The 144179-nt window shown below is 35.1% G+C and overlaps 1 protein-coding gene across 5 annotated transcripts; it reads right to left on the bottom strand.

Annotated features, from left to right (window-relative positions):
- Positions 1 to 5447: 5447 nt before the first annotated feature.
- VWDE (von Willebrand factor D and EGF domains) lies at positions 5448 to 87060 on the bottom strand. 5 transcript variants are annotated; one of them, XM_055392156.2, is made up of 31 exons: positions 84603 to 87060; positions 74546 to 74730; positions 70081 to 70312; positions 59570 to 59635; positions 56523 to 56770; positions 55517 to 55606; positions 53816 to 53960; positions 51035 to 51252; positions 50716 to 50789; positions 49002 to 49272; positions 46674 to 46882; positions 45563 to 46527; positions 43360 to 43496; positions 37373 to 37528; positions 37154 to 37258; positions 35584 to 35698; positions 33272 to 33522; positions 32115 to 32334; positions 30341 to 30478; positions 27569 to 27709; positions 21764 to 21985; positions 20398 to 20493; positions 20219 to 20314; positions 19108 to 19203; positions 18080 to 18175; positions 16344 to 16439; positions 13202 to 13297; positions 13013 to 13108; positions 12153 to 12248; positions 9477 to 9580; positions 5448 to 7200 (listed from the first exon to the last, which is right to left on the bottom strand). In XM_055392156.2, the coding sequence occupies exons 1-31, from the start codon at positions 84658 to 84660 to the stop codon at positions 7186 to 7188; spliced, it is 5133 nt and encodes a 1710-aa protein (XP_055248131.1). In that variant the 5' UTR covers positions 84661 to 87060; the 3' UTR covers positions 5448 to 7185. The 5 variants fall into 5 exon arrangements, with proteins under 5 accessions (XP_055248131.1, XP_055248129.1, XP_055248134.1 ...); XM_055392154.2 differs by having other exon boundaries at positions 84594 to 87060; XM_055392159.2 differs by lacking the exon at positions 21764 to 21985.
- Between the last annotated feature and the right edge of the window lie 57119 nt (positions 87061 to 144179).

The raw sequence follows: 144179 nt of genomic DNA on the forward strand, positions 1-144179 counted from the left end.
CAGACACCTCTCCACATACAAATGTATATCCACAGCTAGAACAAAACAAACTGATAATTCTCAAATTCTTCTTGAAGTGTGTTTTTTTCAAAATATTTTTGTCCAACAAATAAATTAAATACCTCATTTTAACAGGCATATTTTTAACAACCCATAATGTGGATTGAAAAGCGGAAAGAAATATCTTTAATAAATTATCAAGTGATCTTGAGCCATTAAACATTCTTGGCTTTTTCTAAAAATAGATGATAGCATGTAGTTAATAGGACTTGGTGTCAGATATGCATTCAGATACAATCACAGCAAAGTGTAAGCAGCAGGGTATTTAGGAAACAATTGGAGTTCTCTAGGCTTTGGTGTTGTCATCTGTAAAACAGAGAGAAATCTTTTCTCTCAAAAACTTGATTATCTGAAAGATTGTTAATTAAAATCCCTAGCATCACGCTCAATACATTTTGGTTTTCTTTCTTCTAATTATCCCCACTTAATTTATTTAATTGATAATCACATACTTGATCTACTTCCACTCAGGAAAGCACTTCTGATTTTTATGGTGTGCTATTGAATAATTATGAAAATAAAGTGGATGCTGAGTGAAGAGGTTATCATACCTAGCAGTCTTTTGACAGAAATATTTGTCCATAGTAGTTTTAGTTTACCTGCCTTCAATAAATAAAGCAAAAATTGAAAATCTTTGACAACCAAGCTCTGAGAACTTTCTGAATTTAGAACTGTTGCCTTCCCAACTCAGAACATGAATGATATGGTTTGGCTGTGTCCCTATCCAAACCTCATCTTGAATTGTAGCTCCCATAATTCCCTTGTGTTGTGGGAGGGACCCAGTGGGAGATAGTTGAATCATGGGGATGATTTCCCCCATACTGTTCTCGTGGTAGTGAATAAGTCTCAAGAGATCTGGTAGTTTTATAAGGGGAAACCCCTTTCACTTGGGTCTCATTCTCTTGTCTCCCGCCATGTGAGACACCTTTGGTCATGACTGTGAGATCTCCTCAGCCACGTGGAACTGTGCGTCCATTAAACCTCTTTCTTTTGTAAATTGCCCAGTCTCAGGTACGTCTTTATCAGCAGTGTGAAAATGAACTAATATAATGAACTTCACCATAACTTAGCAAACAGCCAATTCCATCTGCCATGACTCTGCTGGCCCTGATCTGGGCTGATTGCCTAGGGATGGTCACTGGTTCACGCCCATCCAGTGGTACCAATTTCTCTGAGATTTTTCTCAGTCAAGACTTTTGAACTAAATGTCATGTTTTCTAGTCAATGGGTGGCAGTAATTGGAACAGAAAGATCATCACATTGATCTGCTGGCTACATTGAATCCTGAGGAAAATCAATAAAGAACAGCAATGGGCAAAGAGAATTAAAGATTTACAGAGAAGCCAAGAAGAGACAATCCATGCAGGTCCAGAAAGAGAAAAGAATGAGTCTCTTGATTGTTTCCTGGCTCCCATTAAACCCAGCCTCACTTCTTGTCTTGAATGCTGTATCTTTTTAATTAACCACCATGTTTATTGAGTTGAATCAAAGGAAGAAAAAAAAAAAAAAACCTTAACTCGATGGCTCCCACCTGGAAAAGGGGAGGCAGTTGCCATTAAAGTGGGGCTGCTAGAAAAAAGATAGAAAATTAGGAAAACTGAGGGTAGTTTCCCACTCTTCATTGCCAGGGATAGGTAGCAATGCAACATATCTGTCTGCTGCAAACTTGTCCTGGCCATTACAAGCCATGACTGTTTAAAAGAAATAGAGTGTCAAGGATGCTGCCCATATTTTCAACATCATCAAAGAGTTTAAGTGTTACATGATGAGGTCCCTGTGAGGCAAACTGAAAACTGGAGGAAATAAACTTGACAAGAATTGTCAACAGGTCAGTTTGTGCAGCCTGTTTTCTGAAATTAAGGGCTGAGTTCTGTGAAAAATAGAAGTCATCTGAGAATAAATCTTATTTCTTATTCAACATTACATATTAGTGATTTTAGCACACTTGCTTTACTGCTGTTTATAAATATCTCATCTACTTCGTCAGAGAAGGAAAATGTATTAAGACTTAAAGCAATTTTTTTAAGAGATGGGGTCTACATTGCCCGGGCTAGAATGCAGTAGCAATTCATCAGTATTCACAGGTAGAATACTCACTCAATACAGACTTTCAACTCCTGGGCTCAAGTGATCCTCTTGCCTCAGCCTCCCAAGTAGCTGAGATTACAGGTACAGACAACTGCAACCACCTGACTTATGCAATCTTTAGGAATTTTGCCAGACTTTTTTTTCTACAAACAAGAATTGAGTTGATATTTCCAGTATCTTTGGCAAATGGTGATTGACGAAACATCAGCTGCAGTGCTATCCAATATCTACTATATAAACATTGATTAACAAGCTCCACTTAGATTCCCTACTTTGCTTTCTGTGAACAAATAGCCATTCTTCTCTTTTAAAAAGAACAGAATCTTATAATGTTTATTTTTTATTTCTTATTTACAGTTAATAACATTTTAGATACGCAGTACAGTATATCTTCTTTTAGGTTTTCTGTATTGTATTTCTCCCCCTATTTGACATGTTGTTTAATATTTAGGCCACTGCAGCTCATTTTAGAAGTAACTGGCATGCATATTATAAGTCATAAACAAACAAATTATTAAGTGGCATAAAGGCAAAATTTTATATTAATTTGATTAATATAAATATGCTTGGTTTAAACTGTAGCACATAAGTCCATCAAAAATTACATAATTGTGATGGATTTTTTATAAAATTGAAAAAATACATACAATATGTCTATATTGTCATTATGGGTTCCAAATATCCCCAAATAGTTTTAACCTGAAATTTTAAATACTATCGTGTATTTCATTTCAATGTTAGCATGAATAAACACAAAACAGTCAAATATATTAACTAAGCAAAGTCTATAGTCTGAATTCTTTATAAGAATTCAGTGTGAATAGACACTACACTCTAGCCTGGGCAACATAGCAAGACCTTATTCCTAATAAGTAAATAAAATTATAAGATAAATATTGAAAGTTACATATTTTCAAGTACTTTTGCTTAATTTTTAAACACTCATTATTTTAAAAGTATTTTCCAAATAGACCATGAATAAAGTATGTTTAAATTAATTGATGTGAAATATCACCAAGACATAAGCCAAAAATTAAATCTCTTGCCATAAATTTATCAAATTACTTGCTTTTCTAAACTCACATTATATTCTAAACATTACTTTCATTTCCATGAGTCATTAGCTTTCATAAGGACGATTTTACATAAAATTTGTAAACCACAGCATTTCTTCATTATTAACATATACAGGTCCATTAAGTCAATTATAAATGGATAGTGTATTGATTAATATTTTAATTTTATTGAGATTCTTGATGTAGATCTAAAAAATGTTTATGAAAAATTTAATGTACACTTATGCATCACTTAATGAAGGGTATATGTTCTGAGAAATGCATCATTAGGCAATTGTGTCTTTGTACTAACATCGCAGAATGTACTTACACAAACTTAGGTGGTATAGCCTACTACACCTGCGCCGTATGGTACAGCCTACTGCTCCTAGGCTACAAATCTTTACAACATGTTACTGTATTCGAATACTGTAGGTAATTGTAGCACAATGGTAAGTATTTGTAGATCTAAACATGGAAAAAGTACAGAAAAATATGGTAATATAGTCTCAGGGGACTACCATCATATATACAGTTTGTGATTAGCTGAAACGTCATTCATTATGTGGTGCATGACTGCATTAGTTTACGTATCTCAGAAAAAGTCTTTAAGCAATTATTACTTTTCAACCATAAAAAGTTTATATTGAAAATCAATTTAATAAGACTATTGATAAAATTGCTATGTGGTTGTGATATTTTGAAATATATATTTGGTTTTCATCCCATTCCTGACATATATTCCTAAAATCCTTATAATGTCCAAAGTGATAAGAGTCTTTTTGTATGCTAATGAGTTGACCAATGGCTGGGGACTCCTGGATAGCCAGGTCATAGGAGGCCGGTCATAGGAAAGACCAAGATAGCTTTAAGCATTTCAGCCCAGCCCCTCCAACCTCCAGGGAAGGCAAGAGGCTGAAGGTTAAGTCAATCACCAATGGATAATGATTCAATCAATCATGTCTACGTAATGAAGTCACCATAAAAGCCCAAGGACAATGTTCAGATGAGCTTTCAGATAGCTGAATACACAGAGGTTCCTGGAGAGGGCATAGAACCTCTGCACCCCTTCCCACATGCTTTGCCCTACACATCTCTTCACCTGTGTCCTTTGTAACATCCTTTATAATACAGCAGTAAATGTGTTTCACTGTGTTCTGTGAGCCGTTCTAGCAAATTAATCAAGCCTGAGAGGAGGAGACAGTGGGAACTCTAATTTATAGCTGGCCAGTCAGAAGCACAGGTAAAACAACCTCGGGCATGTGATTGGCATCTGAAGGGGTAAGTCTGAGGAATTGGGGGACAGTGCCCTCAACCTGTGGCATCTGATGCTACTAGAGGTAGATAGTGTCAGAACTGCATTGAATTAAGAGGACATCCAGCTGGTGTTTGCTGCAGAATTGATTAGTTATTGAGGAGAACTCCCCCACAAACTTCTTGGTGACCAGATGTCACAGAAGCCTTCTGTGTTGATTGCTGTGTTGTGAAAATATACTGGGAAGAAACTGAATTTGTTTTCTTCTCATACAATTGTATATTAAGCAAAGTTGTCAAACTGATATAAAAATGTATCTATTTTCATAGTATTTTAATTCCAATTACTAAGTTTAAAAAGTATTCATTTGTATCTACAATGCTATTTTCACAAAAGCTGAAGAATATTTGTACAATACTCTTATTTTCACAAAAGCTGAAGAATTTAAGTATATACTAAGTGTTAACATTTATTTTGCATTTATATTTCTGAATTTCTGGTAACATAAAACATAGTGAAGCATCTTATTGTTGATGAAAAGAGTCAAACTGTGTAAAATATTTGAAGATATTTATTCGGAGCAAAATGAGTCATCATGGCCTGTGACATGGCCCCAGGAGATGCTGAGAACATGTGCCCAAGGACGTCGGGCTACAGCTGGGTTTTATATGTTTTAGGGAGACATAATAGGTGGATTCAAGAATTTTCTGATTGGCAATTGGTTGAAAGAGTTTATCTAAAGACCCAGAATCAACAGAAGGGAGTGTCTTGGTTAAAATAAGGGATTGTGGAGACCAAGGGGTTCTTACTATGCAGATGAGGTTCCAGGTAGGAGGCTTCAGAGAGAAGAGATTGCAAATGTTTCCTATCAGGCTTAAAAAGGTGCCAAACTCTTAGTTTATTCTCTCCTGGATCAGGAAAAAGACCTGGAAAGGGGTGGGATTCTCTACAGAATGTAGAATTTCCCCAAAAGAGACAGCTTTGCAGGGACATTTCAAAATATGTCAAAAAATATATTTTAGGGTAAAATAATGTCTTTTAGGGCCTGTTATCTGTCATGTTGCTATCTTATTGCTACAAAAAGTCTGCTTTGTTATTCTTAAGGTCTCTGTTTTGATGTTAATGCTGATGGGTTGTGCCTGAATTCCAAAGGGATGAGGGTATAATGAGGCATGTCCAACCATCCATTCCCATGATGTCCTGAACCAATGTTTCAGGTTTACTTTGGAATTCAATTACTCGAGAAGAGTTCTTTCCATTGTTTGGGAGGCTCTGAATTTTATTTTTGGTGTATATTATGTTCTCCTAAGTAATCTATTAAAACTACCTTTTAGTAAATATAAAATGATAAATTAAAAACTCTTTAATTCTGACATTGGATGTTAATACTTAAAGAGTCCTTAGCATATGTAGCAATACTTTTATTCTGATTGCGTCTTACTTTATCTTACAGGTTAGATATGGCTTAGGAATGCTCAATCTTTCTACTTAAAAGAAAAAAAATGAGCCTTTGTAAATGTATATGATTTAAGATGGTCGTGTTCAAATTAAAATAACTTGTTTTCTGAAAGTCAAATGAAATGTCTGAGGTAAAATATGAGATAGCAGGAAAAAGGAAACTTTGTAACCCCAGGTAACTTGCAATTATTTGGGTCTCTGAGGCAAATCTTTTAATTATATGTGTATTCCTTGTTGTTGTTGCCCACTTCCCTAACTATTCATGTATTGTAATTTAACTTTGTTTTTATTAAGCATCCACATACACTTTTCTTGTGATATCTGTAGAAGGATTTGGTTTTGTGATCATCTCTCTCGATTCATATACCAAAATGGATCATGGTACAGAAAAAATGGAAAGATGGAAGAGCAATCAGATGCAGACCTTTTAGCATATCTGGTGTTTGTTTTCTCACTTTTGGGCCCAGGACACCACTGCCACTTTTTGTAAGGCTGGGAATTACATTTTTCAGAATCCACTTATCTGTGTGGTTCTGGGTCAGAGTTTGCCAATGAGAAAAATTTGCTGGAGAGTCAGAAGAAGGAAATGAAGAGGAAGCCATCAGTCTTTTCAGAGGTGTTTGCAGCTTGATGCTTGGAAAGATGAAATTCATAGTGGCTTTCTAGCAAAATTTTGAGAATAATCCACTTTGCCTGGGACAGTTGGTGGTAGTTTTTAAAGATTCTCAAGTATTATAGCAGCTCCGGGAAAGCCTCTGAAAAGAACCTGCTTGGAGCTTTGGGCTAACATCTTCATTATTACCTACTCTGATCAGCAGTGGCTTTCCTAACCTCTAGCTCCCAACCCTCATTCCCCATTCTTCAAATACTTCTGTGAGCCCCTCGTTCTGCATTAAGCATCATCTATTAGGATGATATCAAGTGGCTTCCATTAGGCTGACTGACTCCTAATGATGCAGACATAGTCACAGTTAGGGCTGAGAAAATATTCAGTTTATTAAATATTGTGAATGGGTGGAATATCAGATACATCATCTCAATATGTAAATATCCTATCCCATCTCAACATCAAATTTAGATTACCTGGATTTCTTCTTTGCTTTTCTCTATGATTACAACTGAGATCATTATGTATTTTATTAGTTTCTTCAGTCTTTAAGATATTTTTTGAATGATGTTCAAATAAACTCCAAGTTATCTCCAACTTTTTCTGAACAAAATATTTCCATTCTTAAGATACAGGCTTGTAATTCATATACTTGATGCTACTCAATGGCGTCTTATCTGTAGTAGGAAGAAGGAAATTGTGTTTCAATGAATAGTATAAAATCATTTAACCCTTACTCATTATTTGTTGCCTCCTTCCCTCTGACATGATACGTAAAGCTCTTTTGGTTCTGTTTGCCACTAGACTCAATACTGTTTTCATAAAATTGAAATCAAATCAAGATCATATTTAAGGTCCAAGCAGTCATAACCAAATGGAGCTTGCATACTAGGTGATTCCATCGTGGCAAAATGTTACACTTTAGAAACATCCATGCCCAATAAAACTAATTAATGTTTTGATATCCCTCAGGAAAAACCATTGATACTCATAACACATTGCAGTGTTTCTCTGAAGCATCTTTCCCCATCCTTTTCTTTCTCCACCTCTTTCTATTCCTCTGTTGGATGTAATTAGTTACAAACTCTTACATAGTGCTTGTTATGTCCCAGGCACCACTCTAGGTACTTCACATATATTAACATATTTAATCCTTACAATAAGCCTAAGATTAGGTGCTACTATTAATGCCATATTGCAGATGAGAAAACTGAGACTGAGGAGGTTAAACTTGCCTGAAATCATAGAGCAAATAAGTGGCAGGGTCAGAGTGAGTGCACTCAGCCACAAGCAGGAGGTTATGATGCTTCTCAAAGCCTTTTATCGACCCACCCTCTTTAGCACCTTTTTCTTCCTTTGCTTATTTTCCCTTTCTCTGTGTTTCTTGTCTCTAGCCAGTAATTCTTTTTCATTGAAATTCTAGCAATCCAATCAGTAAGCTCCATTTCTTTTTTTTACCCACTATCTCAGGTTGCCTGAGGAAGAGCCAGGAGGTAGTTAGCCAGCCTGAACCCTCCTTTGGGGAAGGTAGGGAAGAGGAGAGCAAGGGATGGAGTTGGAGAAGGTTCTATGGATACCGATGGATGGTGGCTGCTTTTTTCCCCACTAAAGAGAAATTTATGTTTTAACCTATGTGTGGGAGCCAAAGAAATATCGAAAGCAAGTAAAGAAAAAAAAAATGACACCAGTGATCAACAGAATAAAGCCAGAATGAGATTGAAGTTAGAAGCTTGGGAGAGCAGGTTACAGCAGAACAGGACATATTGTCCTCATGCTTAGCCTTTTATCCCCTTTTCCTTCCCCATGGCCTTCTGGCATTTTTTCCCCTTAGTGTGATTTCAAATGCATTCTTAGAAGCAGCATTAATGGGGATAAAGACGATTTGCTATTGATCATATGAGGAAGGATTCAGATGGCAAATAAATACATAAAATAGAATATAGAGCAGCCACCTAGTTTAGTACTGTCAAAGTGGAGTTAAAAAGCTTTAGAGGTCATAGGGTTTTCTGTGCCATAAAAATCTCACATCAAATCAAATCAAATAATATACACTTAGGCTGCCTTCAAACCCAAGGAAGCTCAAGCTTTTATTTTTATTTTTCTCAAACAATATTTAATCAAATAAGTACTCAATAACTTTTGCTTTCCAGTTTTCAAACCATAGCCCTATTATGATCTGGTTATTTTCACAATGGGGGCCAATCCTACAGGATGACACCAGTGCTCGGAGAAAACTATACATATATCCATTTTGTCTCCAAGCCAGATTGATTCATATCAAGCTTCAAGAAGAAAATTTCTAATCAGTTGTCAAATTCTGGTACTCCAGCATACTTTTGTATTCATGACCCTGGGGCATTTTGAAGTGCTAAATAGCATATAATGACTTTTTAAATTACAACTCCTACATATTAACTTTAAGACATTTTTGAGAGGTTTGCTGCATTTGTGTGTCCGTATGTTTGTATGAGAGAGAGAGAGAGATTATTAGAACTACCCTCGTGTGTATAGGAATTAGGACTGAAATAACATCTCGGCTGTTGATATTTGGAAATTTAAGATTAGAGACCAAACACAATGCAGTTTAATCCTATATGAAGAAATAAGATCACAGAAACTTTTTAAATATATGTTTTATAGCACTGGCCCTACAAATAAGTGTCTTGAATCTATATTGTGGAATATTTGCTGTCTCAACTACAGTGTCATGAAATACTGCATTACATTGGACAGTTGTATCTATACATTGAAATTCCTTAAAAACACATCAAAATTTTATATAATAACTCTACCATAACACAAAAATGATACAATTTTTAATTTTAGAGGCAAATAAATGCTTTTTTTTTTTTTGGAAATAAGAAAAAAACATTAATTAGTAACAATTACTAAGTAGAAGAGATATGCAAATGTCAATGTCTAATATTTATTTTCTCTTTAAACTTTGAAATACCTGTATTTTCTTCTCACATTTGACTCCAGAGTATTCAGTGCGGCAGGAACACACATTGGGAAATATGCATCTGCCTCCATAAAGACATTTTGGGTTGCAAATTGCTGCAATACACAAATTTTTACAATGACCATCCTTTGACATGAAATGCTTGTGGCATATTCTATCCTAGTGGTCTGGGGCTATCTGGTGATTGGACACCAATGCAGTTATAAGAATCTATTAATGAACCATCAATGAATGGATCTAATCTATGTACTCTCATCTTTCAGAGCACACGCACACATCAAAAACAAAGCACCCAAAATTCAAACAACACTTTTGGAATTCTATAAAGATATTATTAAAAGAAACAAAAATTTCATTGGCTACATTTTGAAGTATTTGAAATATATCTCTTTTTTTTTCTAGAGGAGCTGAAGTCATTAACAGAAGATAGCATCTATAATTTGCTTTTTAACATTAAGCAAAAATTTAAAAGAGACAACCCAGTACTGGCTAGTGTATGGAAAATTTCACAATTTTTTTACTATCATTGGAAGTTTAATGTGAAATAACTACTGAAAATTTCTGAAAGATATTCATGCTGTCTATATCATACATTTCTTACTTGAAATCTTTCCCAAGGCAATTAAAAATACCTACATCTATCTCAATATCTCAATATCTCAATCTATTTATCATCTACCTGTAGAAAGAAAATACTTATAATACTCAATAATAACTTGTAAATAACTAAAATGTTAAACATAAGAGGGGAAGTAAAGGGAATTTTTGTAGTATTTATATTATGGAACTTAATATATTGCTTTAAATTTTGTTTTTAAACAACATAAATTCTTTCAAATAATATTGAGTGAAAATGAGCGTACCACAAAATTATATATAATAGTTATTTTTATAGGACAAATACTGCTTCAATATCACATACTTGAAGCTTACACATTCAAGAATAATATGTCCTTTAAGATAAATGCAACATTGACAGGGTATGTTTTCATCAGGGCTGCTGTATACAATTGGGCAGGCTGTGTAATCCACGAGGGCTCCACAGCTAAGAAAGCACCATTCACATGATAGATATCATACATTTGAATTTTTATTACAACAATTTTCCAACAGATGGTAGTAACATATTTTGTTTAAGAAATATCATTATATTAAGACAGTTTCTCAATAGTTTGAAATAAAGAATTTGAAGTAGGATGACTTTTAATTTCACATAAAAATGCTGCAGGATGCAGAAACAGGGTGCACAGCTTCAGGCTGTTCTCAGACATCCTCAATCTGCAACCACTGAAGCATATTTCCTCATTAATATGCTTTTAACACCTTCTCATCCTTCTCTCTTATGGTCTGCATAGAGCTTACTCCAGAACAAGCACCCAAGTTGAGGTTGCTAACTTTTTTTTTCTAGCGTTTTATCACATCTAAATTCCAATTGGAATTATCAATATTTGAGCACACATATCTTATGTAAATACCAGCACTTAATAGTACTTTGATATATTTTTCTAGGATAAGAAATGTATAAATTACAATAGCAATTACTAATAAAATAGGGTCTAAGAGTCACAAAAATTACATGCAAAATTTCTGACGCATGGAAACAAGGGTATGGTTCATAAGACATTGAAATGGAGGGTACATTATTTCTAGTAAAAAGGCATGATCATAATAAAACTGTGTAATTTCAGTTTACAATACACTTGGCCACCAATTTTTAAATTATGTAATTATTAATCATTTGGAAATATTTTGAGGGATTTGCAGTTTTTCCCATTAAGTTAATCATTGTTAATATTTTAACATCTTTTTTCAAGTTTCCACAAAAAATTTCAAAATTGCATAAAATTTGATCTTCCTCTACATCTTAAGATTTCGTCTACATAGAAATTTATGACTAATACTGGATGGAGATATACTAAAACTCTAAAAAAGCAACCGAAATTAATTCTAGATGGTGAAATTTAGAGTGATTATTTTTTTTTCTTTTTTTACTTTTTTTTTGAGACGGAGTCTCGCTCTGTCGCCCAGGCTGGAGTGCAGTGGCGCGATCTCTGCTCACTGCAAGCTCTGCCTCCAGGGTTCACGCCATTCTCCTGCCTCAGCCTCCTGAGTAGCTGGGACTACAGGCGCCTGCCACCACGCCTGGCTAATTTTTTGTATTTTTAGTAGAGACGGGGTTTCACCGTGTTAGCCAGGATGGTCTCGATCTGCTGACCTGGTGATCCGCTGGCCTTGGCCTCCCAAAGTGCTGGGATTACAGGCGTGAGCCACTGCACCCGGCCTAGAGTGATTAATTTTTAATACATTTTCATGTTTTCTAAGGTATCCATGATACATATGTACTTATCTTATAATATGAAATAATATTTAAACTTCTATATATCAACACCTTCTTTGGCCCACCTGTGGAAACTTTATTGGTAATCCACAGACCATAATTTGAAATATCTCTTCACACAAACTATTAATATATTATACTACACTTTTTTCTTTTAAATGGATATAAAATTTAGGAAGTTTTTGTTTTATATCTAAAATCATTTTTTTAAAAGGATCAGCATGCTGGAGTTTTTTCCCCCTTATGGACTTGTCCTAAAGCTATACTTTAATTATTATAACAGATTCCAATTCAGAACATATAGTAGGAAAAACATCCTGTGGGCTTACGTATTTGACACCGCACTCCTTCCCAGGAGGAAGGACAATGGCATATGCTGGGCGCAATGCATTCACCACCGTTTTTACATTTCTGCAAGCAGATAGCTGCCAATCGAAATATAAACAAGTTAAAATTTTAAATTACTAGTCAACTCCTATCCATAACCCACAAAACTTTTCATTAGAGAGAAAAAAAGAAATAGTTGCAAGTAAGTGATTAAAGAAATTTTTTCCCTAATATTTTATCAAGAACATTTTTGAACGTCACTACATATTCTTGGAAAATGTGACCTTAACAGTTGCAAAATGTTCCATTGTTTGAATGCATCGTGATTTAACTTTTCTCCAATTGTTGGACATCTATGTTGCTTCTCATTTTTTCACTTTGATCAAAACATTCTAGTAGCAGCTAATTTAAAACAATTTATAGAAAGGAAAAAAATGAAACATTTGAATAAAGACAGCCACCCTCAGGAGCTAACCAGCCTGAGTGGCACTGTTATGTGCTCTTGGAAAGGTCAGAACTGGATGGTTTGAGGTGGGGCCAAGAAGTCAGTAATTTTTTAAAACCTTTCCCCAACCCCAACTTCAGGACTTAAGGACTTGTTATTTTTTCTGGCAAGTGCAGTAGAAAAACTGAAAAATACAAGATATCCTCTTCTGCTAACCTGAAAGAATGAGTTCAGAAGAGTAAAAACTCCTTGTGTTTCAAAGAGGTATCTCCTAAAGCAAGAATTTTAAAATCTCCTAAACGCAAAAATTTTAAAAAGACCAAGCAAACAAAAGTGAAAAAAATGCTCTGTTTTAAATTCTACTTTACATTCCCATGAAGGACAAAAGCTTCAGTGTTTTAAGAGTATTCCTCTTACGTGTGTCGCATCGTTTCCCACTCCAACCAGAAGGACAAGAGCAAGTGCTTGGTCCCACACATTTTCCTCCATTCATGCACATAGGATCACAGATGCCTTAAGGTAAAAGCATGAAAAGTCAGCCCTTAAATTCAACAGTTTTGTCTTTGCTTTAGCTGTAGTTGACAAATACATTTAGTGATGTCTTACTTCTTTGGCATCTCCTACCAGTGTATCCTTCACGACAGACGCACACATTATTTCTCATGCAGTGGCCACCATTCTTACAGGGAGGGTGACAGAAAGCTAAAAGAACACATGGCAGCAATCTGTGAATATTACACATCCCATTACTACATATGATACATTGCATCATGTGCTTGTCATCAATGAGGACATAAGGCAGAGAAATGTGCTATTAGAATAAAAGATCACTCATTAAACCTGTCCTTTCTAAATCATGAAATGCAATGCTTATACCTATAAGCTACTAGTGGGTTAGCACAATTTGAAATATATTGGTTAAGTGTTCATAACAAATTGAGTCTTTCATATTACAATGAATATATTATAAACCTTAACTTATGTTTCACTATACAATAAAGCATGGAATGATCTAGACAAAACCCAGAAAATAAGTCAAAACGTAGCTCAAAATAAGAATGTGCCTGTTCTTGTGGAAATTAGACAAATCTCAACAATTTTCCACATATTTAGAAAGCACTTTTAAATTAGCTTTTGAGTACTTACTGAGGTTATGAAGGCACAGCTTTATATGTGACTTATTCCAGTGAATGCTTGGTAAAAATATTTTTAACAATAAATCCTTGGTTTTGTTAAGAATATTTGTTAGATAATTTTGAATATATCTTACTGGTAGTTCCTATTTGTATAATTCTGTTTTATGAAATTCAGAGGTTAATATGTATTAATTTTATGAGATGGTTATGATTACTTCATGTTTCTTCCATATATGGAAATTAAACGCAGGCATTTCTTTTAAGTAATACACAGGCAAACCTGTCCAGAAAATTTAAAATTTAATTTCTTCCTAAATAATAATTAAATAAATGTTAGTTTGTATTTTAAAAATAAATTTCAAATTAACTGGTATTAATAATAGGACTAGTGTGGACTGACGCCCTGTTTGAATTACTAGCTGCTTTATTTCCAAACACTGTAAGAAAAATTCTACTGTTTTCAAATGGATTTTTAAGTGGAAATAATATAGAACTTTATAGTAATGATATAACTGAAAGCTTTTAGCAAACAGATAATTTCCAGTATTTTAGGCTGAACTTTTTTTTGGTTCATGCTTGAGTCTACTGTTATTTCTCTGACATTTTATTGATACTTTTTATTGGTAGAGAAATCTTCTTACATTTTCTGCTCCCTATCCTTCATACAATTTAAGATTATTATTATTTATTAGAAAATATATATTCTTTCTACTACAAAAACTCCATATAAAATGCCTGTGGTTAGGAATTTGAAACATAAAAAAGCTCCACAAATTGTTTGTGATGCGTAATCTTGCTATAATTAACCATCCACAAAAACCTGAAGTGTAGAAATAAATTATTTATACAAAAAAGCATACATACTTAAAATAATATATACAAAGGACGTACAATTTAAGGGTGGCCATGTCTACCCATAGTCTCACATTAGGAAAAGGAGGTTTATGAGAAAATCCACCCTCCACATATATTTATGAGATCTATAGGCCTCATTCTGTCACCAAATCCTGAAGTGGGCTAAGTAATTGGATTCACTCTCCATGTCAAATCCAAGAGGTGAAGCAAATTGGAAGGTGTATTTAAATATCTCTCCAGCCATACATCCCAAGCCTTGCTTACTAGTTTAGTAGTTTAACTTTTTTGTGATGTTTCTAGCTCAATTTCTATCTTCCTCTTTTAAAATTCTATAGTGCACACAGTATATGTTTTTCATATGACTTTATATTCCACCTAATTTTATTCAATCACTTGCAATGTGTGTGCCATCTTCCCTTCCCACCATTTAAGCTCACAGGAAGATGAGATCTAATAAGAATTACATGTCATAGCAACTGTCTAGATCATACTTGAAAGCCAGGAAGTCTGAGGCATGGAGCCTTTAAGTAAATACCAGCAAGAAAGCTGTGGAGGCAAGCTCATTGTAAAACCTACTCTCTTCCCACAATGATAATCTGTTTTCTGGCCCTTAAAGCATGGAATACGTTCAATAGATAATTTTTAATTCGGTTTAATAATTGAGAGATTTCTTCCTTTATCCACTTGTACAACTGGCATATACATTTTAGAGAACTTTTCTTACTTCATCTTACAACTACTTCAAGCAGCATGAAAGATGTAAAGTTTTCATTTCCTTCCTTACATTCTCCATTCAAAACTACATATATAACTCTTCAGCATGGATTTAACCATAGTCTTCTAGTTTTCAAGATTTCCCTTAACTTAGTTTTTACTTCTTTCTGTTTCTCAAACTGTTTCTTCAAAGGAATACGAATTACAGGAACTCATTCGCTATGCCCGTATATCCTGTGTTAGTGGGATGACTTCTTTTCTGCTTTATTTCCATCCTAAGAATCCTAGCCAACATCCAAAATAAAAGAAATAGAATTGCAAATCGAAGTGCATCGTGGCAAGGAAAACTTAATTTTAGGAATTAAATTATGGAAATACTCTGACATGTTCTACAGTAAAAATCTACTCTACATTTTTAATAAACTCGAAAATATGAAGATGTAGAAAATACACATTACATATTATTGGTTGACATTAATTCATACCCTCAAGACATCCCCATTATTCTGAAAATAACCTGCAATATTAACTATATGAGGGAAAGAGTTAAAATACTAAGCCCATGAAAGAGAAAAACAATGCATTTTTATGTCTCTGTATCTTCTTGCATAGCACTGTGCACAGGTGATTCTTCATAAATGTTTAATGAAACTAAGGTGAAAAGAGATTATGGGATAATAGTGGACAGTAGATTGACCATAAATCAAACATTTTTGCTGTGTAGGCAACAAAAATGACACAATTCCATTATAATAGACTACAAGACAACTTTGCTTATTTGTTTCATACCTTGGGCCTACAAAGCTGCACAGAGAGATGCCAAGGTATGAGCTTCAATATATCGAGTAAATATAACCATTTTACATAATAACTTTGATATATTTTTGTAAGCTAGTAATTTGGTGGGCATACTTGAAACATCGCAAGAAATCTGGGGAAAAAATCGCATCTTTCCCTTTGAAACTTGTCTCATGTTTACTCAGAGCTCTGTTGATATCTAACTTTCCATTTGTCCTTTTTACATACAAAGAAAGAATAATTACCATTCTGACAGTGTTCCCCAAAGAATCCATTTGGACAGAGGCAAGTATTTGGCTTATTACACGAACCACCATTGAGGCAAACAGGGTCACACAAAGCTAATAAACAGCAGGAGGAAAAGAGAACATAAAAGTTTTATTATTTAAAAAATGAAAGCTGCACAGAAGTGCAAAATGGTGCATAATGAAATATTTTATTTTTACTGCAAGTAAAACCCATAATGTATAATTAATTAGACTTTGCCAAACATAAGAGGAATGAAATTACTGGATAATTGCTTTGAAAGTATGTTCATTAAGTTTACAAATAACACTAAGCTTAGAAAAGCTAGAAAGGGAGCTGGAATTTAAAGTGGTGGTGTTTGTCCAAGATGACGGTGCTCCTGCTCTATCAAGAATGTAGAGGCTATGATTAGAATTCAGAATGCCTTCAGTAAGCTAGAAGAAACGATTGCAAGTTAAGAGAAGACAATTCAATTCAACAGTGTTAACAGGATGGTTTGTAATCTGTTCAAATACATGTAGCCATGCACACCTCTTTATCGCTTTCCCAATTAAAATGAGAACACTGCACTCAAGTCCTAGCACACTCAAAAACATTCTTCGTTTTTGCTTCTTTATTTTTGTTTTGCTTGGAAAGACATCCCCAATTTTATTTTTCACCCTAGATCCTACCCATTCACCAACATCTACTGCAAATACTATTTTCTTCCTCACTCCACTTGCCAAAATTAATTTCTTCCTTCTCTGCTTCTAAGGAACTGTGTTTCAATAACATTACTTATCATAACTCAACTTGTATCATAATCTTTTTTATAATTGTATCCCATGTCTCTGTCACTAACAATATGCGAGTTGAAATCAGGGCAAAAATCAAGTGGATCCTTGTTTCCATTTGCATCATGCTTCACAAATAATTGGCCAGCTATAAACATTGAATTACACTTTCATTGAGAAAAAGTCATTAGATTATAATGAATTAGATCAAACATAGATAATTGCAAACATTGCTGCCAAAGAAACAAGCTTACGCCGGGCGCAGTGGCTCACGCCTGTAATCCCAGTACTTTGAGAGGCTGAGGCAGGCGGATCACGAGGTCAGGAGTTTGAGACCAGTCTGACCAACGTGGTGAAACCCCGTCTCTACTAAAAATACAAAAATTAGCTGGGCATGGTGGCATGCTCCTGTAATCCCAGCTACTCGGGAGGGTGAGGCAGGAGAATCACTTGAACCTGGGAGGCAGAAGTTACAGTGAGCCAAGATCGCCCCACTGCACTCCAGCCTGGGTGACAGAGTGAGACTCTGTCTAAATGAAAAAAAAAAAAGCCTAATACTGTGATAAACAAATGGAATAACATGAAGGGTATCCACTTAATTCAGAATTGCTTAGATATTTAATGAAATAGGATGTTTGTATTGCGATGAAAAACTTAAAAGAAACCTAGAAGATTCAACACATTTCTCTTCACCACAAGGTAGGTGAATGAGGGAAATATAAAAGCAAAAAAAGTATTGGTTGGATAAGATAACAGTAAAGCCGTAAGACACCATACGGTTCAACATAAAAACAAAGGGAATGAAGATGAAAGAGTTTTAAAAACCTGTCTGAAATAACAACTTCATACCTATCTACCTGTCTTGTCAGGTCAGTTTTATGTTTCTTAGGTGCACGTCTTCAGGACATTGGCATATTTTAACTTTTAATTGACATGTTCATTGAAAATATTTCCAATTTTACCTGTACTACAGGTGGGTCCATACCAGCCAGGTTTGCACTGGCAAATATCTGGTGTAAGACACTGGCCTCCATTTTCACAGTGCCTGTTACAAACCACTGAGATCATAGAATAAAGAGAAAAGAAAGATTAGGCTTGGAGTAGTCATATTGTTGGTTATTATCTAGCTAGCTCATAACTGCTAATCACATCTGCTAATTAATAAGATTGCAGAGAAAGATAAAATACAATTTATATTCAGGTTTCAAATGCTTTCTGATTCTCATATTCAGTTATTTTATTTTATTTTTGGTTAATAGAGAGGGAAAAAATAGAAAACCATTGAGCCAAGTGATAAACAAGACTTGGCTATTTGGGAAAATTATTAGTTATTGATGAAAGCAATCATAGACATAAATTTAAAAAGAAATTTATATGCAATTTAACAGATTTGAATTCCTGTTTTCTCAAAGAAAGACCAGGAATAGCATCATATCTTACTACTGGCCACTGTGGTTGATATCAGTGCTATGCAAGATGGTAACTGTTGTCATCAATCATCAATGTGTGTTCTTTTTTTTTTTTTTTTTTCCTGGGATAAATCTATTTTATTTATTTATTTATTTATTTATTTTCCATTTTCTATTTTTATTATTATTATTATTATACTTCAAGTTTTAGGGTACATGTGCACAATGTGCAGGTTAGTTACATATGTATACATGTGCCATGCTGGTGTGCTGCACCCATCAACTCGTCATTTAGCATTAGGTATATCTCCTAATGCCATCCCTCCCCCCTCCCCCCACCCCACACCAGTCCCCAGAGTGTGATGTTCCCCTTCCTGTGTCCATGTGTTCCCATTGTTCAATTCCCACCTATGAGTGAGAACATGCGGTGTTTGGTTTTTTTGTCCTTGCGATAGTTTACAAGAACTATCGCAATGTGTGTTATTTACGTAGAGTTTGGGTTCATTTCATGTAGCATTAAGGCCATCAACTATTCAAAGAAGCAGTTTCATTATATCAGACATCAGGAGAGCTTTGCTTACTTGTTTCACACCTTGGTCCTACAAAACCATAAGGACAAGTGCAGAGATTCCCAGCCAAGCATGTGCCACCATGTTGACAAGGTGGGTTACAATGTTCTGCAGAAACAGATTATGTTATTAAGTCAGTTCTTAATTGTTAAAAAGTCAGTTTATATTTATAAAGCACTGTTACAATAAAATCTTGTTGTAAGAGTAATTTATAATACATTAAGTTCTCTTTTACTACAAAACTTAGTTCTGTGGGACTGACTATATTAATTCACACTGGAAACACTTACAAATCAACAGCACGCTTTGATTAATAAAACGTTTTGTTAACTGGAAGAAAATATAGGACCTTGGCCTTCTTCTGAAAAGTGAGATTTGAACTTACTTATTCCTGCCTTACAAATAGAGCTTTTCTATAGTTCCATAGTTATTTTCATATGCTATTTATATTGAATGTTTCTGTTAGTTCACCCTAAATTTACTTTAATTTGTTAATTTGTAGCTTGCTTTGCCATAAAAATATTTCACATGGCTCTCAGCTTATTCATAATTATATGCACCATCTACAAAACTATCTTTTCACATATTATTTTAAAATAAACAACTTATTTCTTTAAAGTATCATCCACTTTAGGAATGCTATTTCATAAAGTTTCCGCTTCAGATTTAAACAAAGCAATGCAATTATATGGCTACAGATGTATTTTTACAAATTCACTTTTTAGGTTTCTTCTTACTACTTTACATTTTCTAGTTATTTGGCATTTAACACTTTATTTGAACCATATTTGGTAGATCATTCAATAGCTGTCTTTGCTTGAAGCTAAAACATTTGTAGATATTTAGTACCTTATAACTAAACCTCAAATCATTTCAGAGGATAATTTTACCAATAACAAATAAGCTATTGCCCCTTGAATCTCTGATTTCAGAAATTTAATTCTTTAGAATCTTTGAATAAATTATATTTAATAAGTATTTTAAAATGTAGAGTCCTATACCAGCTTTGATAAGAATATTTTAGTATATACACAGTAAAACTGAATTGTCTTGTAAAATGGTTTTTAAAGAAAATTATGCTATATTTTAGGCCTTATATTTGATTTTTAATTTGAATTATCACCTTCATCACAGGTTGCTCCACCATGTCCTGGAAGACACTGACAAATGTTAGGTTTAATACATTTTCCATGGTTTTTGCAATCAGGGTCACAAAGAGCTGTATAAAATAAAGCTCAAGTTTTAGACACATCAATTACCAAATACAATTTATCATGCAAGCTAATGAATGATGTTACCTACCAGTTTGGCAGTTAGAACCAATGTAACCAGGTTTACATTTGCAGATGTTTGGGGCAACACACTCCCTACTTTTTCCACATGGATATTTACAAATGGCTAAAAAAAAATCAAAGAAAAAAAGGTTGATTGCTAAAACAGAACATACATATTGCCCAGAGACTTAGTTATGATAGAAGCAAAAGTCTCTGAAGTTTGAATAGTTAACTAATAGTCCCTCTAGATAATACTGAGAATGTAAGAATACTCCAACAACTCTCTTGCTTAAGTTTAGTCTCAAATAAGCCAAAACACAAACAAAGCAAAACAGTAACACAACAGTAACACAAGACAGCTTCTATGTTGCCAAAGCCAAAAAGTTGATTTTCATCAGAGAAAACAATGTTAATAATTGTGAGAAGATAGAAACAATGTCTTTAAAATTAAAGTGATATATAACTTGCTGTAATCTCGAAAGAGTTGGAAAGATTACAGAGAAACCTAGTTCATGCAAATAAGCAAATATGCCAGAATTAGTATTTGAAGTGCCAAATGCCCACCGTGAGCTGAAAAGAATACAGACCACAATGTTAATCAGAACTATATTGACATCTTTTATCTGTTTAGCTGATTAATGCTGGGAAATTCAGTGGGCACTCCAAAGCTCTGTTTTCTCATCTGTATAATGGGAAAAATAATACCCAATTTGTGGGGTTCATGTGGATTATATGACACAGTTGATACAAAATGTTTCCACAGACCCTGGAACACAGAAAGTACTCAAATATATTTGTAATACATATTATATAGTTGTAATACTCTATAATATTAACATGATTTTAATAAATAATTCAGCATACCCACTTTTGTTCTTTCAAAATGTGATGCGAATACAGTATAAATGATCAATAAATAAAATAAATGGAAATAAGTGAACTAAGCAGAATAAATAGAAATTAGTATATAGAAAACCATATCTTTTTAATAACTTAAACTTGAATTAGATAATTTTCTTTGTATCTTCTGAAGAGTTTCATACTACCTCTGCAATTGATACCATCTCCATAATACCCAAAGGGGCAGCGTCCACATTTGAAGTGACCATCTGAGCTTGGCACACAGGAAACACCAAGAAAACAAGGCTAGCCAGCACAAGGTGATATTTTGGTTGATCCAAACTTTTCCGGCAAAATAGCAATTGCTTTTGTAATAGATGACACAAACTCATCTTCATACTGTGTGTAACCTTGGGAAGACCTGCTAATTTGAGAATTATACCCTCCCGTCTCTGTTTGGATGGTGTTCTGGATATCATCCTTTGCTTTGCCATGGGTGTTGTTTGGGTTCCTGTTTAAAGAGCTACTGTTCTTCACAGAAACTTTCAACTCACCCAGACTGAGATTTGTACTGAGACTACGATCCACATGTTCAATATCTGATATCTGATGGGAAATAGGCTTTACTGAATTATCCATTTGGGCTGTAATTAATTTCAGTGATGAGCGGGAGATGTTGTTAGTTGTGCTCAATAACTTTTTGATAGTAGCGGGAGTAGGAGTAAATCTTGTACTAATTAGTGAATATTCTGTTGATGGTGGCTGAAAATTTATAGCTACACAACCAAAAAATAAAAAACGTTAGTCAATAGCATTTATAAATAATCTTCTCTACCTAAAATATTTTACTTTAAGTAATTCATTCCTTCATTTAGTATCTACACATGTCTAACATTGTAGTAGGAGCTGTGTACTAACAAGAAATCATGACACTGTTTCTGCCTTCAAGGAGCTTATAATCTTTTGGGGTACACAAGATAACCCAGAATGTTAAATAGTATAAAAGTCAAAGTACAATAATTTATTTCATTAAGATTTCAAAATGGCTAACAAACACCTGTTGATCACCTCATACACATGAGCCTCAAAACAAAGGAAAGCACAGCCCCTATCCCTGAGCAATTTAGAATATTGTCAAGGATAGAGACATGTGAGCCATTCACTATGAAACAATCATTGAGAACTACTACAAGAGTGATAAATATAAAATGAAATCTACAGAAACACAGAAGAGTAAGTAATTTTCCCTATAAAGAAGGCAGGAACTAAATGTATAAGCAAAAATTGGGAAATTATATAAATGTATTTTATACGAGAGGCAAAGAACCACAGGTCTAATAATTTTACCAATGTGATAAAATCAGATTTTATGTCCCCATCTTTCTTGATTGCTCAACTAGAAATTAAAACATTTTTACACATCTTTTTGGTGGGGGGGGGGGAATCATTATTTATTTCACCTGCCAAAATACTTCATTTCCTTATTGCACTTTCTTACTTCTTTGGTATGGAAAAATCTAACGGGTTTTAGAGTATGAACACATTTTAAGCAGTGATTAGATACGTTTTTCTTGTTATGCTTTCTATTGCAAATTTAGGATTTGATTTTGTACTGTCTTCATGCAAAGCTCTTCTCAAAGGTCTTAAAATATAAAAACATAGAAAACCAAGCCAAATCAAACCGAAACCAGAAAAAGATAGAAGAAAATGAACCAAAAACAACAAAAATAATCCTTAACATAGTTGGCAACAAGTGCAATGAAAGATTTTTGAAAAATGTGAGGACTTCGTGAAACATAAAAAGCATATGGGTTCAGACTAATAGAAACAAGACTGCACCAAATATAGCCCCAAACATAAATAAGGGCAGTGAGGTAAGCACAGTTGTGTCAAAAAATACAGCAAAAGTGCCCTGGACTAGCAGTCCCCAGAAGAACTGCTTTAGATGATCTGGGCCAAGTCAGTGTCCCATTCCCTCAGCCTCTGTACACAGAAGGGACTCCTTCCAGAACCAAATTGTTTTAAGTGAACCTTCTCCTTAGGAGAGTTTTTATTGTCAGAATTGGAGAAAGAAGCAGAGAAGAACTGAAACTCCAGATTACAAAAATTAACATTAAAGAAAGTAAGAAAAGAGCATATGTTAGCAAATGTATGTTAGTAAAGCACATTTTTTCTTTTGAAATGTAATGATTCAATGTTCCTATGAAGGTATATATCAGAGATATCATAAAAATTACAAAATACAAGAATCATGAGAAGATATTGGCCTTACAGATACTAAAATGTAGTATAAAGCCACACTAATCAAAACAATGTATTATTGGCATACAAAAGACTATTAGAAAATAATAACATAACAGAAAGCTCAGAAATATATATCAACATATAAGGGACTTTAAATAAAATATATTATATTTAATCGTGAAAATGGCCATACTGCCCAAGGTAATTTATAGATTCAATGCCATCCCCATCAAGCTACCAACGACTTTCTTCACAGAATTGGAAAAAACTACTTTAAAGTTCATATGGAACCAAAAAAGAGCCCGCATCGCCAAGTCAATCCTAAGCCAAAAGAACAAAGCTGGAGGCATCACACTACCTGACTTCAAACTATACTACAAGGCTACAGTAACCAAAACAGCATGGTACTGGTACCAAAACAGAGATATAGATCAATGGAACAGAACAGAACCCTCAGAAATAACGCTGCATATCTACAACTATCTGATCTTTGACAAACCTGACAAAAACAAGCAATGGGGAAAGGATTCCCTATTTAATAAATGGTGCTGGGAAAACTGGCTAGCCATATGTAGAAAGCTGAAACTGGATCCCTTCCTTACACCTTATACAAAAATCAATTCAAGATGGATTAAAGACTTAAACGTTAGACCTAAAACCATAAAAACCCTAGAAGAAAACCTAGGCAATACCACTCAGGACACAGGCATGGGCAAGGACTTCAGGTCTAAAACACCAAAAGCAATGGCAACAAAAGCCAAAATTGACAATGGGATCTAATTAAACTAAAGAGCTTCTGCAAAGCAAAAGAAACTACCATCAGAGTGAACAGGCAACCTACAAAATGGGAGAAAATTTTTGCAACCTATTCATCTGACAAAGGGCTAATATCCAGAATCTACAATGAACTCAAACAAATTTACAAGAAAAAAAACAAATAACCCCATCAAAAAGTGGGTGAAGGACATGAACAGACACTTCTCAAAAGAAGACATTTATGCAGCCAAAAAATACATGAAAAAAATGCTCACCATCACTGGCATCAGAGAAATGCAAATCAAAACCACAGTGAGATACCATCTCACACCAGTTAGAATGGCAATCATTAAAAAGTCAGGAAACAACAGGTGCTGGAGAGGATGTGGAGAAATAGGAACACTTTTACACTGTTGGTGAGACTGTAAACTAGTTCAACCATTGTGGAAGTCAGTGTGGCGATTCCTCAGGGATCTAGAACTAGAAATACCATTTGACCCAGCCATCCCATTACTGGGTATATACCCAAAGGACTATAAATCAGGCTGCTATAAAGACACATGCACATGTATGTTTATTGCGGCCTTATTCACAATAGCAAAGACTTGGAACCAACCCAAATGTCCAACAATGATAGACTGGATTAAGAAAATGTGGCACATATACACCATGGAATTCTATGCAGCCATAAAAAAGGATGAGTTCATGTCCTTTGTAGGGACATGGATGAAATTGGAAATCATCATTCTCAGTAAACTATCACAAGAACAAAAAACCAAACACCGCATATTCTCACTCATAGGTGGGAATTGAACAATGAGAACACATGGACACAAGAAGGGGAACATTACACTCTGGGGCCTGTTGTGCGGTAGGGGGAGAGGGGAGGGATAGCATTGGGAGATATACTTAATGCTAGATGACGAGTTAGTGGGTGCAGTGCACCAGCATGGCACATGTATACATGTGTAACTAACCTGCACATTGTGCACATGTACCCTAAAACTTAAAGTATAATAATCATAATAAATAAATAAATAAATAAATAAATAAAATATATGATATTTAAATTCAATGTGGCTTATCTTATAAATGATACTACATAATTGCCATTCACCTGGAAGAAAAAAAGTATTGGACCTCTTCTTCATATAATAAAATAACAAATTTCAAATGAATTAAAAACTAAATGTAAAATATAAAATAATAAATGTTCTAAAAGAGACTGAGTTCATATTTATAACTTAAACTTTGAGAGATCCTTAAACAGAAGCTATAAATAAAAGATTTAAAAATATATTTATTTGATTACATAAAATCTTAATGCTTTCATATAAAAAGACAACACAGATAAAGGCAAACCACAGAGATAAACACAGTAATTTCAAGTACCTATTGTGTATAGGATCAGAATATATGAGGTGGCCAGAATGTATAAAGTACTCCTACAAATCAATAAAAAAGGCAAGCAAAAGGATAGCAATTAGCACAAAAACAAATCTAAATGATTATTTGAAAAAAGAAACCCAAATAAATAGATAACCTTTGGCAACTTCTATCTAGGAAAAATCAAAAACCATAACAGTGGAAAGATACAACTAAACAACTTTGGAGATGAGAAAAGTAAAATAGCTATACATAAGAAGACAATTTTAAATTTTACAAGAATACTACATGTAATTGTATACAAGAATTTGAAATCTAAATGTGACAAATGACTTTCTGGCAAAATAAAAATGATGAAATTGACTCAAGAGGAGGCACAAACATTGATGGAAATAGAAAAACAATCTAAAATTACTCCCCAAAATAATGCTAGGACAGACAATCTAATGAAAAATTTTACCAAATAATTAAGGAAAGGGTATTTTCAAAACTGCTGCAATGCACAAAAAGAGATGAAAAGTATTATAAATGTTTTATTAAAGTGGCATAATCATACAGTCAATATATTTGTGACATAAAAATTTAAATGAAATACTAGCAAATCAAAGGTAGCAGTGCATTTATGGAAAAATATATCAGGATTAGACTTGTACCTATAAATATAATTATATAATTGCATAAACACATAATATGGAAAATATAAAATAATGTTGAAATATAATATGCATTAATTACTGATTTTAAATATTGTGAGAAAATTAGTCTAAGGAAACTTTGTTAACTACAATTATAGCAAGTAATAAATGATGCTGAAAAAGCGTTTGATAACATTTAAAACCCACTCCTGATTTAAAACTAGGAATTCTGAAAAAGCAACTAATAAAAGGAAAATTCATCAATTGGATAAATGGTATCTAGCAGAAACTACAGTGATATCATAGTGAAACATGAGAAGAATTCCCATACCATTAACAAAGCTCTCCCTTCACTACAGGCTTTGTACTAGAGGTACACTACACTACAATGAGAGCGTAAGTTTGAGACCCTGGTCTCTTCAGTTAGATTGCTCAGGCTCAACTCTCTCTCCTGTAATTTAAAACTCCATAATCTGAACACATTACTTAAGCCCTCTATGTTTCTGTTTAATCATCTGTAAAATAGAAGTAATAACAGTTACTGTAAATAGCTATTATGAGGATTGAATGAGGTAAGATACAAAAAATGTCTGCCTAGTGCTGGCACATTATAAGTATAAATTAAATCTCACCATTAAGACAAGAAAGTAAATAAGAATAGCAGACAAAACTCCCTATTTGCAAAAAAACAATTATTGTCTGCCTATAAAATCAAGAAAGAGAATCCACTATAAACCGTAGTGTACATCAGAGTATTCAGTAAGGGGACAACACTGGAATAATAAGAAAATCAAGACACATTTCCTATGTTCCAGGAATCAAAAATATCTTGAGAGATATCCCATTCACATTAACAGTTTATGTTACAGAATGCAAAGGCATAAAGAAAGCCAATGTGAAATGTACACGAACTTTATGAAGACAATCACAGAATGCTTAAACCAAATGAGGGCTATTAAGAAAGCACTATGACACAGGAAAGGCCTTGTGAAATAGTGAACTTCTTATCACTTTTAGGGTTTGAGCAGATACTGGATGACCAGTTTCCAGGGATTTATAAAATATAAGTTTGAAATAGTCACTTCCAACCATAAGCTTCTCCGAAATCACTTTAAATGATGCTTTGTTCATTAGAGGACATAAATGCATTTTTTCTAAAATATAAGCCAGATGATTGAATAGATTAGCAAGAGAAAGGATAAATCTTAAGCCACATCATACAACCTTCAGGTGATCTTTCTAAAAATAAAAATACCTGAGGAATAAATATGTTGGTCTTCTAGAAAACAAGCAAGAGGAATTACTTGTCATTAGATTTTAACTATGACCATTACTTACTGAAGACATTTCCACTTGTTGGCTTAACATGCCTCTTTCTCCCCTGGGCATTTTTATCATCCTCTTCTCTATTTACACTTTTATCAGATCTTGTGAGAACCACAGCTTGTGTAGTAAATTTATTTAAAAACTGTGTTTCAACTGTAAATGAGAACAAGGAAAACAGATTAGGCTTAAACTATTAGACAACCAAAGCACCACAAATAAGAATATACAATACAAATGCCACTTGGATTAAACTCTGCAAATTAGACTAAATAACTCACTTAAATGTCATCTCTTCTGCACACTTTTCTCGTATGGACTGAATTGTGTTCCCCTAAAATTCATATGTTAAATCCCTACTCCTACATGTGAACATGTTTGGAGATAGGGTCTTTAAGGGGGTAAATAAGATAAAATGAGATCATAAGAGTGGCACCCTAATCCAATAGGACTGGTGTCCTCACGAAAACAGGAAGAGATACCACACATGCAGGGAAGACCTGGTGCGAACATAGCCAGTCTGCAAACCAGAGATATCTCACCAAAAACCAACCCTACTCGCACCTTAATCTTGAACTTTCAGCATTCAGAACTGTGAGAAAATAAATTTCTGTTGTTGATGCCCCTCAATCTGTTATAGCAGCCCAAGCTAACGTACCTTCCTTCAGTTGAATTCACCCACCCGATCAATTTTGCCCATTTGGGTTCTCCCACAGAACTTTGCCCTTCATGCTATTGATTCTTATGTGCCCCACTAGTTAGCAATAACCTCAAGAATAACTGCTTTATTCATGTTGATATCCATTGACTCTGGTACCTATCATAAAACTAAGAAAACACCACCAACAACCAAAAGTCCTTTTGTATTAATAAGCCCCTTCCTACAATACACAAATGACTCTGACAATGTTAAGAAACATATTTAGTCACTCATGTGTAAGGGGATTTGGTTCAACTTGTTTTTCTCTTAAATGCCACTGAATGAAGTTTTTATTGAAGAAATGGGTCTGTTTGGGAAACAAACTGCTAGATCACTTATTATAATGGAAGGTGTGAATATTAGGGATGAGATATTCAGGAGTAAATGTGAGAAGCAGAAGTAGAGAATTCCCCTTACCATCCTATACTGTGTTGCTCATATCTGCGGGGCTGGGCAGGCTCAGCCCAATTTGAAGCACAAGATGCTGCTACTTCCTTAGTACGTAATTGTCATCAAAAAGGGTCCCATTCACTTAATTAAACCAAAGGTATGGATCTTCAACACTGTCTTCTATAACTTAGTTTTTTCTCTTTTAATCTTTTAAAATGTTGATGCCCACCAATTTTTTTTGTCCGTTTTCCTCTAAATCTAAGGGTTTTCCTGGACAATTCTATGACATAGCTGATGATTCTAAGATTTATATTTTCAACTTAATCCTCCTTTCTGAGCTTACATGGATATTCCACAGTAACCCTAGTTTCTGTGCATCCAAACTGAATTCATTATAATTCCCCTCCAAAAAATCTTGTTCTTCCATTACATTGCTTGTGTGTCTTAGTCAGCTTGAGCTGCCATAACAAAATACCACAGAACTGGGAGGCTTAAACAACAGAAATTATCTTGCCATTCTGGAGGCTCAATGATCCAAGACCAAAGTGATCAAACTAGCTGATTGAGTTTTTGGTGAGGGCTCTCTTCCTGGCTTGAAGACGGCCACTTTCTTGCTCTGTCCATACATCACAAGCTCTCTGGTGTCTCTTCATATAAGGATACTAATTCTGTGGGATCAGGGCTCCACCCTTATAACCTCATTTAACCTTAATTACTTCCTTTCTCCAAATATAGCCACACTGGGAGTTAGGGCTTCAACATATAAATTTTGGGGGGACGCAGTTCTATCCATAGCAATGCAAATGCAAATTCTACACACCCATTCACTAAAATCAAACACTTAAAACTTAATGGATCTCTTTCTCTCATCATGCTAAAACCAATCACTGGCCAAGTACAATCAACTTGCTTCTTTAGTATCCCTTTCATCATTACCTCATCTTCATCTTAGGTTAATATATCTTCATCTTTTTTCCTATATATTTGAAGTATTTTCTTAACTCTTCTTCCCACCTTCAGATTTACACAGTTCCTTACCCACAAGTGGTCCATCCTACACACTACTCCTTAAACTATCTCACATGTAAACTGTATTGTCTTTCTCTCCCACTTCAAAATTTTAAGGGAGTTTCCATGGTTTTTATGTGGTCTTGCTACTGCTTACCTCTCTAGCTCCAATTCTTGTAGCAGCTCCCCTTTCTTCCTATATTCCAGGCACACTGAACTATTCACAGTGGCTGCCCAAGGAGTGCCGTGATGTTGCCTGCTTCTGTCCCTTTGCTCCTGCTGTTGGTTTTGCCTGGCATGCCTTTCTCTCTCTTGATCTATCAGATTCAGTTCTCATGTGTCTAGTATAGTCTAGTCACTTCCTTTTTAAAAAAATTTTCATTATTTCTCCAGGTAGATAAGATTCCCTGTGTAGTATTCCTACTAGCCCTTTTGTGATTTCTATCAAAAGACACAGAACACTTTATTATACTCTGTAATTACTAGTCATATTCCCTGCTGTTACACTCTACCTATTAAGTCAGAGAACATGTCTTATATATTTTTGCATCCTTTGTATCTAGTTCAATGCATGACACTTAATGCATTTACACCAAATAAATACATGAGTCAAAAACAGAAACTATGCTATTAAAAAATAATTAACTGCAGCAAAAAAAAATCTCATAGCAGAAAATAGGAACTTTTACCATGGCATATTTTTCCATCCCCATAAAATCCTTTTGGACATGAACCACAATGATAGGAACCAAAGGTATTCAGGCATTCTACTCCCTCAAAGCAAGGCTTGGAGTCACACTCATCAACATCTTCCTGGCAATTTTTGCCTGTATAAAATATAGATCAAGAGCTCAGATTATTTAATTTGAAAAACATCATATGTCCAATTGTCTTATTATATAACTTCTACTTTTTATGTCTGTCCTTCTAACCCCAAAAGAGCTGCTATGCATTATGAGGATAGAAGTATGCTGTTTTTAAAACTTACTGTATAATCAAATATAAAGTCACTAATTACATTCAATTTAATATTAAACCAGACCTTTCAAGTACGTATGATTTTTTTTTGTAAATAAGATGAGTTAAGAATTCCATTAATATTTAAGGCAAAAAGCTTCATATTACAGCAGTAATTTGAACTTTGTTTAAAAAGTCAGTAATTTTTAAAAGTTATTTAGGATGGTTGTCTGTTTAGCTTAAGGACAAATTGTTTAGTCTAGTTATAAAAATTCATGAAAGTTGTTTGTGTTAGGAAAGTCAGTCCGTCCTTAATCAAAGTTTTTGAGTTGATGTGGTGCTCTTTGAAATGCTTAACAACTCATCTGAACAAGTAAATTCAGTCATACGTGGATGGTAGCCTTTATTATACTAAAATTTATGAGGCAATCAACATTTGAATTCTTTCAAATACAGTGTACAGTGGAGTAGAAAAGAGATCTATATTCATAGTTCCAAATGATAAAATTTTTGTTTTAAAATGCTGAAGAGGTCGGGCGCAGTGGCTCACACCTGTAATCCCAGTACTTTGGGAGGCTGAGATGGGCGGATCACGAGGTCAGGAGATTGAGACCATGCTGGCCAACATGGTGAAACCCCATCTCTACTAAAAATACAAAAAAATTAGCCGGGCTGGTGGCGGGCGCCTGTAGTCCCAGCCACTCGGGAGGCTGAGGCAAGAGAATGGCATGAACCCGGGAGGCAGAGCTTGCAGTGAGCTGAGATGGCACCACTGCACTCCAGCCTGAGCGACAGAGCGAAACTCCGTCACAAAAAAAAAAAAAAGTGCTGAAGAAAATTAGAAGACACATAAATATTCTGCTCAGTTCTATTGTATTGTTAAAATGGATGTCTTCAAGAAAAATATCAGCTCATTAACTATATATTTACTTATTTAATATTTACATCTATTAAATGTAAAGAAAATATTCATATGAGTTTTTAAAAAGCTGTGGGAAATTAAAGGTTGGCAGTCATATATTTATTTCTGTAATCACACATTTTAGGGCAATTAATGAGTTAGTAAATATGCTAACATTTCATTTGATTTCAACTTCTTACCATGATATTTCTAAGTCAATGAATTATCAGTAAAACCTCTCTTAAGTGATAACTTTTGTATTTTCTCTGGCATAATTCCTTTATTTTTCCATATTATATCTTAATAGTAATACATTTTAATACACTTCTCCCTACCAAATACAGGTAGGAATGTTTAGGAACCTGCAAAACAGGTTCCTACATTGCTATAACAGTTATAAAAATTGGCAAAATTGTAATAGTGCATGGAACTTACAATTTACAAAAACAAGGGATATGGATAGTAATTATATTTGTAATAACTTTTATTAAAATTGTAAAGATGTGTACTAAAATCTTTAGGACTACACATTTGCTTAAGTAATCTGTAGGTATGTGTTTCAAGGAGCTTTTCTTTCTAATTTGTTATGAGGAGCAAAATCTTACCTTTGAGCTCAGGTGGACAATCACAGGAATAACCGTGAAAACCACTAATACAGCTGCCAAGACCACAAGGGTTGGATTGGCACCCACTAATGTCCACTTCACAAAGGCTGCCATGGAAGCCAGGCAAGCAGACACACAGGTACACTCCACTCCCTGGAGAAAAGTTCCTGTCAGACACACATGATCCACCATTCAAGCAATCACAAGACTTCACAGTCACCTACAAAACAAAAAAAAAAGGAAATGTCTTATTTTTCAATAAAATTATCTTCAGTTTATGCCCCAGAAATCATGACAGTCATGTGTGTTTATGTACAAGTATGACCAAATCACTTATATTTGATATATATATACACACACACAAATGTAATATAAAATTGTATTAAAAATAGTTTAATAAGGCAATTACACCCACTCCCAGGTGCATAACCACAATATAATACTAAGGATAACTTTTCTAAAAAAAAAAGTTACAAGATGATCAATTTCTGTCATGCAAGTAGAACAACTTAAAAAATCATTAAAGTGGAAAGCAGTTAATCACCTGGGTTATTCACAAATCTAGAGAGCAAATGATCTCCCAAATTACTGGGTTAATATGGCATAGAACGCAGCTGCTCTTCACAATATTACTTCAGTGGAAAAGTGTGTTCCAACTTTCAAATGAACAAAGAACATATAAAGGGTTTGTAAGTATTAAGTGCTCATGACTGACATAATCAAAAGAAAAGTCAATAAACAAAGGAATTATAGTTGCCAATTATTTATCTCAAGTTGTATTTATAATCTTGATTTCTTATTCAACATCTCAGGTCCTTTCACCTGATGGAAGAGGGTATAATTATCAATCTTAGATTAATCACACATCTTTCATGAAGGTGGAGCTGAAGGAGTTCTTTATTCTTGTCATAGTGAAGTGCCAAATAAAACAGTATAGAAATTATTCATTTAGATCTGTGCTTCTAGGCTTGCGACTCTCTCTAAGGTTTTAAATTCTTACAAAGAATAGTCAAAGTTTTGGCAGTTTAATTTTCCATACAATGTTTAATAACTTTGTTGCTCTTTACAACTAGCAATATGGCTTGTATTTTAAATTCAAATAAAGTTGTTAAAATTGCGAAAGAATCCAGTGGCACTTATGTAATTATAAAGATTACCTCAACTGTGACTCTAGTTTCAGCATCGCAGTCATCATTAAGGCGTAGAGTAAATTGTTGGGTAGTTAGTAAATCTGTTTTCCACATAAAAAGCCCTGCAGAGGAAACACTTGCCCCTTCAGGACCAGAGTCCAACGTAAAATGGATGTCAGAACCTTCTGGATCGAAGGCCACGAACTGATATTCAAAGTTTTCACCATAAAATGTCTGTAATTTGTCTTGCAATGCCTGAATCACTGGGGGCTGGTTGTCTGTAATAGAGAAAACACTTAACTTTATACCCGTGTAGAAAAAGGAATGAAGTGTACTTCTGAGAGCTCCCACAGAGATATGCATTTTGATAAAGACTGAACTCTGCTAAAAGGTCTATTAGCTGCTTTCATTTTTTTTTTTTTTTAACATTCTGAGTAAGTTCAACTCCATTCTTAGACATGTGAAAGTAACTGACAGGTGCAAGACCTCAGGCATTATTATGAAAGTATGAAAGCACTTCCGATACAGCACAGAATATATAAATACCCATGCACTGGCCACACTGGATGCTGCACCTCTTCTGTCTTACTTCTTGGTGTTGACTGCCTCACTCCTCTCTCTCTCTCTGGCTGTGGATCCTTTGCACTCTGTTTCTTTAAGCCTCACTTTCTCCCTCTACTCCCTTTCTCTATTCCTCCCTCACTGCCCATGACTGCTCCGTTTCTTTGGCTCCTTTGAACGTTTCTCGCTGTACTTGCCTCCCCAGCTATAATATGTGGAAGCCATTAGTCATACTCATCTTCTGATCCTCAGAGGTTCTTCCAGTGGCTGAGTGCACACACTAAAAAAGAGGCTATTTCAGGATGGGCATGGTGGCTCACACCTGTAATCCCAGTACTTTGGGAAGCCAAGGCGGGAGGATCACTTGAGGTCAGGAGTTCCAGACCAGCCTGGCCAACATGGTGAAACTCTGTCTCTACTAAAAATAAAAATTAGCAGGCATGGTGGTGGGTACCTGTAATTCCAGCTACTCGGGAGGCTGAAGCAGGAGAATTGCTTGAACCCGAGAGGTGGAGCTTGCAGTGAGCTGAGATCGTGCCACTGCGCTCCAGCCTGGGAGACAGAATGAGATTCTGTCTCAAAAAAAAAAAAAAGGGGGGGGGGGCTATTTTAGAGGACAGGCAGAGCTCCCTTTACACTCATGAAACAACTGAAAATCTCTTTTTATATTGTCTTATATTAAAAAATGTCTACCTTTCCAGCCCACTGGCTTAACAGTTGGAACAAATAGCCCCATTACATTGTACTGAGCACAGAAATTCTGCTTGCATCCACAAAGCACTAATGCCCCGAGATTGTAGCTCTGACTCCTGTTCTGCCCCTGCATATCCTTACACAAGCAGCCTAACTTATTGATCTTAATTTCCTCATCCTCAATATGAGAGATTTAAAAGACATGACATTTTTATGACCCTTTATGACTTTGAACACTATGAGACTATAATGAATCAATCAAACTATAGCCATTGACAAAACAGAGGCACCAATTCAGAAGTTGTATTGTATTTTCATCTCTTGCACTATATTTTTCCTCAAATTTCCATTGTCTTCCCACAGCATTCCATGAGTCTTAAACCTAAGCAGTGAATCATCAACTGTAATGAAACACAGTAATGAAATATGCACATACAATTATAATGATATTACACAGCATTGTATAAATATAAAGCTGTATGACTTCCTTAAATAAAATTACATGGGGCCAGGGAATAATTGTGTCCTATTGTCTCTAATAATGTCTCATCTCCCTGTGAGGGAAGAGAATTTGGACACCTATATGGAACCAACATAGCTCTATTTATGAAAGTGAGGAAGTTATATGGTACGTGACTATAATTTGGGGTATTGTTTGAAACAAAGTATCTCAAAATTATCTGTACCCAATATTATACTCACGACATCACACAACAGTAGTACTGGAAGGCACTTTATAGATTACTGAGTCCAGATACCTTGTTTAGCAAGTGCTGAATCCATGGCCTTTGAGCTTAAATGGTTAATAACTTCAGAAAACTGAACAGAGGTAAGGCTAAGCATAGGAAATTGTGTGTAGCTGAGTTAATAATTCCCATTTCTTCCATTAATAAATCACAAATGCTTTCCTAATCAAATATTAAAATAAATATCCTATACCCTCAAAGTAAATTTTGCAGTTAGGAGAGATGCTAAATTAAACACAGAGGTCATTCATCTTAAACACATTTACGTAACTTCTGGCTGAGAACCACTTTTAAAATGTCTTGTATAGGAAATATTTGGATTAATAAAGAGTAACTTACTTTCTAAAAATGACCAAGTAAATCTTGAAATTTTGGGTCTACAAATCAAACAAGGGCTGGTTGGATTTTTGTCTCCTTCAACATAGCAGAGTCCATCAATAATGCAAACATTTTCCTAATGGAAAATTTTTAAAAAAGAAAACATCAATAAAGTACAGCGTGTAGAAAAAAAAGTACATAGAAGGATGGCAGTATATGTATCGATGATTCCAACGAAAGCACATACATCTATTTTGATACTTCATAATCGTAAGTGCATATGAGGAAACAAATTACCTGAATACGTAAATGTCTATAAAACTGATCAATTTGGAGGTAATAAAAGTACATATAAGTTTTATCTTTACAAAGTTATAGCTTATAATTTATAAATAACATGGGAGAAAATCTCTCTTTTGGTATTTTTCACTGCTAAACTCATCCTAGGAGTGCTTTATTCATAAAGAAATAAAACCAACTTCTTTTTTTTCCTCCACAATTTATAAAATCACATTAGGTTATAGCTATTTTCCATTTCCCTAGCAGCCCACTATGTTCTGTGAACACAGCCAACTAGACCAGATCTTTGGCATAATTATATCCACACTTGATAATGGATATCATTACACCAAACATTTGAAAGAGATGCTGATAAGCACAGAAAGAACATTAAATGTAGCAAATATTCTTAGGGAGAGAATTGAATTTTATTCAGGAGATATAAACTTAGCTCATTTTACAAAATCTCCTTTAATATCACTTGGAAAATTGCACAAAAGTTAGAGCAAAATAGCTCCAGGAGGAGAAAACAATCTTGAATAATAATATTTTTAAAGTACTTATGAATATATGGAAATGAAATATTTGGGAAAAATAAAAATCAAACAATTTCTCAAAACCAGAGATTTGATCTGATGACTAATCTCAAGAAAATAAATTTTAAACTTAAAAAAAATAATACTTTAAAATTTTCATGTACATAAAGATTATTTGTATGCACCTCAGCTTTGAGGAGTCAAGTGTCTGTTAAGTCAGCAGTTCACATGTGAGACAGCCCTTCTGATAAATACGGAAGGCTGGATATAGATTAAGAAGAAGTTGTGACTTCACCTCAGCTCAGGCTGCACTGCTGTTCTGTAATCCATCGAGTGGCAGGTATTTACCTGCTCCAATAAACTTAGTTGCCAGGAAATACTCCCCATAAAAATATTAACTTTATACATTTTACAAATTTTAACCAAATGTATGTCATTTGATGCAAAGAAGAGTAGGTAACATAAGATCTCTTATTGGAAAGTCATTATTACTACTGAAAAAACAATGTAGGTAGGAGTGAAGTAGTAAATAATTTAGTCTGGACTTCCTCTTACAATTTTTTAGAAGTAATCTGCCATTTCAAAATGTTAAAGGTAGGAACCTCTTCGTTGCAGGCAGAGTAACAATTTCAGTTACCTTATATAAACTTGAAGAAGGCTTTTCTCTATTGGTTTTTCTGGTATAAAAGTGAAAAAACTACAATTAATGTGCCAACAGCATAGGAAATGAAAATACCTATGATGTAAATGTGAAAATACATGAAAAAAATACATACCTTTATAGTACATGAGTCATTTTTATAGAGACCACAAACTTGGCAAGCACCATCATATATGACCATTATTTTGGGATTACTGAATTTATAACCATCATTAGATACCTGTAACATAATAGTTCTATAATCAGATGATTTGTTCTAAATGTTCTAAATTCATTATGAAATGTTAAGTATTTTCTTTGTTTATAAATATGAAGATGTCTTTTTATTTTTTACCTTCAACTGCCACTTCCCAATTGGTTTCCCACCCACCAGATCCATGGTATCTAACTGCTGAACATCAGTGGGCAGCTGACAATCAACAGCTCTGCTATTGTGGAAAACAGTCTGTGTATAGATGGGTTCTCCAGGCATCCATTCACTGCTATTATACTGAAGACATAGTGAGAAAGCAATTAACCTCTGTTAAATTATGGAAATATTTTGTTAGTAAATTACATATAATCAAAACATAAATTTTAAAATATATGCCTAGTATAATGTAATATATAACAGGGAAACAAAAGTCACATTGGGAGTGAGTTTTATTCACAATAATGAAAAACATGTATATGTTAATATGATGCAAATTGCTCCCAATGAATCATGCATTTCTTGGCGGTTCAAATCAAAGAAGTTACCAATATTGGTCATATACAATGGATCACTATGTAACGACTTTTGTAGCAAAACACACTTGACTATATAGATGACACACAGTGGATTGATTTTCTGCCCAGAAATTCCTTCATTTCTCCTGCAAAAGCTTCCATCACCTCATCTACTTGAAACTGTCCTTTCTGCCCCCTACACAATTCCCACAGGGTCTCTCATATTCCTATATGACCAATCTCCCTGACTATGCTTGACTGGTGCAGGGGTGGACCTAAGCTAAGCCAATATTTCAATACTCATGATATTTTAACTTTGTACCAATGGAGATGTCATGTCAGTTGGCCTCTGATGGCTTGAGTTGCAAGACACAAAACTATGGAGTGGTTGGTGGCCATTTTTTCACTATGGAGAGAAAGCCAGTATACAGTGAAACAGGAAAATGAAGCCCACAAACAAAAGCCGAAATGAGACAAACATACACACACACACACACACATAAAAATGCACACATACTGAGTCTTCATGGTGTTCAAGTCCCAAGTTCAAGATTTTTCTTGAGAATTCAGCTACTTTCTTATTCTTGATTCTCTAAGAAATATACTATCCTCATAATAAATATTTTTGCTCAAGTTAGTTTATTAGTAATTTGAAACTAAATAAACTCTACTTAGTTCACTCTACTTAATAACTCAGTGACACATTATGCTTAAGCTACACTTTTAGTATTGTTTTTCAGTATGAAAATGCACTGGTCCCAAAAGAAGAGAAGCCAGAATAATGTTCCAGGTACGGGTAACTACGTAGGAAACCAAAAGCTATATTTTGCTGTCAAAATTTAGATTTAGATTTTTCTTTGAAACTTATTACTGTCAAATGTTTTCAACCACTCAGAATTTGTCATAGAGCATGCTGATGCTTCAATATTGTGAGTCAGCAGGAAAGGGAAAGGAAAACATGATCACCCTAATCTGCAGCTAACAGAAATTAGGTTTTTGAAGATTTGATGATTGAAAGAGTGAGCTGCAAATCTCCATATTTAAGGGAGTATGCAGAGTCTAGCCTAGCAGATCTACCAGTGGTTTCCCTCTTGTAGAGGAAGAATGATGATTTCTCAGAGTAGTCATGATATCTACACTTAGGTGAATGTACAGTCTCGGTTTCTTGTGCAGAAAGAAAGCTTCAGCTAATGACTGGCAATATAGAGATTATTTCCAACTTTCTATTTCAAGCGGCCTACCCAAAATGAGGAATATACAGTGTTCTATTTCCTTTTCATTCATCAATATTTTGTTGAGTATATATTATGTGCTGAAAATATCTCAGTGAAAAAAGATCACAAAGAAAATGACAGACAATATATAATTTTATTATTGCATTAAAAGAGACTCAAATAAGATATAATACAAAAGGGGGTATTAAGTCTAACTAACTAGCAAGGTATTAAGTCTAACTAACAGTCAAAGAAGCCTTCAAAAAGCAAATACTTCTCTTCCTGAAAATAAAAAGGGAGACTGCTATTTGGACACTGGGAGCAGAAGTGGAAAGAGTGAAATTCACATGAATGGAGGGAATAGTGTATGAAAAAGACAGGGATGCATGGAACAGCATAAACAGGAAGTTCAAGCCTACAAATATAGACAAGAGCTAAATCATAATGTGCCATCCATTTCTTGGATAACATCTTGTATTTAATCCTATAAATCAGCAACTTTAAAATTGGATTTTGTAGAGTCTTGACTGCTTTGGGGGAGGAAGTGAAAGAAATGCTTAAGTGGTTGAATCTCTAGCTAAAGACTTACTTAAAACTACTAATACAAAAGTAGAAAAAAGCATGTAAAATATGTTACACTTTATATTAAAAAAAAGAGTTTCTATCCATTTTTTGTACCAAAGAAATATAGTAAGGATTAACCAGAAAATGATGACAGTAGAAACATACTTTAATGAAAAGAAGAAGTGATGGAAAGCAGATGACAGGGATGACAAGAAAGTAACAATTCTATGTGCATACCTTTGTATACCTTCAACTCTTAGAACTATAATATTTCATATACCCTCCAAATAATTAAATAATTATTGTGGAAGAAACTCAAAATGGAAGACAAATATTTTTAAAACCTAATTGTACTATAAATAAAACAGATAACCACTCTAAACAGAGTGGAAAATAGTTAATCTAACTCACTTTGGAAAGCAGTATCTGCCTTTATATTGTGACCTTGTTCCATGAATTTGTTTTTTTACAGAGGAAAGGGTTAGAATTTCTGAAACTGACTTACATATACACTTAGATTGAGAAACCAGGTAAATATATTTTGGATCATGAGAGCCAGTTTTCGCTTGTAAAGAGTTACAAATAAGGAAAGGAGAAGGCTAGAATGAACCTTATGGGACTGCACTGAAATCAGAAGCATCAGCATCAACTCACAGAGATGACAGATAGGTAAACCGATAGATAGGTAGTTACGTGTGTGTATAAGTGTACATACATAGATTTTCTAACTGTATCCATTAAAAGGGCCAAGAAGGATTAACTACCCTGTAACAAGAAGCACACCTTGCACCCAAGTCTTGGATTTTAAATGACCCTCTTTGATAAATGGAACTACAGTCTTTAGAGAAACGGTTGATTCTAGAGTTGGGGTAGGAAAAATATGAGTCTGGAATATCATATGATGCCAGAATGTGATAAATTGTTCAAAAAATTATGGGAGCAAGTTAAAAGGACGTGTGAACGAATTTGTAATAGTTCCCAATGGTCAAAGCTAGAATAATTTAAACAGCCAAATAAAGAATGATAGCATTGAGTTATAATTCATGAAATAAGTTTCCATTAGTCTATACTGGCATGAGTAAATAAATGAATAAATAAATTGGAAACAAGGAACAGCTCTTCCTTTCAGTAGAATTCCAGATAATATGTGTAGAAGAAATGATGGAAATAGAAAATCACCATTGGTAAATACCATAGTCATAATTGCTACAAGCAAAAATTATAGTTAGATGCTAAAATTAGGAAGAAAATGTTTGAGGAGCTATTATATATTTGCATAATATGAAAGTGTCTCCCTACAACATATTTATTAGTTAAAAGGGGAAAAACAGGGAGCTTAAAGTGAAGATACATGGCAAAAACCCCTTAAGTAAGTGATCAAAATTTACATTGCCCGTGATTAGATACATTGCATCATGAAAGGATGCACTAAAAATTGTACAACATGGCATGACCTCAATCTAACCATAAAAAAGGAACATTCCACAAAATAACTGGCCAGTGCTCTTCGAAAGAACCAAGTGTGCAAAAGATGAAGAAAGATGGAGCACCGTCACAATATTCAAAAGAGCCAAGTGTGCAAAAGATGAAGAAAGATGGAGCACTGTCACAATATGAAAGAGACTGAAGAAACATGACAAAATGCAGTATAAAATCTTAAATTAGATCCTGAATCAGGAAAAGGACCATTATTAGTTGGACAACTGGTAAATTTACAGAACAAGGTCTGTAAATTTGTTAATAGTATTGTATCGAGGTGAATTTTCTGATTTGAATAATTATTTTATGAATATGGTTTATAAATAAGATATTAACTTTATGAGAAACTGGGTAAAGAATTACTGGAAACTGCATTATTTTTACAATTTTTCTATGAGTATCAAGTTTTTCCAAAATAAAAGTTTTTAAAAATTGCTTCGTAAAATGGGAGGTCATTAAGGATTTTGCATGACCTGATTTCCAAAATGCTAGATTTTAAAGAGGAACCCAATCTTCGAAGGGAACTGAAATTTGAACTAAAAAGGTGAGCAGGAATCGATTCATGTTGACTGAACATGTAATAGGGGAGCTAGGAGAAGACATTAGCTTAGTGGCAGGGCGAGCACATTCCACACAAAGTGAATGCAAGGCTTTGAGCAGGGCCCATGTTGGTGGGGTTGGGGATCCTAAAATAGTGGCACATTAAACAGACTTGACTGGAGGTATGAATTAAAGGCTAGAAGAGCCTTTAAAACCCAGCACTGGGCAAGACTGGCGCCAGGAGAGACAGACTTAACTTCAGCACAACGTAAAATAAAGACTGATATGCACTCTAATTTTAGTTTGGGCAAGTGAACATCTTTCTTTCTGTAGTTTTTGATTTGGTTTGGCTCTGTGTCTCCACCCAAATCTCATCTCGAATTGTAATCCCCAAGGATCGAGGGAGGGACATAGTGGGAGTTGACTGGATCATGAGGGCAGTTTCTCACATGCTGCTCTCATGATAGTAAGGAAATTCTCATGAGATCTCGATGGCTTAAAAGTGGTAGCGACCCTCTTAACTCCCTCTCACCTGCCACCTTGTGAAGAAGGTGCCTCCGTCTGCCTTCTGCCACGATTTTATGTTTCATGGGGTCTTCCCAGCCATGTGGAACTGTGAGCCAATTAAACCTGTTTTCTTTATAAATTATCTAGTCTCAGGTAGTATATTTATAGCACTGTGAAAATGGACTAATACAGTTCTGTATAGTGTGTTAGAGGATTCCAGATTTTACTCTGTATTTATCAGAAGTTTGCAGGAAGTGGCAGGTAGTATGAGAGTAAATCACAACAAAGAATGCATCTGAAGTAAGTACAAGATGTGCTTTCCAAGAGAATATAAATCTACAAAATTCGCTCCTGGCACATCACTTAGTTTTCATGTGATGTCATATGATTTATTCTGCCATGACTAATATAATGTCTATTCTCTTAAGTGATATTAAAATAACTTACATGTACCTTTCTATTTTGTCTTATTACTTCACTGGGATTAAAATATTTCATGACTTACTTAGAAAGGCTCCACCCACAAAATCCTGAAGTTAGCATACTTGTGTTTAACTACTTGATAAAGACACATGCAAACCTATTTCCTCCTGTAAATTCTCAATATCAGAATCACATTTGGCTTCATTAATTTAGAGAAAAAGTAAGAAGAATATTATAATGTGGTTTGCTGTCTTAAGTTTTCAGCTTACCCACATATACTTTTGAAATTCATAGAGTCATCTTTAAAATAAAATTTCCATGTGAATAAAGACAAGGAAGACCATTTAAATAATCATCAAAAATAAGGTATAATTTGATATACTAACGTTCAAACTGATCATATCTGTTTCTGTGGCCTTCAGAAAGATAAATACTATTTTTTAAAGGTGGGTGTTTTCTGTCTAAAACCCATAGTAAGGAAAATATAAAGAATAAATGCAATTAGTCCTCATTTTTTGATTTGTAAAAGGGAAATGTTCATATCCACTTGATGCAAGATGTCTTGGCTAAAAACAATGTCTCTTCTTTATGTTTTTACATTTCAAGAAATACAGAGGCTTACATAAATCAAGCTTGATATTCTTTTAGCTTTTTAATATAAGTGAAAACAGTGAGCCGATACTTCAATAAAAAGTTTATAAGATATTTTAATAAAGTTAACAAAGAAGCGTCAACATTATATAACTTAATCATTTTCCTGTTCAGCTTTCTAGATATAATATCGTTTGGATTTAAGTTGCTAATTGATAGACCAAATTAATCCAAGATAATATTAATCTGAGTATCTCATACACTCTATTGTTTCTGAACTCTATAATTAACATACCTGTAGCTTAGCAACTTCACATTTAATTGAAGGTAATTCTTTGAAGCCTTTGCCAAAAACTCTCACCATCATACAATTATATTTTTGAACATCACAGAATCCAGCATTCCCAAGCTCTGTAATTTCAGGAGCTTTGTCTTTGGAAAAAAAATATAACAAATACTACATATTTTATTTAATTTCAGAAAAAAAAACTAATTATTTCCAAGCCCCAAATTAAAAGCATATGGAAAATAATATTTTAAAGTATACCTAAAATGCTGCTTACAACACTAATTAAGCCATTAAATGTTAAGAGTAATCTGGTATTAGAAGAGGTATCTACCAACAAACCAATAATAATATTACAAACACTACCAGTCCTAAAATCACAGGTTTCACTAATGTTTAATAATATTTTATATCAATTAAGGACAAATATTAAGAAATTACCACTACAATAAAGTACATTTCGGTTTTGCCATTTTGGCTTGTGCCATATAGCTGGGTTATAGAAAAAAATACTTCTGTAATAAAATATAGTAGTTAGTAATGCAATGTATTAAAATTTCAAAATGTCATCTGTATCAGTAACATCTGGTTGTCAAAATGGGTATATGCAGTGTGTAAAAATTATTAAACCCCTTGCCTAACTACTGGGAAAACCTAAGTGAATACAACTCTACTAGCAGTAGGGCAGAAAGTCACGTGTATTCAGAACCTTAAAAATCTTGATGAAAATTTTTTTTAAAGCCTGGGTTACTTCAGTCCATACTTTCACAAATTCAACAAATGTTTAGTAATTTTTATTTATCTGTTGTTATTCTAGGTACTGGGGATGTAGTAATGAACAAAACAAAAGTTTCTGCCTTCATGTAATTTGCATTCTAGATGGGAGGATAAGAAAATAAACAAATACAAAGATAAATATAAATTATATTACATAATTGTTTTCAGGAATATAGAAAAAATTATATTAACTATATTAAGGGAGATTAAGACCATGGAATTGTGTAAGAAAAACAAGTCTATTTTGAATGACCACAGAGGATTTTCTGATAGTATGACATTTGAACAGAGAAGTAAAGAAAGTAAGTCATAAAGATCTGTGGTGGGAGAATCCTCCAGTGAGAGGGAGCAGTGAGTGCAAAGACCCTGAGGTGGGAGCAGGCCTGGCTCCTTTGAGGAACAGCAAAGCTGCCAGTGTGGCTGAAAAGCAGTGAGCTGGGGGAGGAATGCTAGATGAATTCAGTGAGAGAGGAACCTCAGACTACCTAGGGTCTTCTACGCCATGGTAGGGATTGTGGACTTTACTCTGAAGGAGATGGAGAGCCATTCGAGCTATATAAACACAGGAGCAATATGATCTCACTCACATTTCAGTGGGGTCACCTGCTGCACAGAAATTTAGTTTTGGGAGAATCTACGATAATCTGAGGGGGAAATAATGGTGGCTTGGACTATGGTTGTAGCAGGGAAAGAAATGAAATGCTTTGAAGCTGGAGCTGGATTTGCTGCTAATGAATTAAACTTGAGGCATGAAGGAAAAGGACAGGCAAAAATGACTGCAAGTTTTTAATGTGAGGAATGAACTTTGCATTTACTAAGAAGGAAAAGGCTGTAGGTGGAAAAGAGCAAGATGGTAATAATGGGAGGGAAATCAGGAGTTACTGGTTTACTTATTAAAGGAAACAAAACTTTTTACAGTTTCTTTGTCTAACATATTAAGAGAAAATATACTGTATAGATAGACGCATTAGAGAAAAAGAGTTTTAAGCAAATCAGTATAATTAGCCAAACAATATAAACACAGTGCTTTAAAAATACTAAATTTGAGTTCTGGGAAAATAATGAGTCTCTATAGGTAGAGGGCCCAGTTGTGTGTAGAGGCCCTGAGGTTAAATGATCTTGGCATTTTCAAAGGACAGCTCAGAGGAGCTGGAGTGGAACGACAGGATGACAGTAGTAGGGAATGAGTTTGGAGAGCCACTGAGTGCCAGATCACACTGTGCCTTCTAGGCTGTTATAAGTTACTTTGGCGTTTACTCCAAATAAGATGAGATGCTGTTGGAAAGTTAGTAATGTGTTCATTAATATGACTTGGACGTTTTCTCTATAAAATCTGAATAAATACTGTTAGGATACTGAGGGTGAAATAAAGATCAAATACATTTTTATAATGAAATATCATATGCAATATCAAACTTTGAGAGTACTTACTTACCATAGGAATCACTGCAGTCATAGGAACTAAAGCTTGGGGAACACGCACACCCCCATTCCATGCACTGCCCATTGCCGCTGCATAAATTGGGGCATTTTAATACTGAGAGAATGTCTTCAATTGATGTGCCATACTCTTCTGTGTTACATTTCCCCTCCTCCACAACCCTCTTTTCACATTCATTTTCTAAAAGGGCCACACCAGCTTCTGCCCAACTAAGATCATCTTTTAACAGAACATCCTTCACACACATATCTATAACACTGTCTAGTCTCTTGCCAAGAAAAGCAAGACACAGCCTTCCTATGCTGGAGTTGGCTAGAGTCTCCTGACAGAGGGTCAAGGTGCTATATTCGGTGAGGCCAGAGGGTGTGGGCCAAGAGGGGAAAAACTCTTGCTGTACATCCTCAGCATGGTCCTCTGGGAAAAAATAAGTAAGTTCTTCCAGATCCGTTTGGCTGAGACTCGGGAAAGCAAACAAAGGAGTAAACTCATGAAAGTTCTGCCGTTTCCATCTGTTTTGTCGATTGTACCTCATTTCTTGGCTGTGGCTTCCCCGGCCTTGTGTATATTTCTTATTGTCCAAATATTGTAGTGAATCTTGTTTCTCATTTCCAGGATGTTTTTGTACATTTAAGCCGAGTTTAGTCAGGTTTATGTGTTTTTTTTCTTGCAGAAAGAAATTTAGATTATATTCTTCTGGAGATGTATGCTTGTTCATCTCTCTGACAAGAGTGTCTGAATTAATATATTCGGAGGTGACATCTAGTTCTGGTATCAAAGAAGATAAGCTGACATGACTGAGGTCTTTGCAACCCAAGGCAATTTCTGATCGAGAAACACTGTCCAGATCTTCGGAAGACGGATACGCTGCAGTGTCCAATGAACAGCTGCAATAGGATGGCTTTCCAGGTGATGTCATAGAAACTGGCAGTGTGTCAAACATGCTTTTTCCTGGTAAAATCCTTCCAGATGGAAAACAGGAAAGAATAGTAATTTTGTACATAAACATTTTTTTCCTAATATGTGTTGCAAAAAAGCAGAGGGTTGAGCCACCACCCGTTTTAAGTCTAATATTAATATAATCGCAAGTGGAAAAATAGTGTCTTACCTCCATTCATTAACAAAAGCAACATAATTTTTAAAATTTTGATCAATTTGCATCCCATTTTTGTCATGGAAATCATTTTCTGGATTTTCATCAAAGGTTCCACAAAGTCCCAGAGTGTTTCTGTAATCTACACTAGGGGCTCTGATGGTTAGACTCATGCCCCATTCACCAAGATCAGCACGGATAAATGCCCCAGAAGAAAACCAGATCTGAAAAACAGAAATAAATACAGAAATAAAAGATGTTGAAGCAATATTCAACCTGGATTAAGAAAAATCTATTATTTAAAAAATAAGAAATAGTTATTCCCTCAATATAAAAAAAGAATAAAATACTGATTTTCTTGACTACAACTTTCCTCTTAACATTCTATGTCAAAATACGGGTTTTTGCATTTTGCTGACCTGAAATTTGATTACCATACTGATCTTTTTATTGAAATATATTGCTTGCAACTTCTTTCTTTAAATAATTTAAACAAAAATAAGATAATTTATACAATTAATACATTACAAATATTGAGGAGGATGTTTACCAAGTAATGTTTCTGATAATAATTATTTAATACAGAATTAGATTGCCAAATAATTAATTTACACAGATGAATATAATTTCAGAGGAGTACATGTTCCCGCAGCAATTTAGCATTCTCTAGCTGCCAGTAGACAAACAGAATCAGAAGCTAAATTATAACTAGAAGGTAGCTTGGGGAGTTGGCAATCTGAGCAAGGAGAGTTTGCTGAATGACCCTAGTAGCCTGTGCAATCTAACTGTGAACCACCTCTCCCATCACGGGAATATCACCTCTTCCAGACCAGCCACTTTGATGTACTGTGTATGTGGAGAAGCTATCTCTTCTAAAAATCACTGAAGATACACAACTGTGTTTGCTCTTCTGGTTGTTTTTCCCCTTTTAATTTTCTTAAAATTTAAAAATAACTCTTTTTTTCTCTTTTTACAAAAATGGTCTGTGTTAGATACATTAAATTATTTTAAAAACAAATTTTACATTCCAAACCAACTTAAGGTAGCTAATATTAAGATCTCTGTGCAAATTCCTCAAAAGCCTCTTTTATATTTTGGGCATATCTTCGCCTGTCAATAAACACACACACCTACTCCAGCATTTTCATGACTACAAAGTGTTCTACTATATGACATCATTATATTTAGAGTTTTAGTTAAACCTGTTTATTGATCACCACTTAACTATGACTTTTTCATCTTACAAGGAAAGATACAATAAACATCACTGGGGGTATGCACATCCTTAACTATTTTTTTTTACAATAAATTTCCAGAAGTAAAATTTCTTGGCAAAATGCACACATAGGTGCAGGTTATATATGATATATATGTTCCCTGGAAAGACTGTTACTAAATGTACTATCTCTACACTTCCTGATATTGTATGAAAGATGTTCAATCTTTATTTATCTATTTGACTGCTAATGAGGTTAAAGTTTTCATATTTTTGTTGGTTTTTGTACTTTTGAACATATCAGATTTCTTTTGTGAAAAGGTTTTTTATATTATTTGCTCATTTTAATCGGAGTGCTGATTATACATTAGTGATGCGTGAGTATTTTCTGTCTGACCTGTTTTATACGTAGCAAATATTTTCCTAACTTTTGATTTGCATTTTGGTTTTCAGTGACGGAATTCAAATACATAACATATTTTCAAAAATGATTTTTCACTTCAGTAAATATTATACAAACAGAAACTTAAATTTTTAATACTTTTATTTAAATTTAAATTTGATTTACTTGGAATTACTTGTTTGAAAGATGAATGGAAGGTGGCTATGACCTGAAAATACAAATAGTTTACTCACAGATATGAAGTATAATCTTTAAAAAAATATTAGCCTGCCAGGAGTAAAGGAAAAAGAATTAAAAATATTCGTGAATATATAATCTTAGGTTTGTTTCCTGACTTCATATTCTATTACACTTATCTACCACTGTATTCATTTCAAAAACTGGTTGATTATTCCTAAATATTCATTCTTAATTATGTCTGTCATCTCTGTCTAATATACTATTTATTACACGTTGTTAAAAGTAATTTTAGTGAATAATCCACCAAGTTGTCATACTGAAATCTTAAATAAGGCAGTTTAGATTTTACATGGTTTTAATGATGTTGTATCTATTTGTGTGCGGTAAGTGAGAAAAATGTATTCCCTCTAAGATGATGGTTAATATAAATGCTATTTTCTTAAACAAACTAATGTTGAAAAATGATAGCTCCTAATTTAACAGAGATGTTTATCTGAAAGGAGAAAAAGGAAAAATACTTTTAATGTTAAAGAATCATACATACTGTGACTTTTCTTCCTAAGTAAGATTCACTTATCTTGATATTCCTGGTTACATCTTGGCTTTTTACGAACAAATATGGTTGTGATTCACGTAGCTGACCATTGCACATATCAAAAGTAACTATATCACCTCCTTCCTGGGCAACAAACCCACAATTACATGACACTGGATGGTGAAGGCTTCCGCAGTCCCACTGACGTACATGGACTTCAAAATCACGTGACATACTCTTATAAAGCACAAATGTTCCAGTCTTGAAATTATCATATACCCTACCATTAACAAAAGGCAATTGCATTAAAAAATCGTGTAAAATATCACAATAGTATGTTATTGATTTGCCAACAGCTTTATGTATCACGATCATTTTGTTGTATGCACTGAAGGAAACAAAGTAGTCATAAACACCTCAATCTCTCCCACTACTCCTTTCTTCCCTTTCACCACTCCAGTCAAGCTGCTCTCCTTGAGCAGGGCAGGCTGGCTCAATGGTCTTCTCCCCATATGTGTACGCACGTGACCATCTCCCTCATCTTTGAGTACTTGTTAAATGTCACTCTCACCAAATGGCTTTTCGTAACCACTCTATTTTAATATAAATTCCAACCCCTCTTTTCAGCCTTCCTTTTCCACCCAATTTAGTTTTCTTCACAGCAAGTATCTTCCTCAGATACACTTTATATTTTACTTATTAAATGTGTTTACATCTCTCTTCCCCTTTGCAAAAGCCAGCTCCATGAGGGTAGAGAGTGTTTATTTTGTTCACTGCCATACCCCCAGTACTTAGAACTTGGCTTTTCACCTAGTTGTTGCATAATTAATCTTGTTGAATTGTCAGATTACATTAATCACTACTACGCTTTCTTGAAATTTTTCCACTAAAATGTCTAAGCTTTTAGTTATAACCGTAAAGGATTCTTGCCCGTTAGATCAGTTCCTTCAGGTTCTTAACACCTGTTGACACCATTGGAGTATAACTCTCTTATAGAACAGTTTCTATGTATTGAATAATTTTACTGACAATGATCATATTACAATTTTTTAAGCAAACCACAACCATTTGCATCATGAAAAAAATGTTGATGCAACACTAAGACATTCTTATCATTTTCCTTACAGACATCTCAGAACCATGAATCTCCCAGATGATATAACTGAGTTTAAATCTTTCTATGCAGGTATTAATAACAAAATAGTTTAGATTACGTTTTGGTCTTTTGCCCATTTTACTTTAAATTCCAGAGGCAAATATCCAGGTATCCATAATAGTTATAATAGTTTTTTTCCTGAGTATTCTTGTCAAGACTTAGGAGTAATTCGTTTTAAAAATAATTCTAATATGTTTAATCATTTTGCCTAAACTTAAAGATTGTTTTATTATCATATGGAAATGCTATAAACATCTTTAGAGTAAATAATTTAATCATTATTAAAAATTTAAAAAGAGTCTAGCAAAAAAGATTCTCTGCATTTGTAATAATATTTATTTTTACAAGTTCAGCCTTGCAAATAATCCATGTTTTTTACTAAGAATTAGATTTTAAGGCAAAAAATTCTACATAAATAAACTAGTATCTTGAAACAAGCCAGTAATGCCTTTCTGTCTAATTTCAGTGACTAGGACTAAAAAATTATAAAACAATACACTGTTTAAAATAAAACAACAAAATCAAAGCAAACAAAACTACTAAAAGAAGAAACTTTCAGAAAATTACCTGCCATCAAATGTAATTATATGTGGGTCAGTAAATGAATAGCAGTAAGCAGTTGGGACATCCTTTACTTTGATCTTAAAAGCAAAGATATTTTTGGTAAATATTACTATTAATTATATTTAGTGATATATAAAAAATTGCTTAGCAATCTCAACACTTTCAATTAATTATTGTTTTTATCATAGTTATTGAAAATTGAATAATTTAAAAACTAATTTACCAAAAAATTTTTTACATAAAAAGTTTATAAGACATAATGATAAAATACACATTTCTTCTTAAAGCTTCACTTGCAGTACTAGTTTTGTAATTTGTCAACCTGGATGCTGTCTGGAATGTAGTTGTTCCACAGGAAATCCTCATTAACTATTGGTTGCACTACAATGTTTGTAACTCTATCTCCATCTCGAGAAAAATCTGTGACAGCCGTGTAGTACACAAAAGTGTGGCTACAGGTTCCATTAGCACAGGAAGATGTCTGGAGAAGGTCCACATGACAGGAAGACAGTGCCAAATTTAAGCCTAGGTGCTCTCTACCTATTTAATGAAAAAATAGGTTTAAAAATTTCCAAGAGAACATACTAACCAAAGCATGTAATAAATTAATTAACATGAAACACTGAATTGTAAGATTATTCTCAAATTATTTTCTCTTTCTTAAAACATATGGTTGCAAATTTTGTCTAAATTAAGCCAAAGCTATTGAATCTACCTGATTTTTACAAAGAATTAATCAACTATAATATATACATATGTACACATAAATACATATTACAATTTTCAATTAGGTTATAAACCTGTATGCAACTGAAGGAAATTCAAAAAGAATAGATAAAATTTATTCTTTTACATATTACATATATTATAATTTTACTTATTACATATACTAACATGATTTTTTTCTGTCTAAGATTTGTACCTTGGGCCCAGATACTTCTGTAATATTTCTTAGCATATGTGTTCATGTTCCACCCATTGTTGAAGAGTAGCAATGGCTTTTAATTATTGATAAAGGGCTTATCATCTCAAAAAATAGACAAATCAAAACAAATGAAGATGATCCCACAACAGTAACAAGCTATCTTCTTTCACCTCCCAAATGTCCCAATATATTCACAACCTTGAGATGCTCCCTTGTTTCGATAACAAAGAAAAAATAATTTGGAAAGGAAATGGTAACAAAAAAAGAGAAAAGAACTCCAGGAATTTGTATAACTAAACAAAAAGAACAGATTTGCCCCCAAAACTGGCCAGAAAGGAAGTATGCTATCATATCCAATTAATGATTCCAAAGTCCTCCTAAGAATCAAAAAGGAAAAAAGTTGTTAAAAAATGTTCTATCTTCTTTTCTTCCATACAGATTTTTTAGGTATGAAGTTATATTAATCAGATATAGGCATACTGAACTATTTTTTTAGAAATATACACTTTTCCCATGCACATAAAAAATAACAGAAACATTCAAACTCTTAACCAACTCTCTAAGGTGAATACAGAATATTTCTAGCTTAGATATAGCCCATAACATCCATTCCTCAAGCCAATACATAAGGGGTTGTTCTCTTTAAGCCTGTGAATAGCAGCATAGTCTGTTTAGAAATACACTCAGACACCAACTGGTTCCCTATGAAAGTAAAGATTTAATGGTACTGTACTTAAAGAGGACAAGATGAGGAGTATCCAGAATGAAATCCAGAATTTTTTCTTCAACAAACAAAAGCCATTTTTAATTCTCAGAGAATAAGAACATGCATGCAAACTTCTAAAATGTAGAAATATATTTAGGCTATTATTATATTATTTTAGCAATGCTTGCCTTGTTGAAAGAATTGAAAGCATGAAAATATATTTTAAAGTATACCTGTAACTGAAGGAAATCTTCGACTAACATGATTTTGGAAAACATCAATAACATCATCCTCTTTCTGTTCTCTCCATAAACTATAGTAATATTTGCATAATACACTTTTCAGAGCTAACTTGAAGTAGAATTGTGTCAAATAGTCCGAGAGAGGGTATAATTTATTATGTCTAGGCTGTAATTAAAAATATAATGTTGCTCGTGGTGCTCCTGAAATCTGAGTGAGTAGGTAGGTATTATCTGAGCCCGTTGACTGTTAACAATCCTAAGATGACCTCTCTTAATTTCGCTATCTCTTTAGCCATCTCTTTTCTTGAGTGTATCATTCCAAATGATTCTCTCTCTCTCTCTCTCTCTCTCTCTCTCTCTCCTGGCTTTTTTATCTTCTTGTTTCTCTGATTTAATTATTTATAATATGGACATGAAGGTCTATAGATACCTTGTGTTTGGTATATTTACTAAAGACAATGTAATGTTCTACGGTGAAAATGTATGTGGTATGCCGATGAAATTGTAATCTCTCTTAAAGGTTATATTTTATGTATCTGTAACTTGCTTTGATCTCTACATCAGAGGCTCAGTGGGAAAAAGAACATAATCATGCCAAACACTGCTATGCATGGTTTGTCCTCGCATATTCTATCTTGTTATGTGGGAGGATTTCCTCACTCAATCCATCGACACATATGTGGCCATGTATCACAACATCCATATAATCAGTAATTGAAATAGAAGAATTTTAAGACACAAGATCCCAAACATAAACGTACGTTAGGGAGAGAAACTTGAAGGATGCATTATGAGATCTATATTTCATAAGCTTGAACTTTTAACGTAACTTATCAAATGTCTCTCATTGGGGATGATTTGAAAAATCTTAAAGAGCAGTTTTTCCCTCGTTTTCTGTAAACTAAGCAAACAGAGGAATAAACAGGAGACTGAGAAAAAAAAATAGGAGAAAAAAAGAGGAGCAAGAGGAAAAAGATGATGACGAAGAGGAGATTATTCACGACTTTTTTTCTTTTTTTTAAATGTATGCTTTCAGCCAAGAAGAAGAAATGTGAACTGCTTTGGCAATCGTCAGTTTGGCCGAGTATTAGTAATATGATTGGGCTAAAATTTGATGTCAACATGCAACGTGATTTATTATATGAGTACACTCCAGTGACTTTTCCTACAGGAAAAAAAGCATTATTGTTTGCAATCTAATAATAAGATAAAATAAAGTTAGTATATTACCTTGATCAATAGTTTTCAGTTTTAATGAGATTTTGCATTCTTGATAAAGCTCAATAAATTCAGAACAAATAATAGGAACTGTGCTTTCTATCCTCAGGTAGTATTCTTTCCCATCCTCTGATATAGTGCTCAATTCAGGCTGTAGCTGGTATAAGAAAATACGTAGAAAAATTATGTTAAAATATAATTTATTTCTAAGGCACAGTTTTGAAAGGGCATTTTCACAACAGCACATATTTTACTAAATAATAACTTAAGCCCTAAAATGTTTTAACTAAGCAAGACCATTAAAATCAAACTTATACAAATGCAAGCAGCACACACAGGAGTACATGGAGCTGCTGTACTGCTCTGGGTTTGACTCACTTTGGTTCCCCAACACATTTGGCAAATCATATCCAAGCCTGCCTCAATGATTCTGGTTCTGTGGTGAGCACTGGAAAGTGAAGAAGAAAGAAATATTTCTATTTTCCTCCATTTTATTGCTAATGTTTACTGACACACCAACAGAAGACTCTGGTTTTTCTTAGGGATTAATACCACCATCTCAATTAGAAATTTAAGTACTTTTAATACATAAATTGAATTACTGTTGTCACCTGAAATAGCTCCACACTTAGCTTATTTCTCAGCATCTGATTTCCAGAGTTGAACTTCCTGAGAACTGGTGCAACCCAGGACTGGCCCTATCCTCATTCACAGGCCAGTCCTTTTTTGAGGCAGGAATGTTTTCATGCAGTCTCGAGTCTTGGCTAGCTCTCAAAACAGATGATTCTTAATACTGAATATTCTCCCTGTTAGCCTAATCAGAAACGGTACAAGGGTGGGGGTGCTGACTACTGACCCCTGACACTGTCTGCTGAGTGCTAACCAATGTAAACCAAAATGTTCCTGTGTTCTCAAAGCTTGACCTCTGCTTCCCCTCACACTGTAGTTATGCAATTCTGACAACGTGGTCCACTCTTCTCACTTCTTTTCCTGGTTCCTACTGTGTGTACATGGACTTTATTCATAAACAGGGTTTATCCTGGTCCTGAGTCCTATTCTCACAATCTTATCATTTATCTCATCTTGTCCTTGAACGAGAAATGAATCCAGGTCAAACTCGAGTCCTGTGGGTGAGACCTTCCAGGTTCACCGTGCTTGCCTGCCTGGACCGTTTGATATGGCCCCCACTTCTTCCACTGCTTATTAATTCCCTGTCACCTCTGCTCATCTGCTAGAATAGCTCTTCAGTTCTTGGATCCTGTTGCCACCAGCAACAACCAAATCTCCTTCTCTGTTTAGCTAGCTCAATCTTTGCAGTCCATAAAACTCATAGCTCTGGGTCAATTCTACTCTAGTCAGAGACTCTACTACTTGGCCTGGTATCTGTCTTCCAAAATGCATGATAACTAAATATTACTAGGCTAACTTTAGTTACATGATGGAATGAATTAGAGGAATAGACCTTTTGCTTTATTCTAATTTGAGCTATTTCTTTAAAAAATGAAGGTACATCTCAACTTTAGTTAACAAGACCCCTCAAACTTTGTTGCGCATTAGAATTATTGGGGCTTTTCTTCAAATATAGGGACTCATGGGTCTCAACATTCCGATTCAGTCTGTGATGAGGTACAGAAACCAGCATGGACAGATCACAGTTTGGGAAACATAGTTCCAGAGGAATAATCTTTCTGATGCATCCCCACTGCTGCGTACCTTAATGCCTGCAAAAAATTCTTGGCTTTCGATGGCTACACTTTGTACATGAGGATTCTCCAAGAAAAAGACAGAAGCGCTGCAGAATATCTATGGATATAATTAAAAAATAATCACTTAGAAATTCAATTTTGGAGAAAACGTGTAAATTATCACTTTTAAAATCCTAATTTTAATTCTTCATAGATAGTATATAAAGATAATAAAAGAATTAAATAATTTAAAAGCTTACTTGATATTTCAGAAAAATTCCATCATTATAAAATATTACGTATTCAAACCTCAACATAAAGTACAGTAGGCTTTGTATTTAGGATGTTTTTAGAAAGTACTTAAGGCCGGGTGCGGTGGCTCACGCCTGTAATCCCAGCACTTTGGGAGGCCGAGGCGGGCGGATCACGAGGTCAAGAAATCAAGACCATCTGGCCAACATTGTGAAACCCCATCTCTACTGAAAATACAAAAATTAGCTGGGTGTGGGTGTGGTGGTGCAAGCCTGTAGTCCCAGCTACTCAGGAGGCTGAGGCAGGAGAATCGCTTGAACCTGAGAGGCGGAGGTTGCGGTGAGCCGAGATCGCGCCACTGCACTCCAGCCTGGCGACAGAGTGAGACTCTGCCTCAGAAAAAAAAGAAAAGTAATTAAAAAGTGACATCATCATTTAAAAAATTAAAACATTTTTTCTAGAATAAACGTATATAATTTTAAAACCTGAGACGGACATATATGTGTAAGAACTTAAAGTATAATAAATATATATATAAAAAAGGATTAATCAATAATAATCAGCAAATTACTAAAATGATATATTCATATATAGTCACTAAGATCACTGACTCATCCAGTTGTCACTAGAATTAGCACAATTGCAAGGAAAAAAAACAAAAAGAAAAATATTAGGGCTTTATACTCTGGGGACAAAATCTATTTTTTGGATATGATGTTTAAAAATTGTGTTTGAAAATCAATACATTCATGAAAATAAAATCCAACTGTTTTTTAACATACCTTGTCTCCAAGTCTGAGATTTATGCCATCAAGTTCTAAAAGAGAGAATGCCTGAACTGTGGTCTCTTGTGTCAGCTCCTCTTTGACTTCTTGAGAAGAAAGCCTAGACCAAGCTATGTGAAATCCCACTGAGTTTTTTGTAGCGGGAACATCAAAAGAACACCTACAGAAAAGCCTGGACTCAATCAACTCCACCAGAACCTTTGGCCTTCCTGCAGGTGGAGGTGGCAATGAGGCAGCCAGCTGACCTGGGGAGAAAATGCATAATTTGTACCTGGGAATCTTAGACAATGGAGACTGGCTTATGGAAAAATCACTCAAAGACTATAACTCTGGGGTTTATCTTAAGAAAAAGCAAACTAAATTTAGAAAAATGATTATTTCTAGCAATCAACAAAGTAATACATTCATATTCTGGCCCATAATCACACAAATATTGATAGCCAAGCAACGTATCAGCTCAAGTGTATATTAATGCAGGTTGAATATCTGCCTTTGAAAAGTCTAGCTCTTGAAAAGAAATTTGCATTCTTTGAAGCAATTATCTTTTCTAAAAGATGGAACAAACAAAATTAAGGTTTAGTACATTATAATTCCTTGTTATAATGAGAAATAGCCACAAGAATGTAAAATCAAATTACTTTCTCTTTTACTGTTACAGTTTTCTCTTATAACTCAACTTATCATTACTCTGGGCTGAAAGAGTTATTCATTGCAGAGGTGATTATACTATCTTAGTGAAATATCTTATTCCTTTCATTTTTCTGAGGTTAAAGAAATTTGAAGTTTCCTCTAAGAACTCACAGGAAAATTGTATATCATTTTGAACTCTGGGCATTTGCAAAATCAAATCTGGGGATCTGAAAGTTTTCTGGATAAGTTTTTTGTTTAGTTTTGTCCTGTTTTAGAAAGGGGAAAAATGTCTGAGTGGTAAATTTTTAAAAGAAGATTTTTAAATGTTCTAAAATATATAATTTGTCTATTTTATAAATATGCTAATTTTAGGACAATCACAAAATAATCTTTCAGCCTTGCCATGTAGATTTTGGAAAATTCTGGAAAGACCTTGAGATCTTTTCTGTGGAGAAAATGTACTTTTAGATATTTTACAGTGTTATTTTGTTATAGTCCCAATGACAAATGAATTATTTTCAAATTTACGTTGTTAACAAATATTTTGCTAAGCATTTTAAACATTAGACCAAATCAGTATATTCAAACTTGAAGGAAATAATAAACTACTTTTGAATATATATTTGATTTTAAATATTATATATCTGAGTAAAAATTTATCCTTAAATAAACTAGGAAAAGGACATTTATTTTAAAACAGGGAAAAGCTATCTACGGAAATGATTATTAAGAATAAGAGAAGACAAATGACTGAAAAAAATAATTCATGATGATTAAAATGTTTGAATCAATACTTTAAATTGAGAACTATCTGGGCAGATTGATCATTGCTTGCAACAGTATAGATGAAAGAAAATTTGTTATATTTAAAGAAAAAGGTTTAGAAACAATAGATAAATTATTTCTACTTAGAAAATCAAAATTAGTATTCCTTTGTCAAATGTAATATTAGTATGTATTAAATATATTAATACATTTTCCATTTTATCATGAAGCTTTATTGACTTTTGACTCAATACTTTCATTTAGTGTTGCTTCCCCAAATTGTGTACAATTTGCATAGCAGAGTTTTTTTAATTAATTGCATAAATGTTCTAAAGAGCATAATAAGTAGGTGAAATTTATTATTTATTCAAGAGGAAAAAGTGATTTTGCTACAATACATATACAGTATAGAGAATTTATATCTATTATGCAGAGTAGTCAAATAATTACATTTTATGTTTACTGCTGCTATTATGAATATTGTTTTATTACTTTGTGAACTTAAATTACAGGGCTTAATTAAACTGACCTCCACATACAATAATAGCTTGTGTAAAATATACAAAAAAAAGGGCTAGAAAAAACCATTTGGAGTAGGGCATGAAATAGAGCATGAAAAATCAATTCAGAGTGATAAATTTTGAGGATTATTATAAAACTTTTTAAAATACCAAGCATAATCATTTCTAGGCCTGATATTTGAAAATTAGATGATCTATCCTGATTTATTTTATGTATTTATGGCTTGTTCCACCATATAAAACACCTCTGTTAATTAAATTAATTATAGGTCAACAGTCTCTCATGCATTTCAGTTATCCTATTTGGCTAACAAAATATGATAAGGCTAATAATCCCATAAAAGGCTAATATTTCAATAAATAATTTCAATTTCTGCCCATCATGTAGGCAGATGACATACATTTTATCACTTAGATAATCTACTTAGAGTAATTTATTTTAAGGCATATTATAGTAGCAGGATTTCTTAATATTTGAAAAAACTTTAAAATGTTTAAAAAATAGAAAATAAAAAGTATACATTGAAAGGAAGAGAAAAATTTTAATCACTATCAACATCATTGATGTTTGTCTTTCAAGATTTATTTGACACAAATACAATCATTCCCTTAAAAAAAAAGGCATTGTTGTATTGTATAATGTACTTCTATATTTTAATGGTGTTTGCAAAATATTTTGTCAGTGTTTACGTATCAGAAATATTGACTCAATCAGCCAATCAGCAGTTACTGGATGTTTGCAGGTTTCTTAAAACATTATTAGACAAATTCTGTTATAAATATTGTGCTCGCACACTTCCCTAAATAGTTCTCTAAGACATATTTTTGAAAGTAGAATTGTTAGGTACAAACACACATGGAGTTTTAAGAATGTTGATATGAACTGCCAAATTTTCTTATGAAAGATTCTACTAATACACACACGTTTGCCTAACTCTCTGTACCTCAGCCAACTCGAGGACTATTTCTTAAAGGCACGATAAAGTTATTTTTATTTTTGATAGCTACCAGACTTTGGTTATATCAAATATCAATATAATTCAACATCCAAAGCTGCAGAATATAATTATCTGTTGAAATAGTCTAGTTTATAAAAACACTATTAAAAAAGCAAAATATGATACTTACGAACACAATCACCTCCTATTTCAGTTTCATCAGAACCACATGGGTATAATCGTGCATCAGAAATAGCTGCCAAAGGTTAAGGTTTGTATAATTATTCAGCTGGGCATGAAGATACACATCTACATATATCCAAGATGACAATTTATTGAAGGATGATTTAATACAGACTAAGACTTTCTTAATTCTTCTCTTATTTCATAACATTTTTTTCCTTTTAAGGGTGAGATCAAATGGAAAGATAAGGCATCATATTTCAAAACAATCAAAGCTTTAATATCTTATTTTCTAAGTACAAATCTGCATTTTTAAATAGTGAGACACTGACAATATCAAATGCTGACAAGGATGTGAAGCAACATGTGCTGGTGAGAATTCAAAATGGTACAGCTATTTTGGAGAACAGTTTAGTGGTTTCTTACAGAACTAAACATATTCTTAGCATACGACATAGAAATCATGCTCCTCTATGTTTACCCAAAGGAGCTGAAAACTTATTTCCATACAAAAACCTGCACATGGAAGTTTATAGCAACTTTATTCATAATTGCCCAAACTTGCAAGCAACCATGATGTTCTTCAGTAGGTAAATGGATATGCTGTTGTACATATAGACAGCATGGAATATTATTCAGCCTTAAAAAGAATTGAGCTATCAAGCCACAAAAAGACATGTAGGAAACTTAAATGAATATTAAGTGAAAGAAGCCAATCTGAAAAGGCTACCTACTAAGTGATTCCGACTATATGAAATCCAGGAAAAAACAACACTATGGAGACAGTAAAAAGAGCTGTGGTTGTCTGGGGTTGAGAGAAGGGAGGGGTGAACAGGCAGAGCATAGGCAATTTTTAGGGCAGTGAAACTAGTCTGTATGTTCCTATAATAGTGGATACACGTTATGAGAAATTTGTCCAAACCCACAGAATTTACAACACCTAAAGTGAACCGTAATGTAAACTACAGACTAGGTGATAATGGTGTGTCAATGTAGGTCATCAATTATAACAAATGTAGCACTCTGGTGGGGGACGTCGACAATGGGGTTGGGGGACTATGCATGTGGGAGATTTACAGGGTATATGTGAAATCTATAATAATAGTGAAACACACTATAATCTCCAGAAATGTATACAACAGTTGGTTTTATGCCAGTTCCTTGGTAATCGATTCCCCATACTCATTTACAGGATTACACCACCAATGAGCCAAGGACAGAGATGGTAATACTTAACAACCCAATGTTCTGAGTACAGTTAACTGGCACAAGAGCAACTATCTAAACAAAGGTAGGCTCATCAGATTGCTTCTTGAAAGAATTTAGTATTTAAACTAAAAGACACGAAGTTGGAAGCTGAGTCAAGTTAATGACGGAGCTCTATATGAATGTCTAGACTACTGTTGCCAATATCCGGAAGTTGACCTATTTCTCACACTTTCTGAGACTTTCCTATGTAACTCTTCTTCAGATCCAATGACATATCTTAAAACCCTTAGATGTGATTATCTTTTACATTATTTTCAGTTGTTTTTTGTTATGTGCAAGCCAAACAGATTTGAAATAACCTTAACTACTAGACATGTACATGTATATATAAAAGAATGCAGTATTCCTATAAAACATGGGGCCAAAATACACAATTTTCTTGCCCAAGGACTCCCTAGAACTGTGCCCCATCTGTGCTTGGGGGGTTTTATCATCTTTTCTTCTTCCATTTGCTTTTCCCAGATTGCTTTCGTAGAATACAGCCAGCACCCTGGCTCAAATATTTAATATTAGGATTAGACAATTAAGAATCTCTCCCAGCACTTTGGGAGGCCGAGGTGGGCGGATCACAAGGTCAGGAGATCGAGACCACGGTGAAACCCCATCTCTACTAAAAATACAAAAAATTAGCCGGGCGCAGTGGCGGGCGCCTGTAGTCCCAGCTACTCGGGAGGCTGAGGCAGGAGAATGGCGTGAACCCGGGAGGCGGAGCTTGCAGTGAGCCGAGATTGCACCACTGCACTCCAGCCTGGGCGACAGAGCGAGACTCCGTCTCAAAAAAAAAAAAAAAAAAAAAAAAAAAAAAGAATCTCTAGAAACATTAGCAAGGAAAAAAAGAAACCATTCTGCTTAAAACCTTCTGTTTCTTCCTGATTCAACCATATGCCAATAATTAAACTATCATAAAGTAGTAGTTGTCAAGAAAGGACGCAAACAAGTGGAAATCTAGTTTCAAAGCATGTAAGATGTGCAACATTTGAGGTCCTGTGCACAGTAGTGGAACACTATTGGGCTGCACGACTAACTTGGGTGAGCACAAGGAACATTGTAAAGAAAATAGATGCTTGATCTGCATCTTGAAGCAGTAAAGATTTGTAAGAGGTCCAAGCAGAGGGAGGAACAAGTATAAGGTATGGAGAAGAGGACGGAGCGGAAAACTGCAATTGGTGAGACATCAATAACAGGTTGTAGAATATCCTCGTTGAGCATGCAAGCTTCCTGAGATCAATCTAGCTTTACCAGTCACTACCTGTAATGTTGGGTAAGTGCTTATTTTCTCTGAGCGACTCTTTTTGTCCATAGAATAGGGACATTTATTGCATGCATCCTATTCCAACACAATGGCCCCATCTACATCCCTCCAACATGCTAGAAAAACTCTTTCCTAGGGGTCTTTGCTCTTGCTGTACTCTGACATGATGGCTACGTGGCTTGCTTAACTTTGGGACTGCCCTTCTTTCTTTTTTAATAGCTTTACTGAGGTACAATTGATTAAATGTATTTAAAGTGTAATTAATGACATGTTTTGACATATGAATACACCCACTAAAATCTAACCATAATCAAGATAACAGTATTTCCATCACCTCCAAAAGTTTCTCTGTCCTTTTCTAATCCTTCTGCCTGCCGCTACTCCACATTTGTAGACAGCAACTTATCTGCTCTGTCATACAGTTTAGATTATATTTTCTAGAACTTTACATAAATATAATTGTACACTATGGACTTTATGTCTAGAAAATTTCATTCCTCATATATGTTTGAGATTCATCTATGTTTTTGGCTTATCAATAGTTTCTTCTTTTTTTCTTACAGTGAAGCCATCCTACAAATACAGTTCTTTCTCTTTTATTGAAAAGTAGTATTTCATTGTACAGGCTTATCATAATTTGATTATCCATTAACCCATTGATGGATATTTGTGGTTTTTTTCAGGTTTTTCACTATTTTGAATACAGCTGCTTTGAACATTCATGTAGAAAACTTTTTAAAAACATTTGCATTCATTACTCTTGGCAAATATTTAAGAATGGAATGGCTGTGTCATATGGAAGTATACGTTTACTTTTGAAGAAACTGCCAAATTATTTTCTAATGTTTGAATGTACCATTTTACACTCCCAGTAGCAGAATACAGCAGTTCTGGTTGCTCCATGGCCTTGCCATCGTGTAGTATGGTCAATCTTTTTAAATTTTATATATAATATAATGGTATCTCACTGTGGATATAAATCCATTAAACTAATGACTAATGATGTTAAGCATATTTTTATGTGTCAATTTTCCATTATTATGTCTTCTTTGGAGAAGTGTCTGTTCAAATCTTATTACAAAATTGTTTTCTTATTATTGGGTTTTGAGAGTTACTCATATATTTTGGATCCAATTCTTCATCAGATATATGAATTGCAAATATTTTTTCCCAAGCTGTGGCTTCTCTCTTCATTTTCCTTTAGTGTCTTTCAATGAGCAGAAGAGTAGAAATTCACAATTTTGATCGAGTCCAATTTATATTTTCTAATGGATCACAATTTTGGTATTATATTTTTAAAATATTTGTCTCATCTAAGATTTTCACCTAAAAGTGAAAGTATTCTCTCAAGTTTTGTATTTTTAGCTTTTATAATTGAGATTTGAGTCTTTGACGATTGTGACATGGGTGTTTCTTTTTATTGTATTTTGATGATATGAATCAAAGTTATTTTTGCATATGAATATTCAATTAACTAAAAACACAACCCTTTTTTCTATAGAATTGGATCTATTCTTGTGTTTAAGATCAGTTTACTGTGTGTGTCGGTGTTTTTCTGGGCTCTCTATTCTTTTCCATTGATTTATTTATCTATCCTCATGCAAATACGACATTGTCTACATTATTGTAACTTTAGAGTAAGTTTGAAGTCAGATAATATAAGCTGTCCAACTGTTTTCTTTATCAAAATAGTTTTAGGTATTATAGGTTCTTCATATTTCTATATGAGTTTTAGAATGAGTTTGTCAATTTCTACAAGAAAGCATGTTGTGATATTCATTAGGACAATTTTGGAACTTTAGTCAATTCGAGGAGAAGTGACACCTTAATATCATGTCTTTTGATCCACGAACAAGGTTTATCTGTCCATTTTCTTAGGTTTATATAATTTTTCTCAGCTAAGTTTTGTAGTTTTCACTGTAAAGGTCTTACACATCCTTTGCCATATTTATTACTAAGTGTCTTATATTTTTGGTACCATAATTGGTATTTTTAGATAAAAGTTCTGATTGTTAATTGCTAGTATGAAAAAACACAAATGATTTTTAAACGTTGATCTTTTTTTCATTCAACATTGCTAAGCCCACTTAATAGCTCCGGTAGCTATTTTATAGATTCCATTAGGTTTGCAAAATAGGTGATCATGTCATCTGCATTTATATTCATGAGGGATATTGTTATATAGTTTTCTTTTAATGTCTATGTCTAGTTTTAGTATTAAGAGTAATGCTGGCCCCACAGAAGTTTAGAAATAGTCCCCATTCATTTTTTCTGAAAAGAGTTTGTGTAAAATTGGTAATATTTCTACATTAAATGTTTTGAAAAATTCCCAACTGAAGCCATCTGGGCATGCAGTTTTCATTGTGAGATAGAGTTTTAACTAGAAATATAATTCCTTTAATAGAGATAAGGCCATTGAAGTTATCTATTTACTTTTGAGTGAGCATTGGTTTACTGTGTATTTTATTTTATTTTTATAGAATTAGAAGGTATAAGTGCAAGTTTTGTTACATGAATATGTGAGTCTGTATATTTTAATAAATTTGTCTATTTCATCAGTTTTCAACTGTATTGGCATAGAGTTGTTTATAATAACTATTTTTTATTATATACAGAATCTGTAGTTGTATCACTGCTCTTATTCCTGATACTGGTAATTTCTGTCTTTTTTTTTTCTTTTTTACTGATCAGACTGGCTAGAGAATTATTAATTTTATTGAATCTCTAAAATAACCAGTTCTTTATTCTATTGAATTTTCTCTGTTGTTTTTGTATATTCTATTGCATTTATTTTTATTCTGTTTCCTTTCATCTGCTTACTCTGAGTCTATTTGTGCTTCTTCTTCTAATCGGTTAATGAACAAACTAGGGTCTTTAATTTGTGACTTTTCTTGTTGTTCAATATAGACTCTTAGTGGGTTTTAATTTTAATGAATTTCAATTTTTGTGATATTCTAATTTTCTTAATTTAGGGCCCTGAATATGGTTTTTCATGGTAATATTTTCATATCTACTTGAACATCTTTGCTGCTTTTTTTGTGAAGTCTTTCCTGCATGTCATTTAGATCAAACTGGTTGAAAGAGTATTCTGGTCTCCTCCATTTTTGCTGTTTTAGTGTCTACATGCTTGATCAGTTATTGGCAGATGAGTATTGATCTCCAGTAATAATCACAAATTTGTTTATTTCTCCTTGCAGCTCTCTCAGTTTTGTTTATGTATTTTGAATTTGTTATTAGGTGTTTAATCATTTAGAACTGTCATATTCTTTTATTGAACTGAACATTTTATTATTAGGAAATGATCCTTCTTTTTCCTAGGAATATGTTTTGCTTTTGAGTCTACTATGCTTAACATTAATAAACCCACTCTACATTTCTTGTGATTAATGTTACCTATGTATATCTTCTTCTATCCTTATACTTTGAAACTCATTTTCCTTATATTACTTTTGTACCAACCTAATACATATAAAAATCATATATAAATATATATAGCAACATGGTGCACTTAAACCTTACAATATCCACAATTATTTAACAATATTGTAAGGTTTAAGTCCACCATGTTGCTATCCGTGTTCTATTTATTCTATTAGTGCTTTGTTCCACTTTTCATTTTTATCTGCATTTAAAAATATGGAATATATTTTATGATTCCATTTTATACCCCTTGTTGGCTGATTCGCTATAATGTTTTGTTTTATTTTAGTGGAAGCTTTAGGGGATATAGTATACATCTTTAACTTCTCATAGGCTACATAGGCTAACTTTAATTGATATGATGCTACTTCACATGTAGTATAAGGACTTAACTAGCTTGCTAAGTAGAAATACAAAAAATATAACACATATTTATATTTCCATAGAGTCTTCTAAATAAATAATATTTCAAATATATAACCTTTTTTAGAATTGCTTTGATTACAATTATGATCTTGAATTAATATTTTTTCTTGACTTCTAGAAGGCTCTAGGGATAGATAGATTGTGTGAATATATACACATATATATGAATTCTGTGAGAATCAAAACGTCTTCATGAGACTATGATATTAAAGTGAAATTTTGCCCTCTACTATTTGCTGTTTTGGTGATTTTAAAATTAAATATTATGACTCCTAGCTACATAGGGACTATTGGTTGTAGACAGCAATGCGTCCAAGTAAAAAATGACATTTCATAGACTGCCTTCGAAGATAGAGATGATCCTGGGAATTCTTCTAAAGTAGTTATGATAAGAAGGCTTTTTCCAAATAAGCTCCTTAAAAGGGAGTAAATTTCAGTTAGCAGAAGCTCTCTTTCACCTTTTGAACTTTCTCTTTTATCCTGTCTAGATGCAGATAAAGAGGCTAAAACTGGAGCTTCATCCTGTCACCATGAAGGAAAAGATTAGTGACTTTCAGAGACCTCAGCCTGATATTGTAAAGTGGCCAAATCGCCATCAGCAGAGAACACCTGCTCCAGATATTTGTTCAGTAAGAAAAAGAAACTCTTAAGTAGATTAAGTGACTGTCATTTTTGTTTGCTATCTATGCAGTCTAATTTAAGTTCTAAACGGTATTCCAAGGCAAGCTTCTATTGGCAAACCAGAGAGAATAATTCATGCATATGTTTGATTAACAGACATTCAGAGTAAAAAATAACAATTGTCTCCCAGAATTCCTTCTCCCTAATTACTTAGAGGACTTGAATATGGAGATTATGAGGTACTTTTGAGTGTTCTGGGTTAGGAAATCGAGTGGATGATAGTGACATTAACACAACAGAAAATATTTTAAATTTGGAAGGGATGCCATAAAATGCAAATTTTAAATATTATGTTTTTAAATTCAGTGTAAAAAATATTTCTGGTGAAGTGATTATTTGTATTTTATGTTATTCCCTGGTGTGAAAGTTTTGTTTTCTTTTTTAATAGTTGTCAATGTTTCTTAAACTAATGTAGATAAATGATGGGTTTTTCCATGAAACACAGAATTTTCCACAAATATTTGGTAATATTATAGGAAGATTTATAAAAATTAAATACTTTTTATGACAAGAGTGCCAAAAAATATTTTTAAAATTTTTCAAAAACTCTTGTCTTGGCCACCCAATGAGATTGATGCATCTCTCTGGATTTTCTCCTTCCTAATGAATGCCACTAGCTATACTAAACTGAGCAGATGCTGCCCTTTCTTAGTAAACAGACTGCCACTTTTAGCTGGACAGCAGCTGTGTACAGAATGTGAAGGTTTACCAGCTCACTCCCTCAGGATAATTCTCCATAGACTTCTCAATGCACACAGAACAAAACGCAGAGCTCCCTAAATGATCAGGCCTTGCCCTTTAAACCCGCATCTTGTTATGTTCTCCCTCACTCACTGAGATCTAATATTTCTGTCCGGCTTTCACTCTTGTGAGTACAACATACTTTTATTGCCTTAGGGCCTGCTGCTTGCTGCAGCTGCTGTTTGAGATGTTCTTGCCCTTGCTTTCTGTCTGACCAAGGACAGTTTAACCTGCAGCTCTCAGCATCAGTGCCGTTTTGTTAAACGTTTTGCTGGTAACGCTTCATTATATATTTCATCCTCTCCCACCTTCAGTATTCTCTTCTACAGTATTTTTTAATCTTTTTGTTCACCAGTTGCAACTTATAATTGCATGAATACTCTGTGCCATGTGGGCAGGGACCACATTTGTTTTGGTCACCCCTCTGTACTAAGGAGATGCTGTGTTGATTAGAAAATAAGCATAACTCCAGCAGTACATATGTGTGAAATGATTAGTGCGTTATTATTATACTTGTGGAATACTGCCAATAAATACCTATTTGAATTAATACATTTTATAAGTTTATTATTTTGATCTTATTATAATAATAATTTAGCCTTATTTCTTTTTTAAAGATAGAACTACTGCCTTGCAGTTAATGATAAAGTAAATCTAAACAATTCAATTTTCCATAAGTGTAGTATGTATTTCAAAACAGTGAAAGGGAAATAAAATTATATGTTGAGAACATTGTCTTTCTTAGTTTCTATAATCATGTAAAGTAGACAATAATGCATTATTTGCTTTGAGATTATGGCCAATAATGACATATTACATCAACTTTAGATGTCATTTGGAAATAAAACAGTAGTTAAAAACAGAACGTGAAATTGGAGTGTGTGTCATCGTTTTTAAGAAAAAAGATTGCATTACAGACTCAGCAAAATATTAAAATTTTTATTTTAATATTTTCAGCTCAAAGAAATAATTAACCATAGGAGAAAACTTATTGTAATTATTATTTTTGCTCACATTAAGAGAGATTTCTGAGAATGCTAGAAATTTAAAGGAATCAATTTTTCTAATAATACTGGTTTAAATTCCAAAGCTATGATGAGCAAAATAATTTTTGAGATTGGGTACTTTATATATATGTGTATATATACATATTTATATATATTTATGTGTATACACACACACACACATATATATATAAATATATTGGGTTATTAAAACCTAAAACTATGTTTCCTTTTAACTACTATAATAACCAACTAAGTGATTTTACTTGTTTGCTATAATTGTGTGATTTGGGGTCGGCTAGCTTGGGGAGTCTAACAACCTCAGCAGTAAAATGTTCATGAGTGTTACCCACATAATCATCATTGTTGCTCAATCAAGTGTTCATCTGCTTTGATAACACTGTCTAAAAGAGTGTCTCCCAGAACTTTCAGTGTCCTATATATGGTTGAACCCAGGTAACTAAATTGGGGTTTGAGATTCACAAAAAGGTTGCAAAAATAATAGAGAATTTGCACTTATCAATCTTCCACAAATGTTAACATATTACAAAGCCATGATATATTTGTCAAAACTAGGAGATTTACCTTAGGACTGCACTCTCAAATAAATAAACTGAAGACTGCATTCAGATTTTACGAATCTGAATTTTTCAATTTTCCCAATCAGGATATCCCATTGCATTATTCATCATTTTCTAATCTGTGACTGTTTTTTATTCTTTCCTGGTTTTTCATAATTTTGACATTTTTGAACAGTACTATTCAGGTATTTTGTTAGTGTGTTCTTTAATTTGAGTTTATATAAACTTTCTCATTATTAGACTAGGATTATGCTTTTGGGGGAAGAGCACTACAAAAGAGAAGTGCTCTTATTATTACATGTTATCAGGAGACGTGTGATGTCAACATGCGTTATCACTAGTAAAGTTAACTGCAATCACTTGATTAATGTAATGTCTGCCAGGTTTCTCCACTGTAAAATTAGTAGATTTCTTTTTCCTTGTCATACCCAATTATTTGGAAACAACTCAAATGCAGCCAACAATCAAAATGAGGGAAGTTATTCAAAATCTTTTAGGTGAAGTAGTAGGAACAATAATTTGTAATTCTTTAAAGATGCTTCGTTTCCTTGCCTCTATTTAATTATCTACTCATATATTTATAAAGTAAGGACTTAGGGATATTTACTTTAATCTTTGAATCATATTCAGTTTATTTTTAGATATTGTCTGAAGCATTCCACTAGAATGTAAGTTTCATGAAGGCAGAGATCTCATTTATCTTGCTCATCACCGTAACTCTGAGGCCTTAAATAATTTCTGGCACAGGATAAACATTCAATAAATATTGGTGAATGAAAGATGAAATAATATAAAATGTATATTTTTATGATAACTTTTACTCACCCTTCTTCATCCTTTAATTAAAACAGGAATGGACTTGAGGAAACCAAAGAATTTTTAACACACTCAATCATTATGTCCAGTGGAAAAATGTGAGATGTCTGTTTTGATGCTTTCACATTTGGGGGGACTTTACAATCTTGGCAAAGAATCCTAAAGAAATTTGACCAATGTAAACAGAAATTTAACTTCAATCTAGCAATAATGGTAGACTGAGTATCTTACTGAGATTTGCACTAACTCAATACAACCTATCCAGAGAATGGTACGAATGGCAGAGTTCCATGAATAACAGTCATGTGAATTACTGATGTTTTCTTACCTTCTGCACAGTAGCCCATACATCCCTGAGTTGGTTGTAGTAAGTATACAAAAAAGTTCCCACAGTTTCTTACAGACACTGGGATTTGAAAGAGACAGCAGTCTTTTGTAGTGCTGAACAAAAACTGCCATGTTGCACAAGCTGTCAATTGCTTGATCTCCCCAGGAGATGGCAGTGTTTCTGAATCTCTCAGAGACAGCCAGATGGGGGCCTGAGTTCCACAATGGTTCATCTTTTGCAGGAGAGAAAACAAAAGTTGAAAATTCAATTTATTTTCATCCATTGCAGATATATCAACTTTGCATTTTATTATAATCAACCCTTAAAATATCATTAATCATTAAAAAAATTATGGCTTGCACCTGTTCTATACAAGGAAAAGTAGTTTTAAAGAATACTAAATTTAAGGGTAGACATCCCATAATTCATATACTCATTCAATTACACATTCAATGTAAATATTAATACATTTATTCCATTCATTACATTTTTATTGTAAACAAGAGAAATTAAATCTCAGATACCTTACTAAAATAGCTGATACATTCTAAAATAAGACAAGTCAATCTGAAGTTATGTTAACACATAACACAAAGATAAACTGATCTTGGAAAGCTCTTGCAAAATTGCTTGAAATAGTATGCACAAGAAGTTAATGCATAGTTCAGGAGGCAATAAAATCGGAGAGAAGGAAGGTATTGCTCAAAATCTGGTGATGGAAAAATTGTTTAGTAATTTAGAAATAATACAGTTTGGTGGGGTGCGGTGGCGCATGCCTGTAATCCCAGCACTTTGGGAGGCTGAGGTGGGCGGATTGCCTGAGGTCAGGAGATCGAGACTATCCTGGCTAACATGGTGAAACCCTGTCTCTACCAAAAACACAAAAGAATTAGCCGGGTGTGGTGGCGTGCGCCTGTAATCCCAGCTACTCAGGAGGCTGAGGCAGAGGAATTGCTTGAACCAGGGAGGTGGAGGCTGCAGTGAGCTGAGATCACACCACTGCACTCCAGCCTGGGTGACATAGCGAGACTCCATCTCAAAAAAAAAAAGAAAGAAAGAAAGTTTAAACCTCACTTGAAGTCATTTATCAAAATCCTTTTCAGATAAAAAATAGAATTAAATAGAAAAATAACCCAGGAAAAATAAGAAGAAACTATGTATGACTTAGGAAGAACCAGGGCCCTTACTAAATGCATGATCTTGGACAAGGCACTCAACATCCTTCTCTTTTATATTAGGTGGAAGTAGTACCCACCTCAAAGTGCCATAGTGAGGTATAGATAAAGTAATGTATATAATGCAACTTCTACATAGTAATGGCTCAAAAATCGTTAGCCAGGTTATAATTCTTGTTATTATTTCTATGCTTCAAAGCAAAGGAAAAACATAAAGGAAATATTGATATATATGATTGAATTATAATTTTTAAAATATAAGATTAAAGTTAAATAATAAAATTATATGTAAATAGTACTATATTGTGTTATATTTATGTTTAATTATACTATATTTGTTATTTTATTTTAACCATGTAATATTATCCATTTAAAAACTCTAAGACTACAAATGGGCAAAATGTACAAATAGGCAATTCACAAAAGAAACACAAATGCCTAATAAATACATGAGAATATTCAGTATTGCAAAAGGTATGTTTATGTACTGCTATTGGAATTAAAAATTATCACTGTGTTTTAAATGAATAACTATATGTATCAAAAGCCTCAAAAAGACTTTAACCATTACTAATTTAACTTATAAAAATCAATCTTACTAAAGACACTAAAATTAAAACAATAATTACATGTACATTCGCTAATTGCAGAATTACTTATTATAGCAAAATCCTGAATGTCCACACATATGGTGATGGTTTAAATAAATATGATACATGTATGACATAATATTATTTTCAAAAATTATGAAAATGAATTTATAATAATAGGAAAATGATAATGCTATAACTGTAACTGAAAAAGAATAGCATGTTTTTCAATTGAACATATAACATGAACATTACAAAATATAAATAAGATAAAACAATAGCAAAATGTTAATAACGGTAGTTATGACTGTGTGGATAGATTATGAAGAAATGTTGTTCCACTCCTGTTCTTTATTTCCTAAGCTTTATGTAATGCATAAGCATTATTTAAAACATTACAAATAGTAATTTATGTAAGTCCACGTGTATTAACCTGTAGAGAAAAAAAAATCTATTGATTTTCTGGTTGAATACTTTAAAGTCTTAGTACAGAAAAGGAATGAGAGGGTGGGGATAGGGAACACTTCCTCCTGGAGCACAGCCTGCTCAGGTTAGGTGATCTCCAGGAAAACAGCCAAGGAAACTGTTTCACCTACACATTCGTGTGAGGTTCTAGAAACAATTATAGCTAAATCAGCCTTAAGAGAAAAACACAAATATTTTTAAATGTGGTGAAGTTCCTCCAATTTTCTCAAGCTTTTCTTTTAAATTCTGAATTTTTTTAGTTCTTTAAAAATGAAGTGTCACAAAAGCAACTAATGAGCAAATAAACAAAAAAGAGATAATGAGACTTAGCCACAATGCCACACATTAAAATTAAACATTGTTAAAATTTCAATGTCTTTCCAGAGATCTTTTTACATTAGTGCTTAAAAAGGAAAATGATTCCTGTGTCTGCAGTATTTATAAAATGTGAATAACAATAAGGAAAACAAGCCTTTTGCTAAGACATAATCTTATATGATGCGATCTCTCTCCAGGGGCCAATGGTAGCTGCATGACTTCTAGGTTAAAAGAAAATCAACTTTAAGAATGAACTCACACCCAATAAGCGTATAATTATATAGGGTAAAATTGTGAGTGATGATGAACACGTTAGTAATTTGGGAAGCATGACACAGACATATGTCTTCAATAATACAATGCCTCTATTAGCTACCTATCACAACTGAACACCTATTTATGCAGAACTCACTTGGGAAACCAGTCGGCTGAGAAAGATTGTGATAAGGGAGAAGATCAGGTACGTGACTTTGGTCATGTGACTCATGCTTAGTGTCTGTGTCCACGTCTTTATAATGAAGTAACACTAGCTACCTAAAAGCATCACTGAGAGAACTAGTGAGTTTACATATGCAATAATGTCCGCAAGTGCAGAGAATTTATAAGCTGCAAAATAAATGTCAGATTAAAACCCTTCTTAGCATTTTGATCATATAACTTAGGATGCTGAGTTAACGGGCTTAGTGTTTTGACAGATTTAGACTTAGTCTCATTCCTTAGATCATGTGGATAAAAATGTAGTATCGATAATAAGAGTTGAACTGAAAGGATAACTGGTCAAAGTATGATAAGTAGAAATAATGTCTATTTCATGACAGTATCATTAATGAATGGGGACTATGAACGAATTAGGGGAACTTGCATTTGAAAATCATGCCAACGATAAGTAGAATTGTCAATAGAAATTCAGAGTGTCTTGGATAAGTAATGCAAGATAGCTGAGGGACAACCCAAGAAATCACACTTTATGTTTCTTCTTCTGCTTATTGTTTGAAGCATTTTGGAAGAAAATGTATTTGTCAAATGAAATAAGAATGAAAGAAGCCACTTGGGCTAGTTCACTATACAAGACAATGCTATGATCACAATCATATCGTGTTGTAAAAAGAGTGAACGTTACGTAAAGTTAAGTTGCAAAAAAAAAAAAAATCCAATGTGAGTTCATGTACAAAACCTTTTTAATTTTGTCCATTTAAACCTGATGTGTTTGAAAGACATACACTTATATATTCACAAGTATAAAGAAAAAAAGATATGCTGGCTGCACAAATTTGGGGTTTGAGGAGAGAGATTCAGTGAGATAAGGCCATATGCCTCCAGAGTATTGAATGTGCTGCAGGTACACTGTCTTTCAATTGTGATCAGAAAATACCTGGAGATTTCACTGCCAGGCTGAGTTCTTATTAGTCTTAGAACAGGAGGTGCTGAGCCTGTAAGTTTTACCCCATCAGTTAAGAAATGCAGTGACAGGTAACAACTGACAAAAACAAGCACTTTAGACACACAGTATTTTACTATTTGCAGGTAATACAGCTAAGCATCTGAGCCCTGGAGAATGACTGCCTGTATTCAAAACTCAGCTTTTTGACCTGCTACCTGTGACTGTAAGAGCACTATGCCTAAGAATATGTTTTCTGCACTGTTTGATGGAAATAATGATGATAGATTGTATGCTACAGTTGTAAACTTTTATACAAGATATTGTCGGTGAAAGTGTTTCTGGACTGCATGGAGCATAACATTAACAATTACTATTATTATTAGACTAGGTAATGTGGGAATCGTCTTTCAGATTAACTCACTACAAAATTAAAACAACATTTTAGCATGAGAAATAAGCTGGTGGTAAAAAGATACAATTCTCATATGAAAAACACATAAGGAAAATAACATGAGGTACTTAGGGAGTTGACATACCTCAACACATTTGGTTGGCATCTCGGCAGGTCTGTCAAAGATGAGAAATCTATACCATCCAGGGGAGAGGGAATGGTCACATATTAGGTCTTGAACAGCTGACTGCTGGAGGTGCCATGAGTCAAAATGGACACTTCTATAAGGACTCCGAAGAAACTGGTGTCCCCCAGGAGAGCACTCCTGAGCTAGTATGGAAAGACAGGTGTTTTTATGTAATGTGTTTTGTTTGTTGACATAGTTCGGTCCTCAATTAAAATTGATTCCCAAAACAAAAAATAAAGCAAATAAACTCACTATTGCACATAAAGACCCTCTGAAATTTCAGGGTCTCTTAGTAAGTCATAAATGACTAACTTGCATGTTTCATAAATGCGATAAACAAATCAACAAAACTCTTTAGAATGTACTTTTGAAACATTCAAGCTTTAAGAATTTATTTTCGTTTAATTCAAACAACCAATACAGCTGGCTGCTCTTGAGTTAGGATGTCAAGTCACAGGACCTACGAGGATTTCTCTTGGGCCTGGTCCTCTGGATTTGAATATCACCATTGTTTCTCTACAACCAGTTTCTCCCAAAGTAGCCACATGCCTAAAAAATTCTATTTCTGCCAAATCATGGAATGCAACAAACTGAACTAATCTTTTAATGCTAACTCAACAGGTGTAAAGTGCTTTCAAACTAAAGTTTCCTGCATTCTTGGATGCAGAAAAACATTAAAAAATTTTAAAGTTATTTTCCAAAGTTTTGGAAGTATGCCTACTAAGCACAGGAAAACGAATGGGATGGAGGGGAGCAGGTTTGAAGGGGAAACAAGAAAAGCCCATGGCGAAAGGGAGAATTCTTTAGTCTTTTTTAGGAAACCTTTTATCTGAGTAGTCTTTGGCCTGGAAGATACTTTTTCCATGAAATCCACAGAGGCCGAACAAAAAGCTCCACTTTCCAGCACTAAAAGTGGACAGAAGAGCAGGCAGTGAAACAGTTATCCTAAAATGCAACTCTTGTTTGAGGCTCCTGTGCTCCCAAATTACCCAAATAATAAGCACCACAAGGAACTGTCTGTATTTGAATACCAGAGTATCTTGTTGGCACAGTTGACAGAAAATCTTCAAATACTTATATTATATTTACTGATGGAAAACACTGTAATAAAGATGGCATCTATGAAATAGAAAGGTGAAAGAAACAATTCAGTCACTAAAAATACCTCATCGTGGAAAAACCTTATCTAACTAAAAAATTATCAAATACTTATTATATAATTTTAAATTACAGAAGTGTTTGTAAATCAAAATCAATTTCTCAACTTCAATAAGGAGAACAAAAAATCAGAGATACTAATTTACAAGTGGATCTCACAAGTGTAGCCTATGAAAAATAAGTCATAATAACTAGAATTATATTTCTGCTTTTTATTTTGTTTGTAGTTATGGCAATTAAACTATACAAAGATATTATTTTCCAAATGATCTCTCTACAGAATTTTTTTTAGTACAAGATATTGGAAGTCAACAGAAAAGGCTCCTCTTTCTTTTGTCTCTAAATCCTCCATAGTTGTTAACTTCCCAAAAGGCTCCGATGTCAACACGAAGTAAGTATTTTATAAAATATGTGTAGATAGGAATCAAGGGATGTGCTATCATTTCATCTAATTTTAGAATATCTCTAATATCCTTCAAAACAAGGACATTGCACCTGGTTAGAATCTTTTAAAAAAGAGATTTTGAAAGATATTCCTAATAAGGTGTGCATACATTATTAAAATGTTTTCTCTGATCTCTTTTCTACAACAGAATTTTGTCTTGGGAAAAAAATCAATAACTCCATCTTTATTTTGTGTAGTATTCCTCCTTACTCAGCACCTTTGTAGTTCTTACATTTCTTCTGGTTTAGCTGCTTTGATAATTGTTTCCTAATACAAAGCCGAAAATTAAGATGTGTAAAAGAAATCACTGCTTGACATCAACGACATTACAAAATTGTGTAATATTTAACTCAAAATTTTATTTGTTTACTTTTACTCAATATTTATCTTATAAGATAATTTTAAATTCATACATTTTATATCTATTATTTCATAACTTTTTTCTAAAAATCTACTTACCTCATTTACAGTGTTCAAGGACTATATAGTAAGTTTAGAAATCTTATTAGCAATAATCAAGCCACATTTTCAAAATTTTATTCCAACCTTAGCTCTAGAATGCACGATACAGTTAAGTGAGGATTATATTGATGGCTTGGGCTCTCATTTGAGGATCTGAGGACTACGCTCAACAAATACTAAAAGAATAGCTCTACAAGCCCATCTCATTCATCAGTCAAGTTCATAGCATGATATACAGAGCTTTCTGGCAAACTGACAATATAACTTTTCCCCTCAAAAAAAGTAGATATAAAATATACATTAAAATTTATACTTCTATTTATCCTTCTTCCTGATATTATTTAAGAAAGTTGGGTAATATATAATAGAATTTATAGTACTTGAATTTCATATACTTTGGAAGAATGTGTCAAGTTAGAAATAATAGATCCATAGTGATAGCATATGCAAATAATTTCCTTTTTTATTTCTATATATGAGGTAACCTGTAATAGATTATTTTCCAGTTTAATGTAATGACCAACCTGCATTAGATTATTTTCCAGTTTAATGTAATGACCAAGACTAGAATTCTCCAAAATTCAGGACTGGTTAATAAACAATATATTAAGAAGCCAAACAAATCATTTTATTTTTAAGAGATAAACATGCATAACCCTTGGTGACAGGTACTTCATAATAACTGAGTTTGCAATTATAAAATCTTCTGTATACTATCCTACAGGAATTCCTACAGGAATTTCAAGTATTTTTTTTAGTCTTTAAAATCTTATAACTTCTTCAAAGATTTGAGAAAGAGAAAAACCGCTTTTGATCCCCAAATGTAATGAGAAATAAAAACTAATTTAGTTTCTGACATTCAAAATAGAACTTTGTTGGAAAACCATTCCATACTCATGGATTAGAAGAATCCATTGTCTGCCAGATGTGGTGACTCACGCCTATAATTCCACCACTTTGGCAGGCCAAGAGGCCAAGGCAGGTGGATTACCTGAGGCCAGGAGTTGGAGACCAGCCTGACCAACAAGGAGAAACCCCATCTCTACTTAAAAAAAAAAAAAAAAAAAAAATACAAAATTAGCCAGGTGTTGTGGTGCATGCCTGTAATCCCAACTACTCGGGAGGCTGAGGCAGGAGAATCACTTGAACCCAGGAGATGGAAGTTGCAGTTGGCCAAGGTCGTGCCATTACACTCCAGCCTGGGCAACAAGAGTGAAACTCTGTCTCAAAAATAAAATCAAACAAACAAAAAAGAATCAATGTCATAAAAATGGCCATATGCCCTAAGCAAACTAAAGAATCAAGACTATTTCTATGAAACTACCAATGTTGTTTTTTACAAAATTAGAAAAAAAAACTATTCTAAAATTCATATAGAGTCAAAAAAGTGTCCCAATAGCAAAAGCAATCTTAGGCAAAAAGAATAAAGCCTGAGGCATTACATTACTCAACTTCATACTATATTATAAGGCTACAGTAACTAAACATCATAGTAGTCATTCAAAAACAGACACACAGACCAATGGAACAGAATAGAGAACCCAAAAATAAAGCCACACACCTACAGCCATCTGATCTTTGTCAAAGTCAACAAAAATTAGCAATGGGAAAAGGACTCCCTATTCAATAAATGGTCCTTGGATAACTGGCTAGCCATAGGCAGAAGAATGAAACTGTACCCCTACTTTTCATCATATGCAAAAATTAACTTAAGATGGATTAAAGATTTAAATGTAAGACCTCAAACTTTAAAAATCCTGGGAAAAAACCCTAGGAAGTACCTTTCTGGACAACGGCCTTGGCAAAGAACTTATGACTAAGTTCTCAAAAGCAGTTGCAAAAAACCTAAAAATTAACAAGTTCGACCTCATTATTAAAGTGTTTCTCCACAGCAAAATAAACTATCAATAGAGTAAACAGACAACCTACAGAATGGGAGAAAATATTCACAAACTACGCATCTGAAAAAGGTCTAATATCCAGAATCTATAAGGAACTTAAATATTTCAACAAGAAAAAACAACCCCATTGAAAAGTGGGCAAAAGACATGAACAGATGCCTCTCAAAAGATGACATACAAATGGCCAACAAACATGAAAAAATGCTCAACATCACTAATCATCTAAGAAACGCAAATCAAAACCACAATGAGGTATCATCTTACACCAGTCCGAATCACTATTATTAAAAAGTCAAAAAACAACAGATGTCAGTGACGCTGTGGGGAAAAGGGAACATTTATACACTGTTGGTGGGAATGTAAATTAAATCAGTCACTATGAAAAGCAGTTTGGAGATTTCTCAAAGAACTGAAAAAAGAACTATCATTCAACCTAGCAATCCCATTATGGGTATATACCCAGGGAAAATAAATTATTCTACCAAAAACACACATGTACTGGTATGTTCATCCCAGCAGTATTCACAGTAGCAAAGACATGAAATCAGCCATGGTGCCCATCAACAGTAGATTGGATAAAGAAAATGTAGTATACCTGAAACTGGTCCAATTGTCCCACAGAACTGATCTTTATGGTTTCTTTTGAATAAATATAGAAATTGACCCTCCCAGTCTTAAAACTTCAGAAAGTTTACAACTGTCTTATCTGAGTTCCTTTCTCAGGAAACCATCAGGCCTCCCAGATGGTATCAAGGAACTGAAACTTACCAGATTACCACATCTGGAAAATGAGATTCCAAACCCCTACCCATCATGATTGCTTAACTGACCATCAGCTTCCTGTTGACCAACTCATCTTCCTTATTCCTCCCTAATTCCTGTATTCCTACATGTAGCTATATTTGTTCCCTGCTATATAAACCCAGTTTTAATCAGTCAGAGAGATGGATTTGAGACTGATCTTCCATCTCCTCAGCTGGAGCACCCTATAAAGCCCTCTTGCCTAGCAATACTCATTGTTTCAGTGATTGGCTTTTTGTGCAGGATGTAGACTAAACCCCTGGCATTTCAGTAATACATATACACCATGCAGCACTATGAAGCCATAAAAAAGACTAAAACGTGTCCTTGGCAGCAACATGGATGCAAACGGAGGCCATTATCCTAAACAAATTAATGCAGAAACAGAAAACCAAATACTGCATGTTCTTGCTTATAAGGGCAAGCTAAACATTGGGTACCCACAGACATAAAGATGGGAACAATAGACACTAGGGACTACTGAAGGGGGAAGGCAGGAAAAGGGTAAGGGTTGAAAAACTACCTATTGGGTACTATACTCACTATCTGGGTGACAATATCATCCATACCTCAAACCTCAGCATCATGCGATGTACCTTTGTAACAAACCTGCACATGTACTCCTTGAGAATCTAAAATAAAAGTTGAGTTTTTTTAAAAAAAATAGAATTTTAGGTTCTTCAGCAACACAAATGGTTGAAAAGCAAGGGAAAATAGAGTGACTAGTTTGCTAAATCACTTTACTTTGGCTTTCTTTACGTATCAAAAGACAAACTGAGGTCCTTTTCTGCACACAATTAGATTGAAAGTAAAAGGGCAGAAAATAATATATTCTACAAGCAGCAACCAAAAGAAAGGCGGTGTGGCTGTACTACTATCAAACAAAGAAGAACTTGAAACATAAAAGTCTTACCAGAGATAAGAGGGACACTTTATAATGATAAAAGGGTCAATCCGTGAGGAAGATAAAGCAATTGCGAACATAACTGAACCTAATAACAGAGCACTGAAATATGTGAAGCAAAATCCAGCAGAAACTCAGGGAAAAAAAATACACATTTTAACAATAATATTTGGAATCTTTAATATCCCACTTTCAATATCAATTTTAAAAACAGGCAGCATAATATAAATTAGAACAACAATATAAACCAACTTGACCTAGCAGACATCTATAAACACTATTCCTAAAAATATCAGAATATAAATTTTCCCCAAGTGCACATGGAATATTCGCCAAAATAGACAATCTGCTAGACAATAAAACAAGCCTTGATAAATTTAAACAGAAAGCTGGGCATGGTGTTATGTTCCTATAAACCCAGCTACTAGGGAGGTTGACGTGGGAGAATTGCTTCAGCCCAGGAGTTCAAATCCAGCCTAGGCAACATAGTAAGATCCTACTTCTAAAAATAAAATAACATAAAATAAAAATTGAAATTCAAAAAGATGAAATTCATATAAAGTATGTTCTGTGATTACAATGGAATGAAATTAGAACTCAATAACAATGAAATTTTAAAAACTTTACAAATATGTGGAAATTAAACAACCGAAATAATCACTGAGTCAAAGAATAAATGAAAAAGAAAATTAGAAAATACTTGAAGAAATGTTAAAATGAAGACACAATATAGCAAAATGTATGGAATGCTGCTAAAGTAATTCTTAGAGGGACATGTATAGACAGGAATATGCCTATAGTATAGGAGAAAAAGATGAACATCAAGTTAACCTTGCACCTTAAGACACTGTAAAAATAAGAGCATTCTAAACCTAAAGGAAGCAGAAGGAAGGAAATTTTAAAGATTGGATATAAAATTGATGGAACTGAGTATAGAAAAACAATAGAGAAAAATCAGTGAAACCAAAAGCTGGTTCTTTGAAAGAATCAACAAAACTGACAGACCTCTAACTAGATTTATGGAGAAAAGAAGAGAGAAGATTCAAATGACAAGAAGCAGGAATGAAATAGGGGACACTACTGAAAACCTTATTAAGGAATACTATGACTGTTATATGCCAATAATTATAGTTAACTTAGATGAGATTGACAAATTTCTAAAAAGACAGGAGCTGCAAAACCATCTCAAGAAGAAAAATACAATCCAAATAGATTTATAACAAGTAAAAATATCAAATCAGTCAAAAAACTACCCACAAAGAAAAGACCTGGCCCAGATGGCATCAATGCTAAATTCTACCAAACATTTCAAAAAGAATTACCACCAATTTGTCTCAAACACTTTCAAAAAATAGAAGAAGATGGAACCCTTTCCACCTCATTGCACGAGCCCGGTATTATAGCCCATTATCCTGGTTACCCTGACACGAAAGCCATAAATATATATAACAAGAAAAGCTGACTATAAACCAATACATCTCTGGAATATGAGTGAAAAAGTTTTCAGCAAACAGAATCCAGGAACATAAAGCATACATATAGAAAAATTATGACCAAGTGAGATTTATTCCAGGAAAACAAGGTTGGTTTAATAACAAAAATCGAATTACTATAATAAACCATATAGATAGCATAAAAGTTGAAATCCACATGTTCATCTCAACAGACACAGGGAAAGCATTTTTAAAAATCCAACACCTTTTCATGATAAAAACACTCAACAAACTAGGAATAGAAGGAAGTTTCCTCAACTTGATAAAGGATATATACGAAAAGCCCATAGCTTACATTTTATGTGATGAAGAAAGACTAGATGCTTTCCTATAAAATCAGGAATAAGACAAGTATGTCTACTCTCACCATTTCAATGCCACATTGTACTTTAGAATAGCTAATTCTACCCAGGGGGATTAACCAAAATAAATAAATAAAAGATATCCAGATTGGAAAGGAATAAGTAATACCATCTCCATATAGAAAATTCTAAGGAATCAACTAAAAAAACTAAAGTATAGTAGTCCCTCAGTATCCACAGGGGATTATTTCCACGACCCACAGAATGGGAGAAAATAATTGCAAATCACATATCCAATAAGAGAATTATATCTGGAATATGCAAATAACTTATACAACTCAATAAGAAAAAGGCCAAGTACCCATTTTTTAAAATGGCAAGATCTGAGTATTTCTCTGAAGAGAATAAGCAAATTTCTCATAAGGACATTAAAAAGCTTGACATCATTAGCCATTAGGAAAATGACAATCAAACTACAATGAAATACCACTTCACAACCACGAGGATGGGTAGAATCCAAATCTCAGTCAATGAAAACTGTTGATGGAAACATGAAGAAGTTAGAAGCTTTACACACTGTTGCAGAAATACAAAACAGCACAGCCACTTTGGAAAACATCCTGGCTGTTCCTTAAGTAGTTAATCATAGTTACCCTATGACCCGGTATTTCCACTCCTAGGCATTTATCTCGGAGAAATGAAAACATACATCCAAACAAAACTTGTACCTCGGTGCTTTATAGCAACATTATTTATAATAGCCAAAAGGTGGAAACAACTCAAATGTTCATCAACAAATGAATGTACATACAAAATATAGTATATCCACACAATGGAACATTATTCTATCTTAAAAAGAAATGAAACACTGGTACATGCTACAGGATGAATGAACCTTGATAATACTGTGCTAGATGAAGTAAGCCAGTCACAAAAGACAACCTATTATATGATTCAGTTTACATAAAATATCCAGAATAGGCAAATGCAATGAGACAGAAAGTAGATTAGTAATTCCTTATCGCTGGGGAGAAAGGGAGAGTGATAGCGGGCATGGGGCATGATAGCCCAGGGTACAGTATTTCTTTCTGATTGATAAATATGTTCTAAAATTGACTGTGGTCATCGCTGCATATACCTGTAATATACTATGAATATACACATATCTGTGAAAATGAAAAACCACAGAGTCGCACACTTTGAGTGATTTGTATGGTATATGAACATCTTAATAAAGCTATTTGAAAAAAAGAAGTCTCAATAAATGCATTTTCCATTTACCTCGTCTTCTAGTTTTACTCCATTAAACATAAAGAACTTGACAATGTTACCAATTTTATGAACTTAAAACCTGGTAATGGGTAATATTTGTCTTCAGTAGAGAGATTACAAAGCTATTATATAGAGGCAAAAAGGGTTATGCGGTCTATAGTAAACATGAAATCATCTTCCTTTATAAACATTGGTAATTTTTTTCCTGGAAATATTTATCTAAGTGTAATGAACAGATATATGTTATTACATGTATTTTTTAAAGTTATTCATAAAGATTTAGTAACTCTGTAAGCAAACCAAAGAAGGACCAGAAAAAATATCATTGCAGAAAATAATAAATTTGATTTTAGTATTTTATTTTTAAGTTTTGTATAGGATAGTGTTTGTATTCCCCTTATACAAAGCAAACTTATATCAGTAAAATGAGTTAAGATCAAAAAATGATAAGACAAAACTATGCCCTGGACTGCTATAAATGTTGTACATAATGTTTTTTCAAGCTGCAGATGGTTGAACACAGATCAGACTTATTTCTGAAAAACGTAAGGAAACTTGCAATATAAGAACAAGTCACCTTTCATTAATATTCCTATCTGTATGAACACAAAAAACAAGCAGAAAGGGCTAATGAAAGTAGTTTTGGTTTAACTTCACTGTATTTTAAACTAAATGTTCTTTGTCATGGATTAAAGAAGTAGGAGGGGAGTATTCGCTCCACAGAGATCTCTTTTACAGTGCCAAAACTGATTCTAACATATATATACAAAAACCATAATACAGTATAATACGGATATACAAAACTTAACTTGGTGATTTATTGTAGGGATAAAATGTTCACCAATGAATTATTTCTGAGGGTCCGGTTGGAGGTGGAATTCGTGCAGTATGGAATTCAACTCTGTTCTGAGAATTCAGGTCCACTTGCGGCTAGCACACCTTGCAGATCCGGCGAAAGTTTCTTACAGTAAATTACAATGACCTCAAAGAGCAGGATAACAGCAGGAGAAACAACCAAAAACAGAACCAAGGGTGTAGAGTAAGAGGAGGCAACAACCGCATGTGCGCAAAAGAAAACTGAAGAGTTTTCAAGCTGGAAATTGACCTCTTCAAAGACAGCGGAGGGACACAGAGGAGGCGGGTGAGGAACAAACATCGCTTGCTGCCTTGAAACGCACAGGGACGCTCCCCAAGTCGTCCAAAAAGTCTAGCCTAGTCCCTCTACCGCCCACGCGGCGCCACTGCGCGCCCACCCCCGCGCGTCCTACCTCGCTGACCTTCCGCCCAGGCCAGGAACATCAGCGCGATCACCAGCACGCAGGCTCCGCCAGGCATCGCTGCTTCCGCAGGTGGGGCGAAAGGCGTCGCAGAGCCCGGGCCGCGGGTGCCAGGAGGATGGGGCCACAGCAGCGCTTCGGGCCTCCTTTCTTGGATTTTCTCAGTCTGTTGCTGCTTGGAACAGGGAAGCTCCGCGTCTTCGTTCTGGGTCGTACCCAGTCCTTTCGTGGGATAGAGCCTTCGCGCAATCCGTCTGCGACTCCTCCCTTCCCATTTTGGCTGCTGGCTGACCTGAAAGCCACGCCCAACCTGTCCCCATAGCCCAGCGTGTACTGGCAGTGGCTCCGCCGCCTTGGATGTCACCGTGCAGTCGCACAGCCAGGAGTCAAGCTACAGGGATGTAGCTCTCCGCGCACTGCGTCTTGCTGTTCTAACAGAGGCTGTATGAAAACTTGTTAATCCTAGAAACTGCTCAGATGGACCTCGCATAAAAGAAGCCTCACAAGGTTCCGTTGGAAGGGGAAGTTTCCCATGATTGTATCTGCAGACGGATTCCTAACTGCGTAATGGGCGCTGCTGGTTTGCACCCCAAGGCGAAGGCGCTGAAAATGCTCCTGTCACCTTAGACCTCAGTGATGAACGACAGGAGGAGGAAGTAGACACTAACGTTGCAACAGTAGATGCCCTTTCTTCTGCCTCTGTGACAGGTTTTCAGAAGGGGAAAGGACTGCATTTAGACACTAGCCAAACCATGAGGTTTGTCACCTGTATTTGCCAGTGATTCCCAGAGCTCTTACAGTTGTCCCAGGACGCTTTAGCACATGGCCACACGACTCCCAAGGTTGACCTGGGAGTTACTAGAAGATCAGAGGGCTCTAATGTCGTCCCCCAACCTCGTTTTTGTTTTGTTTTGTTTTGTTTTGTTCTGTTCTGTTTTGTTTTGTTTTGTTCGAGACAGGGTCTCACTCTGTCACCCAGGCTGGAGTGCAGTGGCACAATCACAGCTCGCTGGAGCCTTGAACTCCTGGCGTCAAGCGATCTTCCCCCTCAGTCTCCCAAAATGCTGGGATTACAGGCGTGAGCCACCGTGCCAGGTCTAAGGTCTTCAGAAGTGTGGTTGCCTCTGCAGAGGAGCAGGGTCCTTTTTTCAACTGATTCTACATCTTTTTATGTCTGAAAATGAAACCTCACTGTCCTAGTTTTTCCCTGGCTGTCTCATTCCTTGAGTCTCCCATCCATCACCTTGCACTTGGTTCTCACAGAGCCTTTACCTGAAGAGGATAGTTTGGGGGTCCAAGTGGGCACCAAGGTTCCACCCACAAATTTGGAGGTTCAAGGTTGGCCTAGGCATGGTGGTGGAAACAGGAGGTGTCCAAATGCATAAACAAGTATTTTTTTAATTGCATATAATTCTTTATTTTTAATTTGAAAGGTAAATTACCATTTAAAATTTTAAAGCTTATCATCTCCATAGTAAAAATATTAACCCATATTGGAAAATAATTTCTTTTTGGTACACAATACTTGTGTGTAGCCATCTTTCAAATGCAACAAGGGCACCCAATTTTCTGGATTAAAAATAAAATATTACTTTTTGGTGGACGGTAGGCAGGTGATTTTTATCTTAAGGCTTAAGTATGGAAGGGCAATATAATGTAGGCACGATGAAAACCCAGAGATTTCTTAGTGTACAGTTAAGTCTTTTGTTTCCGCTTTAAAAATTCTAATAAAACACAGACAAGAAATTAAATGTCAGTTTTCTCAATCTATTTGTGAAATCACCAGGAACAAAGTAATTTGATGTGAATCAAATCATAGCAGGTCTTTTGTGAATTTATTTTCTAACAGTATCTATACAAATGTAGTAAACTTTTATACTTTCTTGGAGGACAACATTACTTATCTAACTTCCATCAAAATACAATTTCAAGTATCGTGGTCCTTATTTTTTTCTTCAGTTTTTGATTGTTTATCAGTTTATGAGTTTACAATAAACTTGTGCCAAAACCCAACTTCCCTCCATGTGAGTTAAGATGGAAAAAACTAAAAGCAACTTAAGAATTTTTTTTCAAGTCTCAGTAACCTGTCTTGGATCTGCAAGAATGTATCAATTAAATGTTAGTTATATCACGCCTGTAATCCCAGCGCTTTGGGAGGTCGAGGTAGGCGGATTGGCTGAGGTCAGGAGTTCAAGACCAGCCTGGCCAACATGGTGAAACCCCATCTCTACTAAAAATACAAAACATTAGATGGGCGTGGTGGCGTTCGCCTGTAGTCCCATCTGCTCGGGAGGCTGAGGCAGGAGAATCGTTTGAGCCCAGGAGGCAGAGGTTGCAGTGAGCCAAGATAGCTCCTCTGTACTCCAGCCAGGGCGACAGAGCAAGATTCCATCTCAAAAAAAAAAAAAAAAATTAGTTATAGAACTGTATGAAAAACAAAAAGTAATAAAAATGTTTTAATCTATGTCTCGTGAAGTTAATCAAAAATTGGTATAAGATTCTTTTTTATATTTTTGAACATTAAAAACAATGGATGCATGGTACCCCGCAATATAGAGACTGACAGCACTTGTAAAATGCAGTAAATATCACTGAGACAAATAATAAGAATGTCAGAGGGAAGAAGAAATGAAGCCAAGTGCTAATAAGTACGATATAGCTTAAATTAAAAGATTAATAGGAGAAAATTTTCAAATGATAATTTTCTAGGAAAAGGAGATAACTCAGTTTTTGTCAGGTTAATTTACAAAGTGATGGGCTTGAGTGCAAAAAAATACCAAAGTCAAGGGGCAGAAAAACCCAGTGATTAAGTTCACAAATCCTAGGTTAAAAACACCTGGGCTGTAATTCTAGATCCGCTACCTATTTATCAGAAGTGTAATCTTGAACAGCACACTCAACTCCTCTTAACCTCATTTTTCTGTACAATAGAAATGACAATAATAGTACCCCATAGAGTTAAAGAATCAAAAGTGTATGTGCATGCCTGTGTGTGGCTGTGAGCGTGGAAGAGCATCTGGAGAAAGAGCACTCAGAATAGCATTTGGTCCAAAGTAGCTATTATGGTTGAATGTAACAGTTTACTGTTATTAGAACTAGGGTAATATTCTACATAATTATACTTTCTCTTATATCTTATTATATAAAGGTGCATCATTTCTTGGCACTACTCTATTACAGTGTCTGCATAGTTTGGAGTAACCTTCCTGGAAAATACATATTTATGTAACATATGAATTCCTCATCCCATGTTTTACTAAATGAGTGAGCCCTTTTCCAGAAATGTAAAATTGATAGGATTGCTTCTGGGGTTTACTTGAGCTGAACACAAGTACACTCAGAAGCAGAGGCTAAAACATACAGCAGGTCATTGGTCATTTTGTTTAACGTCACTTTGTTATAACACTGATGGAAAAAATCGATTTCCAGCAGAGGCCAATGTCTATGTGGAATTGGCACGTTCTTTCCATGTCTATGTGGGTCTTCTCTGGGTACTCCCGTTTCCCTCCACTTCTCAACTCTCTGTGTGTTGGGTGAATTGGCATGTCTACATGGGCCCTGCTTGAGTGATTGTGGTTGGGTATGTGAGTGCGCCCTGCGGTAGGATGGCTTCCTGAAGAGAGCTGGTTTACACCTCATGCCCTGAGCTCCTGGTGTAGGATCTGGCCACCTGTGATCCTGAACTGGAGTAAGGAGGTAAATAATTATCTCGTTTTCATTAATCTTTACTCAATGTATGTATAGTTTATTTTACTGTTTAATATTAGAAGTATTTTGGTCTTTTTTTAGAAGTTGGTGATGTTTTTGTGACCAGAAATATGGTATAGTAATTTAACTCATGTTGATATCAATTTGTCTGTAGTAAAACTGGTTTCATTACGTGTAGTTTCACTTTACATCGCAGTTTTCAATAACCTATGGACACCGTTGAGGACTCATTGAATGTGGCTATAAGTGTGGTCAAGTAATGAAAACTGATCAGCTGAGGGAGGAAAAAGACAAAAGTGGACGACCAAAATGAAGGTGAGGTGAGAAACAACATGTGAGAATAGAGAAACAGAGAAAAGCACCCATACACGTCCACACGTGCACACACACACAAAAAGACAGACAGAGAGGAAGAGAGACAGACAGACAGTGACAGAAAGAGAGATATGCTAATTCCTGATGGCTTTCCACTCAACAGCTCCAGAATCTTTCGAGGACTGCCTATGTTTCCTGTCTTGGATTAAGAAAATGTGGCACATATACACCATGGAATACTACACAGCCATAAAAAATGATGAGTTCATGTCCTTTGTAGGGACATGGATGAAACTGGAAACCATCATTCTCAGCAAACTATCGCAAGGACAAAAAACCAAACACCGCATGTTCTCACTCATAGGTGGGAACCGAACAATGAGAACACATGGACACAGGAAGGGGAACATCACACTCCAGGGACTGTTGTGGGGTGGGGGTAGGGGGGAGGGATAGCATTAGGAGATATACCTAATGCTAATGATGAGTTAATGGGTGCAGCGCACCAACATGGCACATGTATACATATGTAACAAACTTGCACATTGTGCACATGTACCCTAAAACTTAAAGTATAATAATAATAAAATGTAAAAAATTAATTAATTAAAAAATAAAAAACAAATTTTTTAAAAAAAAAGAAATACCCCCAATACACTGCCTATAAATTAAGGTTAAGTGACTTTGAATTTGTTTTGCTGTTGTTGTTTACAAACAAAAGAATATTGTCTAAAACCTGTTTGAAAATATAAACTATAAATTATTAAATATTTGGTTGTGCTTATGCATTTGCCAGAAGAAACCGAAAAATGCCCTTGAGATTTGTATTGAAACATTACAGTGGTTTGTTTAGGAGGAAATGGACTCATCATTTGACCACATAGAAGCTATCCAATCAAAAAGTTTCAGGGAAAAATATGGTGTGTTCATTGCAGAATGAAAGAAAATCAGCAGTTAAGCTGATTTTGTTATGATAAGCTCAATATGTTTCACAAGAAGATTATTCAGTGCTAGAAAGTCTGGAATACCATTGGCTTTTCCTTCCAACTAGCCAGATGACCACCTATAAATGATTAATAACTTCACTGTAGACAGTTATAGAGATTGTAACTAAAAATAGCTACAGAAAAGACAAAGATTCAGTGGTACTGAAGCCCAATAAGTAATATTTGCCAAATATGCCCCATCTCTAATTCTCATTCATAGGCTGAACTTCCTGTCTTATAGTTTCTTTCCTTTTTCTGCATTTAAAAGTTCCTTCTTTTTAAAAGTGTTGAAAATGCATGAGAAAAAGCTGGATAGGAATGAAGAGAGAAACAATTTTGTTTCATTAAACATAGTAATAAAGAAAAACAGTTGATAGTTGAAAAGAGAATGCCCTAAAATCTGCATTACAAAAATGTTTTACCTGTGATATATCTGCTTCATACTGATCAAGAATTAGGGGGAAAAAATGTAATTTTTAAAGGAAAGGAATTAAAGCAAATCACTTATTTAGTTGTTCCTAGAAAGCCCTTTTAAACCTGGTTCCTCTTTTAGTCTTCCCTGTTTTCGAAAATGGCACTATTGAGTATCCCTCGTCACCAACTAGGAAAAAGGCATGAGGCTCCTCCCTTCTCTCTCATTCATGACTCCTTTGTATTCAATCCATGAATAAGGAGTCCAAAGAAATCTCACACTCACCTGTTGTTCTGTGTCTTCTCTGCCACTCTGCTGGTCAAGCCTCCCCCATGACTTATGTGGATCACTGCAGAAAATACCACATTTTTTCTCTGAGCTTCACTCAGGCCCCATCCAATCTACATCTCTGCCATATAATACCGGGATGAGCTTTCAAACGGTAAATCACACCATGTCCCCGCCCTAAAACCTTTCACTGGCCTCCCATAGATAATGGGTAAAAATACCAGAGGACTGTTACCTGCAACAGCTAGCCCCTGCCTACCTGTTCAAACTCAAATACATTGCTTTTCTCCCACTCCCACTCTCCCTCCTCAGCTCTCATATGTGCTATACTTCAACTCACTAGCCTTGTGAACGTTCCTAAAAGTTCCTAAAAGAAGGCAACCGTTGCCCCTGGAAGGACTGATTGTTTATCCTACAGGTCTCAGCTGAATTTCACCTCCTGAACACCCTGTTTAAATTGGCTCCTTATCCCAGGTCATTCTCTAGCGTTACACTATTTGTTTCCATTTTAGAAATTAAACTAAATATTTAATCTGTATCCTTGCTTATTGTGTGTTTTTTTGTTTTTGTTTTTGTTTTCTTACTAGAATATAAGGTCTATACAGATAGTGGTCATGGTTCTTTTACTCACCTCGCAGTATCCCTGACATGAACGAATATAAGATTAGTATTTTTAAGGATAGAGTTCTAACAATGTCCATATTAAAAGAAGAAATGAAACTCTGACTCTAATTTTACTGTACTTTAAATTAAATATCAATTCAACAGAAACATGCCAATTGACTTGGTTAGAAAATTAGTATTCAGGATACATTTACTATCTTAGATGGTGGTTCTTAGTCCTTCAAACACTATGTTAGATTCTGATTGCCATTTTAACTAATTACCGCAAATTTTGTAGCTTCAAACAACACAATTTTTTATTTGTTTATTTTATCATATTACCTTATATATCTGGAAGTCAGAAGTATGAAATGGGTTTCTTTTTTCTTTACTTTGTTGATTACTTGTCATTTATTTTGTTTTATTATTTCCTACTTTTATTTTTTCTCAGCATTGAGGTATAATTGATGAATAAAAATTGTTTATGTTTATGTTGTTTGTTTGACTACCATCTCCCCATTTGTACATGATATTTCTATAAACATGTACATTGTGAAATGATTACAGAATCAAGTTAATTAACATATGTATCACCTCACATAGTGAACCTTTGTGTGTGGTGGGAACACTTAAGACCTACTTTCTTAGCAAATTTTAAGTATACAGTATAGTATGTTAGTATATTAACTATAGTCACCATGCTCCCCAGAATTTATGCATCCTGTGTAACTGAAACTTTGTACCCTTTGACTAATAGCACCCATTTCCTCCACCCCAACAACCCCTAGCAACCATTATTCTACACTCTGCTTCTGAGTTTAACTGATGTTTTTAGATTCCACATATAAGTGAGATCATGCAATATATTTTTTTCTCTGCCTGGCTTATTTCACTTAGCATAATGTCTTCTGGGTTCATTCATGTTGTCACAAATAATAGGATTTCCTTCTTTGTTAAGGCTGAATAATATTTCACTGTATATATATGTATATACACATCATATTTTTAAAATTTATTTTTCTGTTGATGGACACAGGTTAATTCCATATCTTCACTATTCTGAATAATTCTGCAATTAACAGGGGAGTAAATATCTCTTTAAGATACTGATTTCATTTCTTTTGGTTATATAACCAGTAGTGAGATTGCTGGATCATGTGGTAGGTCTATTTTTAATTTTTTGAGGAACCTCCATGCTGTTTTTTATAATGGCTGTACCAATTTAAATTCCAACCAATAGTATACAAGGGCTTTCTTTTCTCTGCATTCTTGCCAACACGTTTTATGTTTTGTCTTTTTGATGATAGCCTTTCTAACTGATGTGAGGTGAAATCTCATTGTGAATTGGATTTGCCTTTCCCTGATGATTAGTTGATGTCGGGCATTTTTTCATATATATATTGTCCATTTGGATGTCATCTTTTGAGAAATGTCTATCCAGATCCTTTGCCCATTTTTTAATTGGGTTATTTCTTCTATTGCTATTGAGTTCCCTATGTTTAATATATTTTAGATATTAACCCCTTAACAGATGAGTGGTTTGCAAATATTTTCTCTCATTTTTTAGGTTGATTCTTTGCCGATTGTTTCCTTTGCTGTACAGAAGCTTTTTAGTTCAATGTAATCTTATTTGTCTATTTTTGCTGTTTATGCCTTGCAAAAATGAACAAATTACTTTTTGAAGTCATAGGCAAAAAATTATTGCTCAGACCAAGTGAAATAAGCCAGACACAAAAAGAAAAATTCTGAATGATCTCACTTATATGCCATATCTTAAAAAAATAAATAGAGGATAAAACAGTAGTTATTAGGGGCAGAGGAGAGGGGAGCATAAGGAGATGTGCAGATCAAAGAATACAAAGTTGCAGGTATGTAGGATGAACAAGTGTAGGGATCTAATGTACAACATAAGTTCTGTTGTTAATAATACTGATGTCTTCAGGATTTTTGTTGAAAGAGCAAATTTTAAGTGCCCTTGCCACAAAAAAAAAAAAAAAAAAAAAAAGGTAACCTTGGGCCAGGCACGATGGCTCATGCCTGTAATCCCAGCACTTTGGGAGGCCGAGCTGGGCAGATCACGAGGTCAGGAGATCAAGACCATCCTAGCTAACATGGTGAAACCCTGTCTCTACTAAAAATACAAAAATTAGCTGGACATGGTGGCAGGCACCTGTAATCCCAGCTACTCGGGAGGCTGAGGCAGGAGAACCTGGGAGGCAGAGGTTGCAGTGAGTGGAGATGGTACCACCGCACTCCAGCCTGAGAGACAAAGTGAGACTCCATCTCAAAAAAAAAAAAAAGTAACCTTCTGAGATGATGAATGTGTTAAATTGCTTAATTATAGTAACCATTTCACTATGTATATGCATATCTAAACATAGTGTTGTACACCTTAAATATATACAATTAGAAAGAAACTTTTCCTCTATATTTTGTTCTAGTAGTTTAAGGTCTTAAATCTTTAATTCATTTTGAGTTAATTTTGTGTATAGTGTGAGATAAGGGTCCAATTTTATTCTTCTTCATGTGGATATTCAGTTTTCCCAAGATCGTTTATTAAGGTACTATACCTTCCCATTGTGTGTTCTTGAGACCTTTGTCAAAGATGAAGTGACTGTAAATGGTGTATTTATTTCTGGGCTGTCTGTTCTGTTCCAATGGTCTATATGTCTGTTTCTATGCTGATACCATACTGTTTTGAATACTATAGCTTTATAATGTATTTTGAAGGTAAGCAGTGTGATGCTTCCAGCTTTGTTCCTCTTGCTCAAGATTCCTTTGGCTATTGGGAGTTTTTTGTGGTTCCACTTAAATTTTAGAATTGCTTTTTTTCTATTTCTGTGAAAGATACCTTTGGAATTTTGATAAGGATTGCATTGAATCTGTAGATTGCTTTGGGTATTATGAATATTTTTTAAATATTAATTTTTTTAATTCATGAACATGGTATATCTTCACATTTATTTCTATCTTCTTTAATTTCTTTCATCAATATTTTATAGTTCTAAGCATACAAGTATTTCACATCCTTGACTAAATTTATTTCTAAGTATTTTATTTTTTGATGCTATTGTAAATGGGATTTTTAAAAATTTTTTTCATACTTTGTTGGTGTATAGAAACACAACTGATTTTTGTTTGTTAATATTATATCTTGCAATTTTATGGAATTCATTTATTAGTTCTAACATTTTTTAGTAGAGGCTTTGGGTTTTTTACATAAAATGTGTCATCTGCAAACAGATAATTTTACTTATTTTTTATTTGGATGCATTTTATTTCTTTTTCTTAATTGTTTTGGCTATCAATACAATATTGAATATAAATGATTGAAGTCAATTTCACTGGGCTAAAATCAAGGTGTTAACATGCCTGCATTTCTTCTGAAGGCTCCCGGGAACAAATTCCTTTCTTTGCCTGTTCCAGCTTCTAGAGGCCTCCTGCTTTCCTTGGTTCATAACTCCTTCCTTCATGTTTAAAACCAGCTACATAGTATCTTCTCTCCTCCCTGACCTCTGTTTTATTCCTTAAATCACTCTTGGACTCTGATCCTCCTTTTTCTCTCTTATAAGGAAACTTGGGTTTATACTGTGCTTATCTGGATAATCCAGGATAATCTTCCCGTCTCAAATTCTTAACTTAGTCACATCAGCAAAGTTCCTTTACCATGTAAAATAACGTATTCACAAACTCCTGGGATTTACACCTTGACATATTGGGGGCTAGGAGGTTGTTATTTGGTCTACCACAGCTGGGATTTCAAAACCTCAGCTATCTACCACAAACACATTAATGTACTAGTATTTAGCTAGCTCAAAAAGTAGAAACATAAATTTTATTTATCAGGAAAAAAATTAATAGAAACCTTTAATGCATTGTTTTCACGCCAGCAAAATAAGAGAATTGTACTATATAATTGCAATAGGCTCTTTTTACTTTAAAATTGGAGTATTTGAATGTGGAAAAATAAACCCAATGATACCAAATGTTTTGCAGAAGACTAAGAAATTACTTTTCAGATGTTTTGTTTTTGACATTTTTATTTAATAAAAGCAATTTTTGAATGGCTCTCTTAATAAAGAAATTAACTTATTTCAACTTAATATTTTCCACATTGTGATTTTAAAATGAGATTGGAATACTAAAGTTCCTTTGAATGTAGATGGAAAAGATGTATATTTCCCTTTCAACAGCCATCTGTATGTATACTAGAAAGTAACACTGTTTGCATCTGAAGTATACATTAGAAAATGCCTTTGAAATCAAAGTTTCTGGCTAGTGTCATGGCTTTATTTGAATGTTATTTACTCTTCTACAAGCCTTAAATAAAACATTGTAGCAGGTGGTAAAGCTATGTGACATTTCTGTTTTGTTTATATGATTTATGTATTCATCACTTTCTAAATCACAAAGCATTATGAATCTCATAATTATAACTTGTAATATAATGGATAGTTTGCAACTAGAAATGGATAGTTATAGTTACAAAACGATCTCATAAATATAAGCATATTTAATTTTGTCCTGCTGACCCAAAAACCCACCCTAATTCAATTTGAAATGAGCCAGATATTTTAGAATATACAACCTCATTTTTTTAAAGTTCTGTTGAGATGTAGTTTACATAAAATAAAATTTACCCGTTTTTGGTGTATTACTCGATGAATTTTAGTATACTTACAGAGCTGACCACACATGACCACAATTTAATTTTAGAACATTTTTGGCTGGGCCTGGTGGCTCATACCTGTAATCATAGCACTTTGGGAGACAGAGGTGGGCAGATCACTTGAGCCCAAGAGTTCGAGATCAGCCTGGGCAACAAGACAAAACTCTGCTTCTACAAAAAATACAAAAATTAGCCGGGCATGGTGCCATGTGCCTGTAGTCCCAGCTACTTGGGAGGCTGAGGTTGGAGGATCATCTGAAACTGGGAGGTCGAGGTTGCAGCGAGCCCAAATTGTGCCACTGCACTCCAGCCCAGGCAACACAGCAAAAGCCTGTCTCAAATGAAAAAAAAAAAAAAAAGGAACATTTTCAGCACTAAAAATAAACCTCATGCCAACTTGTAATTATTCCCCATTCCAACGTCCAATCCTAGGCAACAAATAATCTTTCTCTATATATTGGCCTCTTTTTTGGACATTCCATATAGATGGAATCGTACATGTTCTTTTGTGTCTGGCTTCTTTCACTATTTGAGATTGTCTGTGTTATAGATTTATCAGTGCTTTATTCCTTTTTATTGGTAAGTAATATCTTGCTGTATGGTTAGATCACATTTTGTTTATTCATTCATTAGTTGATGAAAATATTGGGTTCTTTCTACTTTTTGGTCATTATGAATAATGCTGATATAAACATTTAAATGTAAGTCTTCGTGTGAACCTATATGTTTATTATTTTGGGTAGATTTCTAGAAGTGAAGTGACTGTGTCATCTGAAAAATCTTTCCTTAATTGTTTAGGAAACTTCCAACCAGTTGTGGTGGCTCACATCTGTAATCCCAGCACTTTGGAAGGCCTAGGCAGGCAGATCACTTGAGGTCGGGAGTTCGAGACAAGTCTGGCCAACATGGTGAAACCCTGTCTCTCCTAAAAGTACAAAAATTAGCCAGGCATGGTGGCACATGCCTGTAGTTCCAGCTACTTGGGAGGCTGAGGCAGGAGAATCGCTTGAACCCGAGAGATGGAGGTTGGTTGCAGTGAGCCCAGATGACGCCACTGCACTGCAGCCTGGGTGACAGAGCAAGACTCCATCTCAAAACAAAAACGAACACAAAAACAAAAAAAACTTCCATAGTGTACTCCAAACAAACTTGTTTTAATACGGAAAAAAATTTTGCATATCATACATTTGTTCTCAACTTCTAAGTATTCTTTTCCAAAATAAAAATTCCTCAGAAATGGTTTTGTTAAAACATTAGGTATTGTTTTTTTCCCACTATTTAATTTTGAAACTGTATTAGCTAAAATGTTATATTAAGTATTTTTTAAAAAACTGATTACCTCAAAAATATCAATGCACTCCATTTGATGTTTTTTGTTTTCTTGGTTTTTTTAAATTGTTTGATTGATACATAATAGATGTACATATTTGGAGTACATATGATATTTTGACATGTCACATAACGCATAGTAATCAAATCAGGGAAACTGGGGTATCCATTACCTTAAATATTTGTCTGTCTTTATGCTGGAATATACTAACTAGCATTATTCTCTACTAGCTATTTTGAGTAGGCTATTGTTAACTATAATCACTCTATTAATTTATCAAACTAGGTACATTCTTCTATCTGCCTGCGTGTTTTGTTTGTTTTTTTGTTTTTTTTTTTTTGAGACAGAATCTCCCTCTGTCACCCAGGCTGGAGTGAAGTGGCACAATCTCAGCTCACTGCAGCCTCTGCCTCCCAATTTCAAGCAATTATCCTGCATCAGTCTCCGGAGTAGCTGGGATTACACTATCTGCCTGCATTTTTGTATCCATTAATCAACTCCTCTTTATTCACTCTCCCACTCTGCCATTCTCAGCCTCTGGTAACCACCAAAATATCGTCCACCTTCATGAGATCCACTTTCTTAGCTCTCCCGTATTAGTGAGAACATACGATAGTTGTCTTTATGTTATTTCATTTAACATAATGACCTCCATTTCCATCCATGTTGCTGCAAGTGACAAGATTTTATTCTTTTTCTGGCTGAATAGTACTCCATCATGTATATATACCATATTTTATCTATTCATCCAGTAATGGGTACTTTAGGTTCATTCCAAATATTGGCTATTGTGAATTTTTGGCTACAATAAACCTGAGAATAAAAATATATCTTCAAAATATAAATTTCCTTTCTTTGGCATGTATATCCAGTAGTGGGCTTGCTGAATCATATGGAAGTTCTGTTTTTAGCTTTTTGAGGAATTTGTATCCTGTTTTCCATAGTGGTTGTACTAATTTACATTGCCACCAACAGTATATGAGTTCTCCTTTTCTCTCCATTCTTGCCAGTATTTATTATTCGTTGTCTCTTTGATAATAGCCATTCTTACTGGGGTGAGATGATATCTAATTTTTTTAAATTTACATTTCTCTAATGATTAGTGTTGTTGAGCATTTTTTCATATTCCTGTGGGCCATCTGTATGTCTTCTTTTGAGAAATGTCTACTTAGGGTTTTTTTGTGCCCATTTCTTAATCAGACTTTGGTATTTTTTTGCTGTTTAGTTCCTTATATTTTCTGGTTATTAATCTTTAGTCAGATAGATAGTTTGCAAATATTTTCTCTCATTCTGTAGGTTTTCTCTTCACTTTATTGTTTCCTTTGCTATGCTGAAGATTTTTAGCTTGATGCGATCAAGCATTTTTTCTATTTTTCTATTTTTCCTTAGATTGCCTGGGCTTTTGAGGTCTTATTTGTATTTTTCTCTTTCCTCAGCTTGCCTGGACTTTTGAAGTCTTCCTTAAAAAATATTTACCCAGAGCATTGTCCTTGAGTATTTTATCAATGTTTTCTGCTAGCAGTTTTATAGTTTCAACTCTTAGATTTAAGTATTTAATCCATTTGATTTCATTTTTGTATATGGTAGGAGATAAAGGTCTGGTTTCATTCTTCTGCATATGGCTATCCAGTTTTGCTAACACCATTTATTGAAGAGGTTGTCCTCTCCCCAATGTATGCTCCTGGCACCTTTGTCAAAAATGAGTGGAATGTAATGTAAATGTATGGATATTTTTCTGGGTTCTCTATTCTGTTTCATTGGTCTATGTATCTGTTTTAATGCCAGTATCATGCTGTTTTGGTTACTATAGCTTTGTAGTATCTTTTGAAGTCAGGTAGTGTGACGCCTCCCACTTTGTTCTTTACGTTCAAGATTGCTTTGGCTATCTGGGGTCTTTTGTGGTTCCATTTGATATTACATGAAATAAAGTTAAGTGAAATATCTTAAAGATTTCTGTTTGGGTAAAATTTGAATGACATATCTTGAAGTTAATCTCTAATATAGTCTAAAACTCTTATAAATATTGCACCTGAATATCTTGCCAAAATTGCTGATATTTCTATTTTTCTACATGAATGATTTGCCTATTAGCAACCCTTTCAGACTTCTCATACTGCTTATAACACTAAACGGAAAACCAAAGGCTTTAGTGTGTTTAATTAAATTCCTGGATTTCCAAATATTTAGTGCATATATGTGAATTCTCATTAGATGAAAAAAAATTACTGGACTGGCAAACCTGAATTCAAGATTGGGATCTAGTACTTTAAAAACTAGATAACTTTAGGCAAGTTATTTAACAACTCATAAAATTTATTTCTTGATTAGTAAAGTAAGGCTCATAATCAATTAATACCAAAATAGAGAAGTGTTCAAGATTATCTAATTGATGGCCATACTCACCTCTGTAACATAATATTTTGAATCTAATATTGTGAATCTGTTGGCCCTGCATGATGCCCAGGAAGGCATTTGGCATTAAAATTCTACCCAATGAAAGGCTTTAAGACAGATGCGGATTCTCTGAACCCAATATATCCTCACATTTGGAGAATGTGAAATCTCAACATGAAAAGTCACCTTCCAGGACCCCATTGCTAGGAGGGCTACTGCACTATACTGAAGCGACTGAACAATGTGAGGAAGTTCAGTGCAGTGGTTACAATCACAAGTCCTGAAATCAGACTTTTGTTTTGACAGCTGGCTCTGTCACTTTTCACCCAGTTAACTCTGGACAAGATACTTGATTTACATTTGACTTCTTTATTTATGTCTAAAATAGTTAATAACAGTGCTTGTCTAATAAATGTATGTTGTGGATTAAACCCAACAACACACATGAAGTTGTAGCATGTACAGCATGAGGAACTTGTCCAATAAATGGCTGAAGCTTTTGTTATTGTTATTATCTATCATGTACCTATCAATGAAAACCCATTAACTCAGTATATATTTTCATTGTAGCCCCAAGAAAATGAAATTATAAGAAATGTTCAGGAAACTTAGAGATGGCATATGGCTTTTATGAATTCTCTCTCTTTCTCACTCTCTCTTCTCTCTCTCACTCTCACTGTCATTCTCTGGTTTTTTGTTTTTTGTTTTCTCTCTCTCTGTCTCTGTTTCCCTCTCTCCTGTTTTCTCCTACTCACCTCTTATAATTTAGCCAATACATCACCTTTAGCAAACTATCCTGAACACAAAGCGTGGGTAAAAGCCCCCCTCCTATCATATGCTCTTATGACTCCCTACCTTTTTACATTGATGCCCAAGTGTAAATGTGACATTAAGCATGATATGAAAGCTATTAATATCTGAAAAATGAAAATATACTGGTACCTATCATTGGTGTGGTGTAAACATTAAATAAAATTATAAATATATACAACATATATTTATGTATAATACTTAGCAAAATGTCTGTCAAATACTGAATGGTTGACAGAGATACTTTCTGTATATTTCTGTATTATTTACAAGCACAGTGACTGGAATATCCTGTTCAGTTGTTTGTGACAGAGCAAATATACCAACTAGAAATATGAGATCTAAATGGTCATAATCACCATGCTAGTCATCACTTAGCCCTAGCAAGTCTAAATACTTAGTTCCAAACTGAGCCAGAACCATTGATCTATGGGTACTGCCCAACTTTTTCTCTAAGTTTGAGAAACTTTTTCTCCAAAGGACCAGATAGTAAATATTTTAAGCTCTGTAGACACTATAGTCTCTGTTGGGACTATTTTACTCTGTCATTGTACAGGAAACACAGTCATAGCCAATACATAAATGACTGGGTATGGCTGTTACAATAAAACTATTCTCAAAAACAGACAGCAGTCAATTTGACCTGTGAGCCATAGTTTGCAGATCCTGCATGGATCCCTGAAAGATTATTTGTATTGTTATCTACTTGCCTTCCATAGCAAATTTTCTTCCTTAATTTCCAAATACATGATTTTTTTAAATTGAAACTCATTTCAAACCTACCTTAATATTGCATTTTCTAATCTGCCTAATAAAAATACAAAAAAAAAATCTGTATCTGAATCCAAGTTACCTATTTTAGAGCTGGAAAAGTCATCTAGATTAATTTTAAGATTAGGAATAATCGATGTAAAGAAAAGTGTATGTATCAAAGGCTTTGCCAGCTCTGCAGAAACAAGTTTGAAAAATGGCTGGAGGGTAGGATGGATATCTAGCTGTCCACACAGTCAAGTTAGGGGACAAATGTGTGTCAATGGTTTGGTGCAAGGCAGCTGGGAGAGGTGGGGACTACGGCATGAAGAATGCATTGGCCATGTAAAGGGAACAGCTGCTACCACCTGCTGATTGTTGTACTGACAGAATTTGGGTCTATTTTGCCAGATAATCCTTTTTTAATAAAAGCCAAAACATTTTTTTTCTTTTTGAATTTTAATGTTTTACATTTGTGAAAACTCCAATTGTGAAATTTGGCAATTAGTTCAAAACAAAGAAAAAAGAAATGTTCAGACCTAAGAAGCAACTCTAGGGAGCAGCTGCCAATTAGCAACCTCTGCTCAAGATCAAAGTCCTCATTTTATTGGTAAGAGATGAAAGAACAGAAATTGTCATTTATTTCTGCTGTTGTTATTGTTGTTTTCTATTTCAATAGGTTTTTGAGGAACAGGTGGTCTTTGGTTACATGAATAAGTTATTTAGCGGTGATTTCTGAGATTTTGGTGCACCCATCACCTGAGGAGTGTACGCTGTACCCAATGTGTAGTCTTTTTTCTCTCATTCCCCTCCCACCCTTTCCCTCACGTCCCCCAAATCCATTGTATCATTCTTATACCATTGTGTCCTCACAGCTTAGCTCCCACTTATGAGTGAGAACATACAGTGTTTGGTTTTCCATTCCTGAGTTACTTCACTTAGAATAACGGTCTCCCAAGAAATTGTCATTTCTTGAGTAAGGCTGCCATTTGATCTCTGACCCCATTGTCGAAATGCACTTTCACTAGCACATCGTCTTCAATTTTGGAAGAAAACTGGGCTAATTACGTAGCAATTATGGGTGCTGACTTTGTGTTGGGCAGACCTCGTCTGGAAATGTCAGCTCTGGACCCTGTTATGTCTCAGCTTCCTCACTTGTAACATAAGAGAAATGAATGCAAACCTCATAGGGCAGTGGTCAGGATTAAATGGAATAGTGAATGAAAAGCACTTAGCCCAGTTCCTGGCATAAGGTAATCACCTGATGAATAGAGCTATTATTAAATTTTAGTTTGGAATTAAAATGTTGATATGAGGTAGGGAGAAAAATGCAGGTCTAATTAGCTTCAATGGGTAAGTGTGACCATGCACATGTATGTATTGTGTCTTTCTGAGTCTATAGAATAAATATCTCCAAAAATTTTCACATAAATGAGAACTGTTTCTAAAATTTTTTAGCTTGCAATTAAGAAAAAATAACAATATGAGTTTCTGTAGAAGTGTCCAAGGATGAGATTGTAGCTCTCCACGTGAAATCAAATCATATAGGAGTGCCTATCTGCCAGGTGAGCATGAAACATTTTGTATCTCAGTTTCACCTTTAATATTCTGACACAACCTGGATGAGGAAGAAACTATAACTCAAAATAAGCACAGAGACAAACATAATTTACTATAAAATGAAACCAAACAAAATTGTCGTGTTGAGGAAACATGCAGGTTCTTGTAAATTGTCATGTTGAGCAGCAGCTTTAATGATAGACTTCGAATAAAATGAAGCCTTTGAAAAGACCTCTTTCTTCTCCTTTAACTACCAAAGAAGATTCCTAGTCTTGCGCTAGGGAACTGAGTTTCCTGCTCATTATATTTTCAGAACCGCAAATTGTTTCTATTGAATAATAGTTTCAACTCCAGGCTGTCATGAAAAAGCTTATGTCACTAACACACTATAATAAAAGGATTTTGTAGATGACTGAGGATATTATCTGAATTAAATGAAGAAAGGTTTCAAAAGAATATAAATTATTATGCTCAGATTTCATTTCTTAAAATCAAATGTATAGCACACTATATAGAGGCAGGATATGAACAAGAAGATTCCTGGGAGTACTAGCAGGAAAAAAATCTTTTTAATAGTTCTCTTTAAACCCCAATTCCAAACAGTGATCAGTTCTTATAAATCAGTATGTCCTATTGCTAATGATAATCTCTAAAAGCAATAGAGTAGGTGCCAAATTGGACACACAGTTAAATTTTTACCTCCCTTAATTGCATTAAAATTTCAAATAAATTGAAATATTAATATTTTTATATTTTGTTTAAATACTTATACAGGCCATGATTTGTTCAGTGCTGTAACTGAGACAGAGATGATAATGCATGAGTCACTTAAAAATAGTGAGAAAGCTGTGTTAGTCAAAGTTCTTGCAGGAAACAAACACTGTGATATTATAAGTAGAAAGGGATTTAATAGAAGGATTGAATGATCATGAAGTTATTGCAAGGGCTGAGAAACATAATGTAATCTGGGTCGCAGGCATTTCAGAGCACAAAGATCTGACCTGATATGAGAGCTACTACCTCTGCCCTTGTCAGGAATGTGATGAAATTCTCAATGCCCCTGCAGACAGACACTCACACAGCTCTCAGTGGCTATAACATTGGTGAATGGAAAATGGAACAGAATCTGGCCACTACCCTTACTAAAATACCCCTAGACATATATGAAACTGAAGACGGGGCACTGGAATGGAGCACTGCTACAGAAAACCTACTTTTCCATAGTCTTTTCTGTATGGACACATAACAAGATGAACATGGCTTCACATGTGCCTCTCAAATTCCACATGAGTAAGTCAAATGGTGGGAATCCAATTTGCACCTGGAATACTACCTAGAGCAGGTAGTAGACGCAAAGCATTTCATTGTTTTAGCAGCTGTGGTACACGAGAGGAGAATAGCAGGAAGTTGGAATGAAGGCTGAATGCCATCTGACAATATCCAAGACAAAGTTAAGGAGCCAGCTAATCCCCTGAACAAAATATTAGCCATACCCAATAATCCTTCTGTTGCCCCCACCTTATTTCATTTGTCTCTTTGTTCCTTTTGCTAATTAATCCTTTTTTTCCCCAGCAATGTTCTTTGTGTCCTCAGTAACCCCATACTATAACTGAGCTCATTTACCCTCAAACTCTTCATTGAATCCTTACTCTACGCTCTTGTCTTGTCTCTGTATGGCCACACTGCTTATGAGGAAAGCACTCAGTGTTGCAGTTCTAAGGAAAGCATTTATTAGACCAAATTTGAAAAGTTACAGTGTCAGCATTCTCTTGAATTTTCAATGTCTCTCTTATTAAATTTTTCCTTTAAAATATCCTGATTCCCAACTCTGATGATCATGAGAACTAAACACACTTTTTACCCCCTCTCATTACTGACTTTCTGCCTACTTACATTTGTTGAGGACTTCAGCATCTGGACCACAAGTTTCTGTCCTTGAACCTGAAATATCTCTGAGTTATTTACACAGATTGTGAATGACATTTTTATATTGCTGAATTCATCATCTTTTCATTCTCCAACTTTAGTGACTCACCACTACTCTATTTCAACACATTCCAATATCAAATTTCTTCTTGATGAGTTGACATTTTAATCAATTCATAATATCTTTCTTTGTAGCTTGTAACATATTTTTGTTTTATAACCATTTTGTCTGATAGTGATACGGCTCTGTTGTCTGGGGAAACACCCAGGGTCCTTGGTTTCACACCAAGAAAATTAGCAATATGGACACACGTGGAGTGGATTAAGGAGCAGAAAGTTTAATAGGCAAGAGAGAAGAGAACAGCTCCCCTGTACAGAGGGATGAGGGTTCCGAATGGAATAACCCTGCCTGCCAGCAGAAAGCTGGCGGTCATACTGGGAGGCGCGAGAAGGTGGTGTCTGATTTGCATAGGCCCAGGGGATTGATTTGACCAAGTGTGTGATTCACGTAGCCAGCAAAAAAACTGGCCCACCCACCCTAACCTTTTAATATGTAAATGTGGCTACCTGGCTGGTCGCCGTGATACCCATACACGTGGCCTCTGCTTGGCTGGCCACCACGATGTCCGCACCCTTGATAACAAAGAAAAAGCAGCCGAACCACCATATTGGGTGAACCTGGCTCTTAGCCACCTGCATTTACATATGCAAGCCTGTGGCTTGCATATCGATGCTTGCAAGTCTGTTTTTCCAGGTTGCTTTCTGTTAGGAAAGAAATGTTTTTGGGGCTGATATTTTTATTAAGAGAAAAAGCCTTACCGAGGACTTTTTACCCTTTCTAGCTGCCTAAAATAATTTCTTAATATTCCTGTAATAATAGTATAACCATTCCAGATCTCTTTTGGTTAATAATTGCATGAAACATCTTTTTAACATCCTTTCACTTTCAACCTATTTGTTTCTTTGAATGTAAAAAGGAGTCACGTGTAGATAGCATATAGTTACCTCCATTTTAAAATTCACTCCATCAATCTCTGCTTTTAATAAGAGAGTTTAATCTTTTTACATTTAAAGTAATTACTGATCAGGAGAAACTTTCTTCTGATATTTTGCTATTTGTTTTCTATTTATTTAATATACTAAATTCCCCCATTACCACCTACTTGTTGTATGTAACTGGTTTTTTTTAGCATACTGTTGTGACTTTCTTGTTAATTTTCTATATATTTTGAAATTATTTTCTTAGTGACTACCCTGGAAATTACAATTAAATTCCTAAACTTATAAAAATCTATTCTTAATTAAGACCAACTAAGTTTCAATAGTACACAAAATTCTGCCTCTATACAGTCCATTTCTCCTCTTTTATGTAGTTGTTACAATTACACCTATATAGATTTCTGCCAATTTGCAAATGTATAATTATTATTTTATGTGTTTTAAAACATACAAACCAAAATTACAAAACATTATCTTTGGTATTTATCTATATAGTTACCTTTACTAGTGTTTTTTATTTCTTCATGTTGCTTTTTTACTGTCTAGTATTCTTTCATTTCCACCCAAAGGACTCCCTTTAGCGTTTTTTATAGGGTAAGTCTACTACTGGCATACTCCAACTTTTGTTTATTTGGCAATGACTGAATTTTCCATCATTTTTGAAAGGTATTTTCCCAGATGTAGGATTAATGGTTAAATTTTTTTTTCTTTCAGCACTTTGAATAAGTATTCCATTGCCATTGCCTATGGCCTCCATAATTTCTGCTGACAAATTGGCTATTAACCTTGTTGAGGATCCCTTGTACATGATGAATTGCTTCTGCCTTGCTGCTTTCAAGATTCCTTATCTGTGACTTTGGGCAATTTAACTAAAATATGTTATGGTATACAGATCTCTGTGTTCATCCTTCTTGGGGTTCATTGAGCCTCTTGGATGTATATATTTGTATCTTTCATCAAATTTGGAAAGTTTGGCCAATATTTTTTCTAATCTTATTTTTGCCTCTTTCTTTCTCTCCTCTCTTTCTGATACTCCCATCTTTTGTATGTTGGTGCATTCAATGATATCCCAAAAGTATCTTAGGCTCAACAATTTTTCTTCATTTTTTAATCTGTTTCTAATACTATATAATTTTAATTTACCTATCTTCATGTCTACTGATTATTTGTTATGCCTACTGAAATCTGTAATTCAAACTCTGTAGTGAATTTTTTTATTTCAGTTATTTTATTTTCATCCCAGAATGTCTCTTTGGTCCTTCTTCAGAAATTTTGGTCTCCTTATTAATAATCTCATTTTCTTCATAAATTATTTTTCCTATTTTTTTATTATTATACTTTAAGTTCTAGGGTACATGTGCACAACATGCAAATTTGTTACATAGGTATACATGTGCCATGTTGGTTTGCAGCACCCATCAACATGTCATTTACATTAGGTATTTCTGCTAATGCTATCCCTCCTCCAGCCCCCCATCCCCCAACAGGTCCTTGTGTGTGATGTTCCCCGCCCTGTGTCCAAGTGTCCTCATTGTTCAATTCCCACCTATGAATGAGAACATGCAGTGTTTGGTTTTCTGTCCTTGTGACAGTTTGCTCAGCATGATGGTTTCCAGCTTCATCCATGTCCCTGCAAAGAACATGAACTCATTCTTTTTTATGACTGCATAGTATTCCGCGGTATATATGTGCCACATTTTCTTAATCCAGTCTATCATTGATGGACATTTGGGTTGATTCCAAGTCTTTGCTATTGTGAATAGTGCCACAATAAACATATGTGTGCATGTCTCTTTGCAGTAGCATGATTTATAATCCTTTGGGTATATACCCAGTAATGGGATCACTGCGTCAAATGGTATTTCTAGTTCTAGATCCTTGAGGAATCGCCACACTGTCTTCCACAATTTACACTCCCAGCAACAATGTAAAAGCATTCCTATTTTTCCACAACCTCACCAACATCTGTTGTTTCCTAACTTTTTAATGACTGGCGTGAGATGGTATCTCATTGCGCTTTTGATTTGCACTTCTCTGATGACCAGTGATGATGAGCATTTTTTCTTGTGTCTGTTGGCTGCGTAAATGTCTTCTTTTGAGAAATGTCTGTTCATATCCTTTGCCCACTTTTTGATGGGGTTGTTTGTTTGTTTCTTGTAAATTTGTTTAAGTTCTTTGTAGATTCTGGATATTAGCCCTTTGTGAGATGGGTAGATTGCAAAGATTTTCTCCCATTCTGTAGGATGCCTATTCACTCTGATGGTAGTTTCTTTTGCCGTGCAGAAGCTCTTTGGTTTAATTAGATCCCATTTGTCTATTCTGGCTTTCGTTATCATTGCTTTTGGTATTTTAGTCATGAAGTCCTTGCCCATGCCTATGTCCTGAATGGTATTGCCTAGGTTTTCTTCTAGGGTTTTTATGGTTTTAGTTCTAACATTTAAGTCTTTAATCTATCTTGAATTAATTTTTGTATAAGGTGTAAGGAAGGAATCCAGTTTCACATTTGTATATATGGCTAGCCAGTTTACACAGTACCATTTATTAAACAGGGAATCCTTTCCCCATTTCTTGTTTTTGTCAGGTTTGTCAAAGATCAGATGGTTGTAGATGTGTGGTGTTATTTCTGAGGACTCTGTTCTGTTCCTTTGGTCTATATATCTGTTTTGGTACTAGTACCATGCTGTTTTGGTTACTGTAGCCTTATAGTGTAGTTTCTTTTCATTTTTGTTTTTGTTTTTGTTTTTGTTTTTTGAGACAGAGTCTTGCTCTGTCACCCAGGCTGGAGTGCAGTGGCATGATCTCGGCTCACTACAAGCTCTGCCTCCCAGGTTGACGCCCTTCTGCCTCAGCCTCCCAAGTAGCTGGGACCAAAGGCACACACCACCATGCCTGGCTAATTTTTTGTATCTTTAGTAGAGACAGGATTTCACCATGTTAGCCAGGATGGTCTCGATCTCCTGACCTCATGATCTACCTGCCTCAGCCTCCCAAAGTGCTGGGATTACAGGCATGAGACACCGAGCACAGCCGCCTTGTAGTATAGTTTGAAGTCAGGTACTGTGATGTCTCCAGCTTTGTTCTTTTTGTTTAGGATTGTCTTGGCAATGAGGGCTCCTTTTTGGTTCCATATGAACTTTAGTTTTTTCCAATTCTGTGAAGAAAGTCATTGGTAGCTTGATGGGGATGGCATTGAATCTATAAATTACCTTGGGCAGTATGGCCATTTTCACAATATTGATTCTTCCTATCCATGAGCGTGGAGTGTTCTTCCATTTTTTGTGTCCTCTCTTATTTCCTTGAGCAGTGGTTTGTAGTTCTCCTTGAAGAGGTCCTTCACATCCCTTGTAAGTTGTATTCCTCGGTATTTTATTCTCTTTGTAGCAATTGTGAATGGGAGTTCACTCATGATTTGGCTCTCTGTTTCTGTTCTTGGTGTATAGGAATGCCTGTGATTTTTGCACATTGATTTTGTATCCTGAGACTTTGCTGAAGTTGCTTATCAGCTTAAGGAGATTTTGAGCTGAGACAATGGGGTTTTCTGAATATACAATCATGTCATCTGCAAACAGGGACAACTTGACTTCCTTTTTTCCTATTTGAATACCCTTTATTTCTTTCTCTTGCCTGATTGCCCTGGCCAGAACTTCCAACACTATGTTGAATAGGAGTGGTGAGAGAGGGCATCCCTGTCTTGTGCTGGTTTTCAAAGGGAATGCTTGCAGTTTTTGCCCCATTCAGTATGATATTAGCTGTGAGTTTATCATAAATAGCTCTTATTATTTCGAGATACATTCCTTCACTACCTAGTTTATTGGGAGTTTTTAGCATGAATGGCTGTTGAATTTTGTCGAAGGCCTTTTCTGCATCTGTTGAGATAATCATGTGGGTTTTGTCATAGGTTCTGTTTATGTGATGGATTACATTTATTGATTTGCATATGTTGAACCAGGCTTGCATCCCAGGGATGAAGCCCACTTGATCGTGGTGGATAAACTTTTTGATGTGCTGCTGGATTCAGTTTGCCAGTATTTTACTGAGGATTTTTGCATTGATGTTCATCAGGGATATTGGTCTAAAATTCTCTTTTTTTTTTTGTTGTGTCTCTGCCAGGCTTGGTATCAGGATGATGCTGTCCTCATAAAATGAGTTAGGAAGGATTCCCTCTTTTTCTATTGATTGGAATAGTTTCAGAAGGAATGGTACCAGCTCCTCTTTGTACCTCTGATAGAATTCGGCTGTGAATCCGTCTGGTCCTGGACTTTTTTTGGTTGGTAGGCTATTAATTATTCAGAGCCTGTTATTGGTCTATTCAGAGATTCCACTTCTTCCTAGTTTACTCTTGGGAGGGTGTATGTGTCCAGGAATGTATCCATTTCTTTTATATCTTCTGGTTTATTTGTGTAGAGGTGTTTATAGTATTCTCTGATGGTAGTTTGTATTTCTGTGGGATCAGTGGTGATATCCCCTTTATCATTTTGTATTATGTCTATTTGATTCTTATCTCTTCTGCTTCTTTATGAGTCTTGCTAGTGGTCTATGTATTTTGTCGATCTTTTCTAAAAACCAGCTCCTGGATTCATTGATTTTTGAAGGGTTTTTTTGGGTCTCTATCTCCTTCAGTTCTGCTCTGATCTTAGTTATTTCTTGCCTTCTGCTAGCTTTTGAATTTGTTTGCTCTTGCTTCTCTAGTTCTTTTAATTGTGATGTTAGGGTGTCAATTTTAGATTTTTCCTGCTTTCTCTTGTGGGCATTTAGTGCTACAAATTTCCCTCGACACACTGCTGTAAAAGTGTCCCAGAGATTCTGGTATATTGTGTCTTTATTCTCATTGGTTTCAAAGAACATCTTTATTTCAGCCTTCATTTCGTTATTTACCAAGTAGTCATTCAGGAGCAGATTGTTCAGTTTCCATGTAGTTGTGCAGTTTTTAGTGAGTTTCTCAATCCTGAGTTCTAATTTGATTGCACTGTGGTCTGAGAGACAGTTTGTTATAATTTCTTTTCTTTTACATTTGCTGAGGGGTGCTTTGCTTCCAATTATGTGGTCAATTTTAGAATAAGAGTGATGTGGTGCTGAGAAGAATGTATATTTTGTTGATTTGGGGTGGAGAGTTCTATAGATGTCTATTAGGTCAGCTTGGTGCAGAGCTGAGTTCAAGTCCTGGTTATCCTTGTTAATCTTCTGTCTTGTTGATCTGTCTAATATTGACAGTGGGGTGTTAAAAGTCTCCCATTACTATTGCGTGGGGGCTTCAGTCTCTTTGTAGGTCTTTAAGGACTTGCTTTATGAATCTGGGTGCTCCAGTATTGGGTGCACATATATTTAGGATAGTTAGCTCTTCTTGTTGAATTGATCCCTTTGCCATTATGTAATGGCCTGCTTTGTTTCTTTTGATCTTTGTTGGTTTAAAGTCTGTTTTATCAGAGACTAGGATTGCAACCCCTGCTTTTTTTTTTTTTTTTTTGCTGTCCATTCACTTGGTAGGTCTTCCTCCATCCCTTTATTTTGAGCCTATATGTGTCTCTGCATATGAGATGGGTCTCCTGAATACAGCATACTGATGGGTCCTGACTCTTTATCCAATTTGCCAGTCTGTGTCTTTTAATTGGAGCATTGAGCCCATTTACATTTAAGGGTAATATAGCTATGTGTGAATTTGATCCTGTCATTTTGATGTTCGCTGGGTATTTTGCCTGTTAGTTGATGCAGTTTCTTCCTAGTATCGATGGTCTTTACAATTTGGCATGCTTTTGCAGTGGCTGGTACCAGTTGTTCCTTTCTATGTTTAGTGCTTCCTTCAGGAGTTCATGTGAGGCAGGCCTGGTGGTGACAAAATCTCTTAGCATTTGCTTGTCTAAAGGATTGTATTTCTCCTTCACTTGTGAAGCTTAGTTTGGCTGGATATGAAATTCTGGGTTGAAAATTGTTTTCTTTAAGAATGCTGAATATTGGCCCCCACTCTCTTCTGGCTTGTAGAGTTTTTGCAGAGGGATCCGCTGTTGGTCTGATGGGCTTCCCTTTGTGAGTAACCTGATCTTTCTCTCTGGCGGCCCTTAACATTTTTTCCTTCATTTCAACCTTAGTGAATCTGAAAATTATGTGTCTTGGGGTTGCTCTTCTCAAGGAGTATCTTTCTGGTGTTCTCTGTATTTCCTGAATTTGAAAGTTGTCCTGTCTTACTAGGTTGGGGAAGTTCTCCTGGATGATATTCTGAAGAGTGTTTTCCAACTTGGTTCCATTCTCCTGGTCACTTTCAGGTACACCAATCAAACGTAGACTTGGTCTTTTCACATAGTCCCATATTTCTTGGAGGCTTTGTTCATTTCTTTTCACTCTTTTTTCTCTAATCTTGTCTTCTTGCTTTATTTCATTAATTCGATCTTCAATCAGTGATACCCTTTCTTCCACTTGATCAAATCAGCTATTGAAGCTTGTGCACATGTCATGAAGTTCTCATGCCATGGTTTTCAGCTCCAGCAGGTCATTTAAGGTCTTCTCTACACTGTTTATTCTAGTTAGCCATTCATCTAATCTTTTTTCAAGGTTTTTAGCTTTATTGTGATGGGTTAGAACATGCTCCTTTAGCTCGGAGAAGTTTGTTATTACTAACATTCTGAAGCCTACTTCTGTCAACTGGTCAAAGTTATTCTCCACCCAGCTTTGTTGTGTTGCTGGCGAGGAGCTGCAATCCTTTGGAGAAGAATAGGCGCTCTGGTTTTTGGACTTTTCAGCTTTTCTCCTCTGGTTTCTCCCCATCTTTGTGGTTTTATCTACCTTTCATCTTTGATGTTGGTGACCTAGAGGTAGAGTTTTGGTGTAGATGTCCTTTTTGTTGATGTTGATGATATTCCTGTTTGTTAGTTTTCCTTCTAACACATTCCCTTAGCTGCAGGTCTGTTGGAGTTTACTGGAGGTCCACTCCAGACCCTGTTTGCCTGGGTACCACCAGCAGAGGCTGCAGAACAACAAATATTGCAGAACAGCAGATATTGCTGCCTGATCCTTCCTCTGGAAGCTTTGTCCCAGAGGGGCACCCACCTGTATGAGGTGTCTGTTGGCTCCTACTGGGAGGTGTCTCCCAGTTAGGCTACATGGGGGTTAGGGACCCATTTGAGCAGGTAGTCCGTCTGTTCTCAGAGCTCAAATGCCATGCTGGGAGAATCACCACTCTCTTCAGAGCTGTCAGACAGGGACGTTTAAATCTGCAGAAGTTTCTGCTGCCTTTGGTTCAGCTGTGCCCTGCCCACAGATGTGGAGTCTATAGAGGCAGTAGGCCTTGCTGAATTGCGGTGGGATCTACCCAGTTTGAGCTTCCCGGCCGCTATGTTTACCTACTCAGGCCTCAGCAATGGCAGATGCCTCTCCCCCAGCCAGGCTGCAACCTCGCAGGTTGATCTCAGACTGGTGTGCTAACAATGAGCAAGGCTCTGTGAGTGTGGGACTCACCAAGCCAGGCAGAGGAGAGAATTTCCTGGTCTGCTGCTTGCTAAGACCACCGTAAAAGTGCAGTATTTGGGCAGGAGTGTGCCGTTTTTCCAGGTACACTCTGTCATGGCTTTCCTTGGCTAGGAAAGGGACATCCCCCTACCCTTTGTGCTTCCCAGGTGAGGCGACGCCCTGCCATGCTTTGGCTCGCCCTCCGTGGGCTGCACCCACTATCCAACCAGTCCCAGTGAGATGAACCAGGTAACGCAGTTGGACATGCAGAAATCACCCGTCTTCTGTGTTGAACATGCTGGGAGCTGCAGACCGGAGCAGTTCCTATTCGGCCATCTTGGAACAGAACCCCAGTTTCTTTTTATATGGTTTTCTTTAACAATTTTAGCATATTTAAGACAGTTTTATTTAAAGTTTTTGTCAAGTAAGTCCAATGTCTGTGCTTCATCAGGGATAGAAATCAGCTTCTTTCTAATTTCTCCAATTAATGGGCCATATTTTCTTATTTCTTTGTATTCTTTATAAATTTTTGTTGAAAACTAGACATTTTGAATATTACAATGTGTTAACTATAGAAATCAGGTTCTTTCTATTCCTCATGTTGGATCTGTAGTTTTCTGAGAGTTGTGATTATTTATCCAGTGACTTATCTGTACTGTTTTTGTATGGTTTATATTCTTTGTTATGTATGGTTTCAGGAATCTCTGTTCTTTTTGCCTGTGGTTAGCTAGTGTTTTTAAGAGATTTTCCTGAAGTCCTGGGAAAAAAAAAAAGAAGAAGAAGGACAAAACAAGATAAAAGAAAGAAAAAATAATAAGGAAAAAAATTCTTCCAGGCTTTATAGATTGGCTCTGTGTTGGGGCAATGCTTCAATGGTTGGCCAGGCCTTCACAATGCTTCCTTGTATTTCACTTCTTGCTTGCTCTGAGACTAAATTTCAGCCAGAGGTGAAGGTCTTCTCAGGTCTCTTCTGAGCATCCTTTTTCCCTGGGAATGTATGTGGCTTTACAGACTCCACAGTATACTGGCACTTTTCAATGCCCTAATTTTCCCCAAATAACTCTTTCTACATTTTTCCCCCAGGCTTTTAGAGTCTCTATTATTTGTGTCAACTGAACTCTCTCACCCCAGATGGCATGAAGTTTTTTCATTTGATTTATAATGTTATTGAGGAATGTACTCTGCTCAGCCATTTTTCTGCCCTAAGAGACTTCTGAGTTGCACAAAACAAAGGTGAATACCTTGAGTCTGTCCTCCAGGAAGCTACACGACAGGACAAAACTACCAAAGAAAGTAATAATATTTATGTTTAAGAATAAGTTCTACTACTCTGCCCTTTCCAGAACCAGGAACCAGGGTCTTTTATTGAGAATGCAGGCTGCTGGCTTCAAAACTGTCATTGAGTTGGGGTAGGTGGGAGGCAAGGGCAAGTAAAAATAATGCAAAGCTTTTGTGCTTTTTTTAAGTTGGCTTTTTCTAGAATCAGCATTTGCTAGGTTGCTGTAAAACAAGAAACCATATGTTTTAATACACTTTTTTAAAGAGTTCTGTGACACAGTTATAATAATTAAAAGGGCAACTGTTTCCTTAGTTTCTCCTAATTTTCCTTTACCTAAACTTTGTCTTTACATTATCGTATGTTCCATTCAGTCTCAAATGTACCTATTATTCTTACCCACCAGCTCATACATAAGTATCTCCTCCAGTCCTGATCTTTTTCCTGAGCTTCATATTCATACCATCAACAAATGAACCCAAAATGACCAAGGTTCAACTCATAGCATACCACCTGTAATCTACACATCTGGCCATTGTCTGGATTGTGTCTAAGCTTTAGCCTCCACTCCTAATACTTCCTGCTTTGTACATCCGCATCATGAAAACTAAACTTTACTCTTGTCTCAATACATTTGTTTTTATTTCATCATGCTGAAATTTTATCTGTTTATCTCATCCAATATACTATAAGCCATTCATATGTGATTACCCAGTACCTAACTCAATATTCAATATTGATAATAAATATTGATGAACTGTATTAACTAATGAAAATTGTAATACTCCAGTCATATCCATAGGTGGCAGTAAGCTCCTAAAATTATGAGGAAAGTGGTCTCTGTCTAGACATAATTAATCACAGAAGTTAAAATGTTAAAATGACCTGTTTTAACTTATATTTTGGTCTTTTCATGCATACCAACTGCATAAGCTTTCACTTTTCAAAAATATTAAGCAAGGAGAAGAGAATACAATCTATTAAACTAGGAGCTCTTTGAAATGTTTTTCTACCTTAATTGCTCAGTTTTCAGACTCACCTATGACACTTCCTCACTCCTTTCAGCCTTCTCATTTGAGTATAAACTCAGTGTCAATTTTATCTAGAAAAAAACTGATATGAAGAGTTTTCAGCCAACATTTAAAGCAAAATACAAGTTTAGTTTAAATAATTTGAATTTCTATTTTTCCTAATTCTTTGGATATTCTATAACAAGTGTACAAAGCAATATGGGATTTTTAAAGATGATCTTGTTTTGATAATGAAAAGTTATTTTAATATAAATTCAGCAGTTTCCTCTGGAATCCATTTTGCTACAATACTACAAGTATGCCTATATAGATATACCCTGTAAGTAACAACTAGTTTATAAAATGAAGTGTCACATCACCAAATTATCTGAGACCGTATTTTTCCACTTAAATTATCAAATAACAATAAGACATCCATATTCCATCTGGGTTTACTAATTTATCAAGGCCTACTGAAAATTCCTATTTCTGAAAAAAATCTTCCTATGTACTTTAAAATTAATATTCTCTGGACTTCAAAATTATTTTCCAAACAATGGGCTTTGTTATCTACTCACAGATACATTCTGGGATTAGTGTATGAGTTGCAGATGATTTTCCTCATAAAATATTTTATATGTAGGCTCTGGATCTGGCTTCTATATATTTGTTTGGTAGTTCCTGAGCAAATCTGTGAAGTTGGTTTAATATATTTTTGGTATCTTAGCTCTTTATCTTGACAAGGGACACTCTGCCTACCCCATATGTTTTATTCAATCATGCTATATTGCTTTTCCTTAAGTATACCTTAATTAATTTCTAAGAAGTTATTTATTATAGCACTAATGTATCATATCATAATCAAGAATAATTTAAAATCAATAACAAAAATGAACACAAGATTTCTGCCACTCTTATTTCCCATATGTATTAGTCTGTTTTCACATTGCTATAAGGAACTACCTGAGACTGGGTAATTTATAAAGAAAAAAGGGGCCTGGTGCAGTGGCTCACGCCTGTAATCCCAACACTTTGGGAGGCCAAGGCGGGTGGATCACCTGAAGTTAGCGGTTCAAGACCATCCTGGCCAACATAAATCCCATCTCTACCAAAAATACAAAAAGTTAGTGGGGCATGGTGGCGGACACCTGTAATCTCAGCTACTCTGGAGGCTGAGTCAGGAGAATCGCTTAGACCAGGGAGGCGAAGGTTGCAGTGAGCTGAGATCGCACCATTGCACTGAAGCCTGCGCAACAGGAGCAAAACTCCATCTCAAAAAAAAAAAAGAAAGAAAGAAAAAAGGTTTAATTGATTCACAGATCCACATGGCTGGGGAGGCCTCAGGAAACTAACAATCGTGGTGGAAGGTGAAAGGAAAGCAAGGCATGTCTTACATGGTGGCAGGAGAGACAGAGAGTCAAGGGGGAACTGCCAAACACTTTTAGGCCATCAGATCTCATGAGAACTCACTCACTATCATGAGAACAGCAAGGGGAAAGCTGCCTCCATGATCCAATAACCTCCCACCAGGTCCCTCCTTCAACATGTGGAGATTACAATTCAAGATGAGATTTGGGTGGGGACACAGAGCCAAACCGTATCACCGGGCAACCAATTATTGCCACAAGATATAATTTGCCTTCTATTCTCAGATGCTGATTTGCCAAGGAAGGTGATCACACTTCCCAAAACACTCTCCTGTCACCTTAGGCCTCAGAGAAGAAAGATAGGAGGAGGAAATAAATATTAATGTTGCAACAATAGGATCTCTTTTCCTCTGGCTCTATGACAGGTTTCAGAAATGGAAGACAGAGGACACTTTATACAAACACATGTGGTTAATAATGGTCTATATACCGGTGATTGCAAAATCTTGTTCAGTGCTAACCACTACCCTGAGTAAGACCTATAAATCCAAATGCTCATTGAGCAGCTGCCTCGTAAACCTCAGGAAACCAATGTGTTCCCTCAGGACTTCTATACCATTCACACACCCACTTCAACATTTCTCTTCATGATCTCCTATTTCAGAAATCATTCCTTTATTTCCACTGAAATAGAAGCCTGGGAGACATCTTTGACCCTCTCTACTTCATCCCTGTAGCCATTCAGCTTTTAAAACATGTCCTTTTCCCTAATATCACTGCAGTCTATTCACTTTTTTGCCTTCTCTGACAATACGTTATCGTATATCACTATTGCATCTCACCAGGCTGATGAGGACACTAACTCACCTTCTTCTCTTTATTTGTGCTCTCTCACCTCTTTAAGCTCTTTCAGTAGCTCCACAGGTAACCTACAGGAGTCTACAGCGTTAGCTACTCTTTAACCTTATTTCTCTTTAAGTCTCCTACTCCAATACAACCCTCCAGTCACAGAAAACAACTTGAGATTATGGACACTGACCAATCCCTCTTGTATTTCCTCACAATATTGGATCTCTGGTCTCAAGTATTTCTCTTCTTCACCTTTACTTGGCTTTCTCCTATCTAAGCTTAAGCCTCAGCTGTAACACCTTATTCTCCTTAGAATTTTCTTAACTTACTGAGAAGGATTCTCACAGCAACTGTCCTTAACATTCTCACAGCTCTTTTTCCCACTGCATTAAAAATCCCTCTTTTCCCGTCTAATCCACCGAACTGTGAGGTCTGTGAAGATGACTGTTTCTAAGTCAACGTTATCCTCAGGGTTGGCTGAATGCCTGAGACACCACTGATACTCAACACAAACTTGCCTGATTTAATTGAATCTAGCAAAACTATGAATTTTACTTATGTGGAATGATAGGTCCGTGTCCTCAGCGGACAAAATTATTCAGCAGATTCAAAAGGGAGCTAGGAATAAAGTCCAGGCCAGAGCTCCAGCAGTCAGAGCTGCCTGTGTGGCACCAGCTGCGAGACCTGGCTTCAGATGCATGAGGGCGCCAAACTGCCTGCTAAAAAGCGGAACTGCTTTGTCCTCTCAGTTAAATTGTTCCCTTCAAATACTTACTAAACAAAGAGAAAATCTAGTTAATACATATGATCTTTCCAAATTGGCTCTAATTGCCTCTAGGCACTGTTAGGCATAGAAAATTTTCTATAGTTAAATGCATTTTCAAGAGTCTGGTTGTTTCAAGTCACGGTGTAGTTTATTCCAGACTACACTTTCTCATCATTGCACTATTTCAGTAATACCACCTGGTCATGTAAAATCTCAATTATGGTTTCAGTAGTAGTGGAAAAATTAATTCTATTAAAATACTTAGATGATCTAATTCTGAAGGGTTCAGTTAGAGCTTAAGTATACATGAATATATGAAGAAGAGTTGAAGTAAATATGAAGGTATGATATTTTGTGGGAATAAAACAACATTTTAAAGTCACTTTCCTATAATAATCTATAAAATTTGTGCCAATTAAATCTTAATAAGTTTTCTATGATGTGGGTGGGGAATACTGAACATGCCAGATTGTTAAATATATCAAAAATATGAAAGAAATATTTCAAAATAATGGGGGGTAGCTATTCCCATGAGCTTATAAATTATATTAGAAAGCAATAATTACTTTAAAATTAGGTGTAAATAGCCTTAAATACATAGGGGAATTTGGAAAGCAAGAAATAAAACTTCTCAAATAATTGGAAACATGAATTATCTCATAAACTATATTGGGATAAATGGCTAAACATATGAGAAGGAAATAATGCTGAATTTCTAATTTATTTCTTACACAAAACAGAGCAAGATCAAAACCTCAAATATAAAAAAATAAAATAATAAAAATAACACAAAGAAATTTTTTAAATTATTAGATTCAGAAGATCTTTCCAAGTCAAAAATTAAGCCCGAGCCAGGCACGATTGGTCACACATATAATCCCAAAACTTTGGGAGGTTGAGGTGGGAGGCTTGCTTGAGGCCAAGAGTTCCAAGACTAGCCTAGGCAACACAGTGAAACCTCATCTCCTCAAAAAACAAAACAAAACAAAAAATTAGCCAAGTGTGATGGTGCACACCTGTAGTTCCAGCTGTTTAGGAGGGTGAGGTAAATATTCCAGGCTTGAGCCTGGAAGTTGAGGCTGCAGTGAGCTGAGATTGTGCCACTGCACTTTAACCTGGACATCAAAGTGAGACCCTGTCTAAAATATAAAGAAATAAAATGAAGTCCAAAGTCCAAAAGAGAATATTGTCACTGTGCAAAATTTGGAAACATTTAAATATCAAACAATATCATAAAAAATATTACAAAGGTCACAAAGAAAAAACAAAATAAGAAACAAACGCTTGCAAAATGTCTATTCCCCAAAATTCACCTATGAATTTAGAGCTAATCTAATAAAAATACTAGTAAGTTCAACTGAGGATGTATTTATAGTTTTTTTTTTGTTTGTTATTTGTGTGTGTGTTGTGTATTGTTTTGAAGCCAATCAGTATTGAGGTAAAAATGAAGTTACTTTAATAGATTGCTTATTGCAATTCATAGCATACAGAAACTGTTTCTAATGTTTTAGATGTCTCCACCTGGTCATGTAAAACTTCAATTATGGTTTAAACAGTAGTGGGTCAGTTAATTAAATTAAAATACAATACTTACATGATTTAATTTTAATAAGTTCCCAGAATTGATATTATATATTTAAAAATTAGATTAAAGCTATCTATATTTTGGAAACTATTTTAGGAATTAAAATAATATAAAATTTCAAATGTACCATCAAGTAACATATTCAACTAAAAGACATGAATCAGAATTATTTTAAAGAGAGAAAACACATCAGATGTCCTGTTCTACCTGTGGATGTTCAGGGGTTTGCTGCTTTAAACCTAAATCAAGCCTGCACATCTCCCTGCTTCCCTGAGCCCTCACAGCTCACCCCTCCTACTGCCTTGGGGTTTTGAGGATGCAGGGGATGCCCTGACCCTCTAGGGCCACTGCCCTGGGCTGCATACAGAAGAGTAGGCTCTAAGAGGTCACCTGCAAAAAGCTGGATTTCAGACTCTAACTCTGCCATTTTTGCTTATTATGATCATTTGACTTTCTTAGATCATTGAGCTTTCTCTCAGTTGACAGAGTTGCCAAGCAACTCTCTTGAGCTATTTTTTCAACTTTGATGAAGGAAATGATGTTTTCCAATTGTTTCTCCAAGTCTTTGGCCATCATTCTGTAGAAGTCAATGTTTAGATATTTGCATATACCTCGGGACGTTTCTATTTCTAAGCAGTTAATTCCCTTCTCTATTGATTTTCTGCAAAGTTGCATTTCATGTTCTTGACGTAGTTCAAGCAGTGTCTGGTGCTTTAGCTAAAGCTTTTGAATCTAGCTTTCAAACTGTGTATTGTCAACACTGTGTTTACTCTGCTTAGAGAATTTTGACTTGAACTACAAGTGCTTCCTACATTTGATTTTATTCACATAACCTTTTAAATATTCTTTTTTTTGTCTCAAGTTTTTTTTTTAAAGGAAACATTTTACAGTATTGATGAGTTTTTTCATGTTGGCTTGAGACTGATACTCTTGGTCTTCATTTTCTGACTTACTGTTTTAGTCTGGTTCCTTTTGTCTCATTCATATAATCTTCTCTTCACACTTTAGCACAGTTTAGACAGAGATTTTAACTAGCTCTACTTATCATTTACAACCTGTTCTCTTATGTGCTAAAGTTTGCAAGCATTTCTTTCTGCTCCTTCAGTTCTTACACTCTTTCTTGTCATTCACATGCAGGGAACAAGCACCTTTAGGCTTTCCTATAACTGTACATTTTTATCAAAGTTATTAGTTATACCCTTCTGATGTTGTTCTACTTACAGGCTTCGGAGATGCATATATTGTTGGCCTCAATCATGGGACTGGTAGAATTCTGATGTCTCTTTGAGTGACTATATCTGTCCTTTAAAATGAGCCATCATCACTCTATTAAATGACATTTTAGAGGCCTTTCCCGCTTGTTCTTTGTCAAGGTCTACTGTATCTTCCAGTGAAAATGTAGACCTGTTCACATCTTTATTAAGTGCTGACAAACACAAAATTTCAAAAATTCAGAGGACTAGTCTCCATTGCAGGTGACTTGAGGGCTTCAAAGGCATGTATATTCGGTCTAATCTTTAAACCGACATGACTGTATTCTTCAACTCGGGCAGAAAATCTTTTAGCTAGCTCGTATTCTTTCAATGTACATCAGCAATATACTATAAAAACAACCAAAGTTGCACATACTAAGATTTTCAAGGGAAGACTAATCCAGATATCATCATCAGAACACTGCAGATGCTCCAGGACTAGCCAGAAGGACATTTTTCTGGTGATGGCAGGTTCTCCATGGCTCTGTGTGGGCACTGCAGCTCTGCCTCTGACCAACAACTGGTGAACCATAACTGCCTGTCTGGAATATTGTGAGCGTTCTACCTCAAACCAAGCCAAGTACCTGGCACCAGCACCGACCATCAGTGGAGTTGAAATTAAAAAGAAGCTTGTGTTATAAACTAGTGCTCATGAATTTTGGTCCAGTTACTGCCAAAATAGAAAGGGTTATTATTTGTATAGTACATTGTGTGGATGGAAAGAGCTGAATACAGCTAGAACAGATTAAACAGATTAGCCCATGAGCTGTGACCAGAGGCTACACCTGATCCTACAGAACCCAAGAGATCCAGTCAGCACCATGTCACAACCCATGCTCCATACATGAGCTTTCCAAGATATAATTGTAGGGCAGACTGCAGTAGTGGATTCACGTGCCCATGCCCCTGGGTAAGGCTCTTTCTTCTCTGGATTTTGAAAGTTCCTTCTACAAGATGTAGATGCCTCATCCATCCTGTTTACTAAGATCATAGCAATTTCCCTCCTCTGGGAGGAATCACCTTCCTTCCTTTGTGTTTTGCCAGACACTGAGGAATGAAAGCCTTCAGCAAAAGTATTACCTTGCTTGGGTTTCAATTGTAAGAATTTGGGAGAAATCAGCCAGACCTGAAATGTCTTCACATTTCATGGATTTCCAGTGTTGCCAACTTGTCTCAGTACAATCCAGCAGTTCAGAGTGCGGGAGACTCTATTACGTGTGACCTAGTGACTCAAGATCCTTCCATCATTTGAATCTATCATCTTCAGCAATGGCTGTGTGAATCTCAGAGTGACCTGGGGATAGTTTCCAAACCACCTAGCCATCTTCAGATTTGGGGCTGCCTTTGGGGAGGGAGCAATCTTATTTTCTTTCTTTCAGTCACAGTCCCCAGTCCCTTTTGGCCTACACTTGAGACTTTGCTATAAACAACTCCATTCACTTTTTTGCCATGAACAACTCCATTCTGCTTTCTCCTTGGAAAGAAAAGGGCTCTTTTTTTGTTTTTCTTCTTTTGTTTGTAATATACTTTATATTTTAAAGCCATAACTATTTTAAAAAATTAAAAAACAAAAACATTGTTCAGGCCAAAGAAACAGCACTATAAGACAACTGCCAATCAGCAACTTCTGCTGAAGAGGTTCTAGATGAGGGAATGGAGGATCAGAAATCTTCATGACTTCAGTAAGTCTGGCACAGTTTCTGTGACCTCAGTGTCCAAATGATAGTTCAATAATACAGCGATTTCTGATTTGAGATGTCTGATCTGATTGTGCAGAAATTAAGAGCTTAGACTTGATGGCTGGGAGGACCTTTCCAGAGTCTTAGTTGTGGGTCCCAATGTGTCTCTGCTCCCTTATTTCTAACGTAAGGGTATAAATATGTATGTCTTAGGGTTATGGTGAGGGTGAAATGGGATAGCGAATGAAAACCACTATCCCCATTCCTGTATGTAGTAATCACTTGATAAACTGAGGTATTACTAAATTTTAGATAGGAATGAAAATTTAAATGTGAGCTAGTGGGAAATGAAAGTACAGGCCTAATCAGCTTCATTGGATAAGCATGACTAGGTACTGCATGCTTTTCTCCATGGGCCTAAAGAAGAAACCTCTCCAGTTTTATAGGATGAATCAGAAATATGTGCTTCGGCATTATTTTGCAATAAATACAAATAAACAAACAAGCCCATGGATTTACATAGGTCTTTCAAAAGAGGGGTGGAATAAGGCTGTAGCTCTTGTTAACAACATTGTTAACACTGAACATCCAAGTGCACAAAGTCATACAGGAGAGTGTCTTTGTCAGTTGACAAGTGAAACATTACACATCTTGGTTCACCCAGAAAGTTTGATGTTTGCCTCATGTAGTAGAAACTGCAGAGGTGGGCTCCCCATAGATGAAGCCTGACAAGGATTAGTTGGAAGGGACAGTGCCCCTATCATCCCTGCCCACACATCCTTAACTGTCTTATCTCCAGTGCTTGATTGTCCATGAAAATGACCGTGATTCTCAGAAGGTGTTCCTGCTACCTTCGTTCTCAGTGAGAAAGGTGGGAGGGAGAAGACTTTAATGTTGCAATAGCAGCATCCTTCTTTCTCTGCAGCATTCACAGGATTTTAGAAATGAAAGGAGCAACTTGACTCTATCCAACTTGTGTAATCAGTCACCACTTATATGATGATGTTTCCAGAGCTCTCAGCTCAAACCTCTCTCCTAACTTCATACTCGTAGATTGAAATTCTTATTGAAGAGCTGCCCCCTGGTCTCTCAGACCACAATATGTCCAACCCTGGGCATATGTCCAACCCTGCACCATTCACACACCTGCTTGAAAAACTTCCCTTCATAATTTTCTATTGCAGGAATAATTCCCTCATTTCTCTTAAACTGGAAACCTTCAAGTCATCCTTGCCTCTTTTCATTGCAGCTCTCCCTGCGTGGCATTCCCCAAAACCTCTGTGCTCCCTTAACATCATTCAATTCCATTCATTTTCTTCCCTTCTGATACTGCATGGTTAGGCCACCATAGCCTCTCATCTAGTTTACAAACAGTCTAAATTATCTTCTTGCTTTTGCCCACATTCCTGTTGAAAAGCTGCCAATTCATCCCCATTGCCCTTTGCATAAGCCCCATACCCAAAAACTACAAGACTCTTCAGAGTGGTCCCATCTCCATTTTTGTCATTTTTTCCCACAAGAATATACCACTTTTCCCACACTCAACAACTTTCAGTTCTCTAATCTGGTCAAGCTCTTCCTCATATTTTTATATAGTGCTTCCCAGGCCAGAAGGCTTTCTGTTCCTTACCTTTTACCTGACTATCACCTACTCAGGCTTAACTCTCGGCTGACATATTAGTTTTTCCAGTGTTTTCTTGACCCACCAACAAGGACTCCCATAGCACCATATACCTAACATTTTCAGCTCTTACCTCTAAAGACTGCATGAAAATTCCCCATTTCCCCATGTCTTTACTCCACTGAACAATGAGAGGTCCTTGAAGATAAAGATTATGTTTAGTCAAGATGTTATTCCCAGGGAATGGCTCAGTAACTGAGTCATTGATGACCCTAAAAAAAAAATTGGTCTGATAAAGTTGAATCTGCTAAAACTCTGAATTGTGTTGATAAGGAATACAAAGGTGTGAATGGATACAGTTATTCCGTAGGTTGTAGTGGAGTTAGAAATAAGGCCCATGATTGGTCTTAGTAGATAGAGTTGCTTCTGCAACCCCCTAAGCTGAGAGACCAAGCTTAAAAACTCAGCCACTTTGTTCTCCAACTTTTTCTCTCAAATGTTCAAAACAAACAGGAGTTGGTAGTGATGAATACATTTATGAAATAGATTTTGATCATGGTTTCACAAATGTATACATACCTCCAAATTAATCAAGTCATATACATTTTTTTTAAATCCAGCTTTTTGCCTGCTAATCATAAGTCATACATCAACAAAATGGCTTTGAAAAAGGAGAAAAGCTAAGTTGATATACAGTTATTGCCAAATGGCTCTATCAATTAAAAAATAATAATTAAACAAGTTCCCAAGAATTTGTCTATTGTTTTTCAACTCACGCTACAATCTATTGCATATTAAACTTGCTTAGCAGGACACAACTCAGTGGTATTATGTCTATACTACAGAATATCAGATGCTAAAAAGGTACTATAGACCATCCACCTTAATCCATTCACTTCACAGTTTAGAGAATTGTGATTCATTCATACTTCTTTCTGTAACTGCAATGTATTGCACTGTGAGGTCAAATGTATCAGATGTCCTCATACTGCTGTTTCTTTGTTTATCCTATTTCTTCTTCCTAAAATACCTTTCCCAGGATTTCTTACTGACAAGACCCTTTAATGAATCAACAGAAATAAATCCAGTGTTGAAGAAGTTATAAATTCCATGCCAAAAGAAGTGGTCTCCACAGAGTCACATTCATTGCTCTCTATGCCCCCTTATTGTTGGACCCATTAATCTTCATTCATGCTTGCACGGTGATTGCCAAGCTGTATTTTAATAAACTTTAACATGACTCTCTCCAACATAAAAAATGATTTATTTCTTTCAAATATATAAAAGTAATACTGACAGCTTGTGTTCAAAAAGAAATACTGTTGAACAGACAGTCCTAGAGCTACAAAGCAAATATGGCACTTTTATAAGTATTAATCTCAGTTGCACTCTGCTAAGTAAAACTAGATAGACTTAAATGGCTACATGCTGTTTGATACTATTTCTGTGTCACTGTTGCGATGGCAATACTATCTGGTCAGAGAACAGATGATTAGTTGCCAGGAGCTGGGAGTAGGGGATATGTTGAGTCCAAGTGGGCAAAGAGGGACATTTTGGGCTAATATATGTGTATCTTGTTTGCAGAGTTAAGTACACACTGTTTATGTTTATGAACACTCTCAGAACTCTATACCAACAGGATATATTTATTGTATGAAAATTATTGTATGTTAAAAGAAAAAACAAAAATAAATAGACAGCAGCCACATTGATGATTCATACCCATAAACCAGAATCTTACTTCTGCTTAAACTATCCAGCCCTGCAAGGGTGAGGGCATTGGAGAAATTTGCTACCAATACTCTTTCTTTTGACTATGTTGCTGTAACAGAGAGATCTCTGCGGACTCAAATAGGCATTGTATAATTCTGCTTTATTTCTAGTTATGTACGTAGGTAATAATCTATGACATGAAAAGGTTTATGTAAAAAAACCTAACTCACAAATAACTTTATTCTTAAATCTCAGACTATAAAAAATATATCCCAAATCTCTAGAGATATAGACTAAATAAATGGTAAATTCTGAGATAACACATAACTCTAAAATTTGAGACACTCACAGAATTAAGCAAAATTAGAGAGCAGCAACTGAAATGTCAATATGTTATTTACCATCTGAAATAGCGAAGTGAGAAATGTAGTACCATGCTTTTATTTCTAATGAGTCTACAAAAGAACAGAAATAGGGGAGGGCACTAAAAAAAGTAATATATTGCTACTATAATAAAATAATATAAAAATGTGAATATTGTATAAATGTATCTGTGTGTGTGTGTGTGTGTGTGTGTGCAGGTGTGTGTTTGACATAGGAGTTTGTGGAACACAGAAGAGTGCTTGGTTTTTGTGGACATATTGCTTTAGTATTTTCTAGGTACTGAGAACTCTGTTTAGTGACCAGGCTTCGTCAGGGTGTGGGGCTCTGCTCTTCTTGTCTTGCTCATCATGGATGTGTATATCCCCTAAGTCTAGGCAGAAATACAATATCACCTTTGAGTAATGTATCCAGTGCCCCACTTGCTGCTACTTTATAGTCATGTGGGGCACTGGATACATTACTATAAGGTGATATTATTATGTTTCTGTCTAGACTTACTCTACATTCACTCTTTAAAACACTCTGACCATATATCTATCTTTTTCTTCCTCTTTAATTCTAAAGGAATCTGCTTCAGATACGCCCATGTGTCTTTGGGTTTGTGTCAGGTGACAGACAAAGGGTGATTTACTGTTCTCATCATCTTTCTCTCAAAAGTATTTTTATTTGCCCTCCAATTTTTCTGTCTTATCCAGGATTTAAAATTTCCAAAGTAAAGAGCCAGAATATACTTTTAAAAAGTCTGTTCTCATTCTTTTAATAGTCATTTTATCAGGGATTATACAAACAGCCTAAAGAAAGGAAAGATAAGGAGAAAACAAAAATAGATTAGATTATCAAAATATTGCATTTTTAGAATTATGACAAAATGTCTAAAAACAAGCCTAAAAATAAATGTATGGTACATGAAGAAAATTCTAATGAATATAGAAAAGTCTTAATGTAATTTTTAATTTATATTTATTATAATATAAAATAATAATATAAATAGTATATAATAATATATAATAAATAAGTAATTATTTATTTATTCAATACATATATTTGAATATTACAATATTCTATATTATATTATGTTACAATACATATATTTGAATATTATAATATTCAATATTATATTATAATATATTACTATACATATTTGAATATTTCAACAAATATATAAACATATCCATTTGAACAATACATAAATATATTACATACTGTGTATCATATATTATATGATGTATTATTATAATATATTATATTATGTATTATGATGTATAATATATAACATATTATAATTATCATAATTATAATATGTATTATAATATATAAAATATATATGCAAATGTGTATTATAAATATAAATACATGCACATGTAAATATAAATGCATGTACAAAAATAAATAAGAAAAATGAGAATGAAGACAGACTATATGACATACAGGACATAATAACATGACCAAATATTCAAATTTTGGGAGATTTAGAAAGAGAAGAGATGATCAAAGACATAGAAAATCTCTTTATCAAATAGAAAAACATGCTCCTGAATAAACATTGGAGTCAATGGAGAAATTAAAATGGAAATCAAAAGTATTTTGGAACAAATGAAAATGAAAACATGACATACCAAATTCTGTGGAATACAGCAAAAGTAATATTAAAAGAAAAGTTTATAGCAATAAATGCCTACATCAAGAGTGGAAAGATTTCAAATAAACAACCTAACAGTGCAAGAACGAGTCACACCTAAAATTAGTATAAGAAGACAAATAATAAAGATAAGAGGAGAACTAAATGAAATAGAGACTGAAAAAATTTACCAAGAAGTGTATTTTTAAAAAATTGACTTTTGGAAAAGATAAGCAAAAACAATAAACCATTAGCTATAAAAAACAAGAGAAAGAGATGATCCAAATAAATGATATCAGGAACAATAAAAGGAGACTTTACAACTGATACCACAGAAATACAAATTATTATTGGAGACTATTATGAACATCTATATACTAACAAATAGAAAAACCTACAGGAAGTTAATAAATTCCTAGAATATGCAACTTACAAAGGTTGAACCATGAAGATATAGAAACCCTGAATGGACCAATAACAAGTAACAAGGATTCAATCAGTAATAAAAATCTCCCAACAAAGAAAAGCCCTGGATTGCTTTACTGTTGAATTTTACCAACATATGAGGAAGAATTGACACCAATTCTCAAACTTTTTTTAAAAAATGGAATAGGTGGAAATTTTTTAACTCATTCTATAAGGCCATCACTACTCTGATACCAAACCAGACAAAAACATCACAACAATAGTAACAAAACCACAGGCCAATATCCCTAATAAACATAGATGCAAAAACCCTCAAAAAAGAATACTAGCAAGCCAAATCTAACAACACATCAAAAAGATAACATATAATTATGAAATGGGATTTATCTTGAGGGCGTCAGGATGGTTCAATATATGCAAATCAATAAATGTGATACATTAGATCAACAGAGTGAAGGACAAAAACTATATGTGTATCTCAATAGATGCGTAAAAAGTATTTGTTAAAATTTAACATTCTTAAGTATGAAAACTCTCAACAAATTAGCCGTAGGAGACACTTACCTCAACATAATGAAGGTCATGTATGACAAACCAACAGCTAACATTGTACTGAATGGGGAAGAGCTGAAAGCCTTTTTTCTAAGAACTGGAACAAGAGAAAGATGCCTACTTTTACCAATCTTAATCAGCATAGTACTAGAAGTCCTAGCCAGAGCAATTAGGGAAGAGAAATACAGGGCATCCAAATAGGAAAAGAGTAAGTCAAACTGCCCCCACTTTGCAGATGACATGTTCTTGTATTTTGAAAAACCTAAAGGCTCCACCACAAAATTCTTAGAACTTTTAATGAAATAAGAAAAGTTTCAGGATAGAAAATCAACATACAAAATTCAGTAGGATGTCTATACATGAACAACAAACTAGCTGAAAAAAAAAAACGAGAAAGCAATTCCATCTAAAATAGTTACAAAAGTATAAAATACCTAGAATCAATTTAACCAAGGTGGTGAAAGAGTTCTACAATGAAACCTACAAAACATCAACGAAGGAAATTAAATGCTGAGCAAACAAATGATAAGGCAACCCACGCTCACGGGTTACAATAATTGATAAAGTTAAAATGACCATGCTACCTGATACAATCTACAGATTCAATGTAATCCCTGTCAAAATACCAGTGACACTCTTCACAGAAATAGAAAATAAAAATCCTAGTATATGTACGGAATCACAAAAAGACCCCAAATTGCCAAACAAATACTGCTCAAAAAGAACAAATAAATCTGGAGGCATCACACTACTTGACTTTAAAATATACTATAAAGCTATAGTAACCAAAACATCATAATATTGGTATAAAAACAGATACATCAACCAGTAGAACAGAATAGAGAACCCAGAAGTAAAACCACATGTTTATAGCCAACTGATTTTCAACAAAGGCACTGAGAACATAGATCGGAGAAAGAAATCCTCTTCAATAAATGGTGCTGGAAAACTGGACATCCTTATGCAGAAGGATGAAATGACCTCTATCTTTCGTGATATACAAAAATCTACTCAAAATGAATCAAGAACCTAAATACAAGATCCAAAACTGTAAAACTACTAAAAGAAAACTTAGAGAAAATGCTTCAGGACATTGGTCTGGGCAGAAATTTTATGGATGAGAGGATAAGACCTCAAAATTACAGGCAACAAAAGCAAAAATAGACAAATGTAATATATCAAACTAAAAAGCTCTGCAAAGCTAAAGAAACAATCAACAGAGTGAAGAGACAACCTGTAGAATGGAAGAAAATATTTGCAAACTATTCATCTAACAAGGGACTGATATTCAGAACATACAAGGCACTCAAATAAGTCAACAGAAAAAACAAACAAAACCAAAACACAAATAATCTCACTAAAAAATGGGCAAATGATTAGTGACATGGTTTGGATGTTTGCCTCCTCCAAATCTCATGTTGAAATGTGATTCTCTATGTAAGAATGGGGTCTGGCGGGAGGTGATTGGCTCATGAAGGTGGATTCCTCATGAATAGTTTAGCATCATCCTCTTGATGATACATGAGTTCTTGTCCAGTTAGTTCACATGAGATCTGGTTGTTTAAAAGATTGTGCCACTTCCCCTTCAGTCTCTCTTGCTCCCACTCTCACCATGTGACACATTGGCTCTCCTTCACCTTCTGCCATGATTATAAGATTCCTAAAGCCCTCACTGGAAGCAGATGCAGGCACTATTCTTTGTGTACAGACTGAAGAAACATGAGCCAATTAAACTTCTTTCCTTTATAAATTACCAAGTCTCTGGTATTTCTTTATAGCAATGCAAGAATGGACTAATACAGAAAATTGGTACCAAGGAGTGGGGCATTGCTATAAAGACAGGTAGAGATATGGAGGTGGCTTGGGAACTGGGTAACGAGCAGACGTTGTGAGAGTTTGAAGGTTTCAGAAGGCAGGAAGATGGGGGAAAGTTTGAGACTTCTTAGAGACTGGTTAAATAATTGTGACCAAAATGCTAATAGAGATATATGGACAGTGAAGTCCAGGCTGACAAGGTCTCAGGTGGAAATGAAGAAGTTTTTGGGAACTTGAGTAAAGGTCACTTGTGTTACATGCTAGCAAATAACTTAGCTGCATTGTGTTCACGTCCTACGGATCTGTGGCACTTTGAAGTTGTGACTGATTACTTAGGGTATCTGGTGGAATAAATTTCTAAGCAGCAAAGCATTGAAGAGGTACCTGGCTGCTTCTAACGGCCTAGGATCAGATATAGAAGCAAATAAATGACTTAAGGTTGGAACTTATATTTAATAGGGAAATAGAGTGTAAAAGTCTGGAAAATTTGCAGCATGACCCTGTGGTAGAGAAAGAATCCAAGCGGGCTGTGGAGCAACCACTTGCTAGAGAGATTAGCATAACTAAAAAGGAGCCAGTTGTGAATATCCAAGATAATGGGGGAAAAGTCCCAAAGGCATTTTAGAAATATCTGAGGCAGCTCCCCCCATGATAGTCCCAGAGGCCTAGAGGCAAATAGTGGTTTGGGGGGCCAGGTTTAAGACTCTGCTTCCCTGCACAGCCTTGGGACACTGCTCCCTATATCCGAGCTTCTCTGGCTCCAGCATCAGCTCACAGGGTCCCAGGTATAGCTTGATCCAGGTACAGCTCTGGACAGTGCAAACCATAAGTCTTGGTGGTTTCCATGTAGTGTTAAGTCTGCAGATGCTCAGAATGCAAGCATGAAAGAGGCCTGGCAGCCTAGTAGATACTCTGCTAGGGTAGTGTCAGGGGAAATGTGGAGTTGGAGCCCTCACACAAAGATCCCACTGGAGCACTGCCTAGTGGAGCTGTAAGAAGGGAGCCACTGCCCTCCAGACCCCATAATGGTAGATCCACTGGCAGCTTGTACCCTGCCCCTGGAAAAGCCACAGGCATTCCACTCCAATCCATGAGAGTAGCTATGAGCTGCTATGAGCTATGTCCAGGGAAGCCAAAGGTGATTTAATCACTGCCTTAGTTGGTTTCATACTGCATGGAGCTTATTGCTCCTTTCTTTTGGCCTATTTCTTCCTTTTGGAATGGACATGTATACCCAATGCCTGTGCAACCATTGTACCTTTGAAGTAAATAACTTGTTTTTTATTTCACACACTCCTAGGTAGAAGGAACTTGGTCTTGAGTCTCAGACAAAACTTTGGACTTTGGACTTTGAGTTGACACTGGAATGAGTTAAGACTTTGGGGGACTCTTGGGAAGGGATGATTGTAATTTACAATGTGAGGACAGGAGATTTGGGGTGTCAGAGGTGGAATGATATGGTTTGAATGATTGTCCCTTCCAAATGTCTTGTTGAAATGTGACCTCCAATGTTGGAGGTGGGGTCTAGTTAGATCATGGAGGTGGATCCCTCATGAATGGATTGATGCCCTCCCTATTGTAATCAGTGAGTTCCTGCTCTGTTAGCTCACATGAGTGCCAGTTGTTTAAAGGAGCCTGGCTCCTCTTCCTCATTGTCTCTTGCTCCTGCTGTCTTCATGTGACATGCCTGTTCCCACTTTGCCTTTTACCATGATTGCAAGCCTCTTAATGCCCTCATCAGAAGTATATGCCAGTGATGTGCTTCTTTTACAGCCTGCAGAACCATGAGCCAATTAAACTTTTCTGTTTATAAATTATCCAGCCTAACGCATTTCTTTATGGCAATGCAAGTGGACTAGTACAATCAGAGTAGACATTTCTCAAAAGAAGACATACAAATAGCCAACAGATATATTTTTAAAATGCTCAACATCAGTAATCATCAGGGAAATGCAAATCAAAATCACAAGGAGCTATCATCTTACTCTAGCTAGAATGGCTATTATCAAAAGGACAAAAAAAATTCTGTTGAGGATGCAGAGAAAATGGAATCCTTATACATGATTTTTCGGAATGTAAATTAGTATAACCACTACAAAAAACAGTATGAAAGCTTACCAAATAATTAAAAGTATAACTACTATATTATCCACCAATATGACTACTGAGAATTTATTCAAAAGAAAGGAAATCTTCGGCAAAGTCTCAGGATACAAAATCAATGTACAAAAATCACAAGCATTCTTATACACCAACAACAGACAAACAGAGAGCCAAATCATGAGTGAGCTCCCATTCACAATTGCTTCAAAGAGAATAAAATACCTAGGAATCCAACTTACAAGGGATGTGAAGGACCTCTTCAAGGAGAACTACAAACCACTGCTCAATGAAATTAAAGAGGATACAAACAGTGGAAGAACATTCCATGCTCATGGGTAGGAAGAATCAATATCGTGAAAATGGCCACACTGCCCAAGGTAATTTATAGATTCAATGCCATCCCCTTCAAGCTACTAATCACTTTCTTCACAGAATTGGAAAAAACTACTTTAAAGTTCACATGGAACCAAAAAAGAGCCTGCATCGCCAAGTCAATCCTAAGCCAAAAGAACAAAGCTGGAGGCATCACGCTGCCTGACTTCAAACTATACTACAAGGCTACAGTAACCAAAACAGCATGGTACTGGTACCAAAACAGAGATACAGATCAATGGAACAGAACAGAGCCCTCAGAAATAATGCCGCATATCTACAACTATCTGATCTTTGACAAACCTGAGAAAAACAAGCAATGGGGAAAGGATTCCCTATTTAATAAATGGTGCTGGGAAAACTGGCTAGCCATATGTAGAAAGCTGAAACTGGATCCCTTCCTTACACCTTATACAAAAATTAACTCAAGATGGATTAAAGACTTAAACGTTAGACCTAAAACCATAAAAACCCTAGAAGAAAACCTAGGCATTACCATTCAGGACGTAGGCATGGGCAAGGACTTCATGTCTAAAACACCAAAAGCAATGGCAACAAAAGCCAAAATTGACAAATGGGATCTAATTAAACTAAAGAGCTTCTGCACAGCAAAAGAAACTACCATCAGAGTGAGCAGGCAACCTACAAAATGGGAGAAAATTTTCACAACCTACTCATCTGACAAAGTGCTAATATCCAGAATCTACAATGAACTCAAACAAATTTACAAGAAAAAAACAAACAACCCCATCAAAAAGTGGGCAAAGGACATGAACAGACACTTCTCAAAAGAAGACATTTATGCAGCCAAAAAAACACATGAAAAAATGCTCACCATCACTGGCCATCAGAGAAATGCAAATCAAAACCACAATGAGATACCATCTCACACCAGTTAGAATGGCAATCATTAAAAAGTCAGGAAACAACAGGTGCTGGAGAGGATGTGGAGAAATACGAACACTTTTACACTGTTGGTGGGACTGTTAACCCTTAGGTACATTCAAGGAACTTAAAGAATAGAGAATAGATATACTTTTAGACATGCTACATAGTATTAAGATATGCACTTATTTAATATTTATTTTCTTTGGATACATATCTAGAATTATTGGGTCCAAGGTATGCCCTTATTTTTAGAACACATGCTTAGAATAATTATAGATATACAGATAGATTGTAAAGTTAAGACAAAGTAGTCCTGTACACCCCACACTCAGTTTCCTCTATCATTAGTGTCTTACATTAGTATGGTGCATATGCCCCAATTTATAAACCAATATTGACACATTATTATAAACAATAGTAGATATATTGTTCATATTTTATTTGTTATAATCTATAATGTCCTTTGTCTGTTAGAAGATTCTATCCGGGTTACCACATTATATTTACATTACATTTTTTCTTCATGTCTCCTTAAGCTTCTCTTAGCTGTGATAGTTTCTCAGCTTTTTTTTCCCCTTGTTTTGTTTGTATTTTTGTTTTGAAGACTCTAACAGTTTTGTCATGTACTGGTCAGGTATTTTTTAGAATATCTCTCAGTTGGGATGTATTTGATGGTTTTCTCATGATTAGATGGGAATCATGGGTTTGGGAGAAAAAGATTCCATAGGCACAGCTTGGGCGACAGAGAGAGACTCTGTCTCAAAAAAAAAAAAAATCCATAGACAAAGAGAAACAGATGCTTTATTGTACTTAAGTAAAGTCCTGGAAGTTGTGATATTTTTGGCATTAGGATATTAAATTTTATGCATATATATAATATAAGGTATCATATAAAGAAGAAAGAACACATTATCAGTTTCAATCAACTTTGAATCAAATTTGGGATCTTATACTTTACAACCTGGATAATTTTGGACATGTTATTAATAGTTCACAACCTTTTCTTCTGGATTTTTGAAATAAGGCTCATAGTCCAATGACCATCTAGCTAGAGAGGCTTTCAAGATTCTCTAATTTATTGCCACATTCACTTTGTGACATCCCAATTGTTTTAAACCCATTGACACTGGTTGTATCAGATTGGACCAGGAATCCTCGACTGGTTCACGTGAAGAGACCTGGCACCACAATTCTGCCCCATGGCATGTATTAGTCAGCTCAGGCTGCCATAGCAATATGCCATCACCTGGGTGGCTTAAGCAACAAAAACATATGTTCTCCCAGTTCTGGAGGCTAGAAGTTCAAGATCAAGGTGCTGACATGGTTGGGTTCTTTGGAAGGCTCTCTTTCTGGCTTCCAGAAGGCCACTTTCTTCTATGTCCTCATATGGCAGAGATTCATTCTCTCTCTCTCTCTTTCTCTCTCTCTCTCTCTCCCTCCCTCTCTCTCCCTTCCTCTTCTTATGAGGCCTGTTCTATCAGCTTAGGGTCCCACCCTTATTTCACTCACCTAACCTTAATTACCTGCTAAAGACTCTACTTCAGGTATAGTAACATTGGGAGTTAGGGCTTCAACTTATGAATTTTGGAGGAACACAGTTCAGTTCATAGCAGACAGTTCCAAGACAGATTCTGATTCTCTAAACCCATTATGTCCTCACCTTTGAATTATTTGAATTCAAAAAATGAAAAGTCAGCTGATTGAGGGATTAGTTTCAGCCAGGTCACTATTGCACTGAGAGCTACAGCATTTTACTAAAGAAGGAACAATATGAGGCAGTTCTGTGCAGTGGTTAAGGCCACTTAACCTGGATTCAAAACGACTTGTTTTGAAAATTGGCTCTGCCACTTACCAACTAGGTAATTCTGGGCGAGTTACTTAACTTGTCTTTGCCTCTCTATTTCTGTAAAATAGGGATAATAATAGTATTGCCTCATAATGTTATTGTGTGGATGAAATAGACAACACATGTGCAGCTTTATCAAACCTGGCAAGTAAAATGTGCTCAATAAAGAGTTGAGGCTTTTGTTATTGTTAGTATTGTTATTCCTCACGTGGTCTATCAATGGAATCTCATTAACCGAGCAAATTCATTTAGTGCAGCCAGAAATGAATTACACATTACTCTGTGAAATGGTCATGGAGTAAAAAACTGCCTATGGCCTTTGTATACCACCCTTTCTCTTGTTTTTTGTTTTTTGTTTTTCTGGTTAACTCTTCTTCACCCACTATGAGTTATCTAATATATCACATCTAGCAAACTTACCTGTCCTCAATGGCTTCCATGGCTTCCTAATTTCAGTATTAAGAACTGAGGCTCTTGACATTGTTTATGTTAGTTTTAACGTGCCTTTAAGCATGTTACACAAAGTATCCAAGCACCAATTTCTCCTTCAGAAAATAGGAATAATACACAATTGTCTGTCATTGAGGCAGTATAAAATTTAAATAAATAATGTACATACAATAATGAGCATGATGCCTAGTGAGTACTCAATAATTAACAGAGATTCTTAGATACTAATCTTGCCGTGTCATTATTACCTGCACAATAATTGAAATGTTCTATTCATTTGTTGGTGACACAGTAAATATGTGAATTAGAATATAAGATCTAAGATGGCAAACTACATCATCTTAGCCAAGGATCTCTAAATCTTAACTTCCCCAATTGAGCTAGAAGCATTTTGCTCTATAGGTTCTGCCTAGCTTTTGCTCTAGGCTTGTCATTTTTTTCTATAAATGGTCACCCAGTAAACATTTTTGGTGTTACTAGCCAGTCTTTTGCAGAGAATATTTCTCTCTGCAATGTGAAGCCAAAGCAGCTATAGGCAATCTGTGACCAAATGGGTACAGCTGTGTTCCAATACAACCTTATTTACATACAGAGAACACTGTTGTATTTGGCATGCCAGCCATAGTTTGCTGACAGATTCCTTGCAGATTACACTATAATTATCTATGACTATTTTCCCTCATTTTCAACTATATGATCTTATTTTTCACTATATTGAAACTCCTGCCACATCTCTATTTTAGAACTTCTGTGTGTTCTAATCTGTACAATAATAAACCAGAGTAATATAATATTCCAATTATAACTGAATGAAAAATGACTTTTTGTTAGAACTGGAGATATCTTCTCAGTGATTTTGACGATTTTTTAATATAAAAAAAATTCCAAGAAAAGTGGGTCTACTCATTTTGTTGAAGATGGAATGAGAGTCCTGGAGCCCCACCCCCAGATTCTGGGACAGCTGCCAACTGGCAATCATACCCAGTAAGTAGGGCTGACTTAGCCAAAGAAGGTATTTCCTGGTTAAAAAAAACAGGCAATTATGTGAAACTAATAGAGCTTAGAATCTTTGAAGAATCTGATGGTGCATTGCCCTTGCCTACACTTCTCTGGCCTGGCAGTCCTCATAGTTTATTTCCTACATGTAGTTGTGTCATTTTGTCAGTAAAGCAGCACTTGGCACCATTAAAACCAAAATGTTAAATTTATTTTATACCAGATATAATGTTAATTTTGTACATAAAACTCTACTTTGCAAACTGAGATTCGATAGTAACATCCTATTCAAAAAAACATGCTTTGGCTGGGCGCGGTGCCTCACGCCTATAATCCCAACATTTTCGGAAGCCCAGGCAGATGGATCACCTGACGCCAGGAGTTCAAGACCAGCCTAGCCAAGATGACAAAACTCTGTCTCTACTAAAAATAAAAATAATTTTAAAAAAAAGAAAAAAAGAAATACAAAAATTAGTGGGGCAGGGTGGCTCCTGCCTGTAGTCCCAGCTACTCGGGAAACAGGCAGGAGAATCACTTCAAGCTGGGAGGCAGAGAGTGCAGTGAGCAGAGATCATGCCACTGCACTCCAGCACTCCATCTCAAACAAAACCAAACAAACAAACAAATAAACAAAAAAACATGTTTTTTTCTTACTTGCAGGTTTTATTTCTATAATTGAAAAAATAAAACTCAAGGGGGAAGGCATAAATACCAGTTAATACTGATCTTATATTCTACAGTTGATTGTATGAGGCATATTAACTCCCAAAACTTAATACTATGCTCATTATACTACTATTAGTTAATGTTATATATTCTAGTGAATATATTATTTTTATATATTCTATAGTTTAACTTTAGTGGAAATCAGAAAACCTGATGCATTGTTTTATGCTGGTATTTTGTCTTTTTCTCCACAAGCACCCATGTGATTTTATTAAATTCTTCTTCCCTTTTTATTTTTTTATTTTTGAGATGGAGTCCCCCTCTGTCATCCAGGCTGGATGGAGTACAGTGGTGCAATCTCGACTCACTGCAACCTCCTCCTTCCGGGTTCAAGCAATTCTCCTGCCTTAGCCTCCCAAGTAACTGCGACTACAGGCATGTGCTACCACGCCCAGCTAATTTTTGTATTTTTAGTAGAGACAGGGTTTCACCATGTTGGCCAGGCTGGTCTCGAACTCCTGACCCCAAGTGAGCCGCCCGCCTTGGCCTCCCAAAGTGCTGGGATTACAGGTGTGAGCCACCAAGGCCAGCCTAAATTTTCTTAAGGATCCTGAGACATAGGAACAAATAATTTAAAATTTCTGCTCAATGCCATTAAGATCTCTTGTTTTACCCTTATAAACCATTTTCTGGTAGATTACTTGCTCATTTGACTCCTAATTAATATGCTGTTAACTTCTTTGTCCATTGCTCTTTTTTCACTTTGTCTACATCTTTTCTTGCATGATCCATTCTGTCCCATGGCCTATCTATTATTCTTACCCACCAAATCATAAATGTGTATCCCCAGTCCTGATCTTCTAACTGAGCCTAAGATCCATATAACCAACCTCTGAACCCAGCATGTCCAGGACTTCACATATACCACCCACAGCACACACAGTTTTCCATGATTTGAGCTTTGTAAATTCTCAGACTCTACTCCTCACACTTCCTGTTTCACACTTATATATCATTAAAACTGAACTCCACTCCTACCTCATTATACATTTGTGTTAACTTCAGGGTATTAAAATTATATCCAAATTTATCTTACCTACTAAGCTATGAACTCATTGAGTTCAATAATTCATTAACTCCAAAGCTTTATTTATTTATGAAGATCCAATACCTAGCTTTGTGTTTAATAATGATAATGAATATTGTTTGAGTTGAACCGAACTAAAATACATCAAACACAAGCCTCCTCTGATATCCACAGTTATCTAGCTCACTGGTGAATGTTAGGGTGTGTTGGTGCAAATTGTAATACTCTATTCTTATCCATAGGTGGCAGCAAGCCCCTAAAATTAGGGGGAAAATGGGCTGTGCATAGATAGGAGGATATCTGTATCTATCCAAAAATACTAAGCAAGGGAAGAAAATACAATCTATTAACTTGGGAGCTCCTTAAGTGAGTGTTTCTGTGTTAATTACTCAATATCCCCAGGGTCCCTACATACCTCATTGTCTCACTCCTTCCAGACTTTTCTAAGTGCCGTTGTGTTGGTCTCTACTTCTGTTTGCTGGTAGCTGAGAATAACAATGAAGTTGATTAAATTCGGTTTTGGTAATATATTTTTCTCTGGACAAACCTCTCTCTTGGCTGTTCCTGAAGTACCTATCACCCATTCTATATGGCTTTTCCTGAATTATTTTTCAATTTATTTCTAATACATGTTAATTATTTTTTACATATTATTACATAGGATGTATTATCTATATATGTCCTATGAAGTATTTGTACCATAATACAGAATACTCCTTAAAAAAAATAATGACAAAAGTTACCAAATTCTTTCCATTCTTCTATTTCCTAGGTAACCAATCCTTACCACATGGCATGCATCCTTCTCCATATTTATACGCACTCATAAAAAGTGCACACACACACACACACAGGAATTTGAGGTGGTTTTGGTTCATTTTTTTAAAAATGAGCTAGTGTTGTCTTAATTTGTGTAAAATAATTTTCTACCTTAAAACAGATACTATACATTCCTGCGGGTTCATATGTGTACATCTAACTTATTTTTAATAGATACAAAGTATTCCACAATGTGGACATACCACTATCCAATCAACGTTTTATTCTTTATAGATAAGCAAGTTAATACCAGTTTCTGAGAGCCCCCTCCCTCAGAGTTTCATCACACAGATATTTTACAATTTATCTGGAGAAATTGTCTTTAAGAAAAAAAAGTGGTCTTTTTCTCTCTGTGAATATCATATATAAACAGAGACTCCAAAGCATTTTTTATTTTTAATTGTGTTGATATTGCCAAATAAGTTTCTGGAATGCAATAATAATTAATATTCCCATAAACATGATCAGGAGTAAACCCACAGCTAACATCATACTCAATGGGGAAAGACTGAAAGCTTTCTCCATAACCCATTTATGCCTGAGGTTGCAACTTTTTGAATTTTTGCAATCAGACCTTGACAATAACCTTGAGCAGTTGGATATAAATTATTCCCATATGCTTGGTGTTCCGATAATGGGACACTAGGCATAAATGGTTTTAAGCTCAAGAACATAACAAGAATGTCTGCTTTCACCACTGCTATTCATTATTGTACTAGTAGTTCTAGCCAGTACAATTAGATAAGAAAAGGCATCCAAATTGGAAAGGATTAAGTAAAACTATCTCTATTTACATATAACATGATCCTGCATGTAGAAAATCCCAAAAAAAATCACTAGAAAGCTATTAGAGCTAAGAAATGTGGTTAGCAATGTTGAACAATATCAATAAATGAAAATCAATTTTGTTCCTATAATATTTGCAGTGAACAATGCAAAAAGGAAATTAATAAAGCAATTTCATTTACAATAGCATTTAAATAATAATATACATATTTAGGAAATAAATTTAACCAAAATTTGCAAAACTTTTGTTTTATAGTTTACTTGAAAACTATAAAGCATTGTTGAAACAAATTTTGAAAAAACTGAATAAATGGAGCAACAACTCATGCTCATAGGTAAGAAGACTTAATATTGTTAAAATATTAACTCTCTCCAAAGTGATCTACAGGTTCAATGCAATCCCTATCCAAATTGCCACAGCTTTTTAGCAGAAGTGGAAAAGATGATCCTCAAATTCATATGAATTGCAAGAGGCTTTCAACAGTCAAAACATTTGTTAAAAACAAAACCATAGTTGACCCACACTACCTGCTTGTTATGGACTGCAGGTTTGTGTCCCCTTAAAACATTTTTTGTTGAAACCTAACCCTCAATGGTACGAAATTAAGAAGTGGGGCCTTTGGGAGGTAATGAGATTTAGATGAGATCTGCTTTTAAAATGAGAAAGAGGGCCGGGTACGGTGGCTCATGCCTGTAATCCCAGCACTTTGGGAGGCCGAGGCAGGCAGATCACCAGGTCAGGAGTTCGAGACCGGACTGGCCAGATGTGGTGAAACCCTGTCTCTAGTAAAAACACAAAAATTAGCCAGGTGTCATGGCGCCTGCCTGTAGTCCCAGCTACTCAGGAGGCTGAGGCAGAAGAATTGCTTGAACCCGAGAGGAGGAGCTTGCAGTGAGCCGAGATCATGCCACTGCACTCCAGCCTGGGTGGGAGAGTGAGACTCTGTCTTAAAAAAAAAAAAAAGAGAGAGAGACTAGAGTTCACTTTCTGTCCACCACATGAAAATATGGCAAGAGGATAACTATCCGTAAGCCAGGAAGAGGTCCCTCATCAGTACCCAGCCATTCTGGCACTTTAATTTTGGACTTCTCAACGTCCAGAAGTCTGAGAAATAAATTTCTATTGATAAAGTCACTCAGTCTATGGTATTTTTGTCATAGCAGCCTGAATGACTAAACACTGCCCAAACTGATTAAAATGGTGGTTTTATTACAAAACTAAATAATCAAAACAGTGTGGCACTGGCATAAGGATAGACATATAAATGAATGAAATAGAATTCAGAATCCAAAAATAAACTCATACATCTATGGTCAATTGATTTTTAACAAAGACCACACATCTGCAACCATCTGATCTTTGACAAACCTGACAAAAACAAGCAATAGGGAAAGGATCTCCTATTCGATAAATGGTGCCGGGAAAACTGACTAGCCATATGCAGAAAACTGAAAATGGACCCCTTTATTACACCTTATACAAAAATTAACTCAAGATGGATTAAAGACTTAAGTGTAAAACCCAAAACCATAAAAACCCTAGAAGAAAACCTAGGCAATACCATTCAGGACATAGGCATGGGCAAAGACTTCATAATCAAAATGCCAAAAGCAATTGCAACAGAAGTCAAAATTGGCAGATGGGATCTAATTAAACTGAAGAGCTTCTGCACAGCAAAAGAAACTATTATCAGAGTGAACAGGCAACCTCCAGAATGGGAGAAAATTTTTGCAATCTACCCATCTGACAAAGGTCTAATATCCATGACTTACTATAAAGACACATGCACACATATGTTTATTGCAGCACTATTTACAATAGCAAAGTCTAGAACCAACCCAAATGCCCATCAATGACAGACTGGATAAAGAAAATGTTGTACTTATACACCATGGAATACTATGCAGTCATAAAAAGGAATGAGTTCATTTCCTTTGCAGGGACATGGATGAAACTGAAAGCCATCATCCTCAGCAAACTAACACAGGACAGAAAACCAAACACCACATGTTTTCACTCATAAGTACAAGTTGACCAATGAGAACATATGGACACAGGGAGGGGAACAATACACACCAGGGTCTGTTGGGGGCTGGGGGACAAGAGCAGGAAACTTAGAGGACAGGTCAACAGGTGCGGCAACCACCATGGCACACGTATACCTATGTAACAAAGCTGCAAATTCTGCACATGTATCCCAGAACTTAAAGTAAAATAAATAAATAAAGAAACAAAGACACCAAGTCTAGTCAATAGGAGAATAGTCACTTCAAGAAATGGTGCTGGGCAATTGAATTTCTACATGCCAAGGAATAAAGTTGAACCCCTTTCCCCATATTGTGTGAAAAAATTAACTAAAAAGTGGGTTAGTGACCTAAATCTAAGAATTAAAGCTATAAAACTCATAGAATAAAATTTGGATTTGACAATGAGTTCTTAGATATGACACCAAAAAACACAAATAACAACAACAGAAAAGACAGGATGGACTTCATCAGTATTAAAAACTTTGTGACTCAATGAGTATTATCAAGAAAGTAAAAAGACAATCTACAGAATGGGAAAATATATTTGGAAATTATATATATGATGGGCTTAATATCCAAAACATACAAAGAACTTCTACAACTCAACAACAAAAAGATAACCTAATTACAAAATGGGAAAAAGCTGAAATAAACATTGTTCCAAAGAAGTTATACAAATGGCCAATAAGCACATAAAAAGATCCTCAACATTGTTAGTTATTAGAAAAATGCCAATCAAAAGTGTAATTATACGTAGATATAGACATAATAGCAACCATAGCTATACCACTTATTATTTATCATCTACCTTTCTGTCACTATTGCTTATACCTCATATTCCATATAAATGAAGAGCTTCAATTGCTTTTTATGGCTGAATAATATTCCATTAATGTATACATATTACTTTTTTAATTTAATTTTTTTATTTCAAGTAGCTTTCGGGGTACAAGTGGTTTTGGGTTACATGGATGAATTACAGGGTGGGAAATTCTGAGGCTGAGATTTTAATGCATCCATCACCCGTCACATTGTAGCCAATATGTAGTTTTTTATCCCTCACCAATTCTCCTCCATCCCCCTTTTGAGTCTCCAAAGTCCATTATATCACCCTGTATGCCTTTGCGTATTCATAGCTCAGCTGTCACTTATAAGTGAGAACATATGGTGTTTGGTTTTCTATTCCTGAGTTACTTCACTTTAAATAATGGCCTACAGCTCCATCTAAGCTGCTGCAAGAGACACAATTTCATTGCTTTTTATGGCTGAGTAGTATTCCATGGTGTATATATACCACATTTTCTTTATCCACTCATTGGTCAATGGGCATTTAAGTTGGTTCCAGATCTTTGCAGTTATGAATTGAGCTGCAATAAACATACGCGTGCATGTGTCTTTTTCACATCATGACTTCCTTTCTTTTGGGTAAATACCC

Source organism: Gorilla gorilla, chromosome 6 (assembly GCF_029281585.2).
Source record: "Gorilla gorilla gorilla isolate KB3781 chromosome 6, NHGRI_mGorGor1-v2.1_pri, whole genome shotgun sequence".
In the NCBI taxonomy this organism is placed as follows: domain Eukaryota; kingdom Metazoa; phylum Chordata; class Mammalia; order Primates; family Hominidae; genus Gorilla; species Gorilla gorilla.

Bases quoted from the DNA above. Each gene is read 5' to 3' on its own strand.
- VWDE (XM_055392154.2), bottom strand. From the start codon at position 84,660: ATGCCTGGCGGAGCCTGCGTGCTGGTGATCGCGCTGATGTTCCTGGCC. The intron at 20,494-21,763 runs GTGAGTTGAAAG...ATTTTTTTTTAG, and splicing joins CAGTACAAATCTCAGTCTGG to CCATTTGTAAATATCCATGT. The intron at 16,440-18,079 runs GTAAAATTGGAA...GCTGTTTATTAG, and splicing joins TGGACCCACCTGTAGTACAG to CTTTGTGTGACCCTGTTTGC.